Source organism: Podarcis vaucheri, assembly GCF_965113315.1.
Source record: "Podarcis vaucheri genome assembly, chromosome: 6".
Taxonomy (NCBI): domain Eukaryota; kingdom Metazoa; phylum Chordata; class Lepidosauria; order Squamata; family Lacertidae; genus Podarcis; species Podarcis vaucheri.
In genome coordinates, this window is record NC_138764.1 from 100,908,160 (window position 1) to 101,051,561 (window position 143,402).

At 47.1% G+C, this 143,402-nt stretch overlaps 2 protein-coding genes across 5 annotated transcripts; one reads left to right on the forward strand and one right to left on the reverse strand.

Annotated features, from left to right (window-relative positions):
• Positions 1–15,095: 15,095 nt before the first annotated feature.
• RGS19 (regulator of G protein signaling 19) lies at positions 15,096–81,493 on the forward strand. 3 transcript variants are annotated; one of them, XM_082226528.1, is made up of 6 exons: positions 15,096–15,317; positions 59,022–59,168; positions 61,183–61,322; positions 71,051–71,125; positions 77,605–77,839; positions 78,730–81,493. In XM_082226528.1, the coding sequence occupies exons 2-6, from the start codon at positions 59,139–59,141 to the stop codon at positions 78,916–78,918; spliced, it is 669 nt and encodes a 222-aa protein (XP_082082654.1). In that variant the 5' UTR covers positions 15,096–15,317; positions 59,022–59,138; the 3' UTR covers positions 78,919–81,493. The 3 variants fall into 3 exon arrangements, with proteins under 3 accessions (XP_082082654.1, XP_082082653.1, XP_082082655.1); XM_082226527.1 differs by lacking the exon at positions 15,096–15,317 and adding an exon at positions 41,649–41,998; XM_082226529.1 differs by lacking the exon at positions 15,096–15,317 and adding an exon at positions 47,148–47,181.
• An 8,806-nt stretch (positions 81,494–90,299) lies between these two features.
• On the reverse strand, positions 90,300–112,810 carry TCEA2 (transcription elongation factor A2). 2 transcript variants are annotated; one of them, XM_082226397.1, is made up of 11 exons: positions 112,633–112,810; positions 109,633–109,776; positions 107,678–107,740; positions 106,509–106,614; positions 105,725–105,815; positions 96,576–96,709; positions 96,170–96,226; positions 94,628–94,782; positions 92,326–92,472; positions 91,761–91,832; positions 90,300–90,623 (listed from the first exon to the last, which is right to left on the reverse strand). In XM_082226397.1, exons 1-11 carry the CDS (start codon positions 112,699–112,701, stop codon positions 90,615–90,617), a joined length of 1,047 nt encoding a protein of 348 aa, XP_082082523.1. In that variant the 5' UTR covers positions 112,702–112,810; the 3' UTR covers positions 90,300–90,614. The 2 variants fall into 2 exon arrangements, with proteins under 2 accessions (XP_082082523.1, XP_082082524.1); XM_082226398.1 differs by lacking the exon at positions 109,633–109,776 and having other exon boundaries at positions 112,633–112,806.
• Between the last annotated feature and the right edge of the window lie 30,592 nt (positions 112,811–143,402).

A 143,402-nucleotide genomic window follows, 5' to 3' on the forward strand; every position in this document is an offset into this window, starting at 1 on the left:
GGTGCCAAAACTTCACCTGTGCAGATCCTGAGTGAGCTATTAAGGCAATATATTGGGGCGGCTGAGCAGATAAGAGCAATCTCAGCACCTCCTATAGAGATCTGTAGGACAAAGCAGACTGGATCAATCTATTTATTTGAAGGATTTTTACCCTGCTGCTCAGCCGAAAAGGGCTCCCGGGGGGCCTTACAAAGATCGGTAATAAGACAGTTCCTCCTTTCAGGCTTTCAATTTAACAGACATAGCACAAAAGGAATGGGGGTGGGGGTGGAGGAGGGGGGAAGCAAACTCATGCACTGGGTCTTATTTATTTATTTGAAAACATTTATAGAACACTTAACCCTTCACATAGTGATGCACAAGTTTAGCGGAATGTAATAAAGCACATAAAAAAGCACATCATAAAATACTGTCAACAAATAATGCCAGTAAATAGGCTCATCTCTCTGGAAAAACAAGTCTTTAATACAGGATGAAAGACCACAGTTGTTGGTTACTGTCTAGTTTCTATGGGGAGCATATTCCACAGGGCAGGTGCTGTGGGCCTGAAACCAAACAGCTACAGAATGAGGGTCTGGCGCATGAGGCAACAGATACTGAGCCTCCAGAGGTGGTCGCAGTCTACCTCTGATCCTGGGAGTAGCTCTAGGCATCATCCTGTTCGACAAAGGAACAGTCTCACTTTCCACTCTATGGTTCTATCATTCTCTCTTCTTCTTTGGCGATCACTCGTAGCTGAGTAAGATTGTCTTCCATAAAGACGGTTTTAACGAGTTCGTGAGTGACTGTGGAGGCCAGTTCTGGATCCACACATCTTTCCACAGTGGGGACATTGGTTCCCGGGCGGGAGTTGATCACGGTGTGGATTTGCCAAGCATGCCTTCCTCTTAGCACATTTCTTCCTTGCATCCTGAGTTCAAGTGTCTTCAAAGCCCATGACACCTTTGACAAAGGCTTTTTCTCCAACTGGAGTGCTCGCAGGCAAGTGTTTCCCAGTTGTTGGTGTTTATACAGTGGTACCTCTGGTTATGGATTTAATTCGCTTCGGGGTGCCGTGCGCACCCCTAAAAATCTGTAACTAGAGGTGCTGCTTCTGTGCACCTGCACGGTGTGATAGAGCGCTTCTGCGCATGCGCAAGCGGCAAAACCTGGAAGTATACACTTCCAGGTTTGCCGCAGCCATAACCTGAAGATTCCATAACCTGGAGGTTACGCAACACGAAGTACCACTGTACAGTGGTACCTTGGGTTACAGGCGCTTCAGGTTACAGACGCTTCAGGTTACAGACTCTGCTAACCCAGAAATAGTACCTCGGGTTAAGAACTTTGCTTCACGATGAGAACAGAAATCGTGTGGCGGCAGCAGGAGGCCCCATTAGCTAAAGTGGTACCTCAGGTTAAGAACAGTTTCAGGTTAAGAATGGAACTCCAGAATGAATTAAGTTCTTAACCCGAGGTACCACTGTGCTACTTTTTTTTTTAATTTGCCTTGAGACAGTCTTTAAACCTCTTTTGTTGACCACCAGCATTATGCTTTCCATTTTTAAGTTCGGAGTAGAATAGTTGCTTTGGAAGACGACAATCAGGCACAACATGACCAGTCCAACGAAGCTGTTGTTGAAGAATCATTGCTTCGACGCTGGTGATCTTTGCTTCTTCCAGTACACTGGCATTAGTTCGCCTGTCTTCCGAACGATGTGCAAAAATTTTCAGAGACACGGTTGATGGAATCTTTCGAGGAGTTGGAGATGGCGTTGATAAGTGGTCCATGTTTCACAAGCATACAGTCAGGTTGGTAGTACAATAGCTTTGGAAACAAGCATTTTGGTTTCCCTGTGAATGTCCCCTGTGCGTGAATTTGTTTTATGTGTGTCCTGTGATTCTGTCCCTAGGAAACACGACTAGGGAGCTTTGGGTGTTTATCGGACTGGGGAGATCCAGGAGCAAGCATGCGGCAAGGTCACAGAGGCAGAGGGGAAAGGTTCGACATATTCGTGTCATCTTTAACGCATCGGTTTTGATCTCAGTCTTTGGCTGCAGGAGTGAGCGTGTGGCTAGCAGGAAACAAATGTGGGAGGGTGTGATGGCCCCTTCTTGCTTTCGAGAGAGAAAGGGTCTGTCCTCTGATGTGGGCCCGGGAAATCGAGTTCCTGATTGCTGGAGTTGGGTGGCACCTACTGGATGCACAGAAGAACGCAGCTCAGAAAGTAAAGCCGAGGAACAGGGAGAAATTAATAAATAATAATACGGTAAACTCACATTCCCTGCTTTAACTGCTGTGCTGCTTTACGGGGGTTATTTTATTGCGTGCTTTAATTATGGGTGCTTATATTTTGGGTGCTAATTATGGGTGCTTATAAGGGGACGCGGGTGGCGCTGTGGGTTAAACCGCCAAAGGCCTGGTGGAACAGCTCCATCTTGCAGGCCCTGCGGAAGGATGTCAAGTCCTGCAGGGCCCTGGTCTCTTGTGACAGAGTGTTCCACCAGATCGGAGCCGCAGCCGAAAAAGCCCTGGCTCTAGTTGAGGCCAGCCTAACTTCTCTGTGGCCTGGGACCTTCAAGATGTTTTTATTTGAAGACCGTAGGTTTCTCTGTGGGGCATACCAGGAGAGGCGGTCCCGTAGGAAGCCACATGGCTAATGCAGGACAATTTCAATGGATTCCAGCCCATGACTTCTTCGTTTCTCTTGCAAGTCCCAAAGATCTCAGAAACTCCCTCTACAGTAACTCTTGAACTTTTGTTATAAGAAAAAACTGCTCCTTTTCTTTTATGGGGTACCCAAGAGCCCGTATAGAGTCCTTATGTAGGTTCTCTATCAGTAGGAGAGAATAACAGAGGCCAAGCAGAGAATATTGAGAAGCAAAGCAGCTAGCAAGCCTGATCTTTATTAATAGACTTTTGAAATTGCCTCCCCTGTAGCTCAAGACCACCCCCCAAAACATCATACATACATCACAGAAAGAGGTGGTCCCCAGCAGAAATTTGAGTGTGTTGTTTCTCTCCTGTCTGCCAGGATACCTGATAATGTCTTATCTGCTTGCCTTTTCTGGGCAGCCTGGCCATTCCTTGGAGGTGGTAAATACTTAGTTCCTGAATCTCTTCACATATTGATAGTGTGCTCAGCTTAACAGATACTTGCCAGACTGTATTTGCAAAGGGAAGCGTAAGCCCCTACAGTCCAAAGCCAATTGGAAAGCTTCTCCCATTTCCTTCCTCCTTGCAGAGAATGATTTGAGGTCAATTTGGGAAAGTCAAAATGGCTTCAAGGTGGTTCTCCTGTACTATTTCAGACACTTGGTTTATATACTGTACTTACGTACAGTATGTGTTTGCCTGGTACATTTATGAACATTTATTTAGGCCTTATAATTCTCATAACACTTTCTTGCACTGAGAACTGCTATTCTTTGCAGATATTCCTTGTGTTGTATTATCTTTTGGCAACTGCAGGAGAGAATGAAGACTAAACATTCAAACTCAGACATTAATTTGGACTTTGTGGCCGTGACCAGCAATGCTATATGTATGCAGTGGGGGAAGGGACATTACAATATACTGTCAGGTTTGTTCGTTTATTTATTTATTGTATTTATTAAATTTGTGTAATTTGATCTGTAGATCTTAGGGCAGGTTCGCAGCATAAAAATACAAGATAAATGTTATATGACTGAAGAGGCAAGCAGTATTTCTATGAAGTGGGTTGCCTCTTCAGCACAAGGAGGATACATCACAGAAACCTTCATCACAGATCTTCAGCAGTTTTTTTGTCACTTTCCTGGTTGCCTTGACAACCAGCCTGAAAGCTGCTTCTCCCCAGGCCACTGTTTAGCAACCACCCCTCTAAAGCATTTAAATAATGAACTTATGGCAAGAAAGTTCACTTTTGAACATTTTCCGCCCCACCCTATGTATAGAAAGGGACGCGGGTGGCACTGTGGGTTAAACCACAGAGCCTAGGACTTGCCGACCAGAAGGTCGGCGGTTCGAATCCCCACGACGGGGTGAGCTCCCGTTGCTCGGCCCCTGCTCCTGCCAACCTAGCAGTTTGAAAGCACGTCAAAGTGCAAGTAGATAAATAGGTACCACTCCGGCGGGAAGGTAAACGGCGTGTCCGTGCGCTGATCTGGTTCGCCCGAAGCAGCTTAGTCATGCTGGCCACATGACATGGAAGCTGTACTCCGGCTCCCTCGTCCAATGAAGCGAGATGAGCGCCCCAAGCCCAGAGTCGGTCACGACTGGACCTAATGGTCAGGGGTCCCTTTACCTATATATGGAAGTCCCACCAAGTTCAACAGGACTTACGCCCAAGTAAGTGAGTACAGTATAGGATTGCAGGCTAAGAGCCTACCCAGAAGTGAATCCTATTGAATTCAATGGGGCTAACCTCCAGGTAAGTGAAATCAGGGGTGCAGCCTAAGTGGTTAAAAAATTGAGGTATTCCTCTTTGGCTCGCTTCCTCAATCACCCGCCCTCCCTCCCTATTTTGCAGGTTAGGCAGTGGCCTTGCTATGGACCTTGTTTGGTCGCCTTGGTTGTCCGAGGGGCCTGGTAGGAATTTTTCCACTTGGCAAATTGGCACTGGCCACTTGGTTTTCGCCTACCTCGTAGCAATCGTCACAACTTTGTTAGGGTTGCGGTTAGGCATTGTTTGACCTTGTGTGGGGGAGGGGAGGTGTGGCCATCACCTGCCCCTCCATGCTTAAGGGTATTCTGTTAAAGGAACCCGGGGGTGTTGATCTAGTAGTCTGAAGCCCAGCTGGGGGGGCTAAGGCCTTGACACGACCCCGACGGGAACACCAGGGGGAGCTTGAGTTGGTTCGCATCGACAGGGCTCCCCTACCGGTGGCTTACCCTTACTGGGACTTCCTGCACAATGGGCAGGAGTCAGATATAGCCAGGTCCAATCAATGCCTAAGCCAATACCGCTCACATTCTGTAATTTCAATAAAGTTGTGGCCAAAATTTGCCCAATAACATAAACCTACTATCCATGTCCTTGTGTGAGTTATTTCCAACAAGGGGGTGGCTGCGGGGTCTTGACACACAACTGTCAATCAAACAAACGCTGCCCCTTAATGTTACCAGTCATTGCAAATAGACAATAATCTGGCAGCCTCTACTTCACATTAATGTGTCTAATTCGTTTTTAGCATGAACTGCCCAGTTTCAGATGAAGGGTTGTATACAAATTTAATTATAAATAAATAAATCTAATAAAGATGTATCTTTTTGCCCAGGCTTGCCCTGACCCATAAGAATGGACTCTCTTATTACTGAATTCCTGCATTTTATAAACTCTGGGTTTTTTAATCTTTAAATATAAAAAGACTGAGTTAATTAAGCAAGAATAAACCCTTTAATCAATGGATTGACGACATGAGAACAGCCGCAACATATGAACGGATTCCTTATAGCCACAGACTTTGTTTGGATAAATATGTTGACATTTGGAATGAGTTTATACAGAATATAGTAGGTTATTTATAATCATATAGGTATTGGGACAATAATACTACTTAAATATCTATATAATAATGTTTGGAAGTGTACCTGACTATACTTAGTGTACTATGTTATATCTTTTTACTTATTATTTTTTACTTTTTTATTTGCACTTTCTCTTTTTTTCACTATAACTAAAATTCTCATAATAAAATATTAATTGAAAAGAAACACTGCTTTATTGTTTTTCTTTTGTAGTTCTACCACCTAGAGTTTTTAATAAGCAGTTTTGAAAGGATCTTAAAAATAAGTACACACAGCTCCCCATACGAAATGAAATGAATGGACCTAAGTTACCCATGTTTATAATTTCAATGGGTCTACTGTGAGTAAGGCTAGCATTGGTACAGCCCAATGAGTGGGGGAACGATTAGACGTTGAGTCCAAAACTCCTCCCCCGCCCAAAAAAACCATGATTAGCTTGTCCTTAGACTGTACAATCTAAAACGACTGCCAGCTGTTATCTATGTGAAAGGGCTTCTTCTGGGTCAAAAGCTGTAGGATTTGTGACTCTGAGGATAGAACAGTTTAACTCATTCCTACAAACAGAGAGAAAGCTTTCTAGGATCAGCTTAGCCCTGCAGCTCCTTGCCACCCAGAGATGCCAACTTGAATAAAATATTCAATATTTTGAATAAATATCACATACAGTGCATCGCTGTCAACGTTTCCCTTTTTTAAAGGGAAATTCCCTTATTCCGAATAGGATTCCTCGCAAGAAAAGGGAAAAGTTGACAGCTATGATACAGTGGTACCTTGGTTCTCAAACGCCTTGGTACTCAAACAACTTGGAACCCAAACACTGCAAACCTGGAAGTAAGTGTTCCGGTTTGCGAACTTTTTTCAGAAGCCGAACGTGCTCTGCTTTGAGTGTTACACTTCCGTTTTGAGTGTTACATTTTTGTTTTTGTGGCTCTTTTTTGTTTCGTTTTTGTGACTGTGTGGAACCCAGTCCAGCTACTGATGGATGGATTGTGTGACTGCAGTACATTGTTTATTGCTTTCATTTTATGGATCGATGGCCTCGTTAGATAGTAAAATTCATGTGAAATTGCTGTTTTAGGGGTTGTTTTGAAAAGTCTGGAACTTATTAAGCCATTTTGAATTACTTTCTATGGGAAAGTGCACCTTGGTTTTGGAACAGACTTCTGGAATGGATTAAGTTTGAGAACCAAGGTCCCACTGTATCACGGCGCATGTGCACCAACTGAATGGCAATGCCCATTATCTTTGGGAGGGCAAGATAAAAGAGCACTCGAGCATGGAGGTTTAAGGCGCAGAGGAAAAGCAAGTGAGAATAAGCCATATTCTTTCCAAACTGTTGTTGTTGTTGTTTAGTCGTGTCCGACTCTTCGTGACCCCATGGACCAGAGCACGCCAGGCACTCCTGTCTTCCACTGCCTCCTGCAGTTAGGTCAAACTCATGCTGGTAGCTTCAAGAACACTGTCCCACCATCTCGTCCTCTGTTGTCCCCTTCTCCTTGGGCCCTCCATCTTTCCCAACATCAGGGTCTTTTCCAGGGAGTCTTCTCTTCCCATGAGGTGGCCAAAGTATTGGAGCCTCAGCTTCAGGATCTGGCCTTCCAGTGAGCCCTCAGGGATGATTTCCTTCAGAATGGAGAGGTTTGATCTTCTTGCAGTCCATGGGACTCTCAAGAGTCTCCTCCAGCACCAGAATTCAAAAGCATCCATTCTTTGGCAATCAGCCTTCTTTATGGTCCAGCTCTCACTTCCATACATCACTACTGGGAAACTTTCCAAACTAGGTATACTTTTATAGGCCCCCACTTCTCAAAGGCTCCCTCCCTCTCTCTCTCTCACACACACACACGAGATTCTTGATATAAAATGTAATTCAAGGTGGAGCGCTGTTCTTGCCAATAGCAAAATTCACTCAGCGGTAGAGCAGTTGGTCTGCATGCAAAATGTCTTGGGTTCAACCCCCAAAAACTCCAGGCAAGGAAGGTTCCCAGAAATTCCTGGAGAGCCACTGAGATAGATGGGCCATGGGTCTAACTCAGGCACCCCCAAACTTGGCCCTCCAGATGTTTTGGGACTACAATTCCCATCATCCCTGACCACTGGTCCTGTTAGCTAGGGATGATGGGAGTTGTAGTCCCAAATCACATGGAGGGTCGAGTTTGGGGATGCCTGGTCTAACTCATGGGTAGGCAAGCTAAGGTCCAGGGGCCGGATCCGGCCCAATCGCCTTCTAAATCCGGCCCGCAGGCGGTCCAGGAATCAGCATGTTTTTACATGAGTAGAATGTGTGCTTTTATTTAAAAAGCATCTCTGGGTTATTAGTGGGGCATAGGAATTCATTCATTTATTTTTTCAAAATATAGTCTGGCCCCCAACAAGGTCTGAGGGACAGTGGACCGGCCCCCTGCTGAAATGTTTGCTGACCCCTGGTCTAACTCAATCTCTCTTACCACCAATGAAAACTAGGAAATGAACAGGAAGAGAGCCTTCCCACGTGACGTGGCACAAAAACCTCACACAAAACACTATGGAAAAGAATGAAAGTTCACTACCCCCGATCTCTCTCTCCCCCCATCTGTCTCTCCCCCTGTCTTCACCCCCAACCCTTCTTCTTTCTTCTCTGGCGATCACTTGTAGCCGAATAAGATTGTCTTCCACGAACATGGACTTAACAGTGAGTCCATAAGTGACTGTGGAGGCCAATTCTGGACCCACACGTCCTTCCACAGTGGGGACATAGGTTTCTGAGTGGGTGTTGATCATGGTGAAGGTTTGCCAAGCGTGCCTTCCTCTTAGCACGTTTCCCCCTTGTGTCCTGAGTTCGAGTGTCTTCAAAGTCCATGACACCTTTGGCAAAGGCTGTTCTCTAATTGGAGCGCTCGCAGGCCAGTGTTTCCCAATTGTTGGTGTTTATACTACATTTTTTAAGATTTGCCTTGAGACAGTCTTTAAACCTTTTTTGTTGACCACTGCATTACGCTTTCCATTTTTAAGTTCGGAATAGAGTACTTGCTTTGGAAGACGATAATCAGGCATCCCCCAATGCTATGCTGTCTATAACAATAGAGTCTCACATAGAATATAACTGATGTGTAGAAAGGACTCCTATGAACTGAAAGCAGACCGTATACACTCTTGTAGCCCAAGTAAATCTCTCTCTCTCTCTCTCTATATATATATATATATAAATAGAAGGCAGCTTCCTAGTTTTCAGGGAGCACAGCTACATCTCCAAACTGTTTTGCATTCATTTGCATTCTACGCTGTTATGATTAAAGCCAGTATGTCCCTTAATATTTGTTCTGCACCACTTTCTCCTGGAATCAAAATTTCACCTTGTTTTGTATCTTACTGTTTTTCCTTTTTAAGACTTTAGATTTTCAAATCCAATCCAAATGGTAGTGTTCTGCCAACTTGCCTCCAACCCACAGACATAATTTTTATTGTGCCTTCGGGAGAATTCGCCCTGGTGATAGGTATTGGGGTAGTTGTGCATGATCATGCCTTCAATATTGTTGGAACCTGCAAAGGTTTCAGAATAAATGCTACGCTGTTTCCAATTGGGGCATGTTCTGTGGCTGAAATCTTGTAAGTTTTAATGCCACAGATGTTCCATGGGGGGGTGTGCTTTCATACCCTCCAACCAGGGCACACAAAAAACTGGAATTTGCATCTTCCAGGGCTGGGCTCCCGTGCGAATCATGTAACGTGTAAGATCATGGCCCCAAAAGACAGGCTTGTGGGGGGCATTATGCGAGATCACGGCTCCCCAAAAAGTGTGTAGTGCGAGATTGTGGTGCCCAAATTGGCCACCATGCTCTCGTGCGAAAAAACGGGGTGTCCTGATTTTAACAGGGCACTTGAGGGGGTTAAATCGTAGCACAACTTTTGTTGCCCCCGCCTAAAGAAAAGTCAGGGCAAAAGTCAAGATGGGTCCTTAGAAAACTCTCCTCAAATACAGGGACAAAACCCAAACAATATTGCAGCCGATTCCTGTTTATCACAGTCGCTCCTTCCAGATCTGACAGTGTGAAAAAAGATTAAAGGTCACTACCATTGCCTACGACAATTGCTGGATAATAATAACAACAAATTCATACAGATAAACTGCATTAACCACATCTGCTGAAAATCTCCCAGTCCCCGCCCCCACCGGGTTATTACATATGTGCAGTAGACAAAGTGGGGGGGGGGACTAGAGATGGGTGATAAATTTGATTCAGTTCCTATTTAAAGATGAATTTATCCAATTCACACTTTCTTGAGTACCAAAACACAGCCATTCAATGAAATTCGCACTTACCTGACCTTTGTGGTGCAGTTCCCCCCACCAAACGATTTGACCAAAATGCCCTTACTGGGGGAAAGCATGTGTAAAAAGGAATATACTAGTGAAAACAGCATGCAAAATAAAGACATAAAATAAATGATTCCATGTAAGGAAATTGCTTGAAAATGGTGTGAACGAGTCAAATCTGCATACAAAAATGTGCTTATTGGGAGAAAATGACAAAAAAATGCTGGAACGTACATGACAGTTGGGTTTAAAACAAAAACGTAAATTGCTGCAGATCTGTAGAAAACTGAATTTGACATTGTGTGGGGGGGAATAGAAACTGAGCAGAACAAAATTGACAGTTCCTTACGTCCCTAAAAGAAACCCCAAACAACTGACAAATATTTTCCCCCATGATAGACCAGTGATGGAGAATATGCTTTGTGTTGAGAACGTCTTGTGCTTACTCCCCGGTAGAGATGACTGAAACCATTGACAGTCTCTGCCAATCAGTGTAGACCAGGCATGGCCAAACCAAACTCGGCCCTCCAGATGTTTTGGGACTACAACTCCCATCATCCCTGACCACTGGTCGGGTTAGCTAGGGATGATGGGAGTTGTAGTCCCAAAACATCTGGAGGGACAAGTTTGGCCATGCCTGGTGTAGACCATGGTTCGCTACCAGACTACAACTCCCATCAGCCCTGACGGGAGCCCAATATGAGAAGGGAACAGGTAAGCCACAACACGTTAAGGCAGGGGTGGGGAATGAGTGGCATTCCAGATGTTGTTCCCATCTGGAATTTGAACCATAATACCTCAAGGACCGTCTCTCCCCATATGAACCACCAGACCCTGAGATCATCATCTCAGACACTTCTTTGTGTGCCTCCTCTGCAAGAGGTCCGGAGGGTGGCAACATGAGAACAGGGCCTTTTCTGAGGCGACTCCTCTCTTTGGAGTGCTCTCCCCAGGGAGGCTTGCCTGGCACAATTGTTACATATCTTTAGATGTCAGGCAAAAAAATCATTTTCCTCCCCTCCCCCCCAGCCTCTGGCTAATTAAACGACCTATAGAGGGTTTATTGTTTATTGTTTGTTACTGCGTCACATATTTTTGTGTTCATAAACTGCCCTGTGGTCCTCAGATAAAGAGTGGCATGGAAAATAAATAAATAACAAAATCATCCCGGATTCAGGTAGGTAGCCGTGTTGGTCTGACGCAGTCGAAATAAATTAAAAATTGTCCAGTAGCACCTTAGAGACCAGCTAAGTTTGTTCTGGGTCTTCAGTGTATCTGAAGAAGTGTGCATGCACATGAAAGCTTATACCCAGAACAAACTTAGTTGGTCTCTAAGGTGCTACTGGACAATTTTTTTTTAATTTATTAATTTATTTCAAAATAATCCCTGATCATGGGTCACTCTGGCCAGGCTGATGGAAGCTGGAAATTTAACCACATCTGAATGGCTGTGTGTTCCCCACTCCCATCATCGCTAAGCACAAACAGACAGCATTTTGGAGAACATCACTCAAAAATCCCTGCCACATTCCTTCCCTTCCCTCTGCTCTGCCACAAGTTGCAAACCACAGGTGTTAGATTGCAGTGTCCTTCACAACTGGGCTGATGGTTTGTTCTCCCCCGCCCCCCAGACAACCAAGGTTTGCTTGGGGTTGGGTGAGCAAACTACGAGTCCAAGACTGGAAGACACGACAAGTTAAGGTTTGGGTCCTGACTACCTGAAATATCCAGGTGTTAAAATCTCCAGGTGAGCACCTTCTCTGGGTCTCATCAGCATCAGATGCCTGGCTGGTGGGGACACGAGGGAGAGCCAAAACAGGTTGCCCCTATTTTGCGGGTTTCCTTCCTAAGTGAGGATGTGATGGGCTCCCTCTTTTTATCCTTTCTCCCAGTTTACTGAGACAAGCTTTCGGGATTTAAGGTACAGGTGATGCATAGGGCTGCTTTGTGGTACCTAAAACCAAGAAAACTAGCGCTACTGGGAGGGGTGGCTAACACCCCAGAGGACAGGATCACACTTCAAAACGACCTTGACAGATTAGAGAACTGGGCCAAAACAAACAAGATGAACTTTAACAGGGAGAAATGTAAAGTATTGCACTTGGGCAAAAAAAATGAGAGGCACAAATACAAGATGGGTGACACCTGGCTTGAGAGCAGTACATGTGAAAAGGATCTAGGAGTCTTGGTTGACGACAAACTTGACATGAGCCAACAGTGTGACGCGGCAGCTAAAAAAGCCAATCAAATTCTGGGCTGCATCAATAGGAGTATAGCATCTAGATCAAGGGAAGTAATAGTGCCACTGTATTCTGCTCTGGTCAGACCTCACCTGGAGTACTGTGTCCAGTTCCAGGCACCACAGTTCAAGAAGGACACTGACAAACTGGAACGTGTCCAGAGGAGGGCAACCAAAATGGTCAAAGGCCTGGAAACGATGCCTTATGAGGAGCGGCTAAGGGAGCTGGGCATGTTTAGCCTGGAGAAGAGGAGGTTAAGGGGTGATATGATAGCCATGTTCAAATATATAAAAGGATGTCATATAGAGGAGGGAGAAAGGTTGTTTTCTGCTGCTCCAGAGAAGCGGACACGGAACAATGGATCCAAACTACAAGAAAGAAGATTCCACCTAAACATTAGGAAGAACTTCCTGATAGTAAGAGCTGTTTGACAGTGGAATTTGCTGCCAAGGAGTGTGGTGGAGTCTCCTACTTTGGAGGTCTTTAAGCAGAGGCTTGACAACCATATGGCAGGAGTGCTCTGATGGTGTTTGCTGCTTGGCAGGGGGTTGGACTCGATGGCCCTTGTGGTCTCTTCCAACTCTAGGATTCTATGATTGCGCACGCATGCATGTGCAAACGCTATTTCCGGCGCGGAGGAGGCGTTCGCAGCTTCCCATTGATTGCAGGAGCTTCCTGCAGCCAATGGAAAGCCGGCCAGCACTGGGAAAGGCGGTCCCCACTCTGGTCTGCGCCAGTTTAGTGCGGCGCATGGGAGCCAACCGAGTGGGCAGTGGGGGTCCATGGGCCGGTTAAACGACCCCCATGGGCCGCTTTAGGCCCAAGGGCCCTAGGTTGCCGACCCCTGCTTTTCCTGCAGGATCATGTGACTTCTCTAGAGCAAGCGGCTCCAGTGATGTAAACGGTTTTAAGTCTTCAAATCCTGTTACAGTCCAGGTCTCTTTTAGCATGAGCTGACGTTTTGGAAACTGCAGCTGGCTCAGAACCGGGCAGCTTTTTTGTACCTATATTTGAGATCCTATTTTGATTTATGTGGGAAATCTTCAAATTGGCTGTGTATTTTTTTTTAATGTGTTATTCGTTGTTTATGACTACTTTTGTTATGTTGCAGCTATGTATTTTTTTTCATGTCCTAAGCCAGGGGCCGGCAACGTGGGGCCCACAGGCAGGATGCGGCCCATGAAGACTGTTTCACCAGCCCACGAGCCGCCCCCAAACTGAGCGGCTTGCTCGGCGAGTCCCCCGCACGCTGTGCTAAACCGGCGCAGTGCAGCGACATGCCAAACGGTGCCAAAAACCGTTTGCACACATGCAGATACCGGAAATCGCTTACTAATATTATGACACAAAAGCAATGATTATGAATTCAGAGCAGCAGCGATTATAATCCTTGGGAGGTGTGTGTGTGTGTGTGTGTTAGCAATCACCTGTGCTATAAGGGGGCCTTGGGAAATGGTGCCACAATTTTTTTAAAAAATGTCTTTATTTATTACATTTATATCGCACCTTTCCATTTTTATTGCCGCAATAACCCTGAGAGATGGGTCTCAGGCTAAAGGTCATCCACTGAGCGTCACAACTGGGGGTGCATTCTAGGACTACAGTCCTAGTCCGGCACTGCAACCACTAAACCACACTGCCTCACCTCTGGATGGCAGGGTCTATGGGGCCGGACCGCTGGTGGAGCTGACAATGAAGCTGGTTAATAAATAAGTCTTAGCACATATAGCCAATTGCAAATGTTCAAAGCCCGAAACATACCTGGGCACCTTAATCCTGACACACCTGTATAGTGTGGCAGGCCAGTATAATTAACCCCTTCCTGCAAGTGGTTGAGGCCGTGTGTGTTTGTGTTGAGGCTAAGCAGAACAGTGCCCTGCCTTAAGGCTCCTTAGCAGCTTGCGGCTGCAATGAGATTTGAACTATGGTTGCAATGGACCTGGGAGATCAGTTCACAGCCTCGCTTTGCCATTGTAGTGGTGACCCAAAGGGCCACAATAAATGTGCTAATGTGAACCCCTGTAAATCCTTGAGTGTGCTTTTAATAGAGAAGTGATGGTAGCCTGTTATTTTATGATTTTGCATGTTGCCGCCCCCTCATTGGGGCAGAAATAGCCCTTCGGCCAGTCACTGTTTCTCAGCCTTGCCTACCGCACAGGGCTGTAGTGGGATTAATGTGTTAAAAATCCTGCAAGTCACATTTGCTCCTTGGAGAAAAGGGTGAGCTATCAATGCAATAACGGCGCTCTCCAGCATTTCCTCGAAGAAGCAGTAGCAGATACGCAGTGACTCCCGCATCCGCTCACCTGGGCGGCAGGTGAGAGGCCTGGGAAGCCACCTCTTCGAGTTCCCCCTTCGGACCTGACCCACCGGGAGCGTCAGGATGGCTACCACCCGCTTTCGCGCTAGCTATCCAAACGGCGAACGGAAGGGCGCTTTGCACGTGCCCAGAGGCACTCCTGGCACTCCACACCTGCCCATTCCTTTCTGCTGCGCTCTGCCCTGAATCCGAATCCTAGCCCAGATTAAACTCCAGCAAAAATAACGCTAACAATAATCAAAGCGGTTCAAAGAAAAGCGCGTGGCGAAGCCTTCGATCCGGCGAAGAAGGAGCGCAGCCTGAACTTTCTCACGTGCGGAGCCCCTAAAAACACCCCCACCCACCCCCCAAAATACTACTCCGCTCTGCAACTTGCGCCGTCGGCGGATGCAATGCAGATGGCGAGCAGGTTCGATTTTCTTTCTCCCATTTGCAAGCCTCTTTCTCTCCCTGCAGCTTGAACGGTTCCTTTGCACGGTGCAGCAGCAGGCGCTGGGGTTTTGCAACGCATGCATGCACCCGGGAAAAGGTGTGCATGTGCGCATGCATGCGTGTGCATGAGCTGGGGGTGGGCTGGCAATCCCTACTGCCCGGTCCCGGGAAGAGGGAGGTGGAGAGAGAGAGAGAGAGAGCGAGAGAGAAAGAGAGAGGAGCGGGAAGGGGGCTGGTTGGTTCGCTCTTGACGCGAGGAAGTGCAAAACAGCAGTTGCTTTAGGAAGTCAATCGCTGGGGCTGGGGGACGCGTGCGCAGTGGAGACCCTGCCAGCCAGTATTTTTTCTTCTTCTTCAAAGCTTGCTTTCCAATTCTCTCGTCGCCTCCTTCCCTCCCCCCTCCCTTTCCTCAAAGGGTGTCGATTCTGGAGCTTTAAAATAAGAGGCGAGGAAGAAGCGGCCCGGGGGGGTTGGAAGGCAAGCAAGGCACGGATGTGCTCCAGCCGGCGGGGGGAGGCTGCAGGGGCCTCGGATGCACAGAACGTGAGTAACCCCCACTCTCCTTTTTTTTTGCAAAAAAAATATATATTCTCTTAATCTACGGAAAGACAGACCGGCATTCACTCTCCCTGGTCCTCGGCGCGGGTGCAAAAGGGAAGCGATCGGGCCGGGGGTGGGGGGCAGAGGAGGGGGGTGTTTCCTTGGAGGAGGGGAGGGAAAGAGCGGGATCGGAGCAGACCTTGCAAAAGAGAGAGAGAGGGAGAGAGAGAGGAAAAGCCCCTCCGCCCCCTCCCCGGTCCTCTTCCTGTCTTTGCATCGCGTTGCAAAAAAAAAGAGACGAAAAACGGCTTTCCTGAAACTGCCGCGCGGGGAAGCGAGAGAGAGAGCTTCTTTCTCCCTCCCGTCTTCATAAATGCATCAAGTGTGCCACGGGGGGGGGGGCAGAGAGATCCAGTTGCAATGGACTGGGAGGAGATGGGCAGCCAGGGTGGGGGTGGAGGGAAAGAAATAAGCCAACACACACACACAGGCACCCCAGCTGCTTCGTGCCTGCAAATTGCTGGACTTGGGAGGGAGGCAAGCAAAGCTTGTGGATTTGGAGTGGGGGGGGTGGCCGCGTCCCGTTTTGCCAATTGAGCGAGGGTCTCTCTCTCTCTCCTCACACCCCGTCCGCTGGGGTGGGGAGGGCACATTACATTTTTTTAAAAAATAACACCCGCCCTATGGCCCTTTGCTTTTAAAATGAAAGCCATGTGCGGTGGTTTGCATACGATTTGAGAGAGAGAAAGCGAGGGAGCCTTCTCTATGCGTGGCTTTTGCTCGGAAGGGGATCCGGAATGGGAGTTTGCATCGCTTGCAACGCCTTCGGTTGCCAGCTCCGGGGTGGGGTGGGGGGGCTTCCCTTTTGGAAGGAGCAGCCAGGGCCGGAGGCTGGCGCGCGCCCTCCGGCTTCCTCCTCCGTGACCCGGGGATTTGCCGGGCGAGTCGCGTGGCGAGTGATGCCCGTCAGCCCTTGCACGAGTTGCTCGGAGCAAATATAAATTAATGCATGCATATATGTATGTATGTGTGCGCGCGCATATATATACATGCATTTATATATATTTTATTTATATATGTGTGTGTGCATTAAAAAAAATCAGGGTTGCGTTGGAAAGCTCCTTCAAGAGGGCGCTCCCAGCAGCCCGGCTGGGCTGCAGTCCCTTCCTAGCTTGCATGCATGCCTGTCCGCATTGCAAGAGTGTTCCCCCACCCCGCCCGCTCTGCTGCATCCTCGCCCCCCCCCCCGACGGTGGAGGGAAGGGAGGCGCAGGGGCTTTCCCATTCCAGAGTCTGCGGTGGGGGTTTCCCCTCCTCCTCCTCTTCCTCCCTGCAAATATCCTCTCTTTCCCTCTCTCCAATTCCTCTCCCCCCTCCCCACTCTTCAGCCCCACCCTGTAGAGCGGGCATCCTCTGCCGGAGCAAGGGAACCCCTGCTTTTGCACCGGGAGAGACAGCCCGCAGCAGAGATCTCCCCCTTTTCTAGAGCAAGGAAATAGGACATGGGGGGTATTCGGGTGTGGGATTTCCCTGTCTTTTAATTCCGGGGCTTCCCAGCGGAGAGGAGACCCGGCCTCGCCCAAGGAAGAGCTGCGTTTTGCCTGGCACCCCCACCGCATTACCTCCGAAAGCCCAGTTTAGTGGTGGCTCTTCTCCGGCATCCATGCTCTCTCTCTGCATGCAGAAATCCCCGCTGAATCCTTGGCGGAGGCATCCCAAGAAATGGGGGCAGGAGATATTCCTTGGTGATGGACAGCTGCCAGTCAGAATGGACGGGCCACTGGACAGGAGGAGCCAGAGAGATCTGCTTCAGTTACAAGGGACGTGTTCTGTTTGTTTTTTAAAGGCTGCCTGGCTGAAAGTACCATGGCGATATACGTAATTTTGGCCGTGCTGGGATTCGATCTCATGACAGCCCTGTGATGGAGGTCATCCCTAGCTCCCGCGTTGCAGATTCTGGAAAGGGAAAAAAAGGAGAAGCAAAGGGTGCGAAAGAGCTCAAGGCTAGGGAGGGATCTGAAGCCTGGCTTGTATTTTTATATTCATTTTATTGCTTTTTTATCTGACATGGTTCTCCCTTTCCTCATCCAATTCTGTGGGGTAGTTAAGGATCAGAGGCAGTGGCTGACCCATTGAGCTTTGTGAATGGGTCAGGATTTGAACCCAGGTCCTGGTTCGGTTACGCTGTCCTTCTGGTGGAACCCTGAGTTTCCTGCAGAATGTTCAGTCTTTGTCGATACTGCCTCCGCATATCGACTGACATATGATACTGACTTTGAGAGGCATTGTGGTCTAGTGGTCAGAGTGTCGGACTAGGTCCTGGGAGGCCAGGGTTTGAGTCCCCACTTGGTCACGAAACTCACTGGGTGACCTTGGGAGCTGGTCACTCCTCGTTAGAAACTCAGATATATAAGCTTAGGCGCCAAATGGCTCCTTAAACCAGGGTTATAGTCGCACAACAGAACGCCTTGTTGCCATTTTGGTGCCGGGCAGCTCAAAAGTCGTATGTTTCAACGCAAGTTTTCGGTTCCTGGAATTCGTTCTGATTGTGCAGATAAAATATGATGGGTGGGATTCTACAGGGTGTGTTGTTAGTGTGTGAGAACAGTCACGTTTGGTTCGAGGATGCCCGGGCATGTACCTCCAGATGGTGGAGATTTCAGTCACCGTTCTTAGCACCCAGGCATCTTCACTTGGTCACAGGTGGCCGATAAGGTAAAGGTAAAGGGACCCCTGACCATTAGGTCCAGTCGTGACCGACTCTGGGGTTGCGGCGCTCCTGTCACTTTATTGGCCAACGGAGCCGGCGTACAGCTTCCGGGTCATGTGGCCAGCATGACTAAGCCGCTTCTGGCGAACCAGAGCAGCGCACGGAAACGCCATTTACCTTCCCGCCAGAGCGGTACCTATTTATCTACTTGCACTTTGACGTGCTTTTGCACTGCTAGGTTGGCAGGAGCAGGGACCGAGCAACAGGAGCTCACCCCGTCGCGGAGATTCAAACCGCTGACCTTCTGATCGGCAAGTCCTAGGCTCTGTGGTTTAACCCACAGCGCCACCCGCGTCCCGGGTGCAAAATGCACCTGGCAAATTTTGAAATGCTGAAGTCGCTGCCTCTCAGCCTGACCTACCTCGCAGGCCTGTTGTAGGGATTAAATGAGTAGGGATAGAAGCATGTTTGCCACCATGAACTCCTTGGCAGGAAAACGTGAGATGCAAATGCAATTAACAACAAATATCTCCGGTTAAAGACGAGGAAACATCTTTTTCTGCCAGTCAGAGAGGTCAGGCAGACCAGTGGTCTCTGCCTAAGGTGTCCTTCTGTTTTTCTGTAACTTTTTTTGTTGAATTCAGGAGGAATTGGTGGAAATAGGTGCAGTGTGAACCTTCCAAGCGCTTGTGTGAATTGCGATTTGTCTCGTCCAGCACACTTTGGGGATATCTTAAGCCCAGTGGCTGTACCTCTCGATCTGAATGGGGGGACCGTTCAGATTGCAAAAACAACAAAGGCGGCGGCACCCTCCGTTTGTTTTGCTTTCCTGGCACAGGCGACGCGCAGCTGCGGCTTTGCAAAACGGAGAAACGTCAAAATGGGAAAGATGCGAGAGTCAATTAAAAGATCATTTATAAAACCACAAATTTAGAAAAAGGACTCCCACACTCGCTGCTTGGAGCCTAAGCTGCTCTCAGCTAGCGCCGACGAAGGAGAAGGCGGTGGCACAATTTGCCAGCCAGGTGGGGGCGGGCAGGTGGCGTCTGCCCCCCAGCAGGGGACCTGAGCGACATGCAGGTGTCTCTGTGCATGCCCAGCACTCAAATGTGGAAGGGAACCCCAGAAGGCATGGCAAGACCCCCTGAGAAACAAATACCCATCCAGCCCACCCTCTCAGATTGGCTTCTGCAGGCCTCATTCTCCAGACCATCTTCCTCAACGTGGCAGCACCCAAATATTTTGTACTACAGCTCCCAGTAGCATCAGCCAGTTGCACTCCAAAACACCTGGGGGGGGTGCGCTAAGTTGGCGAAGGCAACTGCAAACCCTTTTTGCATTTGTATGGATTAAGGCTTTTGGTGTGGCAGAACTTTGGAACTTCCTGCCTGTTGATATCAAGGCAGGTGCCTTCGCTGTACTTTTCTCGGCAGCTGCTACAAATAATAATAATTAATAATAATTGTACCCTGCCCATCTGGCTGGGTTTCCCCAGCCACTCTGGGCGGCTTCCGTAAAGACCAAAAATACACTAAGATGTCACACACTAAAAACTTCCCTGAACAGGGATGCCTTAAGATGTCTTCTGAATGTCAGGTAGTTGTTGTTCTCTTTGACATCTAGTGGAAGGGTGTTCCACAGGGTGGGCGCCACCACCGAGAAGGCCCTCTGCCTGGTTCCCTGTAGCTTTGCTTCTCGCAATGAGGGAACTGCCAGAAGGCCCTCGGCGTCTGGGCAGAACGATGGGGGTGGACACGCTCCTTCAGGTATACTGGGCCGAGGCCATTTAGGGCTTTAAAGGTCAACACAAACGTTTTTGTGTGCGCATTCTTCTTATTGGTGATTTTATTCGTTTTATCATTTTTCGCAAACTGCTTTGAGGTTTTGTTTTGTTTTTTTGCAATCAAGCAGTCAGTCAATGTTACGGAATAAATTAAAATAAATCGATTATGAGGAGCTGCTTGGTGCTGCCCCATTTAGCTAACTATGGTCCACACTCCACTGGCTGGCAGTGGCTCTGCAGGATTGCACTAGGAGTCTTTCCCCAGCTAACAAAATGAATTTCAACAGGGACAAATGTCAGGTTCTGCACTTAGGCAGGAAGAACCAGCTGCACAAATATAAGATGGGGGACACCTGGCTTGCTGGTAGTACAGATGAAAAGGATCTAGGGGTCTTGGTGGACCACAAGCTGAACATGAGTCAACAGTATGATGCTTTATTTTGGTAAAGGTAAAGGACCCCTGACAGTTAAGGCCAGTCGCGAACAACTCTGGGGTTGCGGTGTTCCTCTCAATTTACAGGCCGAGGGGCTTGGCGTTTGTCCGCAGACAGCTTCTGGGTCATGTGGCCAGCATGACAGCCGCTTCTGGCAAAACTAGAGCAGTGCACAAAAACGCCGTTTACCTTCCCGCCAGAGCAGTACCTAATTATCTACTTGCACTTTGACGTGCTTTCAAACTGCTAGGTTGGCAGGAGCAGGGACCGAGCAACAGGAGCTCACCCCGTCACGGGGATTCGAACCGCCGACCTTCTGATTGGCAAGCCCAAGAGGCTCAGTGGTTTAGACCACAGCGCCACCCGCGTCCTGCATTGTTTTGAGCGATGAGCTAATTTTGTTTTTGAGAGAGAGAGGATTCCCTTCTTTTCTTTTGATAGAAAAGTTGTTTCGGTGCGAGATTGTTTAAAAGGCAGGTCCCTGCCCTAGAGAGCCTACAATTGAAGACCCCGCTTTGGGGAGCCTAAAGGGGAGGGGGCGAAGGAGAGAAGGGTGAATGGGAAAGATATGTATCCTGTTCATTTACACGTACCAAGGGTTCGTTTCTGTAATGCAGAGGTGGAGCATTTTTCATTCTGCCCTGTACTCGTCGCATGCAGCACTGTTTCCATTCTGCTGCGGTTCGCCTTCTTCCATAAACAACACTTTTTGTCTCATTTTGTTTGCTGTAGCAAAAGTGTGCAATTCGGATAAGTTACATTATTCCACCCCATTCATTTGCAAAAGCAGGTGGGAGGCGAACGTGACTGTTTGCTGACTGAAAGCAACTGGGACAACAGCAAATCCTGATCGTATTGGCCAGGTGGGTTTCTGCTCTGGACATGGACGGGTATGCCGGCTATGGCAGATTGCACCCCTGTTTCCATTTCTGTTTGAATCTCCAACATGACGTCCCTAGTGAGGACTAAGGGGCTGTGCCAAAAGCTTTATAGGAAGAGTGGCTCTTGGGATGTAAGGATGGAGAGAGAAACTGAGGACGAGGCCTAGGACCCACGTACCTATGGGACCACCTCTCCTGGTATGCCCCGCGGAGGACCTGAAGGTCCACAAATGACAACACTTTGGAGGTCCCAAGTCACAAGGTCGTTAGATTGGTCTCAACTAGGGCCAGGGCCTTTTCAGTACTGGCCCCGACTTGGTGGAACGCTCTGTCACAAGAGACTAGGGCCCTGCAGGACTTGACATCTTTCCGCAGGGCCTGCAAGACAGAGCTGTTCCGCCTGGCCTTTGGTTTGGACTCAGTCTGACCCTTATGTTTCCCTCCCCTGTATTTTAATTTTTTTCCCCTATTAAGTTTTTATTGTTATTTTACTGGTGTTAGCCGCCCTGAGCCCGGCTCTGGCCGGGGAGGACGGGGTATAAATAAATTATTATTATTATTATTATTAGAATTTGTTTACCCCCTCCGTCCAAAGATCACTGGGCAGTTCACAACATAAAAGTACAAAAGGAAAAGTACAAAAGGAAAACCCGGGATAGCTCAGTCTGTAGAGCAAGAGACTCTTAATCTCAAGGACATGGGTTCGATCCCTGCCCTGGGCAAAAGATTCCCTTCCAAATCTGCAAGTGTGTCTATAAAGCGCAAAACACATTGGCGGTTGAATCTTCATACTACACTTAAGTAAAGCCTTGCCTTAATAATAATAATAATTTATTATTTATACCCCGCCCATCTGGCTGGGTTTCCCCAGCCACTCTGGGCGGCTTCCAACACAATATTAAAATAAAGTAATGCATCAAAAAGAATTTCATTCATTCAAAGAACGTAAACGTAACCGTTCTGCCCCTGCCAGTGCTCACCCAAATTTTCCTATTTCCCCCCCTTAGTTGGGAAAATTGAGGGAGAAAGGCCTGGGGGATGGGGTGGGATCTGCTTTCCCCCTCCCTCCAGTTTCCTGAGCTCACAGACTTCTAGGTGGAAGAGGTGAATTGGCTCCTGCTAGATAAGGACGACTAGCTGAAACCTTGCAGAAATACTGGAAAGCATTTTTCGGTGCATACGGCAATGGGAGGAAGCACATTCCCCGGAACGTGCCACAGTGGCTCCTGTCACAGTCGCTGCAGCCTGTAGATGTTGTACGATTGGGGGTGAAGGTGGGTCTCCTCTAGGGAACCGTCAACCTGTCTGGGAAGGAAGCAGTTTTCCTTAAGCAGCTCTGCGGAGCCTTCCAAGAGACCTTGGCAGACATCAGGTTGTTTAAGAGGCCGCTGGCAGATTCTGATGTTTGGCTACTCTTCATTTCCCCTCCAGACTCAGTACCGTATCCACACACACCAAAACAGACCAGATCTCCTTGTTTCCCGGACACCTAGGGTTCCTTGAACTCCGCAGGCCAGATGGCGTAGATCTGGAGTTCCCCTTGTGCTTGAAAAATTGTTGCATTTATTTTACAGTGGTACCTTGGTTCTTATACTTAATCCGTTCCAAAACCAAAGCATTCCAAAACCAAGCTATGCTTTGAAAAAGTAATGCAAAACGGATTAATCCGTTCCAGACTTTTAAAAACAACCCCTAAAACGGCAATTTAACATGAATTTTACTATCTAATGAGACCATTGATCCATAAAATGAAAGCAATAATCAATGTACTGTACTGTAAAATAAATAAAACAGTATTGTAGAAGATAAAAAATTAAAAAAATTCTTACCTGCACTGATGATAGTCATTGTTTGGATGGGGGGGCTTTTATCCATTTCCGCAGTCAATCAATCAATCAATCAATCAGTAGCTGAACTGGGATCCACACAGTAACAAAAACAAGTTAACTGAAAAAGCCTCAAAACAAAAAACGCAAAATAAATAGCAAAAACGAAAGCACCAAATATAAGCTCCAAATATCACCTCAGAGCACTGCAATCGGAAAAGGAAGGCTTGAATTGCAATGGGGGTGGGGGATGGACGCAAATTAGCAGCGCAACAGGAAACACAGGGGGACTCAAAACAGAGCACGTTCGGATTCCCCCCAAAAAGTTTGAAAACCGGAACACCTACTTCCTGTTTTGCAGCGTTTGGGTTCCAAGTTGTTCGTGAACGAAGCTGTTCGAAAACCAAGGTACCGCTGTATTTGGTTTTTCGGCATCCGTCTGTCTCGGGAGAGACAGTGGAAGAGCGTGCCGTCAGGGGTGAAGTCCAGCCGTTGGGGAGTTGCAGCGCCTGCTGTGGCTGTAGAGACTGATAGGGGAGAGACATGTTTCGTTGCAGCTGGGGCAGAGGAAGGTTTCTTGCTGGGCTGCTGCAGATACACCACGGTGTTTCTTTTATATTTATTGCATTTATATTCTACTTTTTCCCCCTCCAAGGAGCACACACGGTTCTCCCTCTCCTCATTTAATCCCCACAATGACCCTGTGAGGTAGGTTAGGCTGAGGGGCAGGAACCGAACCCAAGTCACCCGTTGAGCTTCGTGGCCAAGTGGGGATTTGAACCCAGGTCCCAGTTTGACACTCTAACCACTTTGACACACTGTCTCACTGCCGTGATGTTTGTAACAAGCTCCATCCTGTTCCATATACACCTGTCTGATCACCTGAAGAAGCCTTCCTGGTTGTTCCACAGTTAATTCACTTTCATATAATTTCTTTGTGACGTGAGGCTTTTAGCACAGTAATGTGAAATCCAGCTCCGAGGGCCTTTTGGCGGTTCCCTCATTGCGAGAAGTGAAATTATAGGGAACCAGGCCGAGGGCCTTCTCAGTAGTGGCGCCCTTCAGATGTCAAGGAAATAAACAACTATCTGACTTCTAGAAGACATCTGAAGGCAGCCCTGTCTAGGGGAGTTTTTAATGTTTGATGTTTTATCATGTTTTTAATATTCTGTTAGGAGCTGCCCAGAGTGGCTGGGGAAACCCAACCAGATGGGTGGGGTATAAATAAATAAATAAATAAATAAATAATTTATTTATTTATTTATTTATTTATTTATTTATTTATTTATTTATTTATTGAGTAGTGTTCTTATTAAAATCAGAGAGGCACCTACAATTCTGGTTGGTTGTCGCCTGCTGAAAAATTGCTTGTTTCGCGAAGCATTTTTGGAGAATTTGATAGTTTGTCATTTGTTCTGTATTTTATGATCTTATAATTTTTCATATGTATATGTAAAGGTAAAGGGACCACTTACCATTAGGTCCAGTCGTGGCCGACTCTGGGGTTGTGGCGCTCATCTCGCTTTACTGGCCGAGGGAGCCGGAGTACAGCTTCCGGGTCATGTGGCCAGCATGACTAAGCCGCTTCTGGCGAACCAGAGCAGCGCACGGAAACGCCATTTACTTTCCCGTCGGAGTGGTACCTATTTATCTACTTGCACTTTGACGTGCTTTCGAACTGCTAGGTTGGCAGGAGCAGGGACCGAGCAACGGGAGCTCACCCCATCATGGGGATTCAAACCGATGACCTTCTGATCGGCAAGCCCAAGAGGCTCAGTGGTTTAACCCACAGCACCACCTGCGTCCCATATAAATATATATATATAGAGAGAGAGAGAAAGACTCACACACACACATATATATCTCTTAGATGCTTGCAAAGGATATAAGGAAATATTTGTTTTTCTCAGATAGTTTTGTCTGCCTGTGAAAGTGATCCGCTGAATATTAGGAGAGAGCATCCTCTTGTCTGGTCAACTTTTGAGCCTCCAGGCAGCCTCAAAAAATATAATAAAAATAAAAAAGAGGTTGTAACCAGAGACTTGAAAGGGATTTGCTGTCCCACTCTCAACTCTTTCTGCTGCTTTTCCTTGCTTGTGTTCCCAAGGCATTTTCAGGCGCATAACTAGGAGAAGTCCGAAGGCATGCGTTCACAAAATGGGAACAGGCAAGACTGCAATCTTGAAATCTTGTCTCCTCCTTGATAGCCAAAGTGGAAATTCCATGCACAGAGGTTGTGTCTCGCTGAATGGCACAGAATTTGGGGGCAAGGCGGGTTGTGTGGTTTCTCGTCTCCCTTTTTTTCCTCTGGGGTGTTTCGTTGGCAGCTGTTGGGAGCAGAGAGCCCTGGTCAAAACAGAAACGGTCAGCGAGGCAATTTTCATGATTGTGCATGTGGAAAACGTGGGGAGCCAAAGTGCGGCACTGTGTACACAAAGCACCGCAGTTGTGAGAGCGAAAGAGGAAATGTGTGCTGTGCTATTGAATCAGTACCTTAGGAAGGTGTGGAGCGATGGAGAAAGATGAGAAGTTAGGACGTGTTGAATTTTCCAATTTCCAAGAACGAGGTGTGCTAAAAAGTTGACATGACCTTGGAATTCAAAAGATATTTGGTTAAGTTAACATAATTTAGTTTTGCTTGGTAAGTAACGCATTCACTCAAATGTAACGTGCACCTTTTTTGGGCCAAATTACGTCACAAAAATCCGGGTGCGACATTAGATTTGATTGTGCATTTACATTCACCAGCAAAAAAAAAAAATGGTTTTGAAAATTGAGGTGCGCCTTAGATTTGCTGGTGCATCAGATTTGCGTAAATACGGTAAAATGTGTGCAAAGTGGCATAGAAATCATTAGAAATGTTTGCCAAGTACTAGCAGTTAAATTATATATTGCTTTTGTTTTTATTTTCTTCGGTTATTAAGCATTGCCTGACATTTTCGGAAGGTAAAATTAAAATTCTTTGTTTTTCCGAAAGCAGTTTCTGTGCTTACAGAATCCTAGAATTGGAAAGAGACCATGAGAGTTATCTAGTCCAACCCCCTGCAATGCAGGAATCTTTTGCGCAGCATCAGACTCGAACCCACAACCAACCCTGAGGTTAAGAGTCTCATGCTCTGCTAACTGATGATTATATTAAAGTTATTAGATGCCAAACTTTCGGAGCTGGCATCAAATTCTTCCAGCCTTTCCAAGTCCTTTTTTTAAAAAAATGATATTTATTAAGGTTTCAAAGAAAAGAATTACATAGATAAAAAGAAAAGAAAAAAAGACAGAAATAAGAATAAAAGAAAAATACAAAAAACAGATAAAAAACACTTTAAAAAAATACATCAATCTTTCCACCTTAGATTCATTTCCTTGCTTCCCTGACCTCCTCACACCTCCCTTTTTTGTATTCCAATTCAGTTAGTTAATTCAGCAATTTCTTTCCCTCTTTGTTTTTATCTTAATCCTTTAACTTAATATATTATAACTTTGGATTCTCACCTGTTAATAATCCATTTTTACATACACCTTTATAACATTGCTGCTTAAACCACTTAACTTCATTCTGACATCATTCTAACATTCATTAATTTTGCAAAATTTCTGTAAATAATCTTTAAATTTCTTCCAATCTTCTTCCACCGACTCTTCTCCCTGGTCTCGGATTCTGCCAGTCATTTCCGCCAATTCCATGTAGTCCATCACCTTCATCTGCCATTCTTCCAGAGTGGGTAGATCTTGTGTGTTCCAATACTTTGCAATAAGTATTCTTTGCAATTCTTTACAATAAGTATTCTTGCTGTTGCCAGCCTTTCCAAGTCCATTGCTGGTGTAGAATTGGGAACAACTTTAAAGAAAATAAAATCTCCAAGCATGTCGATGGAGCATTATTTTTAGCGCTTTGCATAATTTATATTGCATGCTGAATTTAGACTTCTTTCTGGCACGTTAGGGCACCTTGGCAGAAAGCAACCTTCTCCTTGCAACAGATAAATGCCCTTTGGCTCTCACATCCTTTCCTGTCTCTCAGCAAAGCCTTTCCACTGCACTGCTCAGGAATGCTTTTCAAAAGGGGGGGTTAGGAAACACATTCCCTTTTGTCTAAGGGAAATGCTGATTAAATAGCTATTGACTCTTCTTAAGCTGTCTTTGATGGAGCTTTAAGTAGTGATTAATAGGTGCTTATCTGCCCCTGCCCTTGTCCGAACCTCTATAAATATGCTTTTTGTGCAACAGTACTTGGCCGATGTAAATCTTAAGGCCGGGAAGGATTATAGAGATATAACGCTCGAGGGAGCCCTTGTATTCTTTCGTGGAAAAAACTGGTTTTGGGTGTTGTGGGAAGGGGACGTATTTATGTGCACGCAGCGTAGGAGGTTAGGAACCTCTGTAAAGTACAAGAAGAAACCGAAACTGAAAAAGGCAGTTGTGAATAATGCAAACAGAAATAAGACCATTTTAACAGAGGTTAAAACAAGCTGAAAACCATTTTTAGCAGAGGAATGAAGACATTTTCTCCCTGTCTTATAATAGTCGAGGGCGTCCAATGAAGCTGAATGCTGGGAGATCCAGGACAGATAAAAGAAAGGGCTTTGGCCATGCCTTGTTAGACTGTGGAACTCCCTGCCACAGTGATGGCGTTAAAGGCAGATTGGACAAATTCATGGAAGGGAAGGCTACTTTCTGCCGCCACTGTTGGAGGCGTTATGCCTTTGAATACCAACGGCTGAGAATCACCACTCGGAAGAGTTCTGTGACACTCAGATCCAGGGTGGATTTGATTTAAATCAAATCGATTTAAATAATGATTTAAATCACTAGTCAGTAAGACTTGACTTAATTTTTATTTTTTTTTAACAGAAAGAATCATTCTTGCTGGTATAATCTTAATATTTACAGCCATTGGAAGGTTTCATTTTTGGAATAATAAATTTTCAGCGTAGTTTTTACAGTTATATCAAAAATCACCGATTTTGTTACGCAATCAGAAATACATAGACCGATAATTATGAAATTATTGTGAGGTTTAATAAGCTAACTGTTTATATTTGGACAACTTTTCTGCTGTACTTTATTGGAAGGAGAAAAACAATCATTTCCTTAATCACAATTTAAACAATTTATTTAACTAAAGCGATAACATTGTAGCATATGTACAGTATCCATGTTTGTTAACTGATGTGGTTAAACATTTTTTTTAAAAAAACCACCCAAACTTAAGACTGTTTTAGCACACATGAAAAACTTAAAACAAACCCTTATTTCCTGATGGATAGCATTTGGACTATAATGTAACCTAAACAGAAATTATCATTATTCTTCCAACACAGGTATACACACAGACATTTCCCACCCTTGGATTTATGATAAATGTCTCCAAACACCCTCTAATTTTTTGTGTATGTGTGTTCCCCACCCCAGCACTGTTTTTGCAAGTCTGGGTGCTCTTGCTTTGCTTAAATAGAAAACTATCTTTAGAAAGTATATAGAATATATAAAAGGATGTTACATAGAGGAGGGAGAAAGGTTGTTTTCTGCTGCTCCAGAGAAGCGGACACGGAGCAATGGATCCAAACTACAAGAAAGAAGATTCCACCTAAACATTCGGAAGAACTTCCTGACAGTAAGAGCTGTTCGACAGTGGAATTTGCTGCCAAGGAGTGTGGTGGAGTCTCCTACTTTGGAGGTCTTTAAGCAGAGGCTTGACAACCATATCTCAGGAGTGCTCTGATGGTGTTTCCTGCTTGGCAGGGGGTTGGACTCGATGGCCCTTGTGGTCTCTTCCAACTCTAGGATTCTATGAAAGTTTTTTCCTCCAAAAGCGTTTTATTTTAAAAATCCGTTTTAAATCAAAAATATCCGATTTATTTATTATTTATTTATTTATTTATTTAAAAATCATTGATTTTTATCCACCCTGCTCAGATCCCTCCTGTATCTGTTTGGTGTCTTCTGGGATGCAGAGAAGGGAAACTCTGATCCTAAACACCCACTGCCTTGCAGGATATCTTCAGGAGAAGAAAAACCCTAAAGAGTAAAGCCTGCACACATCCAGAATGGAGTCCCTAAGACAGTTGGATGGTGTCTTGTCCACCTCCTTCCAGCGACTCTTGTAACTTCAAGAGTCTGTAACTTGAAGCGTATGTAACCTGAAGCGTCTGTAACCCGAGGTACCACTGTATAGTTGTCTGGTGCTTTTTTAGATTCTTTCACCAGATTAACAGTACAGTGGTACCTCGGGATCCGTTCCGGAGCCCCGTTCGCATCCTGAACGCAACATAAGCCGTGACGGCGCGTGTCCGCGGGTTGCGTTTTGCCGCTTCCGCGCATGTGCGTGATGTCATTTTAAGCGTCAGCGCATGCGCGAGCGGTGAAACCTGGAAGTAACACACCCTGTTACTTCCGGGTTGCCGCGGAGCGCAACTCGAACGCGCTCAACTCAAAGCACATTCAACCCGAGGTGTGACTGTACAGTAATACCTCTTGTTACGTCCGCTTCATGTTACGTTTTTTCAGGTTGCATCCCGCGGTGACCCGGAAGGAGTTACTTCTGGGTTTCACCACTCGTGCATGCACAGACGCTCAAAATGACGTCATGCGCAGAAGCGGCGAATCGCAACCAGCACGGGCGCAGGTGTGCCACTGCGGGTTGCGTTCCTTTCATGTTGTGAATGGGCCTCTGGAACGGATCCCATTCGCAACCAGAGGTACCACTGTATACAAAGCAGCCAGCCAGATATTCATAGGAAGCCTTCAAGCAGGACCTGGGGGCAACAGCCCAATTTCCCCGTCTGTGACTTCCAGCAATGGCATTTGTAATAGGCATGGTGCCTCCAACAGCACATAGCTATTGTTAGCCACGGGGAAGGATACAAATGCCACAGATAAATGGAGAAGCAGCCCTGGCAAAGCGCATGTAAAGACTCTGTGAGGAATGGTGTGGCGTTTTCCAATTCCAAAGAGAATTCGGCCGTCTTGCGGGGCACTTCCTGAGACGCAGAGCAAGACTCGTCCGAGACAGATGGACCTGCACTTCAGAGTGGCTGAAGTGGGAGGGAAAGGAATGCGAGTTCAATCCCAAGGCTTAACCTTATCTCCCCAGAAATTTAGAAACCCCTTCCCATAATCCTGCAAGAGAAGGCTGTCTTTATATACATTATTCCATTTCTATCCGCTGTTACTCCAAGGTGGCTTACGTGTTTCTCCTCACCCTCTTTATTTTCACAATAACTCTACCAGGTAGGCTCAGCTGAGAGTTAATTAAGAAAAAATTGCTGCTTTATCCCTTATGGGGTATCCAAGAGCTCATATAGAATCCTTATGTAGGTTCTCTATGGGTAGGAGAAGCAGAGAATATTGAGAAGCAAAGCAGCTAGCAAGCCTGATCTTTATTAAACTCTTGCAACAGGGTGCTCACACACAAACACACACACACCCCGCAGGGAAGGAGGAGAGGAACCCAGAACATTGGTGTGCAAGCTCTTATACGGTGGTAAAGGTGAAGGTACCCCTGCCCGTACGGGCCAGTCTTGACAGACTCTAGGGTTGTGCGCTCATCTCACTCTAGAGGCTGGGAGCCAGCGCTGTCCGCAGACACTTCCGGGTCACGTGGCCAGCGTGACAAAGCTGCATCTGGCGAGCCAGCGCAGCACACGGAAACGCCGTTTACCTTCCCGCTATAAAGCGGTACCTATTTATCTACTTGCACTTAGGGGTGCTTTCGAACTGCTAGGTGGGCAGGAGCTGGGACCGAACGATGGGAGCACACCCCCCGTGGGGATTCGAACTGCCGACCATGCGATCGGCAAGTCCTAGGCGCTGAGGTTTTACCCACAGCGCCACCCGCGTCCCCGATTATACAGTGGTACCTCGGGTTAAGTACTTAATTCGTTCTGGAGGTCCGTTCTTAACCTGAAACTGTTCTTAACCTGAAGCACCACTTTAGCTAATGGGGTCTCCTGCGGCTGCCGCGCCGCCTGAGCACGATTTCTGTTCTCAACCTGAAGCAAAGTTCTTAACCTGAAGCACTATTTCTGGGTTAGCGGAGTCTGTAACCTGAATAGTATGTAACCTGAAGTGTATGTAACCCGAGGCACCACTGTATATACTTTTGAAATTGCCTCCCCTGTAGCGCAAGACCACCCCCCAAAACATCATACATACATCACAGAAAGAGGTGGTCCCCTGCAGAAATCTGAGTGTGTTGTTTCTCTCCTGTCTGCCAGGATACCTGATAATGCCTTATCTGCTTGCCTTTTCCGGGTAGCCTGGCCATTCCTTGGAGATGGTCAATACTTAGTTCCTGAATCTCTTGCGCATATTGATAGTGTGCTCAGCTTAACAGATACTTGCCAGACTGTATTTACAGGGAGGTGTAAGCCCCTGCAGTCCAAAGACAACTGGAAAGCTTTCCCCATTTCCTTCCTCCTTGCAGAGAAAGATTTGAGGTCAATTTGGGAGAGTCAAAATGGCTTCAGGATTGTTCTGTACTATTTCAGACACGTGGTTTATATACTTATGTATGTGTTTGCCTTGTACATTATGAACATTTATTAGATAGATAGATAGATAGATAGATAGATAGATAGATAGAGTGGTGCCCCGCAAGACGAATGCCTCGCAAGACGGAAAACTCGCTAGACGAAAGAGTTTTCCGTTTTGGAGGTGCTTCGCAAAACGAATCTCCTATGGGCTTGCTTCGCAAGACGAAAATGTCTTGCGAGTTCCTGCTGGTTTTTTCCCTCCCCCCCCTTTTTCTAAGCCGCTAAGCCGCTTATCAGCTGATCCGATCAGCAGATAAGCCGCTAAAAGCCGCTAATAGCACTAATCCGCTAATCCGTCAATGGGCTTGCTTCGCAAGACGAAAAAACCGCTAGACGAAGAGAATCACAGAACGGATTCTTTTCGTCTTGCGAGGCACCACTGTAGATAGATGATAGATAGATAGATAGATAGATAGATAGATAGATAGATAGATAGATATGAATGAAAGAGCTTCATGGACAAGTTTGGATTTGACCCCCCGGGTTCCCAGAGCCTATCCCAACTTTCTAGCTACTACGTCACTCTGTTACGGTGGCTTCTGTTTCTCACGTGTCTGCTGGACGGGACATTGTGGTTTGGAAGGAGATCGGAGCCATAGAAGTAGTCTTTAAAAAGATAAATATTTCTGCTTAAATGCAGTGCATTTCCTCTGTAAATTTTACATGGCCCACCTTGCTTGTCAATCACAGGTTTGCCCAGGCTTGTAAACAGCTGCTGGCCCAATGGCAATGTCCTCTAAGCATTCATTGATAAAAAACAAAACGTTACAAAAGCGTCTTTCTCTCCCTGCTGCTTTGAAAGTCACAAATGACTATTTGTGGGCAGGCAGCCAGTAGCACATTTTTTTATTTTTGGTAGGCTCATCCATACCTTCCAGACTTATTTGCAAAGCTGAGTTTGCTAAACAGGAAGAACTACCGCTTACAAGGAAACACACAGATGGCGTCTTTGTAAATGCAAACGAATCTCACTGCAAAAATAAAATAAAATGAGCCACTCCCATTACGATTCAGTAGAAAAATAATCAGCTTCTGTTAGTGAAAAGGTGTCATCTTGATTGGTGACAAAACCGGTGGTGTCACCTAGAGCCAGTGTGGTTTAGTGGTTGGAGCAGGCAGCCCCAACCTTCGGCCCTCCAGATGGTTTGGACTACAATTTCCATCATCCCTGACCTGGTCCTGTTAGCTAGGGATCATGGGAGTTGTAGGCCAAAACATCTGGCTAGGATCTGGGAGACCAGGGTACAAATCTCAACTCAGCCATGACACTCATCAGGTGACCCTAGTCCAGGCCATGCCTCTCAGCCTAATCTACAACACAGGGTTGTCGTGTGGATTCCTTGAGGAGGAAGAGAAGAACCATGAATGCCATCTTGAACTCCTTGAAGAAATACAATAAATGATGCAGATTACAGTGGTACCCCGCAAGACGAACGCCTCGGAAGACGAAAAACTTGCTAGACGAAGGAGTTTTTCGTTTTCTTAGCTGCTTCGCAAGACGCATTTCCCTATGGGCTTGCTTCGCAAAACGAAGCTTGCCCTGCAAGCTCCGGGGATAGCAGGGAAGTGCAGCGCGTCTTCCCCGCTGTCCCCGGACCTCTTTTGAACCAAGGGGCGCCGCAATCTCCGGGGACAGAGGGGAAGCGCCACGCGCCTTCCCCTCTCTCCCCGGACCCCTTTTGAATCAAGGGGTGGCAACGGGGAGAAGCGATTCTCCCCGCTGCCCCTTCCCTTGCTTTAAAACAGGTCCGGGGACAGAGGGGAAGGCGCGCGGCGCTTCCCCTCTGTCCCCCCCGGACGGTCTCCATAGGAACGCATTGATTGATTTTCAATGCATTCCTGTGGGAAACCGTGCTTCGCAAGACGAAAAACTCGCAAGAAGAAAAAACTTGCGGAACGAATTAATTTCGTCTTGCGAGGCACCACTGTATCTCAGACTTAATGGGGTTTAACGTAACCTAACTAAGCCCTAATCAGAGAAGTCCCAACTCTGCGTTACAAAGATATCTGCAAGCGAGGCACAAAGGCTGGCAACGTCAACCCTTCCATGCGGGATCCCCTTGCAGATGACCGCAGCGCCAGACGATGGGACAGTCAGGTTGTGGGTCCATCGCAGTGACCAGAGGAGGAATGACCGCTGGGAGGAGTGCAGAGAAAAGAAAGGCCGTGGTGCCTATGCAGTAGTACAACCGGACGCCTTCCTCTGCCCCAGCTGCAACAAAACATGTCTCTCCTGTATCAGTCTCTACAGCCACAGCAGGTGCTGTGTAACTCTCCAACGGTTTGACTTCACTTCCAAATGTACAGGCCTCCATTGTCTGCCAAGACAGACGGATGCCAAGCAAACTGAGAGGAGAACTCAGCCATTGCGGCTGATAGCCGTATCCTCTGTGAATGGGCTCCCTCACAGTGGGTGGGGAACACATTCCCCAATCCATCCATGTGGATTAGGACAGTTCTGGGGTGTGGAGTGTTTAATCCCCAGAGAGGCCCTAGAGGCTGGAGGGGAATCCTAGTCCAGCACCGAGGGCCTTCTGGCAGTTCCCTCGCTGCGAGAAGCCAAGCTACAGGGAACCAGGCAGAGGGCCTTCTCGGTAGTGGCACCCGCCCTGTGGAACGCCCTCCCACCAGATGTCATAGAGAAAAACAACTACCAGACTTTTAGAAGACATCTGAAGGCAGCCCTGTTTAGGGAAGCTTTTAATGTTTAATAGATTATTGTATTTTAATACTTTGTTGGAAGCCGCTCAGAGTGGCTGTGGAAACCCAGCCAGATGGATGGGGTATAAATAATAAATTATTATTATTATTATTATTATTATTATTATTAGTCAGGCCTGGGTTGTCAATCAGTGTGCTGGGGCACCCTGGGGAGACTGGAGGAATGCGACCATTAACTTGCAGCCCGTATATATCTTCCTGCGTTATCTCTCTCTTTCCTTTTCTCTGAGGAACATTCAGGGGAGCCAGCAGGGGGGGGGCAGAACGGGTCAGGGTGGGGGCGAATGGGGGGAATCCCCATTTACACGCGTCCTGTAACGGAACCCTGGTCCGCAGGGAAGCCACAGAAAGATTGTGGTTATGTCAAGGGTGCTGTGGACTCGAAAAGGTTGAAAACCACTGGCAGAGCCGCCGCACCCCATCCCAGATGCAGGGAATGTGGAGTTATGATCTGGCTCAGGGATGTGGGAAGGATTTTGCCTGATTTTGCCATCTCTGTAACCTGCACCGCTTAACCTGCATTCTGCACCCGCTGAACCCAGCACACTCTGGAAAGGCAGCCCTGCTTTGAACTGCCTCCCCCCCCCCCCCAATAATTGCATCCTTAAAGACAGTTCCAAACTGGGGAAAGAGCACAGCTTAAAAAGCTTGTTGAAAAAGGAATTTCCTCCGCGTGTGCTAAGAAGGCAACCGAGGCGGCCCTTGTCTTAATATTCCAGGGGAGGGTAATCTGCGCATTATGAATTACGGTGCTGGAGGAGACTCTTGAGAGTCCCATGGACTGCAAGAAGATCAAACGCATCCATTCTTAAGGAAATTAGCCCTGAGTGCTCACTGGAAGGACAGATCCTGAAGCTGAGGCTCCAAGACTTTGGCCACCTCATGAGAAGAGAAGACTCCCTGGGAAAGACCCTGATGTTGGGAAAGATGGAGGGCACAAGGAGAAGGGGATGACAGAGGACGAGATGGTTGGACAGTGTTCTCGAAGCTACCAGCATGAGTTTGACCAAACTGCGGGAGGCAGTGGAAGACAGGAGTGCCTGGCGTGCTCTGGTCCACAGGGTCACGAAGAGTTGGACACGACTAAATGACTAAATAACAACAATCTGGGCATTACCTGCCCAAATGTCACTGCTGCTTCCTGTAGTAAACATTCGTCGTAACAGATTTCTGCATGCATTTCGTCTTCGCTTGGCTGGCCTACCCTCTGCTTCGAAAGGAAACTGGACCACGATTCTACTGCCGTGTTTCTTTTTCTGAACCTTTCTAACCTAGAGCAGTGGTTCCCAAATCGTTTTTTGCTCCTTTGGTTCCTTAAACTCCTTCCCAGCGCCCCCTACCATATAAATAGGTAAAGGCTAAAGGAACCCCTGACCATTAGGTCCAGTCATAGGTGCCGACTCCATGGGGCCTGAGGGGGCCCGAGCCCCCTCAAAAATTCGTTTGGGGGGCTCTGCCCCCCAATAATTTAAGAAAATTATTAGTGCGTGAACCTTCGTGTAAAGTCTGGCGGGCCAGCGCTGCAGCCGCGGTGACATCAAAAGGACTGGAGAGTCCCGAGGAGATGGCACGGCGGGGGAGAGAGAGGCAGGAGGTGCACTCGCTCGCCATGCGCACGCACACGCAAATACAAACACACCGAGGGAGAGGGAAAAGTGTTTTGCAGGAGGAGCTGCTGCTGCCGCCGCCGCTGCTGCCAGGACGCGCCAGAGGAGCCGCCGGGTGGGAGGGGGAATCCGAACGGAACAACAACAAGAGAGAGAGAGAGAGAGAGAGAAGCAGCAGTGTCTCTGAATGGGCTGGATATTCCTCCGCAGGCGGCGCTGGCTCTGTGGCTCCCGGGGCCTGGGCGGCAGCAAGCAAAGCAAAGGAGCCGCCGACCGAACAGCAGCAGCAGCCGCCGCCAAAGCTGAGGCAGGAGCAGCAGCTGCGCGGGGTCTCGCGTTCTCTCAGAGGCTCGCGCTGCTTCTCGCGTTCTCCCTCCCCCAGGACCCCGGTATGGGCCCCCCCAATATTTTTTATAAGTCGGCGCCCCTGGGTCCAGTCATGACTGACTCTGGGGTTGCGGTGCTCATCTCGCTTTATTGGCCGAGGGAGCCGGCGTACAGCTTCTGGGTCATGTGGCCAGCATGACTAAGCTGCTTCTGGCGAACCAGAGCAGCACACGGAAACGCCATTCACCTTCCCGCCAGAGCGGTACCTATTTATCTACTTGCACTTTGACGTGCTTTCAAACTGCTAGGTTGGCAGGAGCAGGGACCGAGCAACGGTCGCAGGGATTTGAACCGCCAACCTTCTGATTAGCAAGTTCTAGGCTCTGGTTTAACCCACAGTGCCACCCGCATCCCTTACCCTATAAATAGCTTTATTCAAAATAGTGGTTTGCACTGCCCACTCAGGAAGATAACGGCACAGTGAAATTCAAAGCAGGAACAATTAATTGCACATTTATTTCAAATCCAATTAAAGCTATTTAGTTTAATGAGTTTGGCAAAACGGATGCTCTTGATGCTGTGATAACCAGCTTTTCGAAGGGGCGAAGTGATTTGGAGCTTCTGAGAATTTGTTCAGAAGTAAGCTGAATGCTCTTGGGCAGTCCTAACAGACAACAATAAGATCCACCTTGGCGGCCAAAGGGGTGCTTTCAAAGAGATCTTCAAAATTCTTTTCTCCACAATTGACCCATTTCCGACACCCGCCTTGTTTCCCTGTGGGGCTGGGCTTCTCTCATGTGGCAGCGACTCTCGGATCAGGACACATGTGAATAAGTGAGCTCTGCTTCAAGGTCTCAACTGTGCGACAGTCAGTGAGGAACTGGGCGGTCAGTTGGCCACTGGCTCTTCCGCCTCTGTAGAGCAGCTTGAGGCATCAACATAACTGGATCGCTTTTCTGTGAACACCTGGGAGAAGACATGAGCTCAATACAGTGGTGCCCCGCAAGACGAATGCCTCGCAAGACGGAAAACTCGCTAGACGAAAGGGTTTTCCGTTTTGGAGGTGCTTCGCAAAGCGAATTTCCTATCGGCTTGCTTCGCAAGACGACAATGTCTTGCGAGTTCCTGCTGGTTTTTTCCTCCCCCCCCCCTTTTCCCAAGCCGCTAAGCCGCTTATCAGCTGATCCAATCAGCAGATAAGCCGCTTAACAGCTGATCCGCTAAGCCGCTTATCAGCTGATCCGCTAAGCCGCTAATGGGCTTGCTTCGCAAGACAAAAAAACCGCAAGACGAAGAGACTTGCGGAACGGATTCTTTTCGTCTTGCGAGGCACCACTGTACTGTCTTGTTGGAAGCACATTCCATAGCGCAGGTGCTACCACACCAAAGGCCCAGAGCAGGCATAGACAAACTCCGGCCCTCCAGATGTTTGGGACTACAATTCCCATCATCCACTGGTCCTGTCAGCTAGGGATGATGGAAATTGTAGTCCCAAACATCTGGAGGGCCAGAGTTTGCCTGTGCCTGTTCCAGTGCAAACAACTCTACTAAGAGCATCTCTCCGGAGGGAATGAAGTGACCAGGCAGGGGTATACATGGTTAGGGGTCCCTGGAGATAACCTAGGACGCAGGTAAAGATAAAGTACCCCTGACCATTAAGTCCAGTCGTGAACGACTCTGGGGTTGCAGCGCTCATCTCGCTTTATTGGCTGAGGGAGCCGGCGTACAGCTTCCGGGTCATGTGGCCAGCATGACTAAGCTGCTTCTGGCGAAACCAGAGCAGCGCACGGAAACACCGTTTACCTTCCCGCTGGAGCGGTACCTATTTATCTACTTGCACTTTGATGTGCTTTCAGACTGCTTGATTGGCAGGAGCAGGTACCAAACAACGGGAGCTCACCCCGTTGTAGGGATTCAAACTGCCGACCTTCCGATCGGCAAGCCCAAGGCTCAGTGTTTTACACCACAGCACCACCCGCGTCCCTAAGGACGCAGCTACACAGCTGCAAAAAAAACCATTTTAAATGTGTTGTAACGTGCAATATACAAATGTGACACTAGATGGCAACAGTGAGCTATGCAAAATACAAAGTATTTTTCAAAACTTTTTTTAAAATGCACTTTTACAGCGTTTTTAATATGCATGTAGATTCCATCCTAGTCTCATATTGTCCAGAGTTGTTGTAGCTCCTGCCCAGAGAAATATCATGCATGGAGCTGTCTGCAGAACCCAAGTTGGGATATATACCCCTGCTGATGGCAGTATGCAGTGCATAGAAATCGTATGGATTTAAACTGGATTTCAAAGGGGCTTTGGAGACAGCAAAGAAGCCACATAGAAGTTGTGATTTGGAAAGCAGAGAGAATCCGGTTCTGAAGCAACTTGCATTTTGAAACCCGACCAAAAAAAGGGTGTTTTTTATTTATCATGGCAGTTATTTGACTCCATTCATTAGTCAAGAGTATATTGGAGGGACATAGCTTATTTGGCAATGAGAGCTGTAGTGGAAATGTATAATTAGTTAGTGGGTTTCACCTGATTTTCATATTTAATCACAGCCAAGACTCTTTATAAAGCAATTCTCTCAACCTCTTTGCTCCTTCTCCAGCTCAAGGGATGTCACCCATTCATAATGGCCCAAAACTGTAACAGCTCGTATATTTAGCTAGTGGAAAACATATTCTTCACAGCATCAGCCCGTATTTTCTGTGTTTTGTTGGAATGTTGTGGGGGCTGTATAGCCTTGATCCTATGCAGAAGTGAGTGGGCCCGATGGGGCTTACTTGAAAGAACCTGTTCACCGAACTGCCCTGAAACTGTGTGGGATTGAGGTTAAAATCAGCAACACATTTATGGAAAACTATTTGGTGTTACTTGCTTTTGTTTAAGTACCCTTGCTGTGTCATTTGGCTACGTTGAAATTATTCTTAATTTCATTTATTAATCCCTTCCTTTGAAGCATCTCAGGGCAATTGTCACAATCCAAACCAAACCAAATTGCATATATTTTAAAAAAATAAAAATAGTTTGAACAATTAACATATATGAAAAGATTCCTTCCAGTAGCACCTTAAAGACCAACTAAGTTAGTTCTTGGTATGAGCTTTCGTGTGCATGCACACTTCTTCAGATACACGAAAAAGCTCATACCAAGAACTAACTTAGTTGGTCTTTAAGGTGCTACTGGAAGGATTTTTTTTTATTTTGACTATGGCAGACCAACACGGCTACCTATCTGTAACTGGATATATGAAAAGAGTTCATAAAGCAGTTTCAGATACATTCAGATAACAGCTGGGACATACATAGTGCTTAGTTCATAGCATTGAAGTTTGTGATTCCCATTCTGAAAAATGAAATCTTGTGCAGGCTTGCATTTAGCTACTAGCCTGGTACCCACAGGTAGGCATGCCATGCAGACTGATACGGAAGGGGGGGCATGTCTTCTTCACCTCCTTCTTCGCTACAATATATCCATTTATTTCCAATTCTCAATGTCAAAAGGGACTAAAATCTATAAAATTCATAGAAAATCAACGTGCCAATTTGCTAGGACTCCATGACACCTCCCCTGTCCTCCATAATCCCTCAAGCAAGGTGTCAAGACCCTAATCCTGTCAAATCACTCTGCCAAGCCTTTCCTCCGGGCAATGCCAGGTGGCAGACCATGCATACATGGACCATTGTCTTCTCATCAGGTACTCAGGATGTGCTTATCTGCGCATATCTCCAGCTCTGCATATTCCCCCCTCCCTCCTCCGTATGTTAATCCTGTGTAACCCAACCTCTTCTTAATGTATTCATGATGTAACTAGGATGTATTTTGCACTGTATTCTGGGACATGGAGGGAAGTTTCAAAAACTCATGTCGCCCCTTTCTCGGGGTTCAATCTCGTCTTGAACCTGTTGCGCAATAAACTTGGATCTTCTGCAGTTTGCTCCTGTCTCCGGCTGAGCTCATTTTCTTCCGCAGGGACCCGCGGACCTAGTCCGACGAGCTGGGTGGCAGAGTAGCCCCGCACCTAGATTTTACCGTAACAAGGTGAATGAAAGCCTTCTGGGGGAAAGGGAACTAGACACCTGGAAGGAGACTACTCACATCTTCATTGGAAGAGAGTTCCAGAGTTTGGGGGCTGCCCAGGAGAAGACCCCTTTCCCCACGGAGGCTAAGCCAGACTTAGTTGGATGGAGTCTGTAGGTCAGACATTTCCAAAGTCTGTTTCAGGAGCCTAATCCGGCCTGCTGGTCGGTTTAATCTGGCCCCTGTGGCAGTTTATTTCCTGGGGTAAAATCCCGAAAAAATCCTCAGCAACTTCAATCCTAAAAAGAAACTCAACAATTTTGGGGTAAAATCCTTTAAAAAGCTCAATTTCAATCCTAAGAAAAAGTCAGAGGTCAACAACTTCTGAAGGGCCTTCACGGCCCTTCACTTCATCAAATCTGGCCCTCTTTGAAAATTTTGGACACAACCGCTTTAGGTGAACCTCTTCAAGAAGGTTTCAAGAGCTGGAAGGAAGGGCAGGTTCATAACGGGACTACAGATAATTAGGAACCAAGTTGTTTTAGGATTTAGAGATCAGACATAGCGCAGGGATGTCCAACCTGTAGATCACTGGTAGATCACCGGGGTGCTCCAGGTAGATCGCGGGAAGATAGGAGGTGATCACTGAGAAACAGCTTGGGGGGGGGGAGCTAAACAACCCTTGGCAAATCTCCCCCCGTTTAGTTGCCACCTTTGGTAGATCACTGTCAGTTTTTTCATATTGGGAGTAGATCACAGTCTCTTGGGAGTTGGACATGCCTGGACATAGGCAAGGGATGTTTTGCATGCAGAAGGTGTCTGGATCATTCCCCAACATTTCCAGGTAGGACTAGAAATGTCCCCTCCTTGAAAAACTGGAGAGATGCTACTAGCCTGTGTCAGCAATGCTGAGACATCTGGGCCAGTGGTCCGACTCTGTATAAGCAGCTCCCTGTTTTCCTGTGTTCCCATCACTTGGCAAGCCGTTTGTCTCATTCTGCACCAGCTACAAGTTCCAGACATTTCGCCCCAAAGGCATAGAATGCCTCTCAGTCGGCAGATCTGGAAGTTGCATGGTCTGAATGAGAACAGCCTGGTCTCTGTCTTCCTGTGGCACTCAAAGCAGGCATGGCAGCCAACGCTGAAAAAATGCCATAAGCTGCCACCTGGGATTCCAAGAGCTCAGCCACATTGCTTAGGCCAGCAGATCCAGACCTTTTGCGATATATTTTTTTAACCAGCTTTGGCGATTAGGTTAAAGCACCTCCATAATTGCAAAAAAAAAAATTGCTTATTTTTGCAATATTTTAAAACCAGTTGTCGATTAGATGAATGCACCTCCATATTTGCAAAAAAAAAAAAATGCTTATTTTTTGCCATATTTTTGCTGAAGAGTTTTGCGGCACGGCAAGAGAACGTAACACGGAACGCTCTCTCTTTCTCGTTCCAAACCCCGCCGTTCTGTGCCCCCCCCCTCCACACTCTTACTCGTTTTCTCAACCACTTCCTCTCTTCATTCTCTGCGCGGCCACCAGCTTTTCCTGTCTCTAGGAAGCCTTCACAAGAGATGGCCGGGGCTTTCCCAAAAAAGGGCTTTAGCGTTGCATTTAGATTATGCCATTTCCTTTGCCACTCCCTTTCCTGTGAAGTAACAAGACATTCACTTCCCCTCTCCTCCTTTTCCCCCCTTTTTGTTCTATCACCCCTCGAGTCTATCTATCTGCCTTTTTTTTCCCCCTTCCTTTTTTGCAAAATGTGTTGTGCTGTGCCCTGCAAGTAGACATCAGTCTGCTTGGAGAGACCTCAGGATGGCTAGATGGAATCCTGCCAGCCACGGAACAGGTAAGGGAACCTATACTAACCTGGAACTTTTTTACCATGCTCTCACGGTTGTCTTTTTCTGACTTTGGGCAAGATAGCCTTTCGCAACGGGGTGGTGTCTCTGCAACTGCCCATGCCCAGCAGCTTTTGCAAACAGAATACACTTGTTCACATTGTTTGGGCTTTATTTGTTTTTAACCACTTGCCCACAACTTCATGTGTCCTTTGCCCCAGGGGGGAAAGAACCAGCTTTTTCCCTACCTGTTTGCAAAAGCTTCCTTGCAGGGAGGCAGTTCTTACAAACTGTGGGCAGATAAATGTCTACCTGTCTGCCTCATTTAAGGGCCTTCCTGTCAAAACCATATTCTAAATACTTCAGTGCTACGCTGTAGTTCATTCCCGAATGATTTCCCTTAATGCACATTTGTATTCCGGTGTCTTCATAATTAGGGGAATTTCTGCTTACTCAGAAGCTTGGCGTTTCGGGAATATTTGTGCTCAGAGCTGGAAAAAATATTTCATATCCTATTTTACGCTGGTGTGACCCGTCCTTGTCTCAATGCTTTCTGCTTGTTCTCTTCCATTTTCCTCTTCATATCCCCCCCACCTCTTTTTCCTTCCATGCCTTTGTTCTGCTCACTTTACCAGACTTCTTTTTAGCTGCTTCTGCCACCTCCGTTTCTCTCCTCCCCGCCGGCTGCCAACCTCCTCTTTCGGAGATCATAAATGCATAGATGTTTAAGTGGATTATCATATTGATGCTTCGGTTCAAGCTTATGCGCCGCATCTCGGTCGGCACACAGAAATAAGCCCTCTTTGAAGCGCCGTGCGCATGCCACCGTCGCTCCTCGGAAGACAAAATTGTGTGGGTGCCTCTTCTGCGTGGGAAGCTGTTTGCACGAAGCGGTTCCTGTGCGTGGTGTTACTGTAAACCTTGCTCTTTTTGCAGGGGGGCTGTGGCCAAAGATGGCGCTCGAGGCATTTGGGTGTCATTTCACCACAATGTGTTCCTTGGGTGCAATGGCAACCACCCAGTTTGCCATCTCCTTCCTCCGTGTCGGCACTGAGAGGTTTCGCACCTCTGCCAGCAGCCGTTGTGGGTGAACTGGGAGAAACCCAGTTACGCCACGTTCTCCTCCCCAGGAACTTTTGTCCGAACCCCACATTGCCCTCTTTCCAGAAACTGGCAACTCTCCCCCATGCCCATTTCTGCTTTCTAAGCCCATAAACTTCTCCCGGAACATATTAATCCGCTGCTGCTTTTATCCGTTTTATCTAAATATTCATATGACGTTTCACATTTTAGGATTTCTGCTCCAGATTATTTTCATTTCTCTGTTCACGTTAACTCTCTTTCAAGATGGGATAGTGGCAGAACACATCATACTGTCAGGTTACAATTGTATTTTATTTTATTTTCTGACCAGGATTCGGCTACATAACTTCAGCGTCCGAGTAGTCTGTTTGTGTTTCTGTATTATGATTTTATGTTGTAACTGCCCTGAGACTCGCAGGTATAGGGCGGTATACAAATTAAAAAATAATAATAGTTCGTGAGTTTCCTGAAGCTATTTTATTCTAATTGTCTCTCTAGCTTAATAGTATATTAAAGGCAGTAAGCGAATTTCCTTTCCGCTTGGATTAGTCATCGTTTTGTGTTGTGTTGTAGGGGCTTCCTTTTCGTTGCCTGCTTTTATTTTATTTTTATTTTAAGAAGACCTGAGGTGGTTACAGGATCTGACAGGAGTCGCCTAGCAGAATGATTCCTACTCACATATCAAAATTTTCCCTAAAATCCCACCATGTGCCGCCGCCCCCCGCTCCCAAATCTACTCCAAGTGGGAAGTTTTAAATGGTTGATGTTTTATTGTGTGTTTTAATTTTTTTGGGGAGCCGCCCAGAGCGGCTGGGGCAACGCAGTCAGATGGGGGTGGCATATTAAATAATAAAATTATTATTGCTCCCCAAAAAATTGTTGGGGGGGATCCCCACAGCAGATGGGTGTGTGAGGAGAGCGAGGGGAGTTTCCACAGCACAGCCAGAAGTCATTTGCAACTTTGTGCCATATACTATAAGCCAGTGACGGCCAAACTTGGCCCTCCAGCTGTTTTGGGACTACAACTCCCATCATTCCTAGCTAGCAGGACCAGTGGTCAGGGATGATGGGAGTTGTAGTCCCAAAACAGCTGGAGGGCCAAGTTTGGGGATCACAGCTTTAAACTCTCCCCCCCCTCCAAAATCCTGGGAAATATAGTTTGTTCAGGGAAACCCCCTATTCCCCTTCACAGGACTACAGTTCCCAGAGTCGTTTTATAGTCCTCTTCAGAAGGGAATGCAGAAAATGGCGGCCTTCCTGGCCACTCTCAGCACCCTGAACAGACGACATTTCCCAGGATTCCCTGGGGGAAGCCATGACGGTTGAATGTGGCATCATCGTGCTTTGAATATACGACATTTCCCAGGATTCCCTGGGGGAAGCCATGACGGTTGAATGTGGCATCATCGTGCTTTGAATATACGACATTTCCCAGGAGTCTCTGGGGGAAGCCATGACGGTTGAATGTGGCATCATCGTGCTTTGAATATATGGTGTGAATGTGGCCTTTGGGGCTGGATTCAAACCCCGTGGTTTTCTGCGTGAGAATTAGTCTCCGGTTTCCAGGCGGTGAAAATATCCCAAGTACATAGTGGGCAAAGATGCCCAGGAAATTAGATGAGAACGAGGCCCGGTCCTAACGTTAGGCGGGAAGAGGCGGCAGTTTCTTGTGGGGACAATTAGTTAACCAACATGTATTTTTACCACATGTTTGTGGTAGGAGAGGTGAATGCCGTTTGGATATGCCCCAAAGTGTTTTGGGTCGTCTCTGGATGTGAGGCAACTTTCCTGGGAATCTTTTTGCCCATTGTGGGGCTCAAACCCACGACCCTGAGATTAAGAATCTCATGCTCTACCGACTGAGCAATGTGGGTGTTTTTGTGTGTATATATATATATATCTTTGCAAATTCATATACTGCTTTAATAGTAAAATGCCGAAGCAGCAAACAATGTCAAATTCTCTTTTTAATAATAATAATAATTAAAAGACACAATAACCTATCACTAGGTCACATTCCAGGGAAAGCTTGTGGAAAGAAATTGCAAACTTTTTTTTTTTTTTTTTTGCGTGGCTTTTGGCCGTTCCAGTGGAATATACTATAGTCGCCGTTCCCCTTGGAACCTCCAGTTTTTTTAAACTTAATTTGTGCGGCGTAGGGCTGGCTCCTGGCGACCCCTTTGAACGTCACACTGCCGAATCACCAAGCCACAATTTGGAAACCGGGCGGCAATGACTCTTGAACTGCGCTGTTAAATCTGTTGCGTACGAGTCCAGGTTCCCCAGAACAAAAAGGGGGAGCCGCCCCCTTTTCAAAGCAAAGAGACGGGTCCTTATTTTGTTGTCTTGGGAAATTTCCGCATTTTCAGATTGTTCCTCTTCGCAATTAACACACTCTCTCTCCTTCCTCTTTTTAAAGGGCGTTTTGAGATAAACTGCCCCGGTATTTTAGCTACCCAAAATGAACTTCCTCCTTTGCTCTGCTGCTGGGCAGATCCTCTGCAGATTTTCGTGTGCCCTCGCTAGGCCAGGTCTGCAGAGCTTGCAATCTGCAAAGCCACATTCAGCCCACTGAAAGTGGATGGTGGCCTTCAGAAGCTTCCTAGGGAGCAGAATTAGGGACCGAGCATTTTTTGTAATCGCAATCATAGAATTGTAGAATTGGAAGGGACCTCGAGGGTCACTTTGTCCAAACCCCTGCAATGCAGGAATCTCAGCAAGGGCCCTTCTCCTCCCAACTACAGTGGTGCCCCGCAAGACGAATGCCTCGCAAGACGGAAGACTCGCTAGACGAAAGAGTTTTCCGTTTTGGAGGTGCTTCGCAAAACGAATTTCCTATGGGCTTGAATCGCAAGACGACAATGTCTTGCGAGTTCCTGCTGGTTTTTTCCCCTCTCCCCCCCTTTTTTCTAAGCCGCTAAGCCGCTTATCAGCTGATCCGATCAGCAGATAAGCCACTAATAACGCTAATCCGCTAATCCGTCAATGGGCTTGCTTCGCAAGACGAAAAAACCGCTAGACGAAGAGAATCACAGAACGGATTCTTTTCGTCTTGCGAGGCACTACTGTATTGCTGTCTCACACTTTCTCCACTCTAAAATCTGGAGATTCTCTGTGCTCCGAAAACCCAAAAAGAATAGCCAAGGCGTGTGACCTTTTTCAGACTGCGGCCAATGGGTTTGAACTAAAGGGACCCGTCTGATAACGGAAATAACTTGCTAGCTGGGTATTTCCCCCCATTTGTTTGCTTAAGTTGATCCCGAAGAGACAAGCCGTTACTGCTGAGCTTCAAAAGCAGCTTGTCTTTTCGGCATTAGAAGTTGCTTAAAACCACAGTGCCTTGAATTGCAGTCCCAAATACTGGTTGAGCAATGCTGTAAGTTTCAGAGATGGTGCGATTAATCACATCGAAGGGTCTCTCTCGTACTTTTGTTTGTTTGTGGCCACTAATAAATCACTTCTGGGATTACCACTTGGTCAGCAGGACTGGGCGAAACCTTCCCCCAAGATATTCGTAGGCTGCAGCCAGTCAGAATAAACCATTCTTCCTCAACCTCTGGTGTTTTGCGCTACAAATCCAAACTAACCAGGTGTTTTAGACTACAAGCACCAGATGTGCTGGCTGGGAGCTGTAATCCAAAATATCTGGAGGGAGCTGGGTTTGGGAAGGCTGGAATAAACCATACTGGGGGGCAAGATAGGCTAATTGACCTGGGATAAAGCACCAGCTTCGTCTATTTCCGTGTTCATGTGGAGTCTCCTTCCTTTGGGATTTCCACTGAAAGCATCTGTCAGTGCATGTTTATTAGGCGTAAGATATCCCAGCAGCTGGGAAGGAAGATTAGCCACCAAAAGAGATCAGCGGGGAGAAGCCCTCGCCAACAGACAGCTCCCTCCTCCAGCAAAGAGCTGCTGTGCTTGCTGAGTGCAAGTCCGGCGCAGCTTCCTCCTGTGAGCCCTGGGGAAGTCAAGGGGCAAGGCAGCCCTGAAGCCTTTCCAGCCTTCCTTCTATGCTGGTAGGGGCAGCATGTGGCCAGGAGTCCTCTGTGTCCTTGCACGCTCAAGCACTGTGCTTTGCAGCCTTTCAGCCTGGCTCTCGGAGTTTAGCGTGAGTTACGATATTCTTGGTGCATGTGCATGAATGTAGATATTGGGGTTGTATCGAACGAAGCCCTCCCATTTGCTCCAGGACTTAACATTTGTGCAAGGCAACGTCCCCCTCTCCTTCCCATGTTGCCCCCCGATCCTGAGGGTGGGGGCAGAGCAGGAGGGGAAGTTCTGCTGCACAAGCAGAAGTCCTTTTTGCAAACAGGATGACTTTGTTCAATCCATTATTTGTTTCTTATTTGTACAGTGGTACCTCGGGTTAAGAACTTAATTCGTTCTGGAGGTCCGTTCTTAACCTGAAACTGTTCTTAACCTGAAGCACCACCTGAAGCTAATGGGGCCTCCCACTGCCACTGTGCCGCCACCGCACAATTTCTGTTCTCATCCTGAAGCAAAGTTCTTAACCCGAGGTACTATTTCTGGGTTAGCAGCGTCTGTAACCTGAAGTGTCTGTAACCTGAAGCGTCTGTAACCCGAGGTACCACTGTATTGAATATTTAGAGTTGAGATTAAATAAATTCCTATGTGTATTTTAAAAAAAAAAAAAAAAAAAAACCTCAATTGAAAGCATTGCAGTGAACCTGGCTAGCTTCTTTCACCTCTGTTTGCATTCTGGGAAAGGTGATTGTGCAAATGCTCGTGCGAGCCTCATCTCTGACCGACGAAGCCCAGAGTTGCATAGAGAGGCTGCTGAATGACAGGAAGGAGTTGCCCAAACGGTGAAACCAGATGCTCATCAACAAATGTAGAGTTCCCAATCCCGCGTTTGCCTCTAAAGGTGAAGGAAGTGGAATCGTTTTGTGTTGTGTGTGCTTAACCCTTCCCCGGCAGCAACTTTCCCCATTTCCCTAGGAAACATGGTCTTGGAGCTCAGCTAGAGTGAGGACCAGCTTCAGAATACCAGTAATGACCAAGGGAATACAGTGGTACCTCGGGTTAAGCACTTAATTCGTTTTGGAGGTCCGTTCCTAACCTGAAACCGTTCTTAACCTGAAGCACCACTTTAGCTAATGGGGCCTCCGCTGCTGCACGATTTCTGTTCTCATCCTGAAGCAAAGTTCTTAACCCGAGGTGCTATTTCTGGGTTAGCGGAGTCTGTAACCTGAAGCGTCTGTAACCAGAGGTACCACTGTAGTTAATTCCCTGGCCTTCCTGCACACACATATTGGTTCTTCCCTGCAAGTGACCAGCCCCTTCCCCCCCCCCTCTCTTCAAAGGTCCATGTTTTATGATGAATCACTAGTTCTGGCCTCAAGTTAGGGATGGGTGTTTTTTATGCACACTTTAGTATATGCATTTTTTTTGTACACATTGCTTGTGTGGAGAACTGCATTGCCATATTCAGAGAAGTGCACATTTCAAAGGGATGCCTGTGTTTTGGTTCACACATTGGACAGTGCAGAATAGGTAGATTTTCCTTTCAATGCAAACGGAGCCATCTCTACTTCAAATGCACTTTAGGGCCAGTCTTGTTTTGCAGCAGGGCACATGCTGCTTTTTCAACCAAAGCAGCAGCAGCAGCATACATCACTTCTCCAACCGAGGAGGCTCCCTCCTTCCTAGTTTGTACCTTTCCACATCGCTCTGTACACTCCATCTTCCCCAATGCCTTTGCTTCCAGAATGGGTTGGGTAAAGACTTGTGGGGAAGATGGGTGGAGGAAGGCTCATGATGGATAGCTCACTCAGTAGAGCACGAGACTCTTAATCTCAGGGCTGTTGGTTCGAGCCCCACGTTGGGCAAAATATTCCTGCATTGCAGGAAGGTGGACTATAGATGACCCTCGCGGTCCCTTCCAACTCTACAATTCTATGAATTACGGAAGGTTGCATATGTCTGCACTCCTTAACTCTGTAAAGCTTTCTAGGGCCCCCTAGAAAGACGTCCGTCTTTCCAGACATTTATTTTGGGGAAGAGGCTGTCACTCAAGCCACGGTGCACATGCTTTGCATCCAGAAGATCCTCTGTTCCGTTTTCCCCCTCCCCACCCTGCAATCTTCACTGAACAGAGTCAGAAGTGGCAGATCAGAGAAGAGCACTGAGTGAGCCCCTAGAACACTTACGGAGGAGAAGATCAGAAAGCGTATTTTATTTCTGCCTCAACTACTGGCCCAGGCAGGCAGGCAGTGATGGAGAGGCAGGCAGTATTAGATCTCCCTCCCTGTCACGGTCCCAGGACGTCCATCTCCTCTCCAAGCCTGCAATAAATTCTCCCCGCCTGTGCCACTGGGTTGCCCATCGATTGGAAAAAGCCAGAACTGGAGAATGAATGACTCTTAAGGGCCATTCTTGCATTTTACGCTTCAGTTCAGGGGTCAGCAAACTTTTTCAGTAGGGGGGTGGTCCACTGTCCCTCATACTTTGTGGAGGGCCGGACTATATTTTTTTTTTTGGGGGGGTGAACGAATTCCTATGCCCCATAAGTAACCCAGAGATGCATTTTAAATAAAAGGACACATTCTACTCATGTAAAAACATGCTGATTCCCAGACCATCCATGGGCTGGATTTAGAAGGCGATTGGACTGGATCCGGCCCCCAGGCCTTAGTTTGCCTACCCATGCTTTAGTTCATCTGGGTTGCACCACTACACTAAAACATTTTTACTGCCATTTTTTTGTTCAGTGTGTACTTTTTGTTTCCATTCTCTTTACCCCCTTTATTTTTCGGTGTTCTCTTTCTGCAGCCCATCTGAGTTTCATCCCCCCCCCCACTTTTGGGGGGTTGGTGTTTAAATGCTTGGCAGAAGTTGGAACTTAAATCCCTGCTGGAGGGGCACACTTTGCAATCACATAGAGATCTTGAGTTTAGGACAGTGGTGTTCAAACCTTTTTCACGCCTTTTTCAACCAAAGTTGTTGAGCTTTTTTCAGGATTTTTACCCCAGGAAATAGACTGCCACAGGGGCCACATTAGGCCCCCAAAACAGACTTTGGACATGCCTGGTTTAGGAGAACGAGAAAGCCATGTTTATTACAGGAAATGCATGTGGGTTGGGAAAGTTCCCTAAGGTGGAGTCGCCTTGAGCTACGCATCTCTTCAGGAGAGACACACAATGATGTCTCCTCTCCCAAGGTGAGGATGAAAAAGGAGGAGGTAGAAAATGAGGTTAGCAACCCAGGAGAATATCGGTCAGTCTTGCACCTGCAGGAAGGTCAACACAGGTTAGGCCAGGAAGTACAAAGAGGTTCCTCTCTCCCAGGCAGACGCATCAGCCTCCAGTGCAGTTTCAGCACTTCCTCCATGCAACAGGTTTCTGCGATGCCATTGCGCAGTCCTCCCCATCTCCCCTTTTTTTCTCCCTCCAGACTCCTCTCCCTGTCTTTCTTTCTCAACTCCGTTTCCTCCACCTTGTGTCTTATCCTTGCCTCTTCCTGCCTCGGACAGCCAACGGCACAAAGGGCTTTCAAACTCTCACACAGGAGAGAATCTCAGGTGGCAATCTCTTGCCGGTTGCAACAGGCTGGGGAAGCTGTTGGCAAGTCGGAAGGTGCAGAGACATTGTTCAGGGCTTTCTCTTCCCCTCTTTGATTTCTTGCAGGGCAACACAAGCGCAGGAAATGAGGTTTCACGTAGAAGCCGCAAGCTGCGTCGGCAGAGCCCGTACGCAGCATGACACTACCTACAAGCTAGGAATGCCTGTTCCAGAGCGTTGTTCCATTTTCCAGGGCTGGAAAAATCCCAGAAAATCCTGTTGCGTCCTGGCAAGGGTTTCCTTGCAGTTGTAACTGGAATGGGCATCGTTGGAATGGAAATGGCAAGATATTCTCCGTAAAGGCTCCTATCGCTGTCTTGGGTGCATTGAGGTTCTTTATTCCACAGCTGTTCCAGGGAGATGATCCCAGACTTTTACAGCTCTGCTAGTTTTTGTTTTTGTTTTTTTCAAATCCCAATCCGATTTCTAATTGCCATCATCTGTTTCTTCGGGTGTGGTCTGGCTAATTCCCCCCCCCCCTTCCTCCCAGCTCACATCCTTGTGCTTGCTGAATTGGCCTGGTTTCCGGCTTCTCGCTGTGTGGTGTTAATACATTCTGTGAGGCAAGCACCTGGGATTCATGGGAGCATGTGTCTGGTTTTGATATTAACGTAGCCGCAGAGGGAATCCACAGAGTTTGTCGTCAGCTTGGCAGATGTTAACAGAATTGCATAACAGGATTCCAAGCTAAGCCTTTTTATCCTAACATTTGGTGGCACGGGTATTTTTTTCCCTTCATTTATTCTGCGCATTGAAGTTTTCTCATCCAGCTGAGAGTCGTCCCCTGAAACAGCCCTGTTCTCAGAAGCCGATGCCATGAACAGATAAGGTTTACCATAAGGTGCCTGAGTTAGGTGATCTTGACATCCTGTTTGTTTGGGGTCCAAGCGGAAGCGTGGCTTGTTTTTGCCAACAGCCGTTTTGCATCCGTCATTGTAGTTTTATCAAGCACCTTTCAGTGCTTTGGCACTGTTATTATCTCATGTGACAGCCTTGTGAGGCGGGGCCAGTATCGTTGACCCATAGTGCAAATTTGGTGAAAGAGACATTTGTCTGACGCCCTGAGCTGCAGGGACGGGGTGCCTAGAGGAGATGTTTTGGTGAGGATACAACAATTTTTTGATGGGGTGGTGGTGGAATTCATAGGTATAAACTGAACACCTTAGCCACCAATCACGGGAGCAATGGAAAAGTTCTTGATACCACTTTGGTAACAGTTTATGGAATAAGGAGGGCATTAACACAAAAGCATGTGCTGTCTTTTTTTTAAAAAAACTTATTTATATCACTTTATATACAAAGACATGTATATTCCAAATACAATGTTGAAAACAGCATTTTTCATAACAAACAATCCAAACACTAAGTTAATACCATGTACATGAATTCAAGAAGGACCCCCTTTTGTCTGTTGCAATTTATTTAGCAATATGCTATAGAAGTAAGAAATGAGTTTTGTTCCCCCCCCATTCTATACAGTGATTGAATCTTCTTGCATTTTTCATATTTATAGTAATTCTAGAACTTGCATGATTTACGCTATAATTGCTTTTCCTCGTTTCAAGCTTCACATCGATGAATTAAAGAAAAGAATATGCTTCTTCTGTATTAAAATTAGCATGGCCTAAGAAGTGATCATCCCTATTTTTTTTATTTCTTTGTAAATCTAAAACCAGTTTTTATCAGCCCTTGATGCCGCCCTGGGCTCCTTTGGGAGGAACGGCAGGAAGTTATAACGTTAATAAATTACTAATAACTTTCAAAAGACATGGGGAACATCCTGCAGGTGGTGCAAAATGACATGAGTGGCTCGCTTTTAATAAATGTCAACAGGGGGATTTGGAATTTCTTGGCAAAGATTTGGTGGGGAGGGAGATGGGATCATAGATCCATCAATTCAGGAACTGGAGCTCAGGAATCCGGCAGATGGCCACCAAACCTCTGCTTGAAAACCTCCAAGGAAGGAGAGTCCACCACCTTCCGAAGTGCTGGCAAGGCCTAGACAGAACCTTCAAATATGAAGGTGTTGATTGACTTCCGTGCCGAGGTTACTGGCAGGATGTTGAGGAAGGAGTAGAACACCAGAGTGTCCAGAGGAGGGCAACCAAAATGGTCAAAGACCTGGAAACGATGCCTTATGAGGAACGGCTAAGGGAGCTGGGCATGTTTAGCCTGGAGAAGAGGAGATTAAGGGGTGATATGATAGCCATGTTCAAATATATAAAAGGATGTCACATAGAGGAGGGAGAAAGGTTGTTTTCTGCTGCTCTAGAGAAGCGGACACGGAGCAATGGATCCAAACTACAAGAAAGACGATTCCACCTAAACATTAGGAAGAACTTCCTGACAGTAAGAGCTGTTGGACAGTGGAATTTGCTGCCAAGGAGTGTGGTGGAGTCTCCTACTTTGGAGGTCTTTAAGCAGAGGCTTGACAACCATATGTCAGGAGTGCTCTGATGGTGTTTCCTGCTTGGCAGGGGGTTGGACTTGATGGCCCTTGTGGTCTCTTCCAACTCTATCATTCTATGACCAGGCAGGTCCCGTGTTTGATGCCCCCAGCCTGTGCTGCATTGTGTAAGCAAGAGAGAGTCTAGACTCAGCTTTGGAGTTTCTGTGTCGCGGTGGCTCTGGCTGCTTTACAGATGGTTTGCATGAAAGGGAGAGGCAGTGGCAAGAAGGCTAGCATTGAAACTGGAGGAAAGCGGTTTGTTTCTCTCTCCCTGCCCCATGTGCAAATGCAGTAGAGCTGGGAAATGCTCCACAGCCAGCTGTTCATACCAGGGCCATGGCCCAGTGGCAGGACAGGTCCCTGTCTCTTAAAATCTCAAATAGAGTGCCTAGTCACATACCTCCACATGTGGTGGGAGTGTCCCAAAATCCAACTATTCTGGACAACAGTCATACGAGAAATATTTAAAATAGCCAACCAAGTATTAGAAATCACCCCAGAAATGGTCCTACTAAACATCTTCCAAGACAACAATGCCCACTTACACCACAAAGAACTCATAACCCACCTACTTTCAGCAGCCAGAAACATCATAACCAGACACTGGAGAGACCTGTCAGGAATAAGCATGGACCAATGGTACTGAATAGTATGGGAAACAGCCCTACTAGAAAAATTAACCAATAAACTGAAATTGACACAGGGACAAATAGAAGAAGACGCCTTTACCCCGGTATGGTTCCCCTTTATCACATACACAGCCCAGCAAGACAATGACAAAAATCCACCAACAGCATACAAATCAATATGGCTAACCTGATCCAAAACACCCACCCACCCCACTCACACACGAAAACAAAGACCACCACAGCCAACCACAAATGAACAGCCACACCCTAGGCCAACCCCAACCTCTCTCAACACCAAAGGAACACAAGTGAAGAGCAGAGAACCTGTACAAGGAACGCTGATGCAAACCCCCACATATATTAAGTAAAATGGAAACATCACCCCCAACCCCACTCATCTTTCCCCCCCTCCATCTCTTCCCCCTATTCTTCCTAATGTCTCAACAAATGAAACCAATTTGTAAAAAGAAAAAAATGTATTACGGAAAAAAAATACGAGAGAGAGACATTGCACATACCTTTGTAAATCAAGAAAATCTTTAATAAAAATACATTGAAAAAAATTAGAGTGCCTAGTGTATCCAGCTTGTAAGATTTTGGCTAGCAGGTGCCCCAAGTGAAATGCTGGGGGAGATTTTGGTCAGGGTATCAAAAAATCGTAGACTTCGAAGGGACCCAGAGGGTCATCTAGTCCAACCCCCTGCAGTGCAGGAACCGCAGCTGAGGAACCCCTGGCAGAGGGCCATCCAACCTCTGCTTAAAAACTCCCAGTGAAGGCGAGTCCACTGCCTTTGAGGTAGGTGAGACTGAGCTAGAGAGACCCAAGACAATGAAAGGTCTGGAAACCAAGCCTTATGAGGAACAGTTGAGGGAGCTGTGTATGTTTAGACTGAGAGGAGATAGGATTGCCATCTTCAGATATCTCAAGGCCTGTCCCATGGAGGATGGAGGCTAGGACTCAAACCAATGGCTTCAAGTTTCAAGAAAGGAGATTCTGATTAAACGACAGGAAGAGCTTTCTGACAGTGGAACAATCTTCCTCGGGATGTGGTGGACCTTGGAGGTGTTTTAAACAGAGGTTTATTGTATTGCAGGGGTTTGGACTAGATGACCCTCGGGGTCTCTTCCAACTCTTCGATTCTATGATTTTATGACCATTTAGGGCTAGGGCGAGGAATCTCCGACCTGTCAGAGGTTTCTGGATTCCATCTCCTGTCATCCCTACACATTAAGGCCATTCTGGCTGGTGCTGATTGGAGACGGAGTCTAGCCACATCTTGAGTGCTGCACAGTCCCCATTCCCAGCGCTACATCCAGGTTGGAGAACCTCTGGTCCTCCAGCTTCTGCTGGACTCTAGCTCCCACCATCCCCAGCCAGCATGGCCAATGGCCAGAGATTATGGGAGTTGTAGTCCGGGTACATCTGGAGGACCACAGATCCCCACCCCACCCTGATTCCACTGTCAAACAGCTCTTACTGTCAGGAAGTTCTTCCTAATGTTTAGGTGGAATCTTCTTTCTTGTAGTTTGGATCCATTGCTCCGTGTCCGCTTCTCTGGAGCAGCAGAAAACAACCTTTCTCCCTCCTCTATATGACATCCTTTTATATATTTGAACATGGCTATCATATCACCCCTTAACCTCCTCTTCTCCAGGCTAAACATGCCCAGCTCCAGGGCTTTTCTGTACGTAGCTTGACTTGCCAGGGCCTACACACTTCACAGGAAGCGTCATTGCAGGCGGTAGGACTAGATGATCTTTGGAGGTCTTTTCCAACTCCACAATTATATGATTCCGCTGAATGGGACAACTGGTGCACAAACCCATGTTTCTAGACAAACCTGTTTCTTTCCCACATTGCATTTTTGGACCCGTGCTCAAAAACTTTAGGCATATTTATAAAATATCTCATGCATGAAATGCTCAGCAACCGTGGAGCCTCCATCTGTCAGTATCGCAAGGACAGGGAGGGAGTTAAAGGGACCAACATTGACCCCAGACTCTTTGGTGGCTGACTGATTCGTCTTGTCTTGTGTGGTGTGCAGCTGCAGCAAGCCACTTGAAGTCTTCGTTCTTTATCTTTTTTTTAATTGGCCGTCTCAGGGGCTGGCTTGCCCCGCTGCTGACACGGTTCCTAGTCCCACGCAGATTCTGCTCCGGCCTGCACAATCCAGCAATTGCGCCACTCTCTGTGGCGCAAGGCCATGCGGCGAAGTTGCAGCAGAGGGCGTCGGATGTGCAAATGGCCCATGGAGCTGCTCGGGTTGCGCGATCGGTGCTTAGGCCCACAGATTTGTGCTCCTGGAAAGGAGGCAGCTGAAATGGCTAGCGAAACATCCCGTCCCAAGTGGTTTTTTGCAGTGAATACAGTGGTGCCTCGCAAAACAAAAAGAATCCGTTCTGTGATTCTCTTCGTCTAGCGGTTTTTTCGTCTTGCGAAGCAAGCCCATTGAAGGATTAGCGGATTAGCGCTATTAGCGGCTTATCTGCTGATCGGATCAGCTGATAAGCGGTTTAGCGGCTTAGAAAAAGGGGGGGGAAAGGGAGAAAAAAACCAGCAGGAACTCGCAAGACATTGTCGTCTTGCGAAGCAAGCCCATAGGAGATTCGTTTTGCGAAGCACCTCCAAAACGGAAAACTCTTTCATCTAGTGAGTTTTCCGTCTTGCAAGGCATTTGTCTTGCGGGGCACCACTGTAGTAAGAGCTAAATACCCTTGCTTTCTCTCTCTCTCTCTCTCTCCCTCCCCTTACCCTTTAATGAGAGGTTCTGTATGGAAGACCATCATTGCAACTGCCCCATTTATGTGTGCAGCCGAGAAGTCTATCTTTCTAATCAGCATTGCCCCATTAAGACAGGAGTGGGAAACTCCCAGGTTTCCAGATGCCTAAATTTGTAGGAACCTGCTTCTGTTATGTAGGCTTTGTGACTTCTCCAAATACCCTCTTGATTATTATTCCAGTTCTATGTTGGTCTGACTCAGCAAAGAACATGACAGCACTGCTGCTCTTGTTGGGTTCTTAACACCTCTGGAATTTCATGCACCCATTTATTCATTTTTTAACAAACGTATTTACACCACCCTAACGAACCTTCCAAGGTGGTTGTGAGGATGCTGTGGTATACCGTAAACTCCATTGGAGTGGCTTCTGTTAAAATGCTTCGTATCTGAGGCTTTAAGAAGCATCTCTCTGTGATGACTTCCACACCTGCAGGTCATCGGTTATTTGATGATGAAGAATGTTTGCAGGGGAAAGAGTCCCCTTCCATCGCTGTAAAGCTGTCACACTTTTCAGGTTGTACCAGTGTTGCGCATGAAGGGCCTGGGAGCATTTACTTATCTGTAATAGTGTATGGAAGTGAGAGCTGGAGCATAAAGAAGGCTGATCGCTGAAGAATTGATGTTTTTGAATTATGGTGTTGGAGGAGACTCTTGAGAGTCCCATGGACTGCAAGAAGATCAAACCTCTCCATTCTGAAGGAAATGAGCCCTGAGTGCTCACGGAAGGACAGATCCTGAAGCTGAGGCTACAATACTTTGGCCACTTCATGAGAAGAGAAGACTCCCTGGAAAAGACCCTGATGTTGGGAAAGATGGAGGGCACAAGGAGAAGGGGAGGACAGAGGGTGAGATGGTTGGACAGTGTTCTCAGAGCTACCACCATGAGTTTGACCAAACTGCGGGAGGCAGTGGAAGACAGGAGTGCCTGGCGTGCTCTGGTCCAGGGGGTCACGAAAAGTTGGACACGACTAAACGACTAAACAACAACATTAGTGCAATGTGCTTTATCATGGGTCTGCCATCAGGTTTTGAGCTTCCCCACTTATGGAGCAGAGGACAGGGATGTGGCTTTATTTCTTTTTGCGCATAGGCCGGCGTGGGAAAATTGTGCACCGAGTTGGCCAACAGCCTTGGCCAACCGCAGTTGCCTTGCCAGGTTCCTGCCCCCTCCCTTCCGCTGCCACTTGGCCAAGGCTGGGCAGAGGCAAGTCGCAGGTTCGATCTCTCCAGGCAAAGCTAGCAAGGACCCTTGTCTGATACCCTGGAGAGCCTCTTCCACTCGGTTTACATCACGCAGAACTAGGTGAGCCAATGGTCTGTCTCTGTGTAAGGTAACTTGTTACGTTCCTAAGTTCCTCTGCAGAGCATCAGCCACTGAAATGTCCCGCCTCCCTTTCTTCCAGGAAAGACATGGAGTGTGCCATCCTTCCAACCTAAAATGTGGGGAGGGGGACCACCACACTCACATGCCCACACTTCTGTAGGACCAAGACTTGGAGGAAAGCTCATCATGTTCGCCAGAGGGGAGAAGAACACTGTCCTGTCCTTGGTGAACATGGTCAGCCAGGGATCATGGAGGCACCTGTGGCCTTCCAGGTGTGGTTGGATTAGAACTCCTGTCCACCCCACACATAAGCAGAATGTAATAATAATACTGTGTTATTTACATTCTTTCCCACCAATTCAGCTAAGGAGACCTATATTCATGAGCAGACATAGTAGGCGTGTGTCATTTACGGATTAGGAAGTAGATTGTGAATTGGAAGCATATTCAAGTGAGGATGTAGTCTAGCAGTGTGACTTTGAATAGGAATTTCAGAAATAGACTGGAAAGAGAAGCTGCTGAATTGCAACTCATTACCAAACTTAAAACCATGGAGAGACCTGGTCTGAACAAAGACATTGGATTCTTATCTCATTATACATGACTAAGCCATTTTTCACCTTCTCACCCCTTGCCTTTTACTGTAAGACCTATTGCAGTCGTTAAGAGTCGTCAACAGGCTCATCTCAGCTATCTGCCAATCTCCCATTCCCACCACCCTTCTGAGTAATACCCCTCCCCACCTTCTCACTATATAGAAGGATCTGGCAACTTCTGTTTCAGTGTATCTGAAGAAGTGCATGCACACGAAAGCTCATACCAAGAACTAACTTAGTTGGTCTTTAAGGTGCTACTGGAAGGAATTTTTTTATTTTGAATAGGATGTTCATTCCAATGAGCATCCGAAGCCATGTTGTTGCATACCAGACAACAAGCTAGCACCTTTTCCCCCTCTCTTCTTTACATGTGATGAGCAGGATCATCAGTCTCTTTGCTTCAGAGGTTCAGTGTGTGTGTGTGTGTGTGTGGTGGTTTTAAAATTAACCACCCCCCAGGCATTAGAGATAAGTTGAGATACTAAAAAACGATAATACGCTGCTTCCTTTTCTGGTATGCGAGGTTCAACTCAGCAAAGAAACTGCACTGTGATGACACTGATGGGGTGCTGCCTTTCTCTTCCGACAGGTGCCATCCCATAAACCGCAGGGGCCCTAGGAAGGGCAAGTGTCAACGGGACGTGTGGCCAGCCCTTGGCCAGAAACAACAGCCACGGTGGGCCAGAACGGCAGAGCAGAACTGCCCATGCCGGCGGTTTATGAAGTGGGGAAGCAGGTGAGCTGCTGGTTTTGTCTTATAGGAAGGTCAGGCTTGGGGTTAATCTGACAACCTTGGGAAGGGCTGCCCTTCTAGAGGTTTCTTTCACCCCTTCGTTGCATCGAAAGGGGGTAAAAACTATTCAAGAGTGAGACAACGCTTCCTGAATTGGTCATACGGTCTCGGGTGACATCAGAACACAGTCAAATCTGATTGGCTACGTAGCACCTTGACGTCATAACTTGATTTGAGCGGGAGCATTCATGCCACTGACTCGGTTTTGGGGGAAATGTTTAGCATGTTGCCACATGACGTCATTATTCAGCTAGTACTCCAAAATAGTATAACCAGGGGGAGCTTTTTCTTCTTCCATTTAAAAAAATCTGACTTTTGTGAAAGAACAGGAATGGATGCTCAGTATTTTTTATGGCATGTGTACAAGTATCGTCCCACTTCCTGTGTGGAGTGGGGGGTTGGGGTTGGTGGATGTGGCTTGGAAGGCATGTGTTTCCTACCACTTTCCCTCTGATTGGTGCGAGCTGCAAGTTTGTGGCTCGGTTCAGAGGAGAGAGGCAGCGGATCAAGCTGAGGGTCCTGAGCCAGAATGCTGCCCATGACAGCAAACATTAGCTGCACACAACATTACATCACAATAGCAAGGTTCGTCGTAGCTCAGGCAGACACATAGTTCCTCTTCAAATCTCCTGTGCTCCCACAAAATTAGAATTCCAGAATACTCAGCACTGACTAAAATTTTGAAAAGCTGCAGAAGGGCTGTCACCACGTGCATGTTAAAAACTCTTGGCTTTTGCTGACTGAAGGAACACAAAGATACCTAAGGGATGTGATGTGACTACAGCCACAGATTTATTAATTTTCTCCAATTTGGGCAGAACCCGTCATTATCATAGAAAGGAAAACCCTTTGCCCTCTAATAGCAGTAACATGTGCTCAAATGTGCAGGCAGCCAGCTACAAATTCACCCTCAAAAACATTGGATCAAACAGCGGTTGTGCCACTATGAATGGTAAGTTTAGAAAGCCCCAGAGGTGGAATATAAGTGCTATCATATGTACCATTCTATTCAGCTCTGGTGAAGTTTCGGCAAGAATTGTTACCAGCTAGATTTACAGGAGTCAGACCAATGATTCATCTAGGCTCATACTGCCTGTGACAAACAGGCCCTAAGAATACATTTAAAGCAGTATTTAAACTTGGAGCCACTTTAAACAGTTGTGGCTTCCTTCAAAGCGCTTTAAACATACGGTGTGAATATGACCTATGCGTCTGTGGGAGTGGGATAATTTCTTCTTGCACAGTGGCACTTCCCCTCCTTATCCTACCCCCATGTTTCCCCACAAATCCCCCCCTCCCCAAATCAGCTCTGGAGGCTCCCACAATCCTTCCCAGTAGATTAGGGAGTCCGTTCCACTTTTGAACGGCTCTTACTGTCAGAAGGTTCTTCTCGATGTTGAGTCGGAATCTTGTACAGTGGTGCCACGCAAGATGAAAAGAATCTGTTCTGTGATTCTCTTCGTCTAGCGGTTTTTTCATCTTGCGAAGCAAGCCCATTGACGGATTAGCGCTATTAGCGGCTTTTAGCGGCTTATCTGCTGATCGGATCAGCTGATATGCAGCTTAGCGGCTTAGAAAAGGGGGGGGGGAGAGAACCAGCAGGAACTCGCAATACATTTACAGATGTTGGTCTGCCATAGTCAAAATAAAAAAATTCCTTCCAGTAGCACCTTAAAGACCAACTAAGTTAGTTCTTGATATGAGCTTTCGTGTGCATGCACACTTCTTCAGATACATTGTCGTCTTGCGAAGCAAGCCCATAGGAAATTTGTTTTGCGAAGCACCTCCAAAACGGAAAACTCTTTCGTCTAGCGAGTTTTCCGTCTTGCGAGGCATTCGTCTTGCGGGGCACCACTGTAACTTGAATCCATCGGTTCCAGCCCTACCTTCTGGAGCAGGAGAAAACAGGCTTGCTCCGTGTGACGTCTCACGCTCCTCCTTCTGCTTCCTTCCCTAGTACCCAGAGCCAGAGTACGCGGGGAGACCCCTTCCAATGTCCCAGCATGAGACCTCTCCGACAGTACTGCGACGCGCCAGCAACCACCGACGCAACAACCCCTGCTGCTTCTGCTGGTGCTGCTGCTGCAGCTGCTCGTGGTACGTGGAACAGACTGGGGCGGGTTGGGGGGTTGGACGCTGCCTACCTGTGCCTGTGTCATAGGGCCTGGGCCAGTGGAGGCTGGTGCCCACTGCGGTTAAAGGTAAAGGGACCCCTGACCATTAGGTCCAGACGTGGGCGACTCTGAGGCTTGCAGCGCTCATCTCGCTTCATTGGACGAGGGAGCCGGAGTACAACTTCCATGTCCAATACCTCAATTTTTTAACCACTTAGGCTGCACCCCTGATTTCACTTACGTGGAGGTTAGCCCCATTGAATTCAATAGGATTCACTTCTGGGTAAGCTCTTAGCCTGCAATTCTATACTCACTTACCTGGGTGTAAGTCCTGTTGAACTTGGTGGGACTTCCATATATAGGTAAAGGTAAAGGGACCCCTGACCATTAGGTCCAGTCGTGGCTGACTCTGGGCTTGCGGCGCTCATCTCGCTTCATTGGACGAGGGAGCCGGCGCACAGCTTCCGGGTCATGTGGCCAGCATGACTAAGCCGCTTCTGGCGAACCAGAGTAGTGCACAGAAACACCGTTTACCTTCCCGCCGGAGAGGTACCTATTTATCTACTTGCACTTTGATGTGCTTTCGAACTGCTAGGTTGGCAGGAGCAGGGACTGAGCAACAGGAGCTCACCCTGTCACAGGGATTCGAACCTCCGACCTTCTGATCGGCAAGTCCTAGGCTCTGTGGTTTAACCCACAGCGCCACCCGCGTCCCGCCCACTGCAGTTAGCAGGAGTCTAATCATAGGTAGTGACCGAACCAATGATGGGCATCGTCAGCTAATTTTGGTTTGAAACTATGGAAGAGGAAGCCGGTAGGTTATTATGCCATTACGCCTTTTTTCGTTAAGGGAAAAGGTGAGTAAGATCGATAACAGTTTATGAAATAATTCATGGCACAGAGAAGGTGGATAGAGAAGTCCTTTTCTCCCTCATAACACTATTCGTTTATTTGACTTATTAGTCACTTGCCACCCAACAGATCTTACACTGAAGAACTTACACATAAATACATTCTAAAACACAACAGGGGGGAAAATAAACATTTAACATCCCATACAGCATATTTATAAAAGCTTCTTCAAAGACGGCTTTTAACTGAACCCATCCTATTTTGTCAAGTCATGCAGTGACTTTCTGTTCCAGCAGTGACGCCCCACTGCTTTTAACAACCCAAACACGCAGCAAAAAAGCAAAGAATTTTTTTTGCAGCCTTCAGAATGCATTCTTATATTATTGGAAATTGTATTTTTCAAATGTCTTGCCTAGCAAACCTGCTTGGATACTTAGAACAGTGCCAAGGCAGTCTAAGGCAGAGTACTCTCGAAAAGCAAAATACGAAAGGTTAACTCCTCTAGAACGCTAGAACTCGGGGAGATCTAGTGAAGGTAAACGTTGAAACGTTCAGGAGAGAGGGAAGAAAGTTCTTCATCACAGTTAAACTATGGAACTCCCTGCCACTGCAGAAGGTGGTGATGGCCACCAAGCTGGGTGGCTTTAGAAGAGGATTAGACAAATTCGTAGAGGGGAGGGATATTGATCACTATGGTGGTGGCTCTGTTCTGCCTCCATGGTCGGACGCAGGAATGCTTTTGATGAGCAGCTGCTGGAAACCACAGGAGGGGTTCAAATCTCGTGTTCAAATCCTACTTCTGGGTTCCTCACAGGCATCCGACTGGCCACTGTGAGAACAGGTTCCTGGACTAGATGGGACAATGGTCTCTTCTTATAGGCAAGTTTTGGAGGTTCCCTCTCCCTCTGCTGCCTGATGTTCAGCTGCCGCGTTTCGGAGGAGCCATGTGCTTAAGCTTTGTTTATAGCTGGTGGCTAATTGGAGGAGTATTTAACAAAGCAAGTGTAAACACCATCTTGAGCAGATGGTCTGGTATTTGTGCCTCACAGGGTGCGGAGGCCCTCGGAAGCTTCGGATGTTCAGTTTTGTTTGGGTTCGGATACGTGTTTGTGTTTTGGATTTAGGATATACTGCACGGCTGAATTTTCCCACAATCTGTTCTCGGAAATGCTGCTATTTCCCTAGTCTGCCACTGAGCCCCTTCTCCCGTTTGCATTGCGCTTGTCGTTCTCAGATTCACATGCAGTGCAAGGGCCACATTCCCCTCCGTGCAGTCTTCTGGGGGCCACACGCCAATAATGGGCAGGGCCAGAAGCAAAAAAGGGGGGGTGAGCAAAGCGACGAATGTGAAATTTACCTTTCTGTAGCTGGCTACTTCCTACAGACATTTGCACACTTCTGTCCTCTGTTCCCAGGTGAGCAAGAGGTGTGGTCAGAGTTCAGGGGCACATTTCAGCCAGGTGGAAGGGTGCAAAGCAGGGCTGGTGAAGTGTGTGGCCTGCGGAGAGGAGTGTGGCTTGCAGATAAGCCCAAAGGCCCAGTAGAAAAGCCTGGAGCATAGGCGTAGCTGGGGGCTGCTCCCCTCCGTAGATCAAGTTAATTAATAAAAATACCAATCAAGTCGCAGGTGGCTCAGTTCTGTCCCCCCCCCCAGGTCCTGCACCCCCTCAGCAAAAATCCTGGCTATACCCATGGCCTGGAGGACTGTATTTGGCCCCCATGTAGTGTGACGCAGCAGCAAAAAGAAGCTAATGCTATTCTAGGCTGCATCAACAGAAGTCTAGTGTCCAGATCAAGGGAAGTAATAGTCCCACTCCATTCTGTCTTGCCAGAGTGGTGCATGCTCTGGTTATCTCCCGCTTGGACTAGTGCAATGCGCTCCACGTGGGGCTACCTTTGAAGGTGACTCGGAAACTACAACTAATCCAGAATGCGGCAGCTAGACTGGTGACTGGGGGCGGCCGCCAAGACCATATAACACCGGTCTTGAAAGACCTACATTGGCTCCCAGTACATTTCCGAGCACAATTCAAAGTGTTGGTGCTGACCTTTAAAGCCCTAAATGGCCTCGGTCCTGTATACCTGAAGGAGCGTCTCCACCCCCATCGTTCTGCCCAGACGCTGAGGTCCAGCTCCGAGGGCCTTCTGGCGGTTCCCTCATTGCGAGAAGCCAAGTTACAGGGAACCAGGCAGAAGGCCTTCTCGGTAGTGGCGCCCGCCCTGTGGAACGCCCTTCCAGCAGATGTCAAAGCGATAAATAACTACCTGACATTCAGAAGACATCTTAAGGCAGCCCTGTTCAGGGAAGTTTTTAACGTGTGATATTTTACTGTATTTTTGGTTTCTATGGAAGCCGCCCAGAGTGGCTGGGGAGGCCCAGCCAGATGGGCGGGGTATAAATAAATAATAATAATAATAATAATTATTATTATTATTATTATTATTATTATTATTATTATTATTATTATTCTGCCTTGGTCAGACCCCACTTGGAATACTGTGTCCAGTTCTGGGCGCCACAATTTAAGAAGGCTATTGACAAGCTGGAATGTGTGCAGAGGTCAACTAAGATGATCAAGGGTCTAGAACAGGGTTACCAGACGTCCCCGGATTTGCAAATCTGTCCCAGGGAAATGTGTCAGCGGCAGTCTCAGCAGCCCGGAGCCAGCCTTGTAGCTCAGTTGGCTCTAGCTGGCTTCAGGAGCGGCTCGCTACCCGCTGCCACCGCCACTGCCAAAGGTGAACTGGGGACAGACGGATCTGCTGCCCCCTTCTCCCTTTGTTTTGACAGATCGGGGGAGTCTCAGGAATTGCGGGCGGGTGGCCGTTGCCCAGGAGGGGCGCAAAGCGCGCAGTTTCTCTGCCAGGCAAGGTGCAAAGCCCTTCTTTCGCACCCTGTGAAACATAAATGCGCAGAGTTTTTTAAAAACTGGGCAACAGCCGCCTGCCCACAACTCCCGAGCCTCCCCCGATCTGCCAAAACAAAGGGGGAAGGAGATCAGGGAAGGCTTGGGAGTCACAGGCGGGTGGCACGCCATTGCCCAGTTTTTTAAAAACCTGCGCATTTATGTTTCACAGGGTGCAAAAGAAGGGCTTTGCACCTTTATACAATAAGCATGTGTGCTTGGGCCCAGGGTCTTTTGCCTCACCATCCCCACTACTGACTCCCTGTTGCTACTCAGCTTCCAAAAAAAAAAGTGTCCCCAAATTATTGAAAAAAATCTGGTAACCGTAGTCTAGAAACCAGAAAGAGTTGGGTATGTTTAGCCTGGAAAAGAGGAGACAGAGGAGATATGGTATCCATCTTCAAATATCTGAACGGCTGTCACCGGGAACAAGCTTGCTTTCTCCTGCTCTGGAGGGTAGGATTTGAACCAGTGGCTTCAAGTTACAAGAAAGGAAGTGCCGACGAAACAGCAGGAAAAACTCTCTGGCAGTAAGAGCTGTTTGACAGTGGAACGGTCTCCCACAAGAGGTTGTGGACTCTCCTTCCTTGGAGGTTTTTAAGCCAAGGTTGGGTGTCCACGAGTCAGGGATGCTTTAGTTGAGATTCCTGCATTGCAAGGGGTTGGACTAGATGACCCTTGGGGTCCCTTCCAACTCCACAATTCTGTGATGTCTCCCATCTCAAAAATAAAGAGGCCCAAATGCTGCAACCTTTCCTCAGAGGGGAGTTGCTCTTTATGTGAGCTTTTAAAATTCAAATTGTTCCCTATTTTTAAACCCTTTTGATTAAATCAGATTCTATCTGTGCTCACCAGTTCACAAACGTGAGGCCTACCCAGAATTTCCCCGTCTTCTCCCAGTGTGGAGCAGCTGGACCCTTCCTTGGGAATTTGTCTGCAGGAATTTATTTATTTGATAAGACACTTGTTGTTGTTTTTCACCCTTCCCTTCTGATGCATATGGATTACTCAAGGAAGCTTGCATCACTTAAAATTGCAGCCTTGCAATAAAACCGCAGCAGCAGCAGCAGCAGAATAGAACAGAGACAGGCACGGCAGATTAAAAACACATCTTCAAATCACAACGTTATTTACCTGTCAAGGCAAATCTCTGCCAGAATAGGGAAGTCTGTACTGTACTGTTGTTGGCATACTTCTGCCTCGGGAGACAATGAAGGAGTGTGCCTTTGCAGGTGAAGTCAAACCGTTGGAGAGTTTCAGTGCCTGCTGTGGCTGTAGAGACCGATATAGGAGAGACATGTTTTGTTGCAGCTAGGGCAGAGGAAGGCGTCTGGTTTTTGCACCGTGGCCTTTCTTCCGTCTGCACTCCTCCCAGTGGTTTTTCCTCCTCTGGTCACTGCGACGGATGCACAACCTGACTGTCTCCAGACACTGCAGTCATCTGCAGCGGATTCCCACATGGTAGGGGTTGGTGTTGCCAGCCGCCGTGCCCCATTTGCAGACATCTTTGTAACGCAGAGTTGGCTTGCCAATACACCTGGTGCTGTAAGCCAGCTTCCTGTAGAGCACATCCTTGGAGATCCTGCCATCTTCCATTCTGTGGACTTGACCAAGTAACAGTGTAGACATCGCTAAATAATAAATAATTTTTATTATTGCTTGTAAGCCGCTCTGAGCCCGGCCTTGGCTGGGGAGGGCGGGGTATAAATAAAAATTATTATTATTATTAAGACAGAAGCGTGAACATAGAATCATAGAATAGAATCATAGAGTTGGAAGAGACCACAAGGGCCATCGAGTCCAACCCCCTGCCAAGCAGGAAACACCATCAGAGCACTCCTGACATATGGTTGTCAAGCCTCTGCTTAAAGACCTCCAAAGTAGGAGACTCCACCACACTCCTTGGCAGCAAATGCCACTGTTGAACAGCTCTTACTGTCAGGAAGTTCTTCCTAATGTTTAGGTGGAATCTTCTTTCTTGCTGGGATTGTGGAAGCAGCAAGAGAGGGAGCCGCCCAAATCCCATGGGGCAAAGTGTCTAATAACTTGAGTACCACCACAGAGAAAGCTGGACCATAAAGAAGGCTGATTGCCGAAGAATTGATGCTTTTGAATTATGGTGCTGGAGGAGACTCTTGAGAGTCCCATGGCCTGCAAGAAGATCAAACCTCTCCATTCTTAAGGAAATCAGCCCTGAGTGCTCACTGGAAGGACAGATCGTGAAGCTGAGGCTCCAGTACTTTGGCCACCTCATGAGAAGAGAAGACTCCCTGGAAAAGACCCTGATGTTGGGAAAGATGGAGGGCACAAGGAGAAGGGGACGACAGAGGACGAGATGGTGGGACAGTGTTCTCGAAGCTACCAGCATGAGTTTGAGCAAACTGCGGGAGGCCGTGGAAGACAGGAGGGCCTGGCATGCTCTGGTCTGTGGGGTCACGAAGAGTCAGACACGACTAAACAACAACAACACAGAGAAGACCCTGTCTCCAGCCACCACTGACCACACTCCCATTTTGAGTGGGATGCAGAGAAAGACCTGTTCACCACATCTTAGGCTAGGAACAGAGAACACTTCCTTACACAGAGTTAGACAGTTGGTCCACATAACTCAGAGTTTCCTGCACAGATTGGCAGCCACTCTCCACGGTTTCAGACTGGGAACATTCCAAGCCCTAACTGGAAATATTGGAAATGGAACTTGGGACCTTCTCAGCCATTGCTGCAACAAAGCCCTTCGCCTCCAGGCTAAATTATTATTATTTTGATTGATAGATTGAGTTTATATACTGCCCTATACCTGGAGGTCTCAGGGCAGTTCACATAAAAAATAACAACATGCAGTATATAATCAGAATAAAAACAACTCACAACTCAATAGCGCGCACCCCCCCCCCCCAGAAAAGAGCCACATTTTAAAAGGGTATAGGATGTAAAACAGATCAACCAAAGGCCTGGTTAAAAAGGAACTTTTTTTGCCTGGTGCCTAAAGGTGTATAACGAAGGTGCCAGGCAAACTTCCCTGGGGAGAGCATTCCACAGACGGGGAGCCACTGCAGAGAAGGCCCTGTTCACGTGTTGCCACTTTCCTGACCTATCGAGGAGGGGGCACACGAAGAAGAGCCTCAGAAGATGATCTCAGGGTCCGGGTAGGTTGATATAGAAAGAGGCGGTCCTTGAGGTATTGCGGTCCTGAGCCGTTTAAGGTTTATAGGTCAAAACCATCACTTTGAATTGGGCCCGGAAGCTAATTGGTAGCCACTGCAGTCAGACGAGGATCTGCCACTCTGTCTGCCTTTCCTCCAAGTCCCAGCAAGATAAGTCTGTGGTCGCATTTGGACTCAGGGTGGCTTCCTTGGACAGTGGCATATCTTTGTGTTAATTCTTTTCCTGTATAGTTGATGCTCTCAGACCGCCAGGCAGAAGGGGGGTGAGAAAAAGATGAAATTTGCACACCGGAACCTCTCTTCCTGTGGGGCTTCGAGCGAAAGTTCTTTTTCTTTTTCTTTTAAAAAAAAGGAAGTTGAAGCAACTCAGGCCTACAATCGCTTGCCTCGGGCACAGAGGAGGCTGCCAACATTGAGCTTTTATGTTTGAATCAAGGATGCAAACTTCAATAGGCGAAATGTCTAGAGTGTGATATATATATATATATAATGACTGACTAGAAAGATGCTCAGATTAATCACGCAGCTGATGTTTTTGTGTGTGCTAAGTGGAATGTAAGTTGAGCTGCTAATGTGGATTAAAGGTAAAGGGTCCCCTGACCATTAGGTCCAGTCATGGCCGACTCTGGGGTTGCGGCGCTCATCTCGCTTTACTGGCCATGGGAGCCGGCGTACAGCTTCCGGGTCATGTGGCCAGCATGACTAAGCCGCTTCTGGCGGACCAGAGCAGCGCACGGAAACGCCGTTTACCTTCCCACTGGAGCGGTACCTATTTATCTACTTGCACTTTGACATGCTTTCAAACTGCTAGGTTGGCAGGAGCAGGGACCGAGCAACGGGAACTCACCCCATCACAGGGATTCGAACCGCCGACCTTCTGATCGGCAAGTCCTAGGCTCTGTGGTTTTAACCCACAGCGCCACCCGCGTCCCAACTCAATGTGCATTAACACCCGGCCATTATGCACATTCACTGAGCCTCATGGAGAAGGTGCACAGAATCTGTCTGTGAAGAGGACATTATGTGCATTTCCTGGTCATTATGCACAATCCCCAGTCCCAAATGCACAAGGCCTTGGGGAATGTGCATAATATCGGTTGCGTCTTGTCTGGGCAATATGCACATTCTCCAATCACTATGCATAAACTCCAAAAAACATACTTTCCCCGCTATATTTCTTGTTCAACCTGTGCTCCCTAGGCTGCTTCTAGCCCACTGCCTAATCTCACATGCCCCACAACATATCCTCCCTGCGATCAGCCAAGCAGCAGGGGTTGGTTCAGATAATTTTTCATTAATTTCATATCCCGTGCTTCTTCCAAGAGTCCCTTTTTCTGCAGTGCAACCCCACTCTCAGCTGTCCCCTGGCCAACACAGAGAGAATTGTACTGAGACTTTTAACCCTGGAGTTGAGCTTGAGGTGATGCAGAAGAGAGCAGGGCTCAGTTTGTAGGTAGAAGAGGGAATTTTGGTTTCCCTGCCCCTGCTTTTGAAAATCCTGCCTTGTACAGAGCTGCCGAGGCTCGCGAACATCGCAGGGGAACAGCTGAGAGTCGGACTCGACAGCAGGAAAAGGGGCTGTTTCGGAAGAAGCTTGGGATATAAATATAATGAAAAATAGGAATCTGGACTGTTGGTCCACCCAGCTCAGTATTGCCCACACGGACTGGCAGCTGCACTCCAAGATTTCAGACACTTGTCTCATCCAACTAACAGAGTTACGGTTCATGCTTGTCTTCCTTTGGCTCTGGGCATCACCTCCAAGCCAACATAGCGGTAAAAAGTGTCACTTCCTGGAGCAGCATTTAAACTTCTTATATTTGCTGGTGAAACCGTCGCCTGCTTTAACTTTGAGAGCACACTGACCTCTAGTTGTCAGCTTTGGTAAAGACGGCTGCACATTTCCTTCCCTAAGTTTCCTATCTATAAGCTCTTGAGTCTCAGTGTGCCTCTGATGTAGAGTTTATCCATTCTTTTCTCTTTCTCCCTGCTTCATTTTCAAAACACAGAAGCCCTGGCGTGAGCTGCATCTGTGCAGTAGGGTGCAAGGTCCTTAATCAATCTCTCCCTCGTCATTTTTCAGCTCAAAATGGACCTCCCCTGGGTGCTTTTACACTTGTTGGGGGGAAAGATAGGGGTGCTCTCGAGCAGGAAAGCTGTAGGAGTGGAAAGGGGTTAAGCAGCTTTTCCCAGTTGGGTTTGGGTTTTGGGAGGAGGCAATCCATAGAATCAACTCGGATTAACATGTAGTTTGAACTTTACTCATAAGGTAGTTGTAGCCTTGTTACGCTGCCGTTTCTACGGGGATATACGCTTGGTATTTATTACCCCTGCTATGCAAAAAATCTCCAAATGAATCCAAACTTCAGTGTCTTAAAATCCCTGGTAGAGGACAAGGATCCTGAGATCACGTTAAGGGTAGCCAAATTCTGCGCGATTGCCATAAAACTTAGGGAACAAGCTGTGCTATCATAACAATTGCAGTTTTAAATGATAATTTTAGGTTATATGTTAGGGACTAAGTTTTAATTTTTATATATTTTTAACCGTTGCTATATCTGTATTGTCCCTCTTATACCTAATTGCAAATTCAAATGTATCCCTATCGTGTTCTATGACTTCCTTGATATTGTGTGTGGGCTGGAACTGGTCTGTGACCGAAATAATAAAATTCATTCATAAGGTAGGGTGGTGGGGAGCATGATCATATGCTTGAAGCTTCTCCATAACTTCATTCTTGATGCTGTACACACCCTGCCCTATTTGCAATCTTTTCATTTTGATACTAGGAATGAAGATCGTGAGCGGGCGTGGAGGGCATCGCGAGACACCAAACTGGAGCCCATTCCAAACTGTGAAGCCTGGTGAGTTCACTCTTTGCCGTGGTGGCAGCTCTCATGCACTCAGAATTTTTCCCCATCAACCTGTCCATAGCGAGCCATGCTGAGGAACTGGCAGGACAACGGGCAGGGCCTTTTTGGTGGTGGCACCCTCACCGAAACAATTTACTTCCCAGATAGGCAAGTTCAACAGGCATGTCTTTTGGCTTGCTTGTTTTTCTGGAGATACGAAAGAACCATCGTTCCCTGGCAAACGTTTGGGGAGTTAACTTTAGTTTTCTGAGATTCCACCGATGTCCTGTTGTTCTTTTCTGGTTTTTATAGGGTTTTTAATGGCTGTGGCACTGTTCGCTGGTTTTTACGGATGCATTTTAGTGGCTGTTTTTTTAGCGACTGGTTTTTATCCATTGTTAGGTTTCCTCCGGGCTCCTTTGGAGCCATGGGGAGCGGAGGTAAATCTCTACACAAAAGGTGCATGGCCCAGCTAAAGTGATGAAGCGCCTTCCAAGTTTGATCACTTTCAGTGGGAGAGTTCAGTACACTGACATCATAGAACCGTAGAGTTGGAAGGGACCGTGAGGGTCATCTAGTCCAGCCCCCTGTGATACAGGAATCTTCCTGCCCAACGTGGGGCTTGAACTCACTCATGCTCTTAACGACTGAGCTATCGTGCATGGGCTGAAAGTGGGTTTTTGTTTTGTTTTTAATTTTTGTTATTTTTAAAAAATAGATTGCAAACATAAAGTCCAAAACAAAGCAGAACAAACAAGACAAAGCAATACAAAAAACAAAGATTAAAAAAAGATAAATCACACCTACAAAGAAAACTATAGGTAAAGGTAAAGGGACCCCTGACCATTAGGTCCAGTCGTGGCTGACTCTGGGGTTGCAGTGCTTATCTTGCTTTACTGGCCGAGGGAGCCGGCGTACACCTTCTGGGTCATGTGGTCAGCATGACTAAGCCACTTCTGGAGAACCAGAGCAGCGCACAGACATGCCGTTTACCTTCCCGCCAGAGCGGTACCTATTTATCTACTTGCACTTTGAGGTGCTTTCGAACTGCTAGGTGGGCAGGAGCAGGGACCAAGCAACGGGAGCTCACCCCGTTGCGGGGATTCGAACCGCCGACCTTCTGATCGGCAAACCCTAGGCTCTGTGGTTTAACCCACAGCGCCACCCGCGTCCCTCTAAGAAAACCATATCCTCATACTAATCGTTACATACATATACACATATTGACTTCCTTTGTTTGTTCTGAGACCTCATAGTTTTTAATCTTTCTGTATTGTTGTGTCTAGTGTAGATTACCTCTATCTTTATACCTCTTGCACCATTTTTCAATTTCTTTAACCCCGCAAAGCTTCATTCATTACATACCGATATACTTACTTTAGAACAATGTTTTTTCATATATTCTTTAACACAGTCCCATTCTTTTACTAATTTTTGGGCTGATTTTCCCCTGAGGAATGCTGTGAATCTTGCCAAATATATATATACTGTATTTTTCGCTCGATAACACGCACCCGACCATAACACGCATGTAGTTTTTAGAGGTGGAAAACAAGAAAAAAAATATCCTACACGAAACAGTGGATGTATGATTTTTGTGGTTCGTGCTGTGGCCACAGACATGTGATCTTATGGTGAGTTTGGGGCAGCCCAATGCAAAAATCCTGAGGATCCATGTGAATCCATGTTTGTAACCACGTTTTTGCACCACTGCAGCCCCAGGCAACAGTGTGTGCATGATTTTTTTGGTGCAAACTGTAGCCATGGACATGCTATGTGATCTGATGGTGAATTTGGGGTGACCCAGTGCAAAAATCCTGAGGATCCATGTGGATCTGTGCTTTGTAACCACGTTTTAAGTGGGGAGGGAAGGGAAAGCACACAAGGGACAAGGAACACGCATGGAGCAGGCTCTGCTTTTCTCCCTCCCCCCCCCCTTAGCGAGCTGAAAAACTTTGCTGGAGGGACAGAGAGCCTGCTTGCTTTAAAGGAGCCAACCGGACAGGAGCAGCTTACACTCGTGTAAGCAGCTCCTCCCCTCTCCCGCTTTGCTCCTTTAAAGCAAGCAGGCTCTGCTTCTCTCCCTCCTTCCCCCCCCCTTAGCGAGCTGAAAATCTTTCCTGCTATTTCCAGCAAAGCGGGACGAGAGAGATACAAGAGAGCCTGCTTGCTTTAAAGGAGCCAACCGGACAGGAGCCGCTTACACTCGTGTAAACGGCTCCCCTCCCGCTTTGCTCCTTTAAAGAAGCAGGCACTCTGTCCCTCTCTGAAATGATGTTGTTGTTGTTTAGTCATTTAGTCGTGTCCGACTCTTCGTGACCCCATGGACCAGAGCACGCCAGGCACTTCTGTCCTCCACTGCCTCCCGCAGTTTGATCAAACTCATGCTAGTAGCTTCAAGAACACCATCCAACCATCTCATTCTCTGTCGTCCCCTTCTCCTTGTGCCCTCCATCTTTCCCAACATCAGGGTCTTTTCCAGGGAGTCCTCTCTTCTCATGAGGTGGCCAAAGTATTGGAGCCTCAGCTTCACGATCTGTCCTTCCAGTGAGCACTCAGGGCTGATTTCCTTCAGAATGGAGAGGTTTGATCTTCTTGCAGTCCATGGGACTCTCAAGAGTCTCCTCCAGCACCATAATTCAAAAGCATCTGAAATGATAGTCATGTTCAAATATAGAAAAGGACGTCACATAGAGGAGGGAGAAAGGTTGTTTTCTGCTGCTCCAGAGAAGCGGACACGGAGCAATGGATCCAAACTACAAGAAAGAAGATTCCACCTAAACATTAGGAAGAACTTCCTGACAGTAAGAGCTGTTTGACAGTGGAATTTGCTGCCAAGGAGTGTGGTGGAGTCTCCTACTTTGGAGGTCTTTAAGCAGAGGCTTGACAACCATATGTCAGGAGTGCTCTGATGGTGTTTCCTGCTTGGCAGGGGGTTGGACTCGATGGCCCTTGTGGTCTATTCCAACTCTATGATTCTATGATTCCTCCCCATTCAGCGGCTCTTCACGCACAGACATTTCCCCTTACTTTCTAGGAGGAAAAAAATGTGTGTAATGGAGCGAAAACTACGGTAGATTCACAAAATTTGATTTGCCATTCTTTTATTGATGGGATTTTCCCCCGAAAGTGGGTTTTTAAAGTGCTTGACTTGGCCCTCTGGAAGCAAAGGAAAATAGGAAGGTGCCTCACTCAGGTCCCCAATTCATCCATCTAAGCTCAATATTGTCTACACATATTGGAAGCAACTATCCCATCCCTGCCTGGAGACCCCTGCATTCAAAGCTGATCCTGTACTGCTGAGCTACAGCCTTTCCCCAAATAAATTGGTATTATCTCAGAACACAGCCTTCCCGAATGTGTTGCTGGTTCCCCAGTGGTGACAGCTGGGACTGGTGTGAGCTGTACTTGCAAACATCTGGAGGACTCTATTTTAGGGAAGACAAACTTCTTTTTTATTACAGTATTGAATCTTTTTAGGACAATTGCCAAGCATCAAGCTGAAGCACAACTGCATGTATAGATGTTAAGCCTTGTATGCAGACTTATTTTTTTAATAATAATAATCAAGAGTTCTACATTCTATTTTTTTTTAAGCATGTTTCTAGTCTTTAATAAGCTCAAAGGTGGGTGCATGATGAAATCTCAGAAACCAAAAAGCAACGTTCGGATTCGGAGGGTGGGATAGGGCCAGAGTTCAGCTGGCCAGAGAGGGTGAGGTTTGTTCCTTTGTTCTTTCCATTTTAATTTTCAAGACCTTGTCTTGCAGTTAAAATAGCAATCCAGTAAGAAGTATGAAATACATAAAGAGAGAGAAGAAAGAAGCACATGAGACATGGGTGGTGTGTGTGTGGAATATCTCTGCTCCTTTTGCACATTAAAAAGCCATTAATGGATCTTCAGAAAGTCCATTACCATGTGTGAGCTTGCCGAAATTCAGGGCCTAGTGCAGTCCTGCAAGCTTGTTTTTCAGAATGGTAGTTAAAGCGTAGGAAGCTACCTTAACACTGAGTTAGACCCCTGGTCCATTTTGCCAAGGGTTTCCCAAACTTGGGTCTCCAGCTGTTTTTGGACTACAACTCCCATCATCCCTAGCTAGCAGGGCCAGTTGTCAGGGATGATGGGAGTTGTAGTCCAAAAACAGCTGGAGACCCATGTTTGGGAAACCCTGAAATAATAATAATAATAATAATAATAATAATAATAATAATAATAATAATAATAAATAACCCGCCCATCTGGCTGAGTTTCCCCAGCCACTCTGGGCAGCTCCCAATTGAGTATTAAAAACGATACAGCATTAAATATTAAAATCTTCCCTAAACAGGGCTGCCTTCAGATGTCTTATAAAGATAGGATAGGTGCTTATTTCCTTCATATCTGAAGGGAGGGCGTTCCACAGGGCGGGCGCCACTGCCGAGAAGGCCTTCTGTCTGGTTCCCTGTAACCTTCTCGCAATGAGGGAACCGCCAGAAGGCCCTCGGCGCTGGACCTCAGCATCCGGGCAGAATGATGGGGGTGGAGACGCTCCATCAGGTATACTGGACCGAGGCCGTTTAGGGCTTTAAAGGTCAGCGCCAACACTTTGAATTATGCTCGGAAACGTACTGGGAGGCAATGCAGGTCTTTCAGGACTGGTGTTATGTGGTCCCGGCGGCCACTCCCAGCCACCAGTCTAGCTGCCGCATTCTGGATTAATTGCAGTTTCCGGGTCACCTTCAAAGGTAGCCCCACGTAGAGTGCGTTGCAGTAGTCCAAGCAAGAGATAACTAGAGCATTCAGCACTCTGGCGAGACAGTCTGCGGGCAGGAAGGGTCTTAGCCTGCGTACCAGGTGGAGCTGGTAGACAGCTGCCCTGGACACGGAATTAACTTGTGCCTCCATGGACAGCTGTGAGTCCAGAATGACTCCCAGGCTGCGCACCTGGTCCTTCAGGGGCACAGTTACCCCATTCAGGGCCAGGGAATCCCCCACCCCCGCCCGCCCCCTGTCCCCCAAAAACAGTACTTCTGTCTTGTCAGGATTCAACCTCAATCTGTTAGCCGCCATCCATATGGCTCAGTGCTGTCTGTACTGACTGGCAGTGACTCTCTGGGATTTGGGGCAGGGCTCCTACCAGTGGTACGTGGGGATGCTGAGGATTGAATATGAGGCCTTCTGCGTGCAAAGCAGAAACTTCACCTCTATAGCCCACCTTTTTTTCCAAGGAGCGCAAGGTGACGTACATAGCTCTTTTTGGCATACAGCTAAGGAAATGGGGGCAATTGGCAGGCCCCCAGTTGGCTCCAGCCCACTGGCCAGTGTGCCAGTCAAACTCCAGTCCTTGATACAGCATGAATCTGCGACCTGAGCTTCAGGGGACAGGGCACGCTACTCAGCAGAGTAAACACTGCGCAAAAAGAAGTGAGCCTATTTACAAGCAGTTTATTCAGCGTACATCAGGACAAAAGGAAACGTGTTTGATCTCCTTCGTGTCCGAAGCAAGACAGCTAAAGCAAAAGCTAGACACAAACAGAAGTTCCCAGCAAGCTGTGCTGGAGTGTAAACAGACATGTGACACACAACAGTCATGCCTGTTCCGTAAGGTGGAATGGAATATCCCAACAGTTCTCTCCCCAACCCGTTATATCCCCTTGTCAGGGAACTGCCATCAGAGGTAAGGGGAGAAGTAAGACGCTCCAGTGATGCAGGGGAGGGAACTAGCAAGGAGAGAGAGAGAGCTTCCGCTGGGGAAGGAAATCCAGGGGACACCAGGGAGAAAGGGGAGGCTGAGAGTACTGCGGAGGGGAGGCTCCGAGACTCTTCCAGTGAAATCAGCGGAGAGAGCACAGGACCTCCGCTTGGCACGCCCACGCTGCACAGAAAGCTTCCGCGCAGAGAATCTAGGAGGAGACTTGGCGTCAAAGAATTTCTATGTTGGAGGAAATTTAGGAGACGCCCACTCACGGATTCTGCCAGTGACTAAGACAGTCGCGTTGTAAGGGCTGTCTAACCCGGGAAAGGTTTAGCTATACTACCAGCTTGGAGCAGTTTGCAGTTTACGCACAAGCAACCCCAATTCCCACTACACCCCTCAACAACGCTGTGAGATAGGCTAGCCTGGGAGTGGAGTGAGTGAGTGACTGGCCCAACAACACCCAGCAAGCTTCGTGGCCAAGTGGGGAGTTAAACCCTGGCCTCCCAGACCCTAGTCGAACGCTTTGTCCACTGCTCCCCACTGCCTGCCAGCAGTCTCAGCACCTAGCTCCATATTGTAGGCCAGGGTTCCAGGCAGGGGGCCTTTCCTGCCTACCTGGAGATGATAGGGATTCAGCCTGGGGCCTGCTGCATGCAAAACAGAATCTCTCCCCCTGAGCAAGCACACTGGGAGAGACTCTTGAGAGCAGGCCGAAGGGACTGAAATGACTCCTTTTCTCCCCCATCTTCTTCCCTGCGGCTCCTCCCTCCTGCGCTGCCTTTGCCTCTGCCTGGTGGGAGGGCTGCCCCTTCAGCGCCAAGCCGACGACTGAGGAAGTCAAGGGCTGGTCCCAGTCTTTTGACAAGTTGATGAAGAACCCAGCTGGCAGGAACGTGTTCCGGGAATTCTTACGGACTGAGTACAGCGAGGAGAACATGCTCTTCTGGCTGGCTTGCGAGGAACTCAAAAGCGAGTGCAACAAGCACGCCATCGACGAGAAGGCTCGGATGATCTACGAAGATTACATCTCCATCCTTTCGCCCAAGGAGGTACCTGTCCGTTTGCAGCTAGAATTATTGACTTGGAAGGGGTCCCGTCCCAAGCGTCAGCTAGTCCCACCCCCTACAGTCCAGGAATCTCTGCTAGATCATAGCTACCCATAGCTTAAAAACTGTTATTTGATAATGTACTTTATTGTCCCAGCTCCCTCCCCCCCTCCCCCTGGGTGATGTGTCCATTTCCCCTGTAGTCCCCAGTAGGGCTGGACGATGTATCGATACGTCATCCAAAATCAGTTTGAAGTCCACATCGTGATAACAGTTTCATAATATTGGACATGGCAATATTTCGCGAATCATGTGTGTGTGCTGTGTAAAAAAAACGTGATATTGGGAGAAACGTCCATCCCTTTTCTCGTGATTCCTGCCGCCCCTGTTGCTCTGCAATACAAAATAACAGCCATAACAATTTGTTAAAGATAAGTAAAAATGTGTCGCTTACAGACCCCTAAGTAGAAGCGGTTTCCGGGACATTACCCTGTTTGCTTCCTTATAGCAGACATTGTGAAAAATCAGGACAGTCATACCTCGGGTTAAAGTCGCTTCAGGTTGAGCGTTTTCAGGTTGCTCTCTGCGACAACCCGGAAGTTAACGGAATGGGTTACTTCCAGGTTTCACCGCTCACATATGCGCAGATGCTCAAAATGACATCACGCGCATGTGCAGAAGCGCCGAATCGTGACCCGCAGATGCGGGTTGTGTTCTACTCAGGATGCAAACAGGGCTCCGGAACGGATCCCGTTCACATCCAGAGGTAGCACTGTATATCGCAATGTTTAGCTGGTGAAAACCAGACATCGCTCAGCCCTTCTCCCCAGCAGATTCACTTTCCATCTTTCCCCTAAAAGGTGTGTTGCTTCTCTCGCCCACCTGTCCCTCAGGTCAGCCTGGACTCCCGCGTCCGTGAAGGCATCAACCGCAAGATGCAGGAGCCGTCCTCGCACACCTTCGACGATGCACAGCTACAGATCTACACGCTCATGCATAGAGACTCCTATCCCCGTTTTCTGAACTCAGCCGTATACAAAGCACTGCTCCAGAGCGTCTCTCGGTCATCCTCGGAGTCCTAAGCCCCTTCCACCACCACTGGGGAGGGTGGGGAGAGAAGCAAAATACGAAGTGACGGTTCTCCTTTCATACGGCAGGTGTTAACTTTGGGGGTTTTTTAAATATATATATATATGGACCTCCCACTTGGTCTTACAGAACCAAGGGACCTGAAATGGCATTCTGGGCCAAATCCTGTAAAACCGCCTCAGTTCTGAACAACAAGCTGCTGGTCCAACTTACTAGGAAGTTCACTCCGTGCAAACCTGCCCCATCTTCTTCTGCCAGAAAGGTGACACCTGCCATCACGTGAACCTCAAAACTCAGGCCTCTGCTTTTACTACTGAATCCGTGTTGGCAAGCTAGCTGACCACGCAGAAGAACTAAAGTACGGAAGGAATCGGCCAACTGGTGCAGGGAGGGGTGGGGGTTGGGAGGGGGCAAGAGAATCCTGGGCAACATGGCGAAAGAAAAGAAAAAGGCCAAAATCCACATCTTCTGAATATTGTTCTTCCTGTCTTTTTTCTGTTTTGTTCGGTTTTCCCTGTTTAAAAAAAAAAAGAGCTGTTTCCGTGGCAGATCTCAAATGGTTCTGGTGGAAGCTTCAGTCAGACCAATATGAGTGTAGCATAAGAATATTCTGAATTGCACAGGTGTAGGTGGTGGTTTTTGGCCAGAGAAGAGTCCCGTGCAACTCAAAGGCTTTCTCTATTTCCCCCAAGTTGCATTTATTCCAGCTGGGACCAGACCTAGGGTTGTTGAGGAGTTCCACTGAAAGCAGACCTCCCTGGTGCAAATCATGGTTTTGCTATTTCCAGAAGCAACCCGGAAGTAAACTCCCAAATTTCCTGAGATCCCAGAAGTGTACAGGGGGCTTCCATGTGTTAGCAGCACAGGGGAATTCATAGTGTGATTACGCGTTCGTCCTATAAAGATTCAGGACGCTTTTGGTAGTGGAGTTGCTGGTTGGAGCCCATCAGATTCTGGGAGGTGTGAGGCTCTGGAACTGAGACCTGGTTTTCGAAAGGTGAAGGAAATGATTGGCAGGTGGAAAACGGGGGTTCCACCTTGGATGGAGCAGACTTGGTCGGAGAAGGAAACCTTTCTGCCAGGCCACAGCACTCCGTGGCATAGCAGTCATGCCAAGATGACGCCTTGAGCCTCTGAAGGCTGTTGCTTTCATGTGAGCTTCCTAGAAGCATCTGGTTAAGCATGGAGGAAGCAGAAAGCTAGAACAGATGGACCATTGATTTCATCCAGCTGGTCTGTCCTCACTGTACATGCTAGAGCAGAATGGAGTAGCTCAGTCGTGTCTTTTGGAGGAAGACAGCATCTCCTCCCTCCAGCAATTCAACAGCAGAAGTAGGCAGAGTGAGTGAGATAGGACTATGGGATATGGGATGGGGTGGCCCGTCTCAGAGGCTGGGTTGCTTAGCAACAACCTCTAAGGAAGCCTAAAGGTCAAGGGTGTCACACACGCCTCTCAGACAGGGCTGTGGTTCCTTTTAATCAGAATTGCAGAGTTGGGAGGGACCCTGAGGACCGTCTAGTCCAGCCCCCTGCAATGCAAGAACCTCAACTAAAGCAACTAGGGCAGGTGGCCATCCAGCCACTGCTTAAAGACTCCCAGAAGGAGTCCATTCCACTGTTGAACAGCTGTTGCCATCAGAAAGTTCTTCCTGCTGTTTAGTCAAAATCTCCTTGTAACTTGAAGCCGTTGGTTCGGGTCCTGTCCTCATAGGAGCAGGAGAAAACCAGCTTGCTCCATCTTCCATGCGGCAGTTCATTAGATATTTGAAGATGGCCATCATATCTCCTCTCGGTCTCCTCTTGAGGAGACAGGCGTCCCACCAGATTTGGTTTCTCCCATCCTACCGTTGCAGTAACGGGAGAAGCTGTATCCACAAAAAGGGAGAGACGCTTCCTTGGTAGAAACTCCTTGCATGGAGTGAGACGGCTGCCCTTCTTGTTCTGTTCATGCAGTGTTTCCAAAAGTGAAACCCTCACCGGAACTATTCCAGGTCCCAGTGGGCATCTGCCTGGGGCAATGCCAATTTGTGGACTCTTCCTCACACTAGATGTGCAGCTGGTTTTGTGTCTTCCATCAAAGATGGGACACCCTCCTTTTGTTCTTCTTTTTCCCCCCTTCCATGATCTCAAAAGCTTATATTGTTTGATGGTGGGTGTCAAAATTGGAGCTTGTGTCACGACCACAGCCTGTTTGCCACGGCCTCTTCCGAAAGATGGGCATGGATGTCTGTCGAAATCATGTTTTCATCAAGCCACAATATGCAATGATGTTGAGGCCTCTGTGTCGCCGCCACCCCACACCGATGTTGGAGAGCCAGTAAGACTTGAGCTCCTTCTCAACTGTCTTTTATTTCCAGTTCTCTCGTTTCTGCCTGGTAACACCTGCACTTCGTGAAACTGGCCTTGGAGGGTCTTAAAAGGAGCAATTGGGTTTCCCTTTTCCCTCTTTCCACACAACACTCAGAGGGCACACGTTCACATCCATGGCAGGCTTCACACACACAACAAACCCTTTCTTGACCTGTGGAACTCTCTTCCACCAGAAGTAATAAAGGCCAATTGTGTCAATTGAGGGTTATTATTTTTTTACAGGTGCAAGAAATGTGAGAATTGCAGCAAGTGACCTCAAGTAATTACAACAGTGTGAATAGGCTGAGTGTCTTTAATTCTGGAAAGGAAATGGCATTTTGCGAGAGAGTACTGTAGCTGTGTTAGGATACATCTTTCCTGATTCAGACTGGACAGATCAGTTCTGACTCTTGCATTGATATAGATGTAGTGACAACAAAATCTTTCTCTTGAATGCCAGTTCCTACACACTGGTGTGTTTGTGGAATGCAGAGGTTTGCAGAAATGCAAAAAAAAATTCTTTTTTTTTAGGAAAAGAAATGAGGGACAACTCCAAAACAGCTCAAGGAGGGCTGAGTGTGCTCGATTGGACTGGAATGCTGTCTGTTGAGCATGGCTGGGTAGCTGGAACACTAGACAGAAGGATTCCATACTGCAACATTTAATATACAGTGGTGCCCCGCAAGACGAACGCCTCGCGAGACGAAAAACTCACAAGACGAAAGGTTTTTTCGTTTTCGAGTTGCCTCGCAAGACGAATTTCCCTATGGGCTTGCTTCGCAAAACGAAGCTTGCCCCGCAAGCTCCGGGGATAGCGGGAAGCGCAGTGCGTCTTCCCCGCTGTCCCCGGACCTCTTTTGAAGCAAGGGGCGGCGGGGAGAAGATCGCTTCTCCCCGTTGCCAGCCCCACAAGCTCCAGGGATAGCGGGAAGCGCAGCGCGTCTTCCCCGCTGTCCCCGGACCTCTTTTGAAGCAAGGGGCAGCGGGGAGAAGATCGCTTCTCCCCGTTGCCAGCCCCACAAGCTCCGGGGACAGAGGGGAAGGTGCAGCGCCTTCCCTTCTCTCCCCGGACCCCTTTTGAACCAAGGGGCGGCAAGGGGGAGAAGCGATCTTCTCCCCGCAGCCCCTTGCTTCAAAAGAGGGGACAGAGCGGCGCTTCCCCTCTGTCCCCGGACGGTCTCCATAGGAACGCATTGATTGATTTTCAATGTATTCCTATGGGAAACCGTGCTTCGCAAGACAAAAAACTCGCAAGAAGAGAAAACTTGCGGAGCGAATTAATTTCGTCTTGCGAGGCACCACTGTATATATATATTTGGCAGATTCCTCTTGCACAGCATAATTACGAGGGGCTTTGTCTTCTACTCACAACAACCCTGGGATGTAGATCGTTCTTATTCCCATGTCATAAATTGAAAACTCAAAACAACGCGGCAAGTGCCTCATCAGCACCCAACTCTCTTAATGGGCGGCGACAGTCGTAGTGCCTCTGTGAGTCTTGTCCCTTTGGGTTAAGGAATATGGCTAGTGCTTGTGCTGTGCATTGAGTGGGAAAGCCAAGAGGTGAAGTTGTGTCACAGTAACTATAGGGGAAAATAAAATTCCCCTGTAGGTGATGTTGGCTCAATATCTAGAGAATTTACAGTGGTGGCTCGCAAGACGAATGCCTCGCAAGACAGAAAACTCGCTAGACGAAAGAGTTTTCCGTTTTGGAGGTGCTTCGCAAAACAAATCTATGGGCTTGCTTCGCAAGACGACAATGTCTTGCGAGTTCCTGCTGTTTTTTCACCTCCCCCCTTTTTCTAAGCCACTTATCAGCTGATCCGATCAATAGATAAGCCACTAAAAGCCGCTAATAGCACTAATCCGCTAATCCTTCAATGGGCTTGCTTCGCAAGATGGAAAAAAACCCACTAGACGAAGAGAATCACAGAACCGATTCTTTTCGTCTTGCGAGGCACCACTGTACTTTGGCAGGCATCTGCCAGATCCATGCAAAAAAAAATTATGGCCCACCTGCCACACTGATTTTGGGGAACAGGCAACAAAATGTGGGGTTATGTTCCATGTTCTGGGGTGGCTGTACGTTATGCTGCTTTGAACATGGAGGTGGTGATTATCTGAGTGCTCCACCAAGGAACGAAGACACAACCACACACACATTGCTTCTTAATGCTGTGTTGTGGTTGCCTAAAAGCAGCAGAAATGCATCTGAGTTCCAGCACTTTTCTGACCAAAGCTTTTCCTGCAAACGTGGATCAGGTACGAGGTCTGTGGATATAAAGGATCTGGTTCGTGTATGAGAGAGAGAAATGTTTGGGGGAATGGTCAAGAGATCACCCTGCTAATTGTTCTTACTGGACAGATGTTGGGATGGGCAGATCAAAAGCTGGAGGAGAAAGGGTTACGTGGCCTCTCCCCACCCAACCTTCCAATTGGGCCATTTTCAATTTAAAAAGAAGCATAGCACTCTAATGTAGTGCTAGACTATCCAGTGCTCAGGGTGGAAAGCAGGTTTGTCACAGGAAGTCTCCCTATGTGGTTTCTCCAATATTAATGATGGGTGTTATTCACTGGGGTGAATGGGCACTTTTCATAAAACAATCAGTCAATGGTATTCAGGCAGGGCATGGTCTATAATCTGCAATGTTTTAAAACAAGTTCCAACTCCCCTTTCTTCCTGGACTCCCAAAATGTAAAGTTACTACAGTGGTACCTTGGGTTGAGTGCTTAATTTGTTCCGGAGGTCCGTACTTAACCTGAAACTGTTCTTAACCTGAAGCACCACTTTAGCTAATGAGGCCTGCTGCTGCTGCCGCACCGCCAGAGCATGATTTCTGCTCTCAACCTGAAGCAAAGTTCTTAACCTGAAGCACTATTACTGGGTTAGAGGAGTCTGTAACCTGAAGCATAGGTAACCTGAGGTACCACTGTATATGAAACCCAATGAAATCTTCAGTTCTTAGTGAGGGTGGACACTTTCACATTTAGTATGTTGTTTAACAACTTTTCATAAGCCTACCCTGACTTTTAAAGGTAAAGGGACCCCTAACCATTAGGTCCAGTCGTGACCGACTTGGGTTGTGGCGCTCATCTCGCTTTATTGGCCAAGGGAGCCGGCGTACAGCTTCCGGATCATGTGGACAGTATGACAAAGCCGCTTCTGGCGAACCAGAGCAGTGCATGGAAACGCCGTTTACCTTCCCGCCAGAGCGGTACCTATTTATCTACTTGCACTTGGACGTGCTTTCGAACTGCTAGGTTGGCAGGAACAGGGACCGAGCAACGGCAGCTCACCCCGTCGCGGGGATTCGAACAGCCGACCTTCTGATCAGCAAGTCCTAGGCTCTGTGGTTTTAACCCACAGCGCCACCCGCGTCCCACCCTGACTTTTAGAGGAAAACAAAACTGTAGAATTCTTAATTTGAAGATTTGCAGTATAAGAAATGTTGCTCATCTGAGAGCCATCCTTCCTCCACCCTATAGTATTTGACACCAGAAGTCTGGATTGCCTGACGCTGAGAGTACGAATCTGATTTATGACAGCAAGTATCAAAAGACCCTATGCCACACTCAAAGGAGTGGTAAATGCAATGCAAATGACAGTGTGAAACAACAGACAGAGGAAGTCTAAGTACTGTTTTAAATGTACCTTCTCAGACACAAGCATTTTGGGAACTTCAGTGTTCACTCAAGTATCGGGTGAATGGGTAAACGAGTCCTGCTTGGGGCATGGACAAAATTGTCCCCAACCTTTCAGAATCAAATGTGCTTCCTACACAGCTCCATAGGACCGCGGCGCAAAAGGCAGATGAAAACTTGAGATGCATCACAACATTTGGAGCAGATGGCTTCATAAAGGAACAAGCCTGCATTGCATGATAGCTATTTTCAAGTTAGCTGAGTGGGATAAGTGCATTTTCTCAAGGTGAGAGAGACAGGCTAAATTTGAAGAGCTTTGGGGGCCTCTGCCTGAGCTGAGTCTGCAAGAATTTTGAGGGAAGCTGCAATAATTTTATTTTATTTTTAACCTTAAGCAAAGCTTCCACATGCATTTTTGCACATCCCTGGGAAAGGACCCATGCAAATTATTCCATCTGTGATCTGGGCAAAGTTAGGTAATCTATGGAGATGCATGTAACTGAGCCCTGTCAATTCTGACTGGGCGCTTAACAACGTCTCCCTCCTGGGATATAGATATTTGGGTTTAAGAGACATTTATAGACTGCCCTTCATCCCAAAGGATCCCCAGGTGGTTAACATACAAGATGAAACAGTCTACAGTGGCGCCTTGGTTCTCAAACTTAATCCGTTCCGGAAGCCCATTCCAAAACCAAGGTGCGCTTTCCCATAGAAAGTAATGCAAAACGGATTAATCCGTTCCAGGCTTTTAAAAACAACCCCTAAAACAGCAATTTAACATGAATGTTACTATCTAACGAGACCACTGATCCATAAAATGAAAGCAATAATGTACAGTACTGTGAAACAAATAAGACAGTATTATAGATGATAAAAATTATCTTCCGCACAGTCACGAGAACAACAGAAAAAAGCCTCAAAAATACAAAATAGCAAAAACAAAAGTGCCAAACTTAATCCATTCCGGAAGTCCATTTGACTTCCAAAATGTTTAAAAACCAAGGCGCAGCTTCTGATTAGTGCAGGCACCCTGGAAATGATAGCTGACAGCCACACTGGACGTTTGGCTTCCGAAAAACATTTAAAAACCCACACTTCCAGGTTTTTGGCATTTGGGAACCAAGGTGTTTGAAAACCAAGGTACCACTGTACTTAAAGCATCACATTAAGCAGGTAAAGTGGTTCAAGCACCGAAATATCCATGCCTGTTCAAATGCACATGTGGAAATCTCTCCAAGTTGCCAGTGAGCTGGAGGCAGCCTCTTGTGGAGTTTCACCAATGGGAGGGTCTGCTGCAGAGAAAGCCCTATTGTATGACAAAGGCCTGGCCGCAACATCAGGTGCAGCCACCAATGAAAGCAAAGCAACAAGGCCCAGCCTGGCAAGTGATGGAGAGTAGCTCCCAGTGAGTTATTTGGTCCCGACTCCCAAGTTGTTAAAAGGTGGCACCTTGTAGCAAAGGTCAGTGAAATCTGGCAGATAGCTACAACTGAGAGAGCCTTTTCCTCTTAAGAGGAAACTGGGCTTCCAATTTAATAGTTGTTTAGTCGTGTCCGACCCTTCATGACCCCATGGACCAGAGCACGCCAGGCACTCCTGTCTTCCACTGCCTCCTGCAGTTTGGTCAAACTCATGCTGGTAGCTTCGAGAACACTGCCCAACTTAATACCCTCCAACATTTCTCCAATGTGGCACAAAGGGCAGGAGAATATGATGAAAAGGTACATGTAATCTGGGACATGGGGGAGGTTTATCAAATGCATGGTAGACAAAGCAGATTGGCGATTCTGTCCAGAGCACTAGAACTCTGGGTATCCCCATGGATTTTACTGGGAGTGGATTCAAGACAGACCATCGTACTGCTCACAAAGCAGTATGGAATTTATGTAGATTTATCACCAGGGTTCATCTAGTCCAACCCCCTGAAATACTGGGATCTTTAATCCAATGTGGGGCTCAAACCCACAACCCTGAGATTAAAAGTCTCGTGCTCTACCAACTCAGCTATCCTAGCAGTAGATCACTGCCGCTGTCTTAGATAGATCTGTTTCGTTTTTTAAAAAGAAAATGCATGGAGGACAGCTAAGCTACTTAGCCATGCTGATAAAGTGGAATCTCCACATTTCAGGCAGCGTCAACCCCAACACCAGTTTGTGGGTCATGTTGGTTTGCGAATTTCCTAGAAGCACCTTGGCTGGCAACTCTTGGAAACTGGTTGCTTGGCTATGCATGGAGCCTTGGTTTCTAGTCTCCTGTTCTCTTGTGCAACTTTCAATTGCTGTAATGTATCTGCAAGGGGATTTTCTGTACAGTGTGCCCATGATTCAATGCATAGAGAATCCTGTTTGGGGGGCAGGGAGTAGGACTATGACCTTCAGATTCCCCTATCTCTTTCTACGCTTCAACTTGTCATGAAGATGAGAGCAGGAGAGCTGCGGCCCATCAAAATGATTCCTTTATATCTGCATTTTAAAATTGCAGCAGTTTCCCTAAAATTAATGATCAGGAAATGCTATTTTGCAGTGGATCTTATATTGCACTCATTTTGGATTATTTTTTTAGGGGGGAAGGGGATCCCCCCCCCAAGAAAATCCTTACTCTATGGATGCCATGGAAACAGCAGCGAGTACCAAACTGAATGCACAACTGTTCTTTCTCCATATCAAGCAACTCCAGCAGGAATAGAAATACGTTGGGGGAAGGAGAGGAAAATATGTTTATTTTTGCAAAACAGAAAAGGTGGAGCTTGGAAGCGGATTGGCAGGCTGGCTGCAATATTTGCCATATTTAGTCTGTTCTCCAACTGGCAAATGTACAAAACAGCTATGGAATCCCAGCACACAGAGGCTTGACGTGGCAGGCTGCCTTTTCAGATCATGTCAGATCCTTTCTGACCCATCCCTCTACCCAAAAAAAACCTTCATTTTTTATTTTTTTAAGTCTCTCCCACCCGAACCAATTACGGCAGTGAGTTCCTGGTGTCTTTAAGTGAAGGTATTTTAGAAGGAAAGGACAACAATGAACATGCTATTTTATTTTATTTTATTTAAACGGCCTTTGTGGTTCCACTGCTTGGAAAGGGAGAATGAATGTTCACATCCATGGATATTCCAAGATCCTCTTGTGCCGGCAGGCTAGAGAGATGCTACGAAACCAATTCAAGGAAGCAAAAGCGCCTGGCTGTTGTACGTGGATTTCCCTTTCGCCTGCTGGATGGCTATTTTAGTTTTTTAAAACAAAAACAAAGGCAACCAATGGGGTTTTGCTCTCACCTCTGCCCTCTTTAGAAGGAAATCCTGCTGGACCTAAATCTGCAAATTATGCATAGCCATTTCGCCCTGTGGCACTGATTTCTAAAGAGGGACTTTGATGTTATAATAATGATAATTTATTATTTATACCCCGCCAAACTGACTGGGTCTCCCCAGCCACTCCGGGTGGCTTCCAACAGAATATTAAAATACAATAGTCTATTAAACATTAAAAGTTTCCCTAAACAGGGCTGCCTTCAGATGTCTTCTAAAAGTCAGATACTTGTTTATTTCCTTGATATCTGGTGGGAGGGCGTTCCACAGGGCGGGCGCCACCACCGAGAAGGCCCTCTGCCTGGTTCCCTGTAACCTCACTTCTCGCAGGGAGGGAAGTGCCAGAAGGCCCTCGGCGCTGGACCTCAGTGTCCGGGCAGAATGATGGGGGTGGAGATGCTACTTCAGGTATATTGGGCCGAGGCCATTTGGGGTTTAAAGGTCAGCACCAAGACTTTGAATTGTGCTTGGAAACGTCCTGGGAGCCAGTGTAGGTCTTTCAAGACCGGTGTTATGTGGTCTCGGCGGCTGCTCCCAGTCACCAGTCTAGCTGCCGCATTCTGGATTAGCTGTAGTTTCTGGGTTTTAGAATTGTTACCTGGGTGCAGTGCATGAAGAGCCTCATCTTTCTGTTAGGAATTTTTATTACAGTGGTACCTCTGGGTGCGAACAGGATCCATTCCGGAGCCCCGTTTGCATCCTGAAGCGAACGCAACCTGCGTCATTTTGAGCGTCAGCGCATGCGCGAGCAGCGAAACCTGGAAGTAACGCGTTTCGTTACTTCCGGGTCGCCGCGAAGCGTAACCTGAAAATGCTCAACTTGAAGCATATTTAACCCGAGGCATGACTGTACTTTGTTCCTTCGCAACTGTACATGGAACATACATGGTGGGGAGAGCAGGCACACGTGCAGCGAAGGGCAGGAGATGCAAGCCAATCTGCCTTTGCCAAAAGCTGTGTGGTCTCCCTGCACTTCTCTTGCTCACAGTTGCTGCCCTACCCTGCCTGGGAGTGATGGTGCAAAGTCCCGATTCAAAAGCTTCTCCTGGGATTGAAGTGGGTGCTAAAAGCCCAAGCCAGCCATGGCCTTCCCCCCTCCTTCCCCCCCACTTGAAATGCCTTGAGCGCAAAACCTTCCCCTTGCCAGAGACCCACTGGGCCTTTCCCCCAGTGGCCGTTGCGTGCCCAACCTCACGTACGCCAGCAGATTCTTCTTTTCTTAACCCTTCCGCGTTTGCATCTGCTGGCCAGGTCGTTCGCTCCATTCTGCAGCGAGCGTGCTCTCCTTTCTGACATGCACCCAGTGGGCCGGCACCCTCCCCCCCCCCCGCAGACACCCCACAAGAGCCCAACTTGAAGATGGGCCCCACCTCTCCCCAGATCTTCCTGTGTGGGTGGCCGGCAGAGGGCAGGAGGGACTCTGATGCTCAGAGGCCAGCAACGTTGCTACCCGCTAAGGAAGGCGAGGGAATCTCGAGGCAGAGTTCTCAGCACCCCTGGCAAATGTCAATTCCCAGATTTCTTTGCGAGGAGGAGCCATGACTATTATAAATGTGTAGTGGAGATAAACCCTAAAAGGCTCGGTGCGTGGCATCAAATGGACAACCAGGAAGTTGGAGGGCAAAGCACGAGAACGAAGCCTGACCTTTACCCCCTTTCCAGTGCCAAGCGCTTCCTAATGGAGGTAGTCCTCATGAGGTTCTTATTCAGTGTGCTTTGTTGCTCTGAATCCATCCCCCTCACACACCTTTCCTTTGCAACACCTCTTCTGAGGTGTCTTGCTGTACAGCCTGGTTCTGGGAGAAGATCTGCTTTGAAACTGGTTTCATTGTCACCCCCACCCCAAAAGGAACTCCTTATGGGTTGCGGTCTGGCAAGCGTGCGGAGGTGTCTTGACTAAGAATTGCCCATAGAATTTTATTCTTCGGTTGCAGTGGCTGCTAATTTGGCTTCCCTTCTCCTGCCTCTGTGCTAACAGAGTGAGGCAGACGTTCGTTTCAGCTTTCGAGAGAGGGCACAAGAAAGGAAAGTCGGAAGAAGCTATCGTACACTCAAGACGAGACACCTGGCCAAATTTCTTTTTTAAAAAAACAAAAAAAAAATGTTTAATACTGTTGCAGACCCTCACAAAATACTGATTCAGGATGAGAAACTCCAAAGGTGGTCAAGTCCACGAGAATTCTCCATCCGGCCCCCTCCCAGCCTCCAACCCCGGCTGCTGCTCTTTCCAGAGGTGTGCAGGCAGCCGGGACATCCTCTCCCCGGATGATGTACAGAGCACAAAGCAAACTTGGCGACAAAAACAGTACAAAAGTTGCTGGCGGTGTTGGGGGAATGTATGGCAGAGATCCGGCCGAGCGTTCGCTGCAGCTGATGCCCTGGTCCGGGATGTCTCAGCAGAACTGCAAGAAGTTGGTAGGATTGGAAAGAGTCAGCCAAGATGCCTCTGATTTTACCCCAAAACACAGAAGCAGCAGAGAGGGCTCTCGGCAGAATGACCGGAATTGATTTTCTTGCTGCTGCGCAATATTGGCAAGGAAGGGAAGGAACTTGGGAAGACAGAGAGGGCTGAAAGGGCAGGGAGAATGGCCTGAGAGTTGTGGTTTTTTAAATTGAAAAAAGTCACACTCTGCCTACTGGAATCCCATTGCAGCCATTATATGTCATGGACTATAAGCCTTTTAGGCTGCCTGCCGAGGTCAGACTGAACACAGCACTTCTGTCTGCCAATGTGATGCCTTCCATGTGTTGGACTACAACTCCCATCACCCCTGAGCACTGGCCATGCTGACTGGGGCTGATGGGAGTTAACAGTCCATCAATGTCTGCAGGGCAATGCACTGGCTAGCCCTGCTATAGACAGAGAGAGAGGCAGAGAGTCCTCAATTAAAGATAACAAAGAGACCGAGCCACAGGAGCTCCATTAAAAGTGGTCTCAATATGAACATTATTGAAAATACAAGCTGGGGTCACTGCGTAGCAGCAAACACGGGCCAATCTGTAAACAACAATCCAATTCAGATGATAATAGTGCATGTGAACTATAAAACAATTATCCAAACAGCACGGAACAAGATCTACCGTATTTTTTGCTCTATAAGACTCACTTTTTCCCTCCTAAAAAGTAAGGGGAAATGTGTGTGCGTCTTATGGAGCGAATGCAGGCTGCGCAGCTATCCCAGAAGTCAGAACAGCAAGAGGGATCGCTGCTTTCGCTGCACAGCGATCCCTCTTGCAGTTCTGGCTTCTGAGATTCAGAATATTTTTTTTTCTTGTTTTCCTCCTCCAAAAACTAGGTGAGTCTTATGGTCTGGTGCGTCTTATAGAGCAAAAAATACGCTATATGATCTATGCATATTCTCTAAGTGTCTGAAGGAGTACAAAGCAACACTGGAGAGCTCATCCTACGTTGTTCGGGGAATTGTTTTATTCTTCACACGTGGCATTTCATCCGGAGAAGAGGTTGGTGGAAGACCCTGTGATGGAACTGCAGGTTTTGCCCTTAGGTCAAATAAATAAAGGGAGTTAGGCATGCTTACCTTCCAGCGGTTCCCACACTCATTGCACACAACAAAAGTGGTCATTGGCTCGTCTGAACTGCGGGTTTGCACCTGTGTTGAAGGAAGGAAACGCCTGAGGGTGAGTGAGGTCTGTACTGCTGGTCTCCAAGGCTTGCCCTGTAGCAGTCTTTCCACATCACCTCCCATCATCTGCACTCGCTTGTTTGCCCGCCACTCGTTTTGGAATTGAAAACTGGTGCTCTAGCCAGCAGCAGCTCCACAAAAACTTGTTCTGAGGATTTTGGGGAGGGGTGAGAAGGCTTCTCCGCTATTGGCCGTAGCAAAGCTACCAGTTACAACCCGTCCTGATGTTGCCAGGGATGGAAGAAAACCCGAACTCTTTCACTTCCATCAGTAGAAGCGGACAGCTGTATTGTCCTTTCCCTCAACTGGCCTGGTACAAATCTGGACCCAATCCTGACGGAACTGATCCTTCCACGGAGAAGCTGAAGACCCTCACCTCTCAGTGGATTTCATGAAATGAGGGGGTGTTCAGGACCTCGAGAGGTCTTTCAGGGTGCCCTGTGCACACCTGGAGTCTCACCTGGGTGTAGGTGCAGTTCTTTTTCTTGCACTTCCCGCAGGTGAAGAGGTCGGTCTGGGTCCCTCCCGTCTTGGCCATCTGATGCTCCCGGATGGCCTCCTTCGTCATGGCTTTCCGGATTTCTTTCAGCTCATTGCTGGCCATTTCCTTTCAGGGAAATAAGATAAGAGCACCCGCTCAGTTTGGCTTTCTCTCTCTCTCTCTCTCTCTTGTTTTTTTTTTTTAAAGAATACTGCTTTATTTAGAATTCAACAATAACAAAGGGAAAAACCACAGTAATTGCTACATCAATTCATTACAATTAACCAATTTTAACAATGTATAAATAGTAATAGCAAAATTACACAACATCACTTTTAACTTACTGAAGTTTTCATATTACACTTTTATCTCTTTCTCTCTCTCTTAACAAATCAAAAAGAGAAAGACCAAGAAAGGAGGCACACAAAAAAGAAGAGGAAGAAGAAGAAGAAGGGGGTGGGGGGAAAAGGGGGGGAGGGGAAACAAAACAAAATAAACACATTTGATTTCCGATTAGACTCATTGTGTTATTATTTCTACTATTTTTTCACACACAGTTCCAAATTATTGTATTGCTTTCTTTGTTTTCATCAGATATCAAAAAACATTATATTTGTTGTTTTACAAGGATCATTCTATTTTTGCCAGGAGATATTTGTTATTGTAATGTTTTTCCAGGTACTCTTTAAAGATTTTCCATTCTCTCTGAACTTTCTGTTTTGGATAACCTCTAATTCTCCCTGTGCTCAGTTTGGCTTTCTCAATTTGCACACTAGCGAGCTGCATTTCCGCCAAACGTGTTCAAAGACACTCTATAATGAACTTTTGTCCCACACGGTCATCAGAAACCGTGGAGCAAATGAGCTCCCACCTGAAAGAGCTATGATCTTAACCTTTTTGGTTCCACGGTACAGCAGGAAGAGGAGGAACTGAGAGGGGGAAAGCAGCAGTTTTAAACAACAGCAGAAGCTTGAATAAAACAGAGTTTGGAAGACACTGGTGGTGGTGGGAGGCGGCAGATTAAAACAAGGTTTGAGTACAGCACAAGGGGGATTGAGAGAGGCTCTGCTGTGTTCGATTCTGCGTTGTTACCATCACTGCTATTTCTTCTTGTTAAAATTGTTTAAGATGCACATGCACAACCAATCAGTGTCTCTCCTTCCCTGCTTTACTCAAGCTTCTGCTGCTGTTTAAAACCACTTTTCCTCTCAGTGGGGCAATGGTCACACACAGAGACCCCTCTTCCTTGCCACCAAGGCCTTCCCTTAAACCCCCTCCCCACACTTACAGCAGACATGAGTTTCCTCCTTCCTGCCCCTTTCTCTGTCCCCTGCCTGCCTTTAATGGACAATGAAAACAGAATGATGCTGGACCCGGGCAAATATAGTATAGAGGCAACCAAAGGAGAATAAAATACAGAGCGAGAAATTCAGTGTGCTGCTACAAACGTCCCATCAGTACAGCATCTCTGCTTGCCTCATGGAGACATCTCCTCTCGTCCCTCTGCATGTGACTTTGGGGTTTTCCCACCCACCCTAGAGCCAATGGGGGGGCAATGGGGAGGGAGGAAGGCGGAAAGTCCGGCTGAGCTAGCAGAAGTTCTTGCAAGGGCTTCCAATAATAATAATAATAATAATAATAATAATAATAATAAATTTTATTTATACCCCGCCCTCCCCAGCCAAGACTGGGTTCAGGGCAACTAACACCCGGTATAAAAACAAATTGATTGAAATGCAACTTAAAAACAAGGTTAAAATACATCATTAAAACAAAATATTAAAATACAGCCTCATTTCAATGGAAACTCAAATCAAAAACTTTTTGGGGGATAAAAACGTCAAGTCTTCACCAAGGCTAACTTTCCAGACTGGTCCTACATGGGCCAGAAAAAAGCCAGGGAAGTCCCCAAATAGGAGTTCCATCATAGGAGGGGAAAGGAAAAAAGAAGAGGGGGGAGGGAATCAAATTGATTCCAAGCCGAAGGCCAGGCCCGAGCCTCTAATTTTGAGTCCCACACCTTAAAATACATACTTTATCCTTTTAAGATTTTCTCCTGAGGATGCATGTCAGAGCTGGCCCAAAGCATTTGACCCCTCTGCAAAGGCCTTTTCCCTCTGTTTATAGACAGTAATTTTAACCCTACACTGTATGTTCTTCCTTATCAACAGCAGCCGTTTAGAATTTTGGTAACAGAACTGCATCTTTGTAAGATCAGGCCATTTAGTAGACTGGAGCTAGTCTCATGGGGTTTTTCAGGCTATGCAACCGTCCATCTCACCTCCGAGGTCATCACTGCAATTTGCTCTGCACTGATCACTCCACACAGTACATTCTTTCGGAGGTCAGGATTCTTGGAGTCCTTGAGGTTGGAGATGCGGCTCCTGACCCGGTTCTTGTACTTCAAGTCTGTGTTCTTGACATCTTGGTATATAAGTTCAAAAGCCGTTAAGGAGCACCACCGTCAAGTTGCCTTTGCCCAGGCCCCAGCTCCAAACGTGTTAGCCTGACAGTCTAAACCAAGGTTTGGGTATCATGGAGAGCTCTGCATCAGCAGAGGAGTCCTAGGACCCTGAGGATGGAAGAGATCACCTTGGAAGCCCCTCTGCTAGGCACCTTCAAAGATTAAGAGGAGGAAGACTGCCAAGTGACCAGGAAGCCTTCATTCCCTGCTCCTGAGGTTTCCTAGCCCACATTCTCCTCTCTGGGAGCTCTCTCAGCACCTTTACTACAACACCCTTCACAGGGCAATAGAGAACCCATAGCCCAGGGGCTGGGAACAGGATCCAGCCTGCAGCTCAGACCCTTATTTCCCCTAACCCCCACGAGCCAAATTTGACTACCCATCTGTCAATCGGCTGGTATTACAATGATGGCAGGCGACGCAGCACTTTGGAGGCCCGACAATCAGCTGATTGTTACTTGAAAGAGTCGTGCACACCTCTTTGCAAGCCCCTTACTAAGAGCCCTGCACTGCCTCGTGAAGTCCCAACAATCAGCTGACAGTCTGTGCTTTGGAAGGAAGGTGTGTGATGCTTCTGCAGCGCCACCAACCAGCTGATCATCAAGACTTCGGAAGCACTGAGCTTGGGTTTGGCTGGTCTAGGATCTGAACTTGGGGTCTGCAGCACTTCCAGAGCCCCAGGCCAGGCAGCTTTTGATCTGCCCACATGACACCAGGTGACTGGCAGGTGGGTGTGGCTTGATCAAAATGGTTTGGTGAGCCAAATTATTACAGTCATACCTCGGGTTACAGATGCTTCAGGTTACGTTTTTTGGAGTTGTGGACCGCCGAAACCCGAAAGTACCGGAACGGGTTACTTCCGGGTTTTGACGGTCGTGCATGTGCAGAAGCGCTAAATCCTGCTTTGCACATGTGCAGAAGCACTAAATCGCACTTTGCGCATGTGCCAAAGTGCCGAATCACAACCCACGCATGCGCAGACGCGGGTTGCGAACGTGCATCCCACATGGATCACATTCACAGCCCGAGTGTCCACTGTATTATTATTACATTGTAGATGACTGGCCTCTCAAGTTAAGCTCTCCTGCTGAACTTATTCTTATCTCTGGCTCCCAGAGTGTCCGGCTTGTGGTGCTCCACTGCCGTTCTGCCATTTACCTAAATGCGAGGGATTCTTGGTAACCTCAAAAACTACATTTCCCAGGATTCTTTGGGAGGAGGCCCTACTAAACTGCTTTTAAGTGTATCATGGCATAGAGAGAGTTTAAAGTGTGGGGATTGGGAGTTTGCCTTTGAAATAGCGGCTGCCCAGAAATCCCCTATGCCTCCTTTCCAATGCTACAAACAAAGCAAGGATATATTCTTCAATCTGGCCTGCAAGCTGCTGGCAGTCGGCACCGATGGTCACATAGTCATCTGTGAAGAAACAAGAAAACCGAAAGGTAGCCAAGACTACATTCTCTAAGCAAGCTGTTGCCTTCACACTTTGGCACCAGGTTCCCGCTGCACTGAACCAGAGACTCACATTTCATGTGCCCATCAGCGCCATTTGTCTACATACAAATTTATGGGGTTGGACTAGATGGCCCCTGTGGGTCCCTTCCAATTCCACGATTCTGTGAAAGCTCAGAATTTACTAGTGCTCGCTATGAACACCAGCAAACACGGGCTCTTTTGAAAAGGGCACAGATTCAGGAATGCAAGGAAGACAATGGTGATGGAAAGGAGAAGAGGTGAGGGAAGGAGTTGCTCCTTTGCTCCTTACTGTCCATCTGGAGAGCGGAGGTCAGCATTTCTCTGCATTTGTTGCGCACCGTATCGCATGTGACAGGCACTGGTGGGAAGGTGGTGATCTTGGGTGTGGTGGGGGTCTTCGGCGGGTCCTGCCTTTTGGCGGAGCTGGAAGAGAAATGAAGCTGGTCAAAATTTCTCTGCCCATTTTGCAGAAGTCAAATCGTGAAAGTCTAGGAGGAAGGTGGGCTTGCAGCTGGTAAAGGACCCCCGGATGGTTAAGCCCAGTCAAAGGCGACTATGGGGTTGCAGCGCTCATCTCGCTTTCAGGCCGAGGGACCCGGCGTTTGTCCAGAGACAGCTTTTTCCGGTTCATGTGGCCAGCATGACTAAACCGCTTCTGGTGCAACAGAACACCGCGACAGAAACCAGAGCACACGGAAACGCCGTTTACCTTCCGCCGCAGGGGTACCTATTTATCTACTTGCATTGGAGTGCTAGGTTTGCAGGAGCTGGGACAGAACAACAGGGATTCGAACCGCCAACCTTCTGATCAGCAAGCCCAAGAGGCTCAGTGGTTTAGACCACAGCGCCACCCGCATCCCAGTTGGAGGGGGGGGGGGCTTTGAGTGAGAATTCAAACCAGCCTTTGACGTCCTTGAACCATCCAACTGATTTGGATTGCATCTCCCTGACTGGGGCTGATGGGAGCTATAGCACTGGCTTGGCAAAGGCTGATTTTGAGTTCCATAAATCAGTTCACACAAGCTTCGAACAATCCAAAACCTTGAGAAACCAGTGCAAATAGATGTAGAGTTTCTTAGCTGTTAAGCTTTTGCCCGCATCCACTGGTCAAACAACTGCCGAGTTCCTTTATAGTTGTGATGTCCATTCTAGCCTCTAAATTTGGGTTGCACTAACTGTACTTCCAGGCACAGCACAAAGGTACAGGGGTGCCTCGCAAGACGAAATTAATTCGTTCCGCAAGTTTGTTCTTCTTGCGAGTTTTTCGTCTTGCGAAGCACGGTTTCCCATAGGAATACATTGAAAATCAATCAATGTGTTCCTATGGAGACCATCTGGGGACAGAGGGGAAGCACTGCTCTGTCCCCTCTTTGGAAGCAAGGGGCGTAGAGGAGGAGATCGCTTCTCCCCCTTGCCGCCCCTTGGTTCAAAAGGAGCTTGTCCCCGGAGCTTGCGGGGCTGGCAACGGGGAGAAGCGATCTTCTCCGCACCGCCCCTTGCTTCAAAAGAGGTCCAGGGACAGCGGCAAGCGCAGCGCATCTTCCCCGCTGTCCCCAGACCTCTTTTGAAGGAAGGGGCGGCGCAGAGAAGATCGCTTCTCCCCACCGCCCCTTGCTTCAAAAGAGGTCTGGGGACAGCGGGGAAGAAGCGCTGCGCTTCCCGCTGTCCCCGGACCTCTTTTGAAGCAAGGGGTGGCGCAGAGAAGATCGCTTCTCCCCACCGCCCCTTGCTTCAAAAGAGGTCTGGGGACAGCGGGGAAGACGCGCTGCGCTTCCCGCTGTCCCCGGAGCTTGCAGGGCAAGCTTCATTTTGCGAAGTAAGCCCATAGGGAAATTCGTCTTGCGAAACAACTCGAAAACGAAAAAACCTTTCGTTTTGCGAGTTTTTTGTCTCGCGAGGCGTTCGTCTTGTGGGGCACCACTGTAGCATAATTATAGAACAATATTACAAGGTAGCCAACATCCCGCATTTCTGGAACTGGAACCAGTTCAGAACGTGCACACTATCTCCTGATTCAGACATTTCAGAAAAATATTGCTGATGGCATTCACCCCAAATCTCCTAATAATCACTTTCAATGATTTTATCTAGATCAAGGGTGAGGAATCTTTCTGCCTAGAGCTTATACTCAATTGAGCATTTTCAATCATGATCAGGTGTACTGGAAACAGTGTGAAGCATATTTCTAAAAATAATTTTATTATTTATAGAACGTCCATCTTAACTGGGTGGCCCCAGCCACTCTTGGCAGCTCCCAACAATAATTATTACACACACACACAGTTTTTTTAAGAAAAGCATGGGTGGCCATGTGGGGAAGGGGGTACCCCAGGGTTAGGGATGGGATTGCTGAGTTTCTGCACCCTCTTCAAACTATTCCCAGGAATTCTTGGGGGGTGGCCAGGTTCATGGCATGCTGCTAAAATGACAAGGGGCTTAGAGGTCCCTTCCAGCCAACTGTATGGCTTGCACTGAAGCTTTCCGTGCACAAACAGAACAGCTTTCCGGCTGCGCAACAGCACATCACCTTCCCCATGCAGTTCCTCCTGTGCCCTTAAATTAGATCTGGAGAATCTAGAGACTCCCACTGAGCAATTTTGGGGGTGCACAGGGTGGGGGGAACTGTAGGAGGGAAAGAGGAAAGCGAGTTCCTGTTAAACAAGCAGAAGTCCGCTTGTGCAACGCTGGATTCTGCCCTATTGGTATATGAACACTACAGCTTTTAAAGTGACTTAATTACTTTTTTCTCAGGAAGTCTTGGGAAGTGGAGCACTGAGCAGGTCTACGGAGGGGATTGCAGAGTCCTCTGCATGCTCATCAAACCAATTCCCAGTATGAAATCAGAGGTGTCTCCTTGGCAGGTATGCTCTGCAATTCCCTCGCCCACTTCTGCTATAGCCATTTTTGCTTTGTTTCATTCCCACAGAAAGCAGGAACGTGAACAAAGGTCTGTAAGCATTTATCCCTCTTGCAAACCATGTCAAGAGCTCCCAATCTGGGGACCCCCTCCCACACTTTCACGGCACCCAGGATGAGATTTAGAACACCCCTGATATGCTTGTTTCCTTGTGGCATCAACATTAGCTCCCATCCTATAATCATGAGAGTTGGAAGGGACCCTGAGGGTCATCCAGTCCAACTCACTGCAATGCAGGGAAATGCAAGTTATCCCTTACAGGGATCGAAACTGCAACCTTGACATTACCAGCACCATGTTCTAACCAACTGAGCTACCCAGTTGCATTAATCTACAGTTCATCTGGTGTCGTATAGTTCCACCTTTGGCAGTGAAATGAGAGCAACAGGTTCTGTCTCTGAAATCTCCAGATAGGTTTCGGTCTCCCATCTGAAACTGCAGAGAGCTGTTGTCAGTTAGTGTAGTGTATATCTGGTGCTGGAGGAGAGTCTTGAGAGTCCCATGGACTGCAAGAAGATCAAACCAATCCATTCTGAAGGAAATCAGCCCTGAGTGCTCACTGGAAGGACAGATCCTGAAGCTGAGGCTCCAAGACTTTGGCCACCTCATGAGATGAGAAGACTCCCTGGAAAAGACCCTGATGTTGGGAAAGATTGAGGGCACAAGGAGAAGGGGACAACAGAGGACAAAATGGTTTGACAGTGTTCTCGAAGCTACTAGCATGAGTTTGCCCAAACTGCGGGAGGCAGTGGAAGACAGGAGTGCCTGGCGTGCTCTGGTCCAGGGGGTCACGAAGAGTCGGACATGACTAAACGACTAAACAACAACAACAACATCTGGCTTGCAGGCCAGATATAGCTTTCAGAGGGTTCCCACTGGCCCACAGTTTATCCTCATTCCCCCCACCTTGAACACCCCCACTGCACCGTTTCCTGCTGGTTGCAGAGGGATTTCTCTCCCTCCCACCTCGCCAGCCAACACAGAAATGCAGCAAACTGCAGGCGCAAAGGCCTAATCCTGATCAGGAACATAGCCTGTGTGGAGGTTTTGACTCCTTAGCCCCCTGGAATTTGCACTGCGATGAGCGATAAACTCCAAAGCTCCCCCTTGCAAGGCTTGCTACCACCACCGATCAGTGGCGTCAGAAGCCTTGCTTGTTGCTTAGCAGCCACATCTTTACCTGTACCATACCTGCCGTCACGTGTCAGGTGTGGGCCAGGTAGATGTGGTTTGGGCAATAACAGCTTTACAAATTTAACCCTGCCAGACCCAATTTGGCCTGTGGGCAAGGCTTCCCACTGCTGCTGTAGAGGGTAATGTCTCTACACAGAGGCCTCTAGTAACTTCAGTCATGAGGGCAAGCAGCTGCCATAGGCGACACCACTGAAATATGATGCATCGGCACCGGGCAAACTAAGCTCTTTGACAGCACTTTCTTCCCAGTGAATGGGTAATTTAGAGGAACAACCAACATACTGTGACTAGTGGACTGCCATCTCTAGAAACCAGGACTTTTCAGTCACAGCATCAACCCTCTGCAATAATCTCTCAATAGATACCTTAGAAAATCCATCTGTTGGATATCTTGCACAAACCTAAAAAAACACAATTTGTTACAGAGACCGGTTTGGATACTTGAGAGAGTTATCCTTCTCTGTTTGTTGACTAGCAGTTTTAAAAGATGGCACTTTTACAATATATCTATGGTATTCTGACCTATATTTGCAGTATTTCCAATTTTATTCACAGTATCTTCTGATTTCCGTAAACTGCTTAGGAATGTTTGCCAGAAATGTTAAGAAATATGTAACTTTCTAAATAAAATGTGCAGGGGACATCACTACAATCTCCCCGTATGCAAAAAAAGCCTCCACTTTCTCCTATGCCCCACTGTAATCTCTCTGTAATCCATGGCCCCATGCTGAGATAACGAAGTTATACAGAGATTGTTTCGGGGGCTGAACCACAATCCATGTGCTTTGAAAGCAATTGCCGGGCAGCTGTAAGAAAAGGCTGCAACAGATCTCCCAATGGGAATGTCAGGTCCCAGATTACGGCCACCCAAAAGCAGCAATTTCCACATCGCTTTCCCTGGAGCCATTCCAACAGCTTGGCTGGAACCTATAAATGCTTATTACAACATCTTGCCACCTTCTGCTAACTCAAGTCAGCACTGCTGTTTGAATGTCCATAAAATGATATGCCCAGGACATTCTATACAAGATCTCAAAGTAGCCGTTTTACTACAAAGGAATTTCAGAAATAGACTGGAAAGAGAAGCTGCTGAATTGCAACTCATTACCAAACTTAAAACCATGGAGAGACCTGGTTTGAACAAAGACATTGGATTCTTATCTCATTATACATGACTAAGCCATTTTTCACCTTCTCACCCCTTTGCCTTTTCCTGTAAGACCTATTGCAGTCGTTTAAGAGTCGTCAACAGGCTCATCTCAGCTATCTGCCAATCTCCCATTCCCACCACCCTTCTGAGTAATACCCCTCCCCACCTTCTCACTATATAGAAGGATCTGGCAACTTCTGTTTCAGTGTATCTGAAGAAGTGTGCATGCACACGAAAGCTCATACCAAGAACTAACTTAGTTGGTCTTTAAGGTGCTACTGGAAGGAATTTTTTTATGCTCAAGGAAGCTACACATGAATGGCTGTCACTGGATTTGGGCAAGTGTAGGACTGGTACTCCAGCTCCGAGTGTGAAAACTTTTGTTGCTTCCCAAGGACTGCCAGCCTACTCATAAAGCCAGCATTCCAACCTGGTCAGAAGAACGCTGCTGCATTGAAAGCCTGTGTAGTTTGGTTGGACCATCCATAATGATCTGGGCAGGGTGCAGAATTGATCTGCCTACATCGCAAGCAGTTACAAATGTCTCACTACACTTTTCTTTATGCCAAGACACAGTGGATGGGTGCGGCTCTTCAACCAGTTTATTTGGTAGTCGGTCAGGGCTTGATCAGACCAGTGAATGACCCTGGGTTTTTCCACCCACCTTTTATTTTGGCCATTGTTCAATTGAGCTGCTCTATAGGTCTCCATGAAATTAAAAGACACCTGCTTCTTGGGAGAAAAGCAATGACAAACCTAGAAAGCATCTTAAAAAGCAGAGACATCACCTTGCCAACAAAGGTCCATATAGTTGAAGCTATGGTTTTCCCAGTAGTGATGAATGGAAGTGAGAGCTGGACCATAAAGAAGGCTGATGGCCGAAGAATGGATGCTTTTGAATTCTGGTGCTGGAGGAGACTCTTGAGAGTCCCATGGACTGCAAGAAGATCAAACCTCTCCATTCTGAAGGAAATCAGCCCTGAGTGCTCACTGGAAGGACAGCTCCCAAAGCTGAGCCTCTAATAGTTTGGCCACCTCATGAGAAGAGAAGACTCCCTGGAAAAGACCCTGATGTTGGGAAAGATTGAGGGCACAAGAAGGGGATGACAGAGGACGAGATGGTGGGACAGTGTTCTCGAAGCTACCAGCATGAGTTTGACCAAAGTGCGGGAGGCAGTGGAAGACAGGAGTGCTTGGCGTGCTCTGGTCCAGGGGGTCACAAAGAGTCGGACACGACTAAACGACTAAACAACAACAACAAATAGGTATCTAATTTGCACTTCCTCTCCACCAAGGCTGGGCGTTTCGGCTTTTCAACATTGTGCTTATCATCAGCCAAACATCACGATATAGTGGCACATCACGATGTTGAAAAGCAAAGGGAGGAACAAGCTGCGTCAGCCCCAGAGCCTGTGAGACGCCAGGGTGAAACCACCTCAACTCCCTCGGCAGGAGTGGCGGCAGTTTCACCTCCAGGCGCTGGCAGTGGAGGGACCTGGGAGCGACGGTGGTTTCACCAGCGCCATTGAACTCTGGCCCTCAAACCAGTCCAATACATCGCCCAGGCCTACTCTCCATTTATGGCACCCTGATCCTCATTTGATTGGAAGGTGGCAGCTATACAGAGTAGCAGATGGAGCTTTCAGTCCCATAGCTCGATCACAGCCAACAGAAACAATGTCTTTTTTTCCTTGATTTTACAGCGTGCAAGTTTTAAACAAACATTTCCCAACACTTCAATGCACATGGGAATCGGCATTCACTGGCGTTTGGAGGAGCTGTTGTTTTAAATTAAAGTAAGTGGGACAGAGGAAAACTCAAAACACACAGTTGCATTTTGTCTCAAGAAAGCCCGGTGACAATATTCCCCTGAAGAAGGCAAGCAAGTAAAGGCTAAAGCCTGAATGATAGGTGCAAGTACTGAGAGTGCTGCTACCCTATGGACCAACATAGGAACTTAGTTCAATGAGGCTAGTTCAGTGAAGTGGCTGCCCCTATGGTTCTGACCATTTCAACCTCACCAACACAATTCGGAAAAGGGTGGGTTACTTACACTGAGATAGTTGGGCATGCTCAAACCTCATGAGAGTCATGTCCTTCTACAGCTGATGTCTACCAGTATGAACCTAGCCTAGACATCCTCTGCATATTTCCCAACCCGACAAACTAGGAAACTTCTTTCCTTCCCGGTTAAACAAAATTAAGGTTCTGCCCCCTGTCACTGTGGAGAACAGTCTTAAGCTATAAAATCAGTGTCAGGTAAAAGGTCAAAATCCAGAGAGGTTTACAGAAGGCACCCAATGAGGAAGCAACCGCCAGTAGCTCTGAAGGCCGCACGTCTTCTGTCCAGGAAGAAACACATCACCCCTTACTGCAAAAGAGAATGGGCCTCACATGGAGGGCTGGTCATTTCCGACCCCTGGCTATTAGGGCTGTGTGCTGGATTCGAAGGAGGCCAGAGTCAAATCAGGCATAGGTGTCCGTCCTTAGGCGCTGGAAAAGTCATGTAAAGACAGCCACAATTTCCACAGGTCAGGTTGGATTGGCCCAGAGTGATCTGTGGTTGGCAGGGGAGAAGACCTCAGGGAGGAGGAACAGGCAGGTTGGGAACAAGGCCACATGAAAGAGGCCAGGACCTACGCTGGTTAAGGTGGTCCCAGCACCACAGCTCTTCTTCCTACCTGACATGACCGCATCCCCACCTATGCAAGGTCAATGCCTCAGTTCAACAGTTGTTGAATGGAGGCATAGATCCTGTGGGGTTCAGGTGCTGCTTAGCAAAAGGCTTTCCTGTGGGAAAGCAGCTTATGAACCAGCAGCACCACACAGAATCGGATACTCCCGTTTAACAGCTGTGAAGGGTAGGGTCTGATCCTCCCAGATCAAGTCCTGTACAGAGCCATGCGCCACCAATCTTTTAAAAGGTTTCTTATGAGATTAAAAACCCAGAGTCCCGCCCCCATCCCTGAATTGCTTGGGGGTGATTCTAGGGTGGGGGGCTCCTGGGGCAGGGCAAATCACCCTGATCCAGGGGCCACAGGGCAGATTGCTATTAACAGTCTGGAGAAGAATGGTATCAACATAACCTGGAGCTGAGAAGTTGCGGGATTGTTGCATGACATACACTTTCTATTTAAATAGAATTTTGTCCCATTGTTCTGCTGCAGCTGAGGAAAAAAGGACAACTTCTCTTTTGGTGTCAAAACTAAGTGGAAAGTGAAAACAGGAAAGAGTCTTTTGGCACCTTAAAGACTTAACAAATATTCATGCATATTTTTATTTTATAATATATACAGTGGTACCTCACAAGACGAATGCCTCGCAAGACGAAAAATGCACAAGACGAAAGAGTTTTCCGTTTTTTGAGTCGTACCGCAAGACGAATTTCCCTATGGGCTTGCTTCGCAAGACAAAACGTCTTGCGAGTTCTTGCGAGTTTGTTCCTTTTTCTTAAAGCCGCTAAGCCGCTAATAGCCGTGCTACGCAAGACGAAAAAACCGCAAGACGAAGAGACTCGTGGAACGGATTAATTTCGTCTTGCGAGGCACCACTGTATATTATACGCACACATCTGCTGAAGTGAATTGTAGTCCATGAAAGCTCATGCCATAATAAAATTTCTTAGACTTTACAGTGCCAAAAAGCATTCTGTTGCTTAAGCTGCAACAGCCTAACACAGCCACCCCGCTGGGTAAGTGCACTTGGGGGAGGGAGGAGAGTACAGGTTAATACGTGGGGGAGGGGGGCAGAACCCAAACACAAAATAAATCAACAAAAACGGAAGTGATGTTTTTATTAATAAAGGATGAGCATGAGAGAGAATAAAGGAGGAATGAAGGTGAATCAAATAATAAACAATGGTAATCAAAATAAACTCACAAAAGCCACTGTGTTTTGTAGACATTTATTTTTTCTCCATTTACAACTATAGCATTTTTTTAAAAAACACAACATGATACCACACTGATAGTTCTATCTGCAACCACTATTTTCTATTCCTCACCATCATGAATTAAGGGTAGCCTTAATTTGACTATACCAAGATCAAAAAGTTTCCCATTCCAACAGGCAAAGTAAAGAAATCAAAATTAATACCAAAAATGGAAGAACGTTAGGGGCGGGAAGAGGAATACGATGTGCAAAAGTGCCACCTCTGGCTAACGGGAAACATTATTACCTTTGGTCTCTCGAGTCGCCACTCTCCTTTGAGGAGGAAGTTGGCAAGGAGGAATTCTTTTTCTTCTCGTCACTCTTATCCTCTGAGGCATCTGAATGCGGGGGAAAAGAGCAATGGCAAAGGAAGCAAGAAGTAGAAAAAGTTAAATCAAGAGGAGCTGCAATCTTCTCTGCAGGGCATATGCCCAAGGCTGCTGGCATTTGATCACCCTTAAGTGAGCTTCTTTAGTGGCCCGGTCCTATAAAGTTCTAAAGCAACTGTTCCTAGGACAGTGTGACTACTTGATGTGGCCACGAATCAGATGGCCCTTCCCCTTTTGCTCCAGGACCGGTCATCTGTCACATGACCCTGCCACACAAAGCAGCCGCTAAGACCTCAGCTCCCACGTTTCCTCACGAGATGGCACACTCAGAAAACAGCTTTAAATTTTAGGAGCAGGGCAAATGCTGTGACTCAGCTTGCACACTCAACTAGCACAATTGTGTTCTCTCAGCTTTCCCACTGCTTTTGCTGCAGGCACAAAGGTAGTTTTGTCACTAAAGCAGGCAAAGGAAGCCCCAATCCTCACCTACATGCTCATTTCAGCAACCTATGAGCCTCTGAAAACCAAACATGGGTACAAGCAAAAAAAGGAGAGAGAGGAGTGGGCTGTTGCTCCCCCCCCCCTGGCAGCTGATTGACCACTAATAGCCACAGATAACTGGGGTAGACAAATCCTTGCTCCAGTCTAGGAGGGATTATCTTACGTTCTTGAGAATCTATCCAAACATGCTTAGTCCCTCACCAAGGAGTTTCTTCCAGGCCTTGATAAGAGATTTGGCAAGCGCGATCACATCTTCGTCTGTGCTTTGCTTCCGGAGTGCATTCACGGACATCCCAATGCGAGTGGACTGCAGATCGTGAAGGAAGAAATCACCAGCTAGACAGAAATCTCCACAACAAGGAAACCAGTGGCCCAAACAAGTCGAAGCAGCAATAATTAAAGCTAAGACCAAATCTCAGAAAGGGTTGCACTAGCTTTACTCCATGAAATAGTAATTGTAATGCTGTGTGCTTTATAATCCTTTTATCATTCATCACAGCAAGAATTCTCCCCTCCCCTCCTTACCACACAGGACCTTGATTTTGTTCTCCATGGCTCTGGGACATCAAGGACTTCTTAGAACTAGAGACAGGACACTGTACGGCATAGTCCAAACACTAGAGCCCAGAGCGTCATGCAAAGGAACTGATAAGCAGCAGGGTCGGGACAAAAGAAAATAAGCACTCCTTCGTGCAATTTCTAGTTCAGTTAAGGAATTCATGGCCACAGGATGAAAACTAGGAGATGGAACTTTTTTTCTCTACGGCTCAGGAAAAAAGAGAAGTCTAGTATTGGCTTCTAGGCATAGCAGACACAAGGACAGTCTCCATGATCAGAAGTAGGATTCTGAGAGACTGCTGCTGTTGGGGGTGGCAGCCACTCTCATGCCGCGTGGGTGGATTAGATGGGCCTGGTCTGATCCACAAAGGCAGGTTGTATTATCAGTTCGGCTACCAAACACAGAGATTGCCACCCTTTTTTTTGCCCAAGGGATGCAGTCGCCAGTAGCCAACCACCCAGGGGTATCATGTCAGAGCCTCCCGCTTCTCCTCAGCTGACCTTTGTTGAGCAACGGGGGGGGGGGTCATGGTCTCCTCCTAACTCACTAAATCCAATGTCTACATATTTTTTCTTTTTGTTGGATCTACCAAAATTGGGAGAGGATCTTGGGGGGGGCATATTAGGCCCCTGGGTCACACACCTGTAGATGGGACTGCGTGAACTTGGGATTGTCTGCCTGCTCTACTACTGAGCTATGGTATTCCAATATGTGACCGTGCAGCCTACATGAAACAGACTAGCAGGTGTAGAGGGAGAATTCACGCTGGCAGCAGGGTAAAAGACAAATGGCATCCATCAGCATGAATTACCTGCAGCAAATCCAGAGTTATTGGCATGCTTTTCAGCTCCTTCAGCAAATCCATTGCCCCTTCCTGGAAGGAAAAGGAATTCAACAAATTAACAGAAACTGACAAGCAAATTAAGTCCAAATTGATTCTATGTGATCATCAGATAACAGGCACAGCAAATTAAGAACGGAATTCCTCAAACAGGTCAGTTGCGTCTAAAATCCTTTCTCGAAAAGAAAGATCCCCAGCCGAACCAGCAATTTTTGTTGCAGATGACTGCAGCTGTAAACTGTGTAACATTTCACAAATCAAGATAGATTCCAACTTTTTCCACTGTGAGGGGATTTTCACTCTGGCATAGATCAGTATGCGGCTGAAAATGCAGCAATTGCAGTGTAGGAGAAAAGCATGTTTGAGATATTCATTACATGTATATAATTTAGAAAATATTTCTGCACCAGCAAAACAAGCTGGAGTTTCCAAACCCAAAGACTTTTGCATCTGTCTGGATGAGGAGAGAATCACCAATGCCAGCCAAATGGAAGGCTGGATCCACAAAAAGGGCAGGGTGGGGGTTCACAAATACCAAACAAAACACACTTCATGAGCTGGCGGGGCTGCAGGGAATTAAAAAAAACAAAAGCCCTCAGATGATTTATAGAAATTTAGAAAATGAGGTTAAATAAAACCAGAGGTTTTTAATGATCTTTAATAAAGCAGTGGCACCTGGTACCCTTGAATCTGTTCCTCCGCCTTTCAATTGATGAAGGACTCTGCACAGGCTGATTTTTTTTGCAGTGCTAACCAGACACACATCAGCCTGGAATCTATCAGCAGCTCCTCTGCCCATTCCATCAGACAGGGAATGACTTGCTTAGTTCAAAGAGTAAATATTCTGGACCCCTAGAAAAAGCAAGCTCTCTAGTGATCAACTGCAAAGGCAGAGAAAGAGGCCTAACCCGACATACTCACTGCCTTTTGATCTCTTACTCTCCATAAAGAGGGTCTGTTTCATCTCTGAAAGGGATGCAATCGCCAGAACAATCTGACAAGGAAAGAGGCCATGGAGAGCTCAATCTGAGCAAAGCTGCAAGGCCCAGGAACTACAGCAATATCCAGAATAAACAATCTGCTCTTTAACAAAGCTCAGTCCATTTTCAGCTTTCTGAAAATCCATTCGAGCCAGGCCTCCCAGAAAAAACACAGGGAGGGCCAATTTCTGCTTTCACTGAAGGGTTTTTAATCGCTTCTTTGAATAGCAGTATGGCCAAGATAACAGTAATATCCAAGAATTGGCTTTATCCCTTCACCATGGGCCATTCTGACCCCACATAAGGCAATCCAAAAGGCAAAGGCTTTTTTTGGCCACAGAAATTAGGCCAGTGAAAGATATATTGGAGCCCATATGCTATTTTGAGCATCTTTGCGAAATACAACATGTATTGCAAGAAAATGAAAACTTATTGTGACTGTTTGTATTTAATAGTTTAAAACGTTTATTTTGTACACTGCCCTTGAATCAAGCCTGATGAAGAGTGGTATATGAAAACCGTTTAAATAAACTAAGCCAAACAAAAACAACTCAGTCTGATTGCTACAAAGACAGGAGGAGGACTCTCTGCTGCTCTCAAGGAGGCGGGAAAGACTGGGAACAATTAGTGCTGGAACAGTACGCATTCCTTGTATAAAGTCTAGGGGGGGGGATCTGCATTCTGCTCTCTACATGGAAAGGAAGGGAATTCTAAAAAGTGGGGCACCCAGAGGAACTGGACAAGAGAAAATGGGGTGTCCTGTCCACTTTTAGTTCTGGGTCCTGGCTTCAGTCCTTTCCTGCCCAGCCCGCCACATGTTACCTTGAGGGTCTAGGGGCGCCAACAGAAAAAAAGGCTCCACAACCCTTGTCTGGCTGTTTTAAGAAAAAGCTAGAGCACATTTGAAGCACCTACACTCACCGCCAAATCTATACTGCTACTCACGTTTCTTCTCTCATTCACAAATGACTGCCAACTGTACAAATCCACCAACTTTGGAATGAGCAGTGCTGTCCAATCAATCCCACAGCCTGGAGTCAAGACACCCAGATGTAGCCCCTGACATCTAGAAACAGTTCTTTGCCAAACCTGCTAAAAAATATGCCTTATTGCTTGAAGAATGGGTTCAAGTGGAAAACAACTGCCGATAACAGAGAAATGTTGGTGTCCAGAGATGGGCATGTATGGATTAAGGTGACTTACCTCAGGCAGCTCCATCTGCCATTACTCATCTATGAAGACGTACAGGTCTTATTTCAGAAAGCGCATCATACGCACAAATCTTTTTCAGTCTGTACCTGAAAGTCAGTCTCTGCTTCAAGGCATGAATTAAAGGGCTGTAAGAGATCTGTGTATTCTTTCTCTCTTTACAAGCAGGATTGTGCACTACAAGGTGAAGAAGTGGGATTGCAGAGGCGATGAGAGCAGGCGCAGCAGCCCTCACCCTGTATGTACTGCTTTAAATCAACAAGAGGAGCCTGTGGCCCCTTGACATGTCCTGAGACTACAGTTCACATCTGCCCAACCAGCACAGTCAGTGGCCAGGGATGATGGGAATTGTAGTCCATGAGCACTAGAGGATAGCGCTGTCTCCTTTTTGAAAAGTACAGTGGTAACACTCCGGAACGGATCCTGTTTGCATTCTGAGTAGAACGTAAGATGCAATTGCGCATCTGCGGGTCGCGCTTTGCCGCTTGCATGCATGTGACGTCATTTTGAGCATCTGTGCATGCGTGAGCAGCGAAACCCAGAAGTAACGCACTCCATTATTTCCGGGTCGCCGCGCAGCATAACTTGAAAACGCTCAACCTGAAGCACATTTAACCTGAGGTATGACTGCAGTGCATAGGGGCCTCAGGCACTCTCCCAACATCAGGAACCTTGAAAAGTAAAAGGGGGTGGGTTTTTCTAGGTGGCGCTTACAGGAGCTTATTTCGACTATGGCAGACCAACATGGCTACCTACCTGTTACTAGAACTCTGCGAGGTAGGTCAGGCTAAGAGAGAGAGGTCAGACAGTGTGGGCTGTACCACTTCAGCTGCGGGGGCGCTCACCTCAGTGAAAGCTCACCTATAAAAACGCCCTCCGCTTAAAACTTACACATAAGCAAATCCTAGCACTGGCTATACAAATTAATTTATGTTTGTACTGGTAGAGTGTACCATCTCAGGAGCCAACCCCCCTCCACACGACTGAAGTGGTACAGCCCACACTGCCTGACCTCTCTCTCTTAGCCTGACCTGCCCCACAGGGTTCTAGTAACAGGTAGGTAGCCATGTTGGTCTGCCATAGTCAAAATAAAATAAAATAAAATCCCTTCCAATAGCACCTTAAAGGTAAAGGTAAAGGTACCCCTGCCCGAACGGGCCAGTCTTGACAGACTCTGGCGTTTGTGCGCCCATCTCACATCTATAGGCCGGGGGCCAGCGCTGTCCGGAGACACTTCCGGGTCACGTGGCCAGCGTGACAAAGCTGCATCTGGCGAGCCAGCGCAGCACACGGAACGCCGTTTACCTTCCCGCTGGTAAGCGGTACCTATTTATCTACTTGCACCCGGGGGTGCTTTCGAACTGCTAGGTTGGCAGGCGCTGGGACCTAACAACGGGAGCGCACCCCGCCGCGGGGATTCGAACCGCCGACCTTTCGATCGGCAAGCCCTAGGCGCTGAGGCTTTTACCCACAGCGCCACCCGCGTCCCTTTTAATAGTACCTTAGAGACCAACTAAGTTAGTTACAGTAGTGCCTCGCAAGACGAAAAGAATCCGTTCTGTGATTCTCTTCGTCTAGCGGTTTTTTCGTCTTGCGAAGCAAGCCCATTGATGGATTAGCGGATTAGCGCTATTAGCGGCTTTTAGCGGTTTATCGGATCAGCTGATAAGCGGCTTAGCGGCTTAGAAAAAGGGGGGGAAAGGGAAAAAAAACCTGCAGGAACTCGCAAGACATTTTCGTCTTGCGAAGCAAGCCCATAGGAGATTCGTTTTGCGAAGCACCTCCAAAACGTAAAACTCTTTTGTCTAGCGAGTTTTCCGTCTTGCGAGGCATTCGTCTTGCGGGGCACCACTGTATTGGTATGAGCTTCCGTGTGCATGTATCTGAAGATGTGTGCATGCACACAAAAGCTCATACCAATAACTAACTTAGTTGGTCTCTATGGTGCTACTGGAAGGAATTTTAAAATTATTTTATTTTATTTATTTTGTCTTGTTTCGTCTACCTCGCAGGGTTATCGCAAGGAGGAAAAGTTGCACAACAGCCAAGGATGGGCAGGATACAAATGCAATACGCCAGCATAAAATGAAATGAGCATATGCAAATGAGCACTGCACAGGCCTTTATTGAGGAAGAGGGGGAGAGCAAGCCTTCCTAACCAAGGGAGGGGGCGTGGCGAAAAGCGGCATGCAGAGCAGTAGGCGGGCGCGAGGGCGGAGCCAACTGCCGGGGAGCGGTGGGCGGAGCCTTCAGTACCTGAAGAGGGGCAAATGGCGAGGCGGGCTTCGGCCGGCGGGGCGGAGCTAAAGGCTGGGAAGAAGCAAGCGAGGGAGCGTCGGGGAGGCGAGATGGGCGGGGCCACGTCTCCACGGGGTGGGCGGGGCTAACTCCCTCAGGACGGCGAGGGGGACGTTGTGGGCGGGGTTAAAAAGCTGAGGGATGGGAATGCAGACTGGTGGGCGGGGCCAATGCTTCACGAGACGCGGGCGGTCGGTCGCCATGGAGACCAAGGCGGGGGGGGCAGGGCGCCCGCTCCCTGGTCAAAACGAAAAAACGGAGGGGGGGAGACAGCCGTTACCTGAGGAAGCTGAGGCGAAAGGCGGGGCTTTTTTGAAAAAGGCAACGGGAGCGCGCGCGCGCGCGACCCACCGAGGGGCGGGGCCACGACGCTGTGTGTGTGTGTGTGTGTCTTTGGGGGGGGAATCTTTCAGTCAGCGCCAAAAGAGGCTCACTCACCGCGCTTTTCTTGGCGACCATCTTGTCCAGCCGCTTGGCGATGCGCACGACCTCCTCCTCCCCGCCCATGGCCGCCGGCTGCTCGGCTCGCCTAGGGCGCGTCGCGATGCGGCTGAGGGAGCCGTGCCGCAGTCCGGCGGGCCGCGGTGAGGAGCCGACGAGCTCGCACGCCGCCGCCTGATTCCGCCGTGCGCGCCGGCCCGGGGCACGACGGGAGACGTAGTCCCGTCGCGCCCCACGGGCCGCTTCAAGAGCATGGCTGGGCGCGCGCCGGCTACACTACCGCTCCCAGAAGCCAGCGCGCGCGGCACTGTTTTGGTCCGTGAAGCATTGTGGGAGTTGTAGTTGAGCGCAGGGCTCTCCCCCGTGGTCTGCGGCTGAGAGGAGGACTACAAGCCCCATCAAACGCCTCGGCACAGCTACAGCTCCGAGCGGGTTGTGAGGGGAATACTAGATAGAAATATTTCGGGCGAAGAGGACGGCGCTGCTGTGTTTAATGTACGTTGTGTGGCTTTCTACCATGTTATAGCACAACCAATAAAATTATTATTTATTTAACAAAAAGGGGGAAAGAAGAAGCACCGGGGGGGGAGGGGATATGGGAACGAAGCGTCCGTGAGGAGAGAAAAACGTGAAACTCGGCCCACAAAAGAAAACACGAAAAGGCATGAAAGAAAAGCACGGATATAAAAGAATAGCGCTCAGGAAAAGGTGGTCGAGGGCCGCTCAACCTGACGGGGTTTTTTATTTCGTTTCGTAAAATGTAGATACCGCTTGTAAGACCACAAATTAGGTGGCAATGCCTTAATCATGTGCATGTATTACAAGCCACTGGGAGATCTCCCATCTTTATCGAAGGGAATACTAACCTCTTCTTTTCTATAACTAATAGATAAGCGTTGTATTTCTAATAATCTCAAGAACTTGTTTCCAAAAATAAGTTCACCTTTGGCATCCTGCCACCACCCTTACTGTCTATATGCTCATATATATCTTTCTTTGTGAACTGCCCTGAGAGCTCTGGGTGTAGGGCGGTATATAAATTCAAATAATAATAATAATATGATTAGTAAAACTCTATTAAGACATTCAGAAAATTAAAATCGGCAGAACGCCAAGAAGGCATATATCCTCCATTCTTACAAAACAGAGAAACCAGTAGGAGAACACTTCAATCTCCCAGGACATTCTATACAAGATCTCAAAGTAGCTGTTTTACTACAAAGGAATTTCAGAAATAGACTGGAAAGAGAAGCTGCTGAATTGCAACTCATTACCAAACTTAAAACCATGGAGAGACCTGGTCTGAACAGAGACATTGGATTCTTATCACATTATACATGACTAAGCCATTTTTCACCTTCTCACCCCTTGCCTTTTCCTGTAAGACCTATTGCAGTCGTTAAGAGTCGTCAACAGGCTCATCTCAGCTATCTGCCAATCTCCCATTCCCACCACCCTTCTGAGTAATACCCCTCCCCACCTTCTCACTATATAGAAGGATCTGGCAACTTCTGTTTCAGTGTATATGAAGAAGTGTGCATGCACACGAAAGCTCATACAGTGGTGCCTCGCAAGACGAAAAGAATCCGTTCCGCGATTCTCATCGTCTAGCGTTTTTTTCGTCTTGCGAAGCAAGCCCATTGATTAGCGCTACAGCGGTCTAGCGGCTTTCCGTGATCAGCTGTTAAGCGGGTTTTTCAGCGGAACAGCTGATAGGCGGCTTAGGAAAAGGGGGGGAGTGAAAAAAACCCGCGGGGACGCGCAAGATTTTTTCGTCTTGCGAAGCAACCCCATAGGGAATTTCGTTTTGCGAAGCGCCTCCAAAACGGAAAACCCTTTCGTCTAGCGGGTTTTCTGTCTTGCGAGGCGTTCGTCTTGCGGGGCACCACTGTACCAAGAACTAACTTAGTTGGTCTTTAAGGTGCTACTGGAAGGAATTTTCTTATTCCAAAAATAAGTTCACCTTTGGCATCCTGCCACCACCCTTACTGTCTGTATGCTCATATATATCTTTCTTTGTGAACTGCCCTGAGACCTCTGGGTATAGGGCGGTATATAAATTCAAATAATAATATGATTAGTAAAAATCTATTAAGACGTTCAGAAAATTAAAATCGGCAGAACGCCAAGAAGGCATATATCCTCCATTCTCAGGCATTCCAGTTATGGTGGGGATCACAAATAGGCCCTGCTGTGTGGCCTGATCCAGGAAACCTCTGCCTATTGATGAAAAGCATTTTGAGCATTCGGGGAAATTCAGCACATTATGAAGATGCAACAACAGTAAGGAGTTTCAGGGTTGCATGTTGTCAGCCAGAGCCAGGTCCTACTCCCGTCCAAGCTGTGTTGGAAGAGGAGCCCTATTGAGAGGCACCAGAGGAGCCTGGCTACAGGATCAGGCCACCATCCTGTCCTCTCGGTGGCCAGCCAGATGCCTGTGAGGAGCCCACAGCACTATTGCACACAAGTGGTGTTCAGGTGGAATACCAGGGCCGGCCCACCCATGAGGCGAAGTGAGGCAACTGCCTCAGGTGGCAGGATCACTAGGGCAGCGGATCGCTGTGTCAATCTTCTCCTCTCGTTCCTGATGTAGGTCTTCCCTCCCTCCTTCTTCCCAGGCGGGGGGGGGGGGAGGGATGCCATTTTGGGGTCTGCCTCAAGTGTCCAAAAATGCATTGAGCCGACCCTGAAGTAGAATGTACCCATCGCAGCCGGTAGCCATCCATCACCTCATCCGTGAATTTGTCTAATCCTCTTTTAAAGCCATCCAAGCTGGTGGCTATCACCACCCATCCTGAATCTTCCAATGTTCAGCTCCTTGTATTATGCAAGAGGGTGGAAATACCTTTGTCCATGAAGTTCCCTACATCCCATTTTTCTTGAATAACCTAATGGGACGTTTATTCCCCTACCAAATATTTCAGAAACTGACATGGGCAGTTTGGGGGGACATTTTGCTACCACAAGTGTTAAGTTGTGGGTTGACATAGCAGCCGGCACAGCGATTTCTTCAAGTAGCTCTTTTATTCTGGTAAGCTGGAAATAAACTGACAGCGAACAGCTCAGCCGGCCTGTATTTATAGTCAGCCGGCTGTCAACATTGTAACCATAACAGCTCAGAGTTCCCGCCTAAAATAACGGACGCGGACCTGAGTGAAAACTATCTACAGACCTGAATGAAAACTATATACAGTATCCCCCTGTTGGCCCAGGGTGAAACTACACTACATAACAACAAGCCAAATCCCATTATGTCTTGGAATAACAAAATGTCCTAAAACCATGTGCATTGTATCAAAAGATAGACACTTCTCTGCTTCCGAGGCCTTTTTTTTTTTTTTTTTTTGCAAAACCAGATGACTTGTGGGAGAAGAAGGAGGATAATAATCATTTATGGGATATTTCTGCCTCCCACACTTTTTGTTTACAGTAAGAAAACCACATGGTAAGGGGCTAATATTTGGGGACATTGTCTACCACTGTGATGGTTTCAGTTTGTTAGAGGGAAGCAGACAATATTACCCTTTTGATATCCTGTTGACGTGACCTGTGGTGGTGGGGGGGGCAGTGGGGCGAGCTAAAGAGTCAGCAAACTAAAGAGAGGGTCATGGGTGATTTTTGTTCAAATCCAGAGCTGCCTCTATGGGAGAAGCAAGCCCTCTTTGAGTGTTAATGCTGTGAACCTCTCCATCGTAAGCTCAGGTTGTATATGTGTGTGAATAAACCATATATCATAAAGACACCCCAATCTCCTGGTTAAGCATGCCTGGAACCCCTGGAATATTGCACCGCTCAGAGATTATGTTCCCTGACAGCCTTGCCTTTTGGACAGCCCTGTACCCTCAAACAAGTCTCTCGTCTTTTTTCACAGTGCACACTTTGTATTTGGAAATGGTGGCAGGAAAAATCAGCCCTATTTATGTATCTCCCCAGTGATTCCCAGTGTATATCACCCTGCCATCTACATTAGGGATAAGGAAGAAAAGTTTAGGCCATGGAAGAAGATGGTGCTATATTGAATTTCTTTCGTGGAACTAGACCCATCACTAACAACCAACTTAAACTAACTTGAGCAGAAATCAGAACAAATTGGTTATGGCACAATCAGATGCTTAACTTAATAAACCAGGAATTTGTTGAAAGTACTTCATACCATAACCAATTTTGAAATCCTGGTTTACAACACAGGAAAAGGTGCCAAGGGATTGTTGTCATTTAGTCATTTAGTCGTGTCCGACTCTTCGTGACCCTGTGGACCAGAGCACGCCAGGCCCTCCTGTCTTCCACTGCCTCCCGCAGTTTGGTCAAACTCATGCTGGTAGCTTCGAGAACACTGTCCCACCCTCTCATCCTCCGTCATCCCCTTCTCCTTGTGCCCTCCATCTTTCCCAACATCAGGGTCTTTTCCAGGGAGTCTTCTCTTCTCATGAGGTGGCCAAAGTATTGGAGCCTCAGCTTCAGGATCTGTCCTTCCAGTGAGCACTCAGGGCTGATTTCCTTCAGAATTGATAGGTTTGATCTTCTTGCAGTCCATGGGACTCTCAAGAGTCTCCTCCAAGGGATTAGTGTCTACAATTTATGCAGCATTGCCAGATGTCCCCCGCCTACTCTTAAAATAACCTGGGAGGCAGATATCAGGATAGAGAGATTGGTTAAGAGCTGGAATATTGTTTAGGACACAGTCTCAGTATATGTTAAAGAAAATTTCTTGAAAGCCACTCACAGTTATCCCACATGTTCCAGAGTGTTAGTCCTGTTAGCTGCAGGGGTTGTAGGTCTACGGCTGGAAGCAGGAGCCTGTGGTCCACCAGATGTTGCTGTACTACAAATCCCATCATCCCTGACTATAGACCATGCTGGCTGGGACTGATAGCCATGTTCAAATATATAAAAGGATGTCACATAGAGGAGGGAGAAAGGTTGTTTTCTGCTGCTCCGGAGAAGCGGACACGGAGCAATGGATCCAAACTACAAGAAAGAAGATTCCACCTAAACATTAGGAAGAACTTCCTGACAGTAAGAGCTGTTCGACAGTGGAATTTGCTGCCAAGGAGTGTGGTGGAGTCTCCTACTTTGGAGGTCTTTAAGCAGAGGCTTGACAACCATATGTCAGGAGTGCTCTGATGGTGTTTCCTGCTTGGCAGGGGGTTGGACTCGATGGCCCTTGTGGTCTCTTCCAACTCTATGATTCTATGATTCTATGATTCTATGAAGTTAAAGTCTCTGAAGGGCCACAGGTTCCCTATAAACTTATGGGAGACATAGATCCATCTTCTATGGGAACGTGAATTTGTTGCTTGGTTTTGGGAAATCATTAATTGTGAAATTTTAAACATATTACAAGAAAATGTGTCACTGGTGCCACAGTTGATGTTCTTAAACATATTTGATGAGGGCAATGCAAGTATTCAAATGAAATAACTGACCTTTATCTATGGTTTTAGCTGCCTGTCTCACCAAAGCTCATCACTGGAAAACAGGATTCACTCTCCGTGGAAGATAGCAGTGCCTGAGAAAATAACTGAAGATCAGGATAAACCAGACTTTGTACAGTTTGGTATCCTTTGAAACTATACATATCAAGAAGCTTTTACATGCTGCAGTCAAATCTGACATAGCTTTTGTTATTTGTCCCACCTGATGGAAATCTTTTGGTGGACTCCCTAGGATTTTGTCCATATTCACTAATGATTTTGTAGATATACAGAAGTGTGGCACTTGTTCACTTGCTGGCATAATGTGCTTTGGACCCTGTGGAAGTGGGGAAAGCAGAAAAATGATGAGCAGTGCCTATCCTTGCCTGGGCCTCACATATATTGTGTTTACTTGAGTTCTATATGTTTCCTATTTTGTTTATTACATCAAATCAATGTTATTGAAACAAACAGGGATGCTTGTTTGTGTTAGCAGACATAAATTAGTGCATATACATTATTAGGCATTTGCAGACATCTCAAGTTCTTGCACTTCTCAATCCCATAAGCAATCTCCTGCCAATAAGGGTAGGGATGGAAAAATGTGCCGATTTTGGTTCCAGTTTCTCATTTTTCCAATCTTAAATTCAGTTCACCCCATTTCAGCATCAGTTTCTAATTTTAAAAAACCACATGAAAATCAGCATGCATTTTCATAGCTATTTTCCTTAATACAATGCATTTTTGTACATTCCTTTTCCCATTATACTTTTTTCTTCTTCGTAGCTTTCCCTAATGTATGCACTGTTGTGCAAATTTATTGGTTGGTGAACTCCATAACAAAATTCGGAGAGGTGTGAATTTCGAAGGTTTGCTGCATTTTGGATTTATATACAGTGGTACCTCGGGTTAAGTACTTAATTGGTTCTGGAGGTCCGTACTTAACCTGGAACTGTTCTTAACCTAAAGCACCACTTTAGCTAATGGGGCCTCCTGCTGCAACTGCACCGCCGGAGCACGATTTCTGTTCTCATCCTGAAGCAAAGTTCTTAACCCGAGGTACTATTTCTGGGTTAGCGGAGTCTGTAACCTGAAGCGTATGTAACCCGAGGTACCACTGTATTGAGCTGGACAGAGTAAATTGGGTGGGTTAATATTGAAATGCAAATTGAAATGAATTTCTCACCCATTCCTAAATTTATACCACACACTCATCAGTTTACACCCCTACCAGTCAAGCAAAGCTAAAGGAGTTCTAGTGTATCTACAATGTGCTAACTCAACAGTAGCATCTCTAAGATAGTTGAACACCAAGGTTGCAAACCTAAATAAACCTGTTTTCTAAGGAATAAGTCCCACAGAACTTAGCAGAACTGGCTTCTCAATAAACATACTTAGGCTTGCCATGTTAAATCCTTAGATGAAAGAAATAAAGCTGTCAGTTTTCCTGATTCGCTCCAAGAGCAACAGTACTTAAGAAGTCTCTGCAGGTGGCAATGTCGAGCTTTGTGACGAGCATTTGGGTACAGTCAACTGGTGTGGTCACTTTTGATCTTGCAGGAGAAGCTTTTCTCCTACTGTACTCCACTTTTCAATTTCAGTCTTTCAATATATTGGCCTTGCAGAACAAACAGTTGTGATGGTTGGGGATTAGCTATGCTCCTGTTTGCCCCTGTCCTTAATCAGGAAAAGAAAAAAAAATCTGGTTATATGCCTCTTCTAAGCGGTGCCTTTTTGCTATAGATAAATAAATAAAAATCACAAGAGGCTGGTACTCATGTAAAAGTGGCATTCAGGTGTTGTGGGTGCCAGCACAAAATGGCTGCCATGGGCAGCCCCAAAAGCAAAGTGCTGTTGCTCCATACTGGTGAACACTGTCTTTCTCTCACACACAAAGTCCTGCTTCTAGTACAGAAAAGGCGGTGTTTAGTTTTCATAGGAAATTGATTACAGTGGTGCCCCGCAAGACGAATGCCTCGCAAGACGGAAAACTCGCTAGACGAAAGAGTTTTCTGTTTTGGAGGTGCTTCGCAAAACAAATTTCCTATGGGCTTGCTTCGCAAGACGACAATGCCTTGCGAGTTCCTGTGGGGTTTTTTCCTCCCCCCTTTTTCTAAGCCGCTAAGCCACTTATCAGCTGATCCGATCAGCAGATAAGCCGCTAAAAGCCGCTAATAGCGCTAATCCACTAATCCGTCAATGGGCTTGCTTCGCAAGACGAAAAAACCGCTAGACGAAGAGAATCACAGAACGGATTATTTTCGTCTTGCGAGGCACCAATGTACTTGCCATGCCCCTGCTTGCTTCCCCTATGGGCCTCCCCAGGCAGAAACTGAAGGCAGAAACTGAAGCATAAGGGTATTGGGAATTGGAATCCTCTAGCATGTTTCCCCTTCTCAGTGCATCTGCGATGAAAGTGAGTGTGGCCCTCGTGGATGGAATAATGGGGTGCAGAAGCAGAGCAAATGAGGCCCGTATGCAAGGCAGCAATCCTTGAAGAGAGCAGAACAGGAATCAGGCAAGAACAGCACTGTCCCTGGGATCAGGTACTGAGTCGCTGAATAAGGCACCTCCCCAGCAACCGGCAAAACAGGTCACCAGCAGAACATTCAGCCGGTGTGAGCTGTTCAGAGGCAGGAAGTTTATATAGGGCTCCTGGCCAATCTGGAAGCTGGGCTTGGAAGCCAATCAGGGTTTCGAAAAATGCACAAAAGGCAAAAAGACAAAAGAGATGAGACTTTGCTCCTTGTCCAACTGGCTAAGGATTCTGGGCTCTGTCTGCAGGACTGGTGGCCAGATCAGGACAGCTCCTATGAGCAAATCTGTCCCCCCACCCTCCGACACTTCTTCTAGACAGAGAACAGAAAATGATGGCTGTGTGGCCACATCAACATATGTTCACCCGGCATCAGCCAGAATCGTGGTATGGGGTGATGAGAGTTTTTGACCACGTAATATGTGGATTTCAAGATACATCAGTTTTTTTAAAGAATAGAATTAAAGGTCAGCCTTGAAACCTTAGCTACATACATTCCCATTAGGGGATGTGTGTGTGCGCACGGGCATGAGATTCTTCCAGGGATCCCAGAACAATGAGCTTCAGTGTAGTACGGATTAGGCAATGGTCCAGACCAGAATCTGGAAACAGTACAGTACTTGGCAACGTTCCACCCCATGGCAAAATCCAGGCTCTATAGAAAGCCACACTTTAGAGAACGGGGAGCCAAAGGCCTCTAAGCAAGAGAGCAGATTGAGAATAGGTGTGAGCTGATTGGGTTCAAGACACTTCACGGCCACCCCACAGAAGCCCTTGTCTACACAAAGGATGTTCTGCTGCCGTGGGGGCTGTAAAATGTGCTTTGTATCATCTGAGCTCCAACATGGCTTGTAACCACAGACCCTGCCTGGGATGATTCCCACATTCCAGGGTGCTCATTCACTCCACACTCCATCTTTTAGAAATGTGGACTTTAATCTGAGTAGATAATTGCAACCCCCTCACTCAAGCTCACTGCTTTTAGGGTTTGGGGTTTTTCCTCCCCCATGTGCCATGTCTAGCATGGGGTTAAGTGTATGTGGTAAGGGGTCCCTCATTTAAAACTTGTTCACTAAGACTAGACTACACTCCTGTATATTTGTACCAGGGATAACAAGTGGAGTGCAAAAAGCTGTCCTCTAGTTTCCCCTTCTTCCCCTGTTTAATAGGCTTCTGTTTTTTCTGATGTGCAGTGTCTCTCTTAAATCACAAGGCTACTCCTGCCCAGAGTTAGAAAATGTAGGGAAATAACAAAAAATGCCCAAGCAAAGTCAAACTCATTGGGGTCCCATTCATTGCATTGGGAGCGACTGCTCAATTGAAACCAAATACTTTTATTTATTGTAAAACTGGTATACTGTAATTCATTTCCCTTTTGTAAATAACTATCAAAGCAGTTCACACAAAAAGCCGACAGGCTCCATATTTCCATGCTGGCCTGTAAATTCATTGTGAATTTCTCCGAATATATCCATCTTTGTATGCAATTTTGCGTAAGTTTCTGTTATATAATGCTTTTTAATGCACACTTTACCCTAGTATATGCATTTCAGGACATGCTATTTGGCTGGAGAACTGCACTGCAAAATTCTGAGAAATGCAGATTTCGAAGGATGGTTGTGTTTTGATACACGTATTGTTTCAAAAAAATGACCAGTTGGGTAGGTCTGCCTATAAATGCCAACTCAATCAAACATCTCCCCCATCCGTAGCCTGATCCAGTCAAGATTCTAGTTGAAGGCAGGATAGAAATCCACTAAATAAATAAAGGAAAGCTGCTCAGTAGCTAACTGGCAACCACTATAGCTCTTTTAGCACTGCTGTTATATGTGTGTTATAGGAAGCCCTGCAAAGTCAGCCAGACCACCACATTCTGCACTCCCTGCAGCTTCCAAGCTAGTAGTAAGGGCAGCTCCTGATAAAGAATGTTGCAGTAATCCAGTCTGGAGGAGAAAGCCACCAATATATCTGCCTCCATTGTTGAAGGTAGTAATGCTTCTTAATACCAGTTGCTGGAAACCACTGGAGGGGAGAGTGCTCTTACAGCGGCGTAGCGTGAGTTGTCAGCACCCGGGGCAACGCAAGTAATTTGCGCCCCCTAACCCGGGGCAAGGCAAGTAATTTGCACCCCCCCAACCCCTAACCTGTGAGTTGCCACTGGCGCTGCCGCCCAAACGACGCCGCTTGCCCGGAGGAGGAGGGGGGCAGAGAGGCGAGGAAAATGCAACTGCCCAGCAGCTGCAGCAGCAGCGGCGGAGGCGGGGCTGTGAGGAGGGGCTGCCTGGCGCGTCCTCCTCGGCGAGCGCTGAGAACCGCTGCCTGCCGGGCGCCTTCAGCCCGGACGCACGCACAGCTCGTTGGTTCCGCGAGACATGCGGCTCCGCTACAGCCTGCGCCCGAGGCTCTTCGGCGACTCCGGAGGCAGCGAGCACGCCCCCCCAGATGTTGCGCCCGGTGCGGCTGGCCCCCCTGGCACCCCCCACGCTACGCCACTGTGCTCTTATGCTTGGATCCTGCTTGTGTGTTTCCCACAGGTATCTAGTTGACCACTGTGAGAACAGGATTCTGGACTAGATGGGCAACCTCATGATCCAACAGACTCTTCCTATGTTCTTACATTCCAAAGCAGCTTGCATCAAACTGCAGCCATAAATATTGCTTCACTTTTGCTAAGTTGTGCCCATAAGATTTAAAGCAGTTGTTTAAGACTTAGACCGCTGTGACCAATCCTGGTCTCCTCATGGATATTTTGAGATTTATGTATGCTGCTGTGGCTTGCCGATGGTTACTTGCTATGCACCATTTTAATGGCTTAATTTTTTTGTGTTGAGCATTCTTAGGAAATGTTTTGTGCTTTTAATTTTGAGTGTTGCCTGGGGCATCTTGCATAAAAATGTAAAAAACAAAAGCAAAAAACCCCATATAAGCAAAACATTAAAATGTTAATGCACAGTAAATAATTTATCTGCTCTTGGGGATGATAAAAAGACATTGGAATGTTGAGTGCAACACTTATGCATGTGTCTTGATGCCATCAACATTGAGGATCAAGAGTCTAGGCAACTAGAAACCAGGAGCTGCCTGCAGTTACTCAATGAGGGATAGGAACTTGGTGCATGTTCCAAGGTGTAGCTTCCCCTACACCCAACAAATCTTTAAGGAGCACCTAGTTAAGCTATGAAATTGGCTCCTACGAGCCGTAGCTATGACCTCCAACTTAAAGGTAAAGAAAGGGACCCCTGACCATTGGGTCCAGTCGCGGATGACTCTGGAGTTGCGGCGCTCATCTCACTTTATTGGCCGAGGGAGCCGGCGTACAGCTTCCGGGTCATGTGGCCAGCATGACTAAGCCGCTTCTGGCGAAGCAGAGCAGCACACGGAAACACCATTTACCTTCCCGCCGGAGCGGTACCTATTTATCTACTTGTACTTCATGCTTTCGAACTGCTAGGTTGGAAGGAGCAGGGACCAAGCAATGGGAGCTCACCCCGTCATGGGGATTCGAGCCGCCGACCTCCTGATCAGCAAGCTCTAGGCTCTGTGGTTTAACCCACAGTGCCACCCGTGTCCCTTGCCCACAGATGGCTTTAAATGGGGGTTAGTAAGATTCATGGAAGATAAGGCTATTAGTGACTGCTAACCATGGTGGTTGTGCTCTCCCTCCTCTGTCAAAGAAACCATGGTTCTGAATACCAACTGCTGGGAATCACAAATGGGAAGAGTGCTGTTGCACACATAACCTGGCTGTGGGCTTCCCAGAGGCATCTAGTAGATTCCTGTGAGAACAGGATGTTGGACTAAATGGGATTTTGTGCTTTTCTTAGGTTCTTATGACATAGTTCTGATACTTTGAACAAACTCTTGGTCTAAGCCCTAGCTAAACTGTGGCTCAAAATTAATATTACATCGTATATATAAGGTATTGCAAGTGTTCAAAGGTTTTTTCATAATGATCTCAGCCATCTTTACCACAGCCCTGTGCAGTATGACCATATTCTTTCCCACATATTGCAGATGGAAGGCTGAGAGACAATGGCTGGATTTCATAGCTGGGGGAGGGGAAGGTATGGGCTAGAGATCTCCCAGCTCCCGGCGCATAGTCTTGCCCCACTCCATGCTGCCAGGTTCCCCCCAAACAGTCCTTCCTCCCGACCTTCAGCACAGAATGACTTCCCAGGCTAGGGAGAGTCAGCTTCACCCAGGACTGTCTGGAAGGTTCAGCAACATTTGGATGCCCTCAACCATGAATCAGCTGCCGTGGCGTCGTCCGGTTCTGCCCCCTGAATACAGAAGGTCCCTGCCAGAAAATCTGGGTGGAGGCAGAGGGAGAGGAAACCCCACCTCCACAAAAGCTGACCTGTTGCAGGAGGAGCAGCTATTTCCAGGAAGATGAGAGAGAGGTTCCCGCTCATTTGGCAGGAAGGACCTTTTGGCTTCTATCAAACCTGGCAGCCTATGTGTGCATGGGAAAGAACTAGAGCTAGAACATGTTACTTTATTCATTTGTTTATAGCCCACCTCTTCCTCCAAGGAGCTTAAAGTGGTGTGCATGGTTTCCCGCTCCCCATTTTATCCTCACACCAACTCTGCGAGGTAGGTTAGGCTGAGAGGCCAGTTACTGGCCCAGGCTCACCCAATGAGCTTCATGGTCTAGTGGCAATTTGAATCCTGGTCTCCCAGGTCTTGTCAAACACCACTACACCACATTAGCTCTTTAGGACTAATATATAGCCCAGACCAAGAGATGCGGGTGGTGCTGTGGGTTAAACCGATCAGAAGGTCAGCGGTTCGAATTCCCACGACGGGGTGAGCTCCTGTTGTTCGGTCCCTGCTCCTGCCAACTTAGCAGTTCGAAAGCATGTCAAAGTGCAAGTAGATAAATAGGTACCGCTCCGGCGGAAAGGTAAACACGTTTCTGTGCGCTGCTCTGGTTCGCCAGAAGCGACTTAGTCATGCTGGCCACATGACCCGGAAGCTGTATGCCGGCTCCCTCGACCAATAAAGCGAGATGAGCACCACAACCCCAGAGTCGGCCACGACTGGACCTAATGGTCAGGGGTCCCTTTACCCAGACCACGTTAGGGTCCCTCCCCAGTGTCAGTATTTCCTGGGAGATAGTCAAGGACAATGGTTACTAGCCATGATAGTAACTCTGCCTCCAGGGTCAGAGGCAGTAATGCTTCAGAATACCAGTTGCTGGAAAGCACAGGAGGAAAGATTGGTCTTGTGGTGTGGCCCAGCTTGCATTTCCCAAAAGCAACTGGTTGGCCACTGTGATGACAGGATGCTGGATTGCATGGACCACCAACCTGATCTAGCAGGAATTTCTTACGTTCTTGTATTGCTGGAAGTTAAGGTTTTGCCCAATTGGGTTAAAGTCCAATGCAACAGATTAACTTTTGTTAAAAAGACCTTTTGCTGTTTGAAAAGTAACAGGGAAATGCACAAGGAATTAGTAGCAGGAAGATGTGTAAACACCCCACCAATAAATCAGAATCTTTCGTTGTCATATAACTGCCCCATAATCAAATCAGAACAAATGGGCATCGTCTAACTACTGTGTAAGCTTTGTGCAGGTAAATCAGGATGAATGATCAATAAACATCATCTGGAAGAGCCCTTAGATCATGGGAAGATGTCTAGTTCAGTTTTGTCTAAACAGGCCTTCCTCAGCTTGGTATCCCTCAGATGTTTTGAATTAAAGCTGTGTTTACAGTCCTGTTTACTGTGCACACACTGAATTTTCAGTGCTCAGTTTTTAATCTGTGTTCACATAGCATTGTCCAAAATGGGTATGTATACTTTGCTATAAAATACTACTCTTCAATGCATTGTTTCTCAAACCAACTTCACACAAATTGGAGTCCTTAAGCCTTTCTTAATTCAGCTTTAGCTAAGGTGTGAACACTTTTTTATAGGGTAAAGATGTCCAGTGGCAAAGCATGGGGGGTGCATAGGGGTGGTTGCCCTGGGCACAAAATTGTTAGCGGAGCAAAATTTCAACACCCGGTGCTGCCTCAGTACAGCTGCCTGCTTCCGTTGCTGGGCTCCTTTGAAAATGACTTCTCCATGCGAACCAGGAAGTGACCTCTCCAGACAACAGAACAACTCTTCTCTTCTTACCTCTGCAGCTGCGATCTCCTGGGTGTCGTGAATGCCATTAGGATGTTGAATGTGCAGGCATACTCCATTTGTTTCCCTCCCTCCCATCCCTGGGTGCTGGCAACCCATGTTATGCCACTGAAGAAATTCTAGCACTAGGAAGGAAAGCTCACTGTCCTCTAAGGGGGTAATGTAAAAACACACACCTCTACATCTCCCATTAGCCCCAGTTAGCACAGCTCTGGGGTGCTTCCACACTTGGCCAGGACTACCAAACTTAGGAGGGCCCATAGCTTAGTGGTAGAGAACATGCATTGCATGCAGATGGACCCAGGTTCAATTTCCAGAGAAGGCTGTGAAAACCAGCTGTCTGAGACCCTGGAGAGCTGCTGCTGGTTAATGTAGACCAGAGTGCTGGTGGCAAGGGGGGGCAGTATATAAAAGGAGAATTCCCTGGCTGCCAAGATCCAGATTTGGGGCAAGTACTCTTTGGTTAGAGAGACCCAGGGGCTGTCTGCAGTTGCTCAATTAGGGAAATCAGTTTGCAACACCATTAACCAAGAAATTCACAGGAGTTTGGTGTTGCAATTTTCCTGTGGTTTTCCCACACCACCTCCAGTCACGTGATGAAATTTGGAGTGGTATCTTGGTATACTTTTCTTTCCTACAATCTAAAACAACACGGTGATATATTGATCAAAAAGCCCCAGTTCCATAATGCAATGGCTACTGCAGTGTAAAAGGAATATCAGAAATAGGAACAGAAGCATAATAATAATAATAATAATAATAATAATAATAATAATAATAATTTATACCCCACCCATCTGGCTGGGTTTCCCCACTAGCATTATAAGCAGTAAAGCTAACACATTAAGCCTGAATGCACCCTCCGTTTCTCATTTTTCCAGACTGAAGTCCTGTTCTCCACATTTCTAGATTGGTTTGCAATTTTTGAAAAATATCATGAAAATTCACGAGCATTTTACAGTAGTGTTAATTTCTCCTAACGTGCATATTTTTCTGTGGAATTTTACCTGATATTCACAGTTTTGTAAAGCAATTGTAGGGTTTTTTTGTATGTTAATATCACTAATATATGCACTCATATGCACACTTAATACCACAATAATATACATGTTTGTAGACATTACTTGGTAGGAGTACTGCACTGCAAAATTCAGAGCAGTGTGAATTTTCAAGGGTTGCTGTGTTTTGGAAAGTATGAATTAGGTAAATTTGCCTTGAAGTGCAAACGGAATCAAATTTATCCGCCACCCCCTACTCTTTTGGTGAAGTGGGTGGATTGCAAACTGGTGGCCCACAACAGAGGGCTGTACATGCACAAAACATCTCCCCACATTTATGCAACAGCCCAGCTATTATTTTGTGCAGAGCTGACGTCTTCCTTTTGCCTGGCTGCACCCATAGAAAGTGCGGGTCGTGCCATTGCTATTTGTGTTCCTCATCGGTTGTGCCCCTCCCTTCCCCTCCCCGCAGCCTTTCTCTTCTCTCTCCCTTTGGCGTCCTTGACCCAGAGAAGCCCGGCGTTCATATACTTCCCTTTGGGCCTCTGCCGAAACCCTCCTTGCAACGGCGCCACTGCAAAGCTGGCTGTGGGAAGGTGGGGGCTCCTGAACTCTCACAAAGGGCTTTCCCATTTAATGCTTCCTATACCACCACACACACACACACACACACACACACACACACTTCCCAGAGACATCAGCAAAGCAGGAACAGAGAAGTGGGAAGCGGGCAGTCAGTGTGGTCTCAGATTCATCTAAGCCCATGGCTTTCAAGTTTTCGAGACTGTGAACATGGGAGACTTTCTTTTTTATCTGTGTACAACGTGGGTGGCGCTGTGGGTTAAACCACAAAGCCTAGGGTTTGCTGATCAGAAGGTCGGCGGTTCGAATCCCCGTGACGGGGTGAGCTCCTGTTGCTCGGTCCCTGCTCCTGCCAACCTAGTAGTTCGAAAGCACGTCAGAGTGCAAGTAGATAAATAGGTACCGCTCCAGTGGGAAGGTAAACGACGTTTCTGTGTGCTGCTCTGGTTTCGCCAGAAGCGGCTTAGTCATGCTGGCCACATGACCCAGAAGCTGTCTGTGGACAAACACCAGCTCCCTTGGCCTGTAAAGCGAGATGAGCGCCGCAACCCCAGAGTTGGTCACGACTGGACCTAATGGTCAGGGGTCCCTTTACTTTTACTTTACATATATCTACTTTACATTTTGGAAGATGGCTTAGCTTTCTCTGCATCCTTTTGTCTGTATTTGGACACTTCTTAAGATATATTTGCCAAGCCCAACACAAGGGTTCCTGTGGTGGAGCAAGCGGTCTTCATCAATTTTTAGATGCCAAGCATCACCTGACTAGCGAAAGCCTTCTTCTGCAATGGCAATGGGGCTTTCCTCCCCTCTTCTGCCCCTGACCACCCCCACCCCCCACCAAATTGGCTCTGAGACATCTTTGGGAACTAATGATATTCTAGGCTGCATCCACAGAAATGTAGTGTCCAGATCAAGGGAAGTAATAGTATCACTCTATTCTTCCTTGGTCAGACCACACCTGGAATATTGTGTCCAGTTCTGGACACCACAATTTAGGAAGGATGTTGACAAGCTGGAATCCATATGGAGGTGGGCAGCTAAGATGATCAGTGATCTAGAAGCCAAGCCTTATGAGGAATGGTTGAAGGAGATAGGTATGTTTAGCCTGGAAAAAAGGAGACAGAAAGGAGATATGATAGCCATCTTCAAATATCTCATATGGAAGAGGGAACAAGTTTTTTTCCCTTATGCTCTGGAGGGTAGGACTCAAGTCAATGGTTTCAAGTTGCAAGAAAGGAGATTCTGATTACAAATCAGGAAAAACTTTCTGACAGTAAGCGCTGTTTGACAGTGGAAGGGTCTCCCTCGGAAGATGGTAGACTCTCCTTCCTTGAAGGTTTTTAAGCAGAATTTGGAAGGCCATCTGTCATGGATGCTTTAGCTGAGATTCCTACATTGCAGGGGGTTGGACTAGAGGACCCTTGTGGTTCCCTTCCAGCTCTTCAATTCTATGCTTCTATGATTACACCCCTTGCACATATCTGTGTTAAACAGTGAGTTTCCATAAAGGCATTTTGGAGTTCAGTATACTTGAAACCCTTTTTTTTCTTGATCAATCTAAATTTTACCGTATTTTTTGCTCTATAAGACTCACTTTTTCCCTCCTAAAAAGTAAGGGGAAATGTGTGTGCATCTTATGGAGCGAATGCAGGCTGCGCAGCTATCCCAGAAGCCAGAACAACAAGAAGGATTGCTGCTTTCACTGTGCAGCGATCCCTCTTGCTGTTCTGGCTTCTGAGATTCAGAATATTTTTTTTTCTTGTTTTCCTCCTCCAAAAACTAGGTGCGTCTTGTGGTCTGGGGCGTCTTATAGAGCAAAAAATACGGTAAGTCTAAGAAAATGTTCCTTATAGATTCTATAGTGATTTTCCATTGTTTAGGTTGTATAACACATTCTGATTCTCTATTCCACTCGTCTCTAAGCTCCTGAACTTCTACTTTAAACCTCTTGATGCCCATAGGTATGAGTTGCACGAACACTTAATTCCCAGAATCCATTGTCAGAGTCATGTTAGGGAAGTTGTGATGGGCATACTGGAGTTTGATGTGAAATTTTTTGACAAACCATCACTTAGACTAAAAAGAAATCAGTTCAGAAAGAAACCTTCACTAGAATCCACGGTTTTAGATGTGGGAGAATTCAGCTCTAAGTGGATGCAGATACTGAAATTCCCTTTGTGTGTGTGTCCTCTGTGTTTAGGAATGGAATTCCTGAAGTGAATGCAATCTGCATTCATTCACAGTAAGTTGTTTTAAGTCTGCAAAATATATGTATTTAATTATATTTTTTTGATGCATCCCTTTGTTTGACATTTCCTAATGTTGTTATCATGAAGTGCAAAGAGGTTTAGAACCCTCTGGGGAAATGGCTAATTGATGGGCCATTAGCTGCTTCATATACTATGAAAGCTAACACACAGGGAAGTTAAAAAAGTAAGGTATTTGCTTTTGGCTAACAGGTGCCTCTTTTTCTTTTCTTATTTCTGAAGTGCTGCTTGTTGCCAGAGGCAGCATATATGCACTAAAGCTGCAATCCCAGCTTTGTCTACTCAGAAGTAAATCACATTGAATTCAGTGAAGCTTATTCACAGACAAATGGGTTTAGAATTCCAGCCTTAATCTACTTCCTATTCTGAATTATATATAAAAAAGGAAATAATTAATTATTGTTCTTTTCACATGGAAATAAATAATCTCTCTTGTTACCTATGGATTTTATCTGTGCTCCTCCATTGAAGTCCCAACCTCTGTGTGAATGTGGGAAGAACCACCTGGATTTGACTGCCCATTTTGACCTCTCTACATATGTGTGTTTTAGAAGAAGAAAAGTTTGGATTTGATATCCCGCCTTTCACTCCCCTTCAGGAGTCTCAAAGCGGCTAACATTCTCCTTTCCCTTCCTGCCCCACAACAAACACTCTGTGAGGTGAGTGGGGCTGAGAGACTTCAGAGAAGTGTGACCGGCCCAAGGTCACCCAGCAGCTGCATGTGGAGGAGCGGGGAAGCGAACCCGGTTCACCAGATTACGAGACTACCGCTCTTAACCACTACACCACACTGGCTCTCAATGTTACAGATAACATTGAATTTTAAATTCCTCCTCCCCCAATCCCCAGCTTTATTGGCATAACTAAATTGCCCTAAATTGATTGTGAAGCTGAGGCTCCAATACTTTGGCCACCTCATGAGAAGAGAAGACTCCCTGGAAAAGACCCTGATATTGGGAAAGATGGAGGGCACAAGGAGAAGGGGACGACAGAGGACGAGATGGTGGGACAGTGTTCTCGAAGCTACCAGCATGAGTTTGACCAAACTGCGGGAGGCAGTGGAAGACAGGAGTGCCTGGCGTGCTCTGGTCCAGGGGGGTCATGAAGAGTCGGACACGACTAAACGACAACAACAAATTGCCCTCTCTGGTGCTCAAGTGAGGGAAATGAGATAAGATGACAATTTCATACTAAATTGTGAAATCAAGCTAGTGAGAGTGGCTGTAATCCTAATGTCATTTACCTGGGAGTAAGTCCCAATGAAGCCATAAATGAGTAGGCTTGGTTAGATTTGCAACGTGGACCTTTATTTAGGACTGACTCACCCATGAGGCAAGGTGAGGCAACTGGCTAAGACAGCAAGAGATCCCAATGTAGACCTATCTTTCCTCCTTGTTCCTGATATAGATCTTCTCTGGTGGGGAGGGGGCACAATTTTGGGGTCTGCCTCAGGTGTCAAAACATATTGGATCAGCCAAGCACCTGAGCACCTGAGGGAGAGACTATGAGTGGGAGGAAAATTAGGCTAGTGAAGAGCCCTTCTGCTCCCTGAGGCGGTCAGGTTGAACACTGGCAGGGGGGCTAACCTTTTTCATCCCAAGGGGGGCGATAGCATTCACACATGCTGTTTAACACATTAGAAGCAAAACATCTGAAACTGAACCAGCACTGAAGACCCAGTTGTGACCACTGTTATTATAACGGTCAGAAGTTTCCCCTCTGACTGCCCAGACATCTCCATCTCTGCTCCTAGCCAAGGAGGGGTCTCAAGAAGCCTGAGGCATGCTTGTAGCTTGAACAATGACGGCCTCCTTCCCCGACCCGCACAATTCCCAGAAATGCACAGCCTCCTGCTAACATCTCCCTTGGGAAGAGCATGCCAGCCAGCTGGCCTTGCCGGCACCATTGCAAAAGAAAACTCCCTTCCACCTAATGGCAAAGGAAGCCTGCTGTGGTCCTGAACAAGGGAGGCCTTTGGGGTTTCTCACAGCAGCCGCAAAACGGGGAGTCTGGAGGGATGGCTGGCGGGGAGGGCGTTTGGTAAGAATGATGGGAAGAGCGACTGTTGGTGTTCTAGCTGGGAAGTTGATAAGTATATGATCTGGTGTGTGATTTCGCCCACACCCACTGTGCTCTCCCAACTTGCGACTCCTCTAACCATTGGTACTCAGAAGCACTACCACATCCAACAGAACATAAAAAGGGACCCCTGACCATTAGGTCCAGTCGTGACCGACTCTGGGGTTGCGGCGCTCATCTCACTTTATTGGCCGAGGGAGCCGGCGTTTGTCCGCAGACAGCTTCTGGGTCATGTGGCCAGCATGACTAAGCCGCTTCTGGCGAACCAGAGCAGCGCACGGAAACGCCATTTACCTTCCCGCAGGAGCGGTACCTATTTATCTACTTGCACTTTGATGTGCTTTCGAACTGCTAGGTTGGCAGGAGGCAACAGAACATAGCCATCATGATTATTAGCCATTAATAGACCCAACCTTCATGACCCAACTGCCACATTAAGCAGTTGGTCCCTTACCTTTCCTGCCCCGATCTGTCCACATGCGACGGTCACCTCCAGGCTTGACTACTGTAATTCACTCTACACGTGGCTGCCCTTGAAACTGTCCCACAAACTCCAGCGGGTGCAGAATGCTGCAGCGAGGCTCCTCACTGGGTCCCTGCCATGGAAACATATTCCACCCAGTGCTTTACCAGTTGCACTGGCTGCCGGGGGAGTACAGGGTCAGGTTCAAGGTGCTGGTCTTGACCTTTAAAACCCTTTGTGGCTTACGGCCCTCGTATCTACGGGACCGCCTTTCATGGTATGCCCCGCAGAGGACCTTAAGGTCCATGAATAACCATAGTTTAGAGGTCCCAGGCCCAAAGGAAGTTAGACTATCCTCCACCAGGGTCAGGGCCTTTTCAGTGATGGCTCCGACCTGGTGGAATGCTCTGTCCCATGAGACTAGGGCCCGTCAGGATTTAACCTTCTTCCGTCAGGCCTGTAAGATAGAACTATTCCGCCTGGCCTTTAATTTGAATTCAGCCTGATCTTTTATTTCCCTTCCCTTCCCTTCCCTCCCCCTCCCCTTTTATGAAGATTACCTGCTCTGAGACCCCACAGCTAATTCTCCCCTGGCCTCCTCGCTGGCCCAAGTAGGACCAATTCAGCCAGCTAGCCCTGGGGATTATCTAACTGATTTTTGAATTTATTGTTATTCATGTTTTTATACTGTATTTTATGCTGCTTTTATAATTGTTTTAAAGTGTTTTAAATTTGTTATTAGCTGCCCTGAGCCCAGTTTTTGAACCAGGAAGGGCGGGGTATAAATAAAAATTGATGATGATGATGATTTTGATGATGATGATGAATCTCTCTTATTTTTCATCCACGTTGGCGGTCATTACTACCTCCAGTGGGAGCGAAGAATTGATCAACGGGAAAACTTATAAACACCATGCAAACAAATCAGGACAAATTCTCTCTTTTCCTAGCCATTCAGAAAGCATCCATGAGCCATTTTGCCTGCAGTCAGGCCTGGCTGTCAAACTTGAACCACTTTAAGTTTAAGAAGCTCTTCTGGGCTCTGTTAAACCTCTCCTGTCCAACAGTATAATCCCCCAACTTTCTGAAATGCAGTTCTACCACGGCCATACAATATGATTATTCTGAATCAGCCCCTCTCTGCTGTAGGGAATGTATCTATATATTTGTTCATCTTGACATTTATTAGAGTTTGGAGTCGATTTTTATTGTCTGTGGTAGATTTCATCCTTTGAAGTCTGCGTGTGTTTGGGAAAGCTTGAGCGTCTGTCCCCAAATGCTGGTTTGGAATCAAATTACATTTTCAAAGTACCAGAAATTTTGGAGATTGAATGGATTCCTAACATAGGAATTCCAATTCAGTTGCAGTTATTTACCCTTTCAAGAAACCCTTCTTTTCCCTCTTTAAAACCCACATGCACAAAGCCAATTTGACTGAGAACTAGCACCTTGGCAAGTCCAGCTACTTGCCAAAGCTGGCTGGCAACAGAGGTTTATTTTTAGCGCACAAATGACAGCAACTATAAACTCTTTTTAATGTAGACATACTCCTGATGCTTTTGTACTATTGGCTCTGAACCATTCCCAAAGTACGACTTTTTCCTTTGGGAACAAAACAAAAAAAGAGGAAAAAAGCCACGCTCCAGAAATCTGCTATCCCCTGTTTTTGATTTTGACAGCATCTTCCTGGCTTGGAATCGCCTGCAGTGTGCCTCGCAGACCGCCCACAGCTCACGGGCTCCTTCTCCCATCATTGTTGACTCCACAATGAAGACTGTTTGTATTGTTTCTTCCCAGAAGCCTTGCCAATTGCACATGTGTCTCCAGCTGATAGCAAGAAGCTTTGGCAAGGCTCACGCTCCATCAGATAAGCTCTCAGGACTTTATTCCTTCACCTCTAAGCATATCCAAGGTCCAGAGGGCAGGGAGTCGGACTTTACATTTATTTATTTTTCTCCTTTAAAAAAAACAAAACACAAAAACCAGCACTGAAGATCTTCAACCACAGATGATGGGCACATTTCTCCACCTCCACTGTGAATCCCATAGACTTTGCATCAGGTCATGAAAATCCAGGAACACAGCCTCACACCCAAGTCCACCTAGTGCAGTACTGTCTACACCAAACATCTCAGTTGGTTAGAGTGCGGTGCTGATAATGCCAAGGTTGCAGGTTCGAGCCCTACATGGGACGGCTGCATATTTCTGCATTGCCAGGGGTTGGACTAGACAAACCTTAGTGTCAGTTCCAACTATGATTCTATGATCCCCAACCTGGTGCCCTCTAGACACAGCTCCCATCATCTGCGTTCTCCCCCTAAAAGGTTCTGATTTTGCAGCTGGGGAGAGCTCATTGATCCAGCTCTGTTTCTGTTTACCTGTGCATCTTTCACCTGCTAGGGTTGGTGTATTTCCTCAATGGAGATAACCTGACCTAGGTTATCAGTGCTCTAGTCCTTTTGAGATTAGGCAGCTGCAATGCATTTTGTTTGTGCTCCTGCCTTTGCAGACTGCTCATAAATGGCTGCTTGTCCCATATGTAGCTGCAAGATGACCAGCTGGGATTAACAGATAGGGGGAATTGCCAGGGCTGCATACCTAACCTAGCATCCCATCCTCATCACCTGTGAAGTGTAGGTGGGTTCCCACGAGGCAAGACACAGTGATAACAGCAAGAACCTTTCTTGAACCACATAACTGGGAAACAGGGGCAAAACAACTGCTTATATACATTCCTGAAAGCCTGGGCCACTCCCACTCCCAACGTGATTGGCTATCTAAACTCCCAAACTGCGAATCACAGTTCAGAGTTCAAGGGCCAATGGCAGAGGCCCAAATCCTGAAATGTCCTGTGATTGGACATCATGTATCGAATCAGAACACAGGAGCTGACAATCCTTAGTCCAGACTTAAGCTCAGGCAAACACAGACCACTGAATACATAACAGGGATATCTTGCCAGGATTCAGGACCGCACTGGCTTCTGGTATGTTTCCAAGCAGAATACAATGTACCTTAAAGACATAAAACAGTTTAGAGGCTGGGTACCCAAAGGGCAATGTCTCCTCTATGTCTCCTGCCACCTGAGGTCAGGTGAGTGGTGACCAATAAAATGGCCTTCTCAGTGGTGGCCCCACAACTCTAGTATTCCTGCCCTGGGGGGCTGGCCGGGCACTGACCTTGGCATCTTTCTGGTGCCAGGCAAATGTCCCAGGATGACACAGCTATTGTGTAAATAAAGCTGGTTTTAATCCAACAATTTTGTGAATTTCACTGTTTCAACTATCTTTTTTTGTTTGTTTGTTTTAATTGTTCCTCTAATTTAACTTATCATTTGGTGCTTCCAAATAACTTGTTTACTGAGCATTCATCTTCATTTGTTTATTATTATTATTTATTAAATTTGTTTGCACGGAGACCAGAAGCTGTTAAGTGAGCTTAACAGCTTCTGATTCATTTTGCAAGGAGGTTAGATGACATTGCCTCAAAGTCTTATTCCACACTTTCCACGCCATTTCTCCCTCACTTTCCTTATTGTAAATAGTCTGTTCTTTTGTTGAGCAAGACCACCCAATGAACCTGAATTTGCCAGTCTGTGACTGAATCGCACCTGAAAGTAGCAACAGTCTGAAAGTGCCTGTTGGTTTTATTTTCTAATTGCTCTGTTTTTATCTGTTTTGTGGCCTGGGGATTTTGCAAAGTTATATCCCACTTTTGTGGCATATAAAAGCCATAGATAGACACACAGATACTACATAGATGGATGATTGATTGATATTGATTGATGATAGATATAGATAGATAGATAGATAGATAGATAGATAGATGATAGATAGATAGATAGATAGATAGATAGATAGATGAGTGTGATGGCCTGGGATTCGGACTTGGATACTGAACTTGAGGGATCCCAGCCTGTACAGGATTCCCCACCTCCAGAACTAGCTGAGCTGGGGCTGGGGCATGAGCCTGAAGGGTCCTCACCTGTGCTGGGTCCTCAGGTGCAGGCATCAGCTGAGTCTGCTCTGGCTCCTGAGGTGATCGAGGACCCATTGCCTGCAGGTGCTCCACTCTCAGCCCCGTCAGTGGAAGCGGAGGTTGCCTCTGGGTCCAGCAACCCTCCAACCTCTCCTGAGCTGCAGAGGCTCAGGGCAGAGAGGCGGAGGGAACTAAGTTCCTGCAGGAGGAGTGCTCTTCTCCAGGCCAGGAGAGGCGAGTCACCTGTGGACCAGGGCTGCCCTATGCCTCGGGGCAGATAAAAACCAGCCAGCTAGCCCAGTCCCAGGTTGCAGGAGAAATGTTGTTGGTAGCCTGTTCCTGCCCGCACCCTGTCCTGCTCTTCTGCCAGAGTTCCTGACCTCACCCCACTCCCTGCCTTGGACCCAGCTTCAGCTTTGACGGACAGCCTCCATACCGCACCCTCGACCTCGGACTGGACTCGGACCACGCCGCATGGTTAACCCTTGGGACTAGCACAATGAGAGAGAGAGAGAAAGAGAGAGAGAGAGAGAGAGAGAGAGAGAGAGAGAGAGAGAGAGATGATAGATAGATATAGATAGATAGATAGATAGATAGATAGATAGATAGATAGATGATAGATAGATAGATAGATAGATAGATACAGATAGGTAGCCGTGTTGGTCTGCCATTACTGAAAGAAGGAGTGTGAGAAGGGTTTTGAGCCCTTAAGAAAAATGTGACATGCATGCAATTGCAAGCATATTACATACAAGCTAATGTCAGTCAATCAGTCTCCTTTATTGGCACAAAAATACATGGGTCAAAGCATAAAATTGGCACTTGTTCATAAAAGGAGATACTTTAAGATAAAACTATGCAGATACAATAATGTTAAAAGGCACCTCTCAGGTCTTTTAATGACGTAGCTTCATGGCTGCACTCGGAAATTTTGCTACATTCTCCATACTAACACGGTATTAGTTGTGAGGGTGAGCCCATTCACACATGCCCACCTGTAACTTTGTGAAGAGATGCCCTGCATGTCTGAACGGCCCTGGAGAGACCTAACACCAAAGGCAGAACTTTTGCTTTGCCTCCAACACGATTCTTTCCTTCAACCGACTCTGTCCACATTTAGGGCACAAGCAAACTCAGTGCATGTACAAACTGTCCCCAAACACGCGAACGCCCTGTGGGAATTCTGGGCTTTTGAAATAAAGGGACCTGCGTTATCTCATCTGTGTATGTGTCGCTGTGCCAGCACCCACACCCAGACCACAGCGCCTGTGGAAAGGAAAAGTGTTTTCTCTGCAAGAACCTTTCTCTGAAGGCTTCTGCCAAGGTCCAAAAATAAAAGGAAAGAGAGGGCTTTGGTTTCAAAGCAATCTCACCAGGAAAAAAAGAGAGCCTTGTTTCTCTTTAAGCCGGAAAGACACACTCTATCAAAATGACACACATCCTGCCCCTTGGACGAGTGTTATTTATAAAGAGGCGACAGACCTGGAGTGATGGCCTCCCTGTTGGTCTGTCCATCTTCCAGCCACATTCTCAGACCAGAAACTCCTCAACAGCGTTCCCCAACCTGGTGCCCTCATGAGAAGAGACTGCTGGAGAAGAAGAAGAAGAAGAAGAAGAAGAAGAAGAAGAAGAAGAAGAAGAAGAAGAAGAAGAAGAAGAAGTAGTTTGGATTTGATATCCCACTTTATCACTACCCGAAGGAGTCTCAAAGCGGCTAACATTCTCCTTTCCCTTCCTCCCCCACAACAAACACCCTGTGAGGTGAGTGGGGCTGAGAGACTTCAGAGAAGTGTGACTGGCCCAAGGTCACCCGGCAGCTGCAAGTGGAGGAGCGGAGACGCGAACCCGGTTCCCCAGATTACGAGACTACCGCTCTTAACCACTACACCACACTGGCATAACACATCAAGAGTGTGGTGTTAGCCCTCTTCCCAAGGATGCTGAATTAATCGGACAGGGTGGAAAAATGGAGCCAGTGGGGCTCCATCTTCTGATATATATCACACCCTGTTGCTTAATTTTAACTAAATAAATTGCAACCATTTATTATTTTGTGATATATATTTCTTCAATACAGTACTGTTTTCATGTTTCAGGCCTTTATGTTGCTTATGCACCTTGGAGACTGCCATGTTTATTGCAACTTGTGTTTTTATGGGGTTGCAGCTCCACTGAGCAGGACCTGTTGGATTGATTTTGTTTGCTGTTGTATTCGCCCCCCCCCCCAATATCCCTTATCTTTTGGGCCCAGAATGGGATCCCTCCAAGGCAACTGTCAATCCAAAAAAATGGCTAATCATAAATTAATTGCAGACTGATTTTTGAAAAGCCACAATGTAACATAAGGGACGTGGGTGGCACTGTGGGTTAAACCACAGAGCCTAGGACTTGCTGATCAGAAGGTCGGTGGTTCGAATCCCCGCGACGGGGTGAGCTCCCGTTGCTCGGTCCCTGCTCCTACCAACCTAGCAGTTCAAAAGCATGTCAAAGTGCAAGTAGATAAATAGGTACCTCTCCAGCGGGAAGGTAAATGGCATTTCCGTGCGTTGCTCTGGTTCGCCAGAAGCGGCTTCGTCATACTGGCCACACGACCCAGAAGCTGTATGCCGGCTCCCTCGGCCAATAAAGCGAGATGTGCCCCACAACCCCAAAGTCGGCCACAACTGGACCTAATGGTCAGGGATCCCTTTACCTTTGCCTTTACCTTTACAATGTAACATCAGCAGAAAGTGGGGGGACAGGGGGTCAGTTTGAACGCAGTGCACAAATGCACAGTGAAATTTCAAGGTTTTCAGTTGTTGCCAAAGGCCACAGGGAGCTGAGATGTGGGAAAATTCAATTTTGTTGGCATTTTAACAAGAAACTCCCAGATCATAGAATCATAAAGATGACCACTAGGATCATCTGGTCCAACTCCTTGCAGTGCAGGAATCTTTTGCCCAACCTGGGACTTGAACCCACAGCCATGAGTCTAATGAACCACTATGCGAACCAAACTACAGCTGTCCTTCAAAGTCTACACTGCTGTTCTTCAATGAGCATGCCTGTATTAGAGGAAATTATGCATTAGAATGCACCTGTTTGTGAAAATAACATGCAGTAATGCATTACGTCAGGGCAGATAGGCAAACTCCAGATGTTTTTTGACTACAACTCCCATCATCTCTGACTACTGGTCCTGTTAGCTAGGGATGATGGGAGTTGTAGTCCCAAAACATCTGGAGGGCCGAGTTTGCCTATGCCTGCGTTAGGTAGGAATTTGCTTGCAGAAATGTGAGTTTTGCGTCAAAACTGCACACAAGATGGTAGGAGAAATTCGCACAAGATGGTAGGAGAAATTCTCATGAGTTTTTTTTAATTTAAAGAATCATATGCCCATGACTGTGGAATTGTGGACAACGAAAATGAGAAACCTACATTGGCAGATCCATCCATCCATAATGGAGGGAGGGGCCAACCAAATCCCAAAACAGAAGCAAACCCTAGAGAAGACACTCTTCCATGTTCTCGCCAATTCTCAGGTGAGGCCGCAGAACATGTAGCAGAAACTTCCCTAAGCATCAACTCAAACCAGTAGGTGTATCTGAGAGGAAGCAGACCTTGAGATAACTGCGGCACACTGCTTTTTCCCCTTTAAGCCAGCATGGCGTGCTCTAGGAGTCCTGAGACCTAGGGAAAGAGACACGCAAAATTCACCTATGATTTCATTCTGCTGTCCGTCCCCCCCCCAAAAAAAATCTTCCATCCCTCTTCCACATCCACATTGTGTCAGGCTCTCCAGGTGACATCAAAATAAACTCTGAATACATAACATTGCATTTGCTCACATTTATCCCTTGTTAAATTTTTCCCTCACCCCAGTAGCTGCCAGGGCCAGGAATCAGGGATGATGGGAGCTGGAGTCCAGCAAATGAATGTATTGGGACAAGGGTCTGGGGACAACCACAGTGTCATTCTAAACTCCATGAATAAGGGATGTGGTTGATTTTTTTTAATGCAATATTAATAAATGTACTTAGTCTACTATTATTACTACTACTACTACTATAGACTACTATAGTTACTACTAATATAACAACTAATAATAATAATAATACTGTAATACTTTTGATCCAATCTTAGTCATCCTTAGAGTAGACCTACTGAAATGAATGGGACTTCCTGTTCAGTTGAGGGTCTTTTATCTTGGACCCCAGTGGTCTGAAGCAATGGGTCACCAGAAGGTTGGTGATTCGAGCACACCCAGGACAGAAGTGAGCAGGATTCCTGCATTGCAGGGAGTTAGACTAGATGACCCTCATGGTCCCTTCCAACTCTACAATCCTATGTCTCTATGACTCTCAGTATGACAAAATGGAAGTGAGAGCTGGACCATAAAGAAGACTGATCGCCGAAGAATTGATGCTTTTGAATTCTGGTACTGGAGGAGACTCTTGAGAGTCCCATGGACTGCAAGAAGATCAAACCTCTCCATTCTGAAGGAAATCAGCCCTGAGTGCTCACTGGAAGGACAGATTGTGAAGCTGAGGCTCCAAGACTTTGGCCACCTCATGAGAAGAGAAGACTCCCTGGAAAAGACCCTGATGTTGGGAAAGATGGAGGGCACAAGGAGAAGGGGACGGCAGAGGACGAGATGGTTGGATAGTGTCTTCAAAGCGACCAGCATGAGTTTGACCAAACTGCGGGAGGCAGTGGAAGACAGGAGTGCCTGGCATGCTCTGGTCCATGGAGTCACGAAGAGTCGGACACGACTAAACGACTAAACAACAATGACAAAATGTGGATGATGATTCACTACAGCGAGGCAGATTTCCTTCGATGGAAACACTGCATCTCTGCAGGTGGTGGGATATAGATTGAAGGGTATCAGAAAAAATATGCTTTCATTAGAGTCCTCATTGTGGCAAATCCCTTGCATTGCAGGGGGTTGGACTGGATGACCTTTGGGTTCCCTTCCAACTCTACAGTTCTATGATTCCATAACCTCTGATCTATCCTTTATCATGAGCATCAACTCCCTTCGACGTTACAGAGAGCATTATTCATCTTCAGAGGGGTTTGACTAAACTTTAACCTACAGAACATGGTGCTTTTTTGTTTGGTGGGAAGATTTCCCCCAGCCCACTCCCATATGAAGGAGGTTTTTTGCATTTCGGTGGATTTTCCTCCCTAAAGCGAACATCGAAAGAACTGACAAAATATAAACCCGTCCTTCCAGCTTAATATTTCTAATTAATGACTCTGCAATACGATCCGGATATACGAAACGTCAGAAAGATCCTTGGTTCCATCACATCCTTATGAGTCAGACAAAACTTGGGAGAAGACAGGGTTGCGGGGAGGCAAAATTAAAGAATTAAGCCCCCTCCACCCAAAAAATGAGTTTGATGAAAGGGATGTAAGAGCCAGCCATCGTAGAATAAAGGTTTTCAGACTGCAGCCATCTGCAGTGAACCAGTGAGGTAATGGTCTGTTATAAGTTATAACACATCAAGGACCTCAAGCACTGGGGAGGAACAGAAAACCTTTCCCAGATGGAGGCATCCTAGATTATTTAGATCACACACATCTGAACAGAGGGGAGAGCTCTCCCATTCTTTCCCCCTGCAATCCTGGCTCCATTCAAACAGTGCTCCAGGCAGATGGATGACCTCCCTTTTGGCATTATTATTATTTTGGTCAGGCCGCTGTATTCCCAAGAAAACCAACGACATGGGCACTTCTTTTTTTAATGCATGCATGCATTTTGCGCACTTCATCCAAGACGCATGACTCTTTGTTCCATGCCAAGTGGTTTGCTTGCTTTTAGCAAAATTTAGAAGGGTTTCTACCTTGGTGGGTTTTGCAAAGAGCAGTTGCAGGAAGAGTGACAATGACTCTGAGAACAGCAAAAGCAGCTGGGAAGGGAGGAGTTCGGGGGTATTTTTTAAAAAAATATTTTATAAGTTGTGTCTCCTTGTTTCTCAGTTTGATGCTTTTACATGGTTTTGCATGCTTCGTGGCATTTTATGCATTGTGCCTTGCTGTTATTTTTATTGATTATAGTGTATTAATATTTTATTGTAACTGATGTGTTAACTGTTTAATTATTATTTGCTGATATTTAATCTTACTGTTTAGGGACGCGGGTGGCGCTGTGGGTTAAACCTCGGAGCCTAGGGCTTGCCGATCAGAAGGTTGGCGGTTTGAATCCCCATGACGGGGTGAGCTCCCGTTGCTTGGTCCCTGCTGCTGCCAACCTAGCAGTTCGAAAGCACGTCAAAGTGCAAGTAGATAAATAGGTACCACTCCGGTGGGAAGGTAAATGGCGTTTCC

Excerpts from the sequence above, each read along its gene's own strand:
- RGS19 (XM_082226528.1), top strand. The coding sequence starts at position 59,139 with ATGCCGGCGGTTTATGAAGTGGGGAAGCAG. Across the intron at positions 71,126-77,604 it reads ATTCCAAACTGTGAAGCCTG|CGCCAAGCCGACGACTGAGG; the intron begins GTGAGTTCACTC and ends CTGCCCCTTCAG. Across the intron at positions 77,840-78,729 it reads CCATCCTTTCGCCCAAGGAG|GTCAGCCTGGACTCCCGCGT; the intron begins GTACCTGTCCGT and ends CCTGTCCCTCAG.
- TCEA2 (XM_082226397.1), bottom strand. The coding sequence starts at position 112,701 with ATGGGCGGGGAGGAGGAGGTCGTGCGCATCGCCAAGCGGCTGGACAAG. Across the intron at positions 105,816-106,508 it reads GGCCTGGAAGAAACTCCTTG|ATGCCTCAGAGGATAAGAGT; the intron begins GTGAGGGACTAA and ends CCCCGCATTCAG. Across the intron at positions 94,783-96,169 it reads TGCAGGCCAGATTGAAGAAT|TTATATACCAAGATGTCAAG; the intron begins ATATCCTTGCTT and ends CGGCTTTTGAAC.